A 144179-nucleotide genomic window follows, 5' to 3' on the forward strand; every position below is an offset into this window, starting at 1 on the left:
TGATTCCCTAGAGTCCTTTGGGAAGGAAATCTGCCATCCTTCCCGGTCTAGTCCCCACATGACTCCAGTCCCACACTCTTGACTGCTGTCTGAAGTGGTCCAGCGGGTACTCAGTTCTATTAAAATCCTTATAACTGGAACATTCAAGAAGGTGGTCCACCACCAACTTCTCGGGTAACACTGACATTCCAAGACGAATATTGTTTAAAGGGCTTCAAATTTTGAAAATTTTCGTTAATTTTCAGTATAAGTAAAAAGAATGCCATCACAAGCAACAATTGCTGACTTTGAGTTGGAACAGGAACCTAAGGTTAGGGGAGATGGTGGCATAGTGGCAATGTCACTGAATTAGTAATTAAAAGGCCCAGGCTAATGCTCTGGGGGCATGGGTTCAAAACCCACCATAGCCGATATTGGAATTCAGTTAACAAAATCTGGAATATCGAATTAGTCTCAGTAATAAGCAACCATGAAACTATCATCATTTGTTGTAAAAACCCATCTGAACAAGAGTAAACTGTTAAGCCTGCTCCACCATTCAATTAGATTATGGCTGATCATTTACCTCACTGCCACTTTCCTGCACTACCTCTATATCCCTTGATGTTATTGGTCTCCAGAAATCTATTGATTTCTGTCTTGAGCATGCTAAATGATTGAACTTCCACATCTTTCTGGTTTAGAGAATTCAAAAGATTCACCATCCTCTGAGTGAAGAGATCCCCTCTCATGTCAGTCTTAAATGGCCTACCCCTTATCCTGAGATATATCCCTGGTTTTTGACTCACCAGCCAAGGAAAACATCCACATCTACCCTGTCACACCCTGTCAGAATTTTATAAGCTTCAATGAGGTCACCGCTCATTCTTCAAAACTCTAGGCAACACAGAACCAATCTCCTCAAACATTCCTCAAAGGACAATCTCGCCATCCCAGGGATTAATCTGGTGAACCTCTGTTGAACTCCATCTATGGCAAGTATATTGCTCCTTAGATAAGGGGACCAAAACTGTACACAATACTCCAGGTGAAGTCTCACCAAGGCTCCATACAACTTTGGCAAGACATCTTTATTCCTGTACTCAAATCCCCCTGTGATGAAGGCCAACATGCCATTTGCCTTCATAATTGCTTGCTGCACCTGCATGCTGGCTTTTAGTGACTCATGAAGAAGGAGACCCAGGTCCCTTTGGATTCCCACACTTTGCAACCTCTTACCATTTAAGAAATATTCTGCCTTTCGGATTTTTCTACCAAAGTGAATAACTTCACACTTATTCACATTATATTCCATCCGCCATGTTCTTGCCCATTAACTTAGCCTGTCCAATTCGTCTTGAAGCCTCCTTGCATCCTGCTCACAACTTATATTCCCACCCAGTTTGGTGTCATCAGCAAATTTGGAAATATTACAATTGGTCTCCACATCCAAATCATTTATATTGATTGTGAACAGCTGTGGACCTAGCACTGATCCTTGTGGTATCCCATTAGTAACAGCCTGCCATCTCGAGAATGATCCGTTTATTCCTACTCTCTGCTTTCTGTCTGTTAACCAGTTCTCAATCCATATTAGTATATTTCCTCCAATCATATGCGCTATGATTTTATTTACTAATCTCCTGTGTGGGACCTTATCAAAAGCCTCCTGAAAATTCAAATATACCACATCCACTGGTTCTCTTTTATCAATGCCACAAGTAATATTCTTAAAACTCCAACAAGTTTGTCAAACATGATTTCCCTTTCATAAATCCATGTTGACTCTCCCCAATTTTACCATTCTTTTCTAAATGTCCAGTTATCTCATCCTTTATAATATATTCTAACATTTTCTCTACTACTGATGTTAAACTAACATGTCTGTAGTTCTTCATTCTCCCTCTTCCTCCTTTCTTAAACAGTGGGGTTACATTTGCTACTTTCCAATCCACAGGAACCTTTCCAGAATCTATAGAATTTTGAAAGGTAACCACCAATGCATCCACTATCTCTCCAGCCTCCTTCTTCAACACTCTGGGATGAAGTTCATCTGGTCCAGGGGATTTATCAACCACTAATCCAGTTAACTTTTCAAATACTACCTCTTTACTGATACTAATTTCTTTTAAGTCCTCAGTTTCACAAGTCCCTTGGCCGCCTAGTGTTTCTGGGGGATTTTCTGTATCTTCTTCCGTGAAGACAGACACAAAATAACTGTATAGTTTCTCCACCATTTCCCTGCTTTCCACAATAAATTCTCCCATCCCCACCTGTATTGGGCCCACATTTGCCCTATAGCTAGTCTATCCCTTTTCATATACCTAAAGAAACTTTTACAGTCTGCCTTTATGTTCCTTGCTGGTTTGCATTCATATTCTCTTCTTCCTTTCTGAATCAGTTTCTTGCTCCCCCTTTGCTGGGTTCTAAATTGCTCCCAATCCTCAGGCTTACCCACTTTTTCTGGAATCCTTATCAGCCGCTTCTTTTGATCTAATGCAATCTTTAACTTCTTTTGTTAACCACGGTTGATTTACCTCTTCCTTTGGGTGTTTTTGCCTGGTTCACTAATGTCCTTTAGGGAAGGAAATCCGCCATCCTTACATGGTCTGGCCTACATGTGACTGCAGATTCACAGCAATGTGGTTGACTCTTAACTACCCTCTGAAATAGCCGAGCAAGCCACTCAGTTCAAAAGCAATTAGGAATAGGCAACAAATTCTGGCCTTGTCAGTGTTGCCTACATCCCATGAAAAATAAATTTAAAAAATGAATGATCACAATTTCTTTCACAATGATTAAACTTCAGCGAGTCCAGTAAGCATCAGCTGTCCTTTCAGGAACTTACTGACCCTATGTACATAATCATTTATAATATAACGTTAATATGTCTTTTTGCTTTCTCATTTGGAGATCAGCAGTATCAGAGAAATATAACTGACTGACTTGATACTGCTGTAATATGCCTTTAAGGGATATCAGCATGACATTGATAGAAGGGAAGTGTGGATCCAGTCTTAGTTTCACTTTTGCTTTGAGCGGAGCACACACTCTGATGTCTTCAAGCTTTATACTTATGTATAACTGTTCTTATGTGCCTAGTTTTAATAAATGAACCCACAATGAGCTTACACAATTCCTCATGAGTGATTGATGCCTTGTGTCTTGTACAGTAGAAATCCCAAGATATTATATAATTATAATAATATGACATGGTGCTCAGCGGTGGTCAAACAGCCTGGTAGCAAGGTTAAGTACAGGTATGACATGGTGAACAGCCTTAGATCATATTATATAGCATGAGACAACCCTCAATGTTTTGGTCAGGCCACAGCGGATTTGTAGCATTGGAGACTGTTGAGAACATCAGCATGATGTCAATAGAAGGGAAGTGTGTCATGAAATACAGTCTTAGCTTCACTTTTGCTTTGAGCGAAGCACACACAGCAGATCTGATGACTTCAAGTTTCAAAGCTATGTATATCAGTTCTCACATGCCTAGTCTTAATAAATAAAGACACAAAGTGTTTACACAATCCCTTCTGAGCGATTGGTGCCTTGTGTCTTGTACAGTAAATAAGCCCAAGGTATTATATCATTACAATAACACGACAGATACTGACAGTGACAGTTGCCCTTGACAACTAGCTGATGTGTACCACATGTGGAACACTTTCTCACTAGGATAGTCTGCATTTACCACTGTTTCAATACTGTCCCCAGATACTCGCTGTTTTAGTTTATCTCCTACATATCTCATTTCTTCCTCTGCTCAACTTCAAGCTCTGGATGAGGACTCTCTACCAATGCATTTGAGGGAACTGCAAACTGAGAACTTAGCGCAAGGTCCCATTCCTTTAGCTTGTTGGCAAAGCTCAAATGGAATCACCTACAGAATCTCGGTAATTACATGAGAAATTTATGCAATGCAATAAATAGACAGGCAGACAATAATTGACTGCTCACACCAGGACATTTTCCCTTAACCCTCACTTTCCTAGTGGCAGAGTTTCCATCCATACTTTTAAATACACTTGATGGATTTATAAAACAACATAATTTCAAAAGCCAGTCCATTTCTATTTTGACAAAACAATGACACACATCACAATGGGAGGACAAAAATGACTCATAATGAGACATGCTATTTCTACTGAGCATTTTTGAAAGGTACTCAGTAAACCACGGGCTCTCCTTCATTCTTTTATAGGGAAAAGAAATGAACAAACTTGTAATGAGATTGCTCCTTTCACATCCACAGGAAGTCCCAATGAATTCCAAAGTTTCAATGAATTACTTATTGAAGTACAGTCACTGTATTTTTAGGGATACATGGCAGCCAAAATTGCATACAACAAAATTCCAGAAACAGAAAATATGATTATCAGCTGTTGATTGAAGGATGGTTATTGGTCAGGTCAACTTTCTGCTCTTCTTCAACTAGTGTCATGGGGTGGGTGGGCTTTGATGTTTGCCTGAACAGGCAAAGTGAGCCTCCCTTTAATAGGGATTAAAATATTTTTATTTCAGTTAGACATCCACTGTTTATGGGCAGTTCATCAATGCAGGTGCAACATTTATTTCCTGACTGGTCTGCGATGCTTCCTTAAGGACCACTGGCTCAGCTGCCCTATGTCTAGTTCCAATGGGCAGAATATGCCATGCCCTCTCCATTCACTGGAACATGAAAATTGCATCAGTGTCCTACAAAACAGCAAGAGCCAGACTTGCAGATTCAGAGAATGCTCCTGCCTGAAACAGGAGGGAACTCTGGCTGGTCATTTGCATGGTGGCTTGGAAGCTACAGCAGGAATGGAGCAGTATGTTCAGTTCTGCTTCTGTCTGGTGAAGGCCATAAAAATTGGTTCTAACATCTCATCCAAAGGATGGCACCCCTGACAATGCAGCACCAGCACCAGCCTAGATTAGAGCTTCATCGTTGGAATGGGGGTTGAATTCATGATCATTTGTTGCAAGAGGTGAGAGTGCCTCCAACTGAGCCAAACTGATTCAAAGGAATCAGCTCCCAAGTTGAATTGAGCATGCCCAGTTGACTAATGGAAAAACACAACCTACAGTTCTATGAGTATTCGTCCAAAGACATGTTTGTCTGACTGAAGAAGCTTGAACTTCTGGAAGTGTTTTTGGAATTACTTCGAGAGTGTCCATTAAAACTCGTATTTCGTAAAGTTGTGCCCTTTTTGCTGCAAGCCTCTACACTATCATTTTCGGATGTGTCAAACTCCACCGTCATATTGGATTCCATGCGGGAGATGGTGTAGGCGCTGTTCTGTCGGGTAGGCTGAAACCTGGTTGATTGTAGTTCCAATTCATCGTAGCTGGAAAATTCAATGAAGGGGCACCATTGAAAAGCCCTCTTGAACCCAGCTCGAAATCTGCAAGCATATAAACAAAAGAGAACGCTAAAACCATCTGGGCATTCTCATCTTAGGAGAAATACACCCCAAAGATACAGGGACTGAAACTCAGTCACAAAGGTATATGTGCCCAGATGCAACTTGCACCGTCTCCACTGCTGATCCTGCAGAGATCGTGGGATCAAAGGGCAGGACTGAAAGTTGCAGGTCTTTGTTGGGGGAAGGCTTAAGATGAACAACCCTCCATCAGGCAAAAAATTTCAGTCAAAGCTTGCTAGGAGAGAACTGTTTTCCATCTCATTGTTCCCTACCTCCCCCAAGAGAAAAAAATTGCCCTCAGCACCAGGAGGCTACATGTAATTTTCTATATATAAATAAACCTTTGGCTGCTCATCTTCTGCAGTGGGAGGGGTGGGTGGGGGATGATCCAACCTCTGATCACCCACTCCTGTTGATCAGGTGTATATATGTCAACATATACCAGATCCCAACTGAGGCTGGGAGCTGAAGAACTCCTGACTAATGAAGTCCTTCTTACTCTGACCGCCCCTAACCATTCCATGATGACCTTGTAACGGTGAGTGGAGGCTGTGTCCCCAGAGAGCTATCTGTGAAATTTTGACCCCACAGTTGCGACCTGAAGTATATAAGCCCCATAACTTCAGCTGGGGATCGGTAGAAATGGTATAACTACTGGTGGAAATTCCAGGTGATGGAGTTTAATTGCAGCTAACTGCTACTTTGTTGCTCAATGGCTGCTCACACAACCTAAAGCTCATCATGTCCATTTCTATATCCTAAAATGATATAGTGCAGAAGGAGGCCATTCGGTTCATTGCATCTGTGCCACCTTTTTGAGAGAACTATTAAATTATTCCAACTCTCCTGCTGTTTCCCCATAGTCCTATAAATGTTGTCCTTTCAAGTATTTAACCAATTCTCTTTAGAATGTTATCAATGAATCTGCTTCCACCATCCCTTTAGGCACTGATTTCCAGATCAGAATAATGTAAATCTTTTGGCTGCTTGTTCCAAAATTTCTATACAAGTTCAGGGGTTCTCTTAACATCTGAACATGAAAGAAACTCAATTGGTTTATAATTAGACCTGAGCCCAGAAACACAGCTGTATCTTCATGGCTACCCAAGTTGGCCAATTAATAATGTGCTGTATGCACATCCATCCGGTATGGATTTTACCATGAAGGGTCATCTCTTCATCTACCTGCAACGGAGGTGGATCATTTGCATTTATATCTTTCTCTGCCACCTGATCCATTTCTGTCTGTTTAGTAATGAAGGATAAGATAGCAGAAGATTAGACAGATGATTTTCTAAGTTCAACACCAACCTGCAATCATGTAAACCCTTTAACTTAGAAAAATATCCCAAGGCACAATCTGAAAAAATAAAATGTATGCCAAGCCAAAGCAGGAGATATTAGGATCAGTGACTGAAAGCTTGCTCAAAGAAGTGGATTTAAAGGAGGGCAGAGAGGTGAATGGATGGTGGGGGTTTAGGGAGGGAAATCAAGAATTCAGAGGCCCAAATAGCTGAAAGTATGACTGCCAATAGTGAGGTGAATTGGAAGTTTACATCAAAGAAACAATGAAGGGATGTTGGAGAAGTAGAGCTAGTTATCATCAGTGTACTCGTGTAAGCTGGCCCCATATGCACTGATGATGTGAACAAGACGCAGTGTGTTGATGAGGCAGCAGAGCGGCCCAAGGGTAGATCTCTTGGAGGCGCCTGAGGTAATGCTGTTGGGGTGGGAACACAAGCCACTATTGGAGATGCTCTGACTATGACTAGATAGGTAAAAGTGGAACCAAGGCAGTGGTGTGGTGGTAATGTCACTGGACTAGTAATCCTGAGGCCCAGGTTAATATTCTGGGGACATGGGTTCAAATCTCACCATAGCAGCTGGTGGAATTTAAATTCAGTTAATTAAATCTAGAATTGAAAGCTAGTCTCAGTTAATGGTGCCATGACAGCTATCATTGATTATTGTAAAAACCCATCCTTACCTGGGCTGTGCTACATGTGACTCCAGCCCCACGGTAATGTGGTTGACTCTTAGTTGTCCTCTGAAATGACCTAGCAAGCCACTCAGTTCAAGGACAATTAGGGATGAGCAACAGATGCTGGCCTTGCCAGTGACACCCACATCCCATGAAAGAACAATAAAAAAGAAGTGAGGCAGTCCCACTGAGGTGGACCATACAGGTGAACAGTTGGAGGAGTATGGTGTTACTGACCGTGTCAAGGGACATGTCCTTTGTTATTTTGGTTTGGGCTGTTTTGCTGTTGTGCTGGGGGAAGAGAAATTCAAACAGCAAACTGTGGGAAAGATGAGCACAGAGTTGGGAGGTGACATTTTTCATATAACAAAAGTCAGAGAGAGCAAGTTAAATTTGTGGGTAAATTTTCATAATTATTACACCTAGTAAAGAGTTTCCTAGTCCCAAACATCAGTGGGAACTGGGGCATGTGCTTGAATTCCTGATCTGTACTTCCATTGTGTGAAGTTGAATGCCAGGGTCACTAAAGAGGAAAATGTAATCTCTGGGCTTCTGAGGTGTTATGGTGAAGACAACTCTCCATCCAACCATATCTGAGACAAAACAGTGAGAATGGAGTAAGATAATGATACATTTTAGTGATACATTTAAAATCCCTTGATTTTGTTTGGTTTGATGTAGAATGTCAGTAGAATGGGATGATTGCTGCCATTGTGAATGGAATAATGTGAAGAATCATTCTCATTCTCATGCTAACCTTAAACCAGGTTCTGGATTTTTAAATGGGTTGAGGCTGAGATTAAAGGCGGGCAGGTGTGCAATTTTGTGCCACCAGCCTCCATGGCAGTTCCCTGCCACAATCCCAAACCCAAACTATTTTTAGTGAGGCTGACTCGGGCTTGGATTGGCTGCCAGCCGCTTCCCAGTGGGCAGCTGATTCAGGATAATTAAATGATAATTACGGGGTTCATTAGGGCAGCCCTGGGATTTTCAGTCAGGAATGTGGGCAGCCCCATGTCGGCCTAGACCACATCCAGGCCAAAGTGGTGGGCTAAGGGTAGGAAGTGAGGGGGGGAAATGGTGGTTTGATGGATATTCAAAGGACCCTCTCCCCAACCCATAACAGCTGCCGGGCCACAGTTGCGGCCACTGGCCATCCCGTGGAGGGATTGTTCCTCCACGATCACTGCCAGGCTGCTGAGGCTGTTTTAAATGTTTTTAAAAACTGACCTCTTCTTCTGAGGATGCCTCCATGGTGAGGCACCCTCTCTCTCTCTCCCTCCATTACAAATTTGCAGCTCCCACTTCGACCTGTGGGGCTGCCGATGTGTCCTTGCTGGACCACCTCCCATTGACCCTCCCGGCTTGGGACCCCACCAGCTCGCCATCCTCAATTAAACAGGGAGTCCGCTCCCTGTCATTAATTGGACTGGCCCTTTAAAAATCCTGATGGGCATGTCTGGAACAAGGCATGCAGGATTGGGACCCAGAAATTCAAAATCCTGGTCAAAGAATGATCTCCGAAGAAAAATATAAAATAGAAAGCTTGAGGGACAGCTCATCTTTCCACATCGGGGGCGGGCATGAATGTGGGGTTGAGGTTACAATCAGATCAGCCATGATCTTACTGAATGGTGGAGCAGGCTCGAGGAGCAGAGTGGCCTACACTTGCTCCTAATTTGTAAATTTGTATGTAAACATCTGACAGCCCCACTCCTGAAGCAGTGATTCATGCTAGGGGTTAGGAGGGAGTTAGGGTGGGGAGAGGTATGATGGGGGAGGATGGGAGCGGCTGTTCCACAGGTGGCTTCAACCACAAATGTTTTCTTCATAGGCACAATGAGTAGCCCTGGGAAATTCAAAGCCCCACACGTGCTTCCAGTATAGGGATTATGGAAATGATTGGGAATGAGAATCATTCAGGTTTTCTCTTACTTTACCAGGAATGCTGCTATAAGTATTGCATTCTCAGCACTACCATGGCCAAACTAGTTCGACAAGACTGGTTTCGATCAAAGCTGGGAACTTCCTAGCCTGAATAGATCAACATTTACCCACTGGCTTGCTGAAAGTTGAAAAGGGAATCTCTTCCCACCCAAAGAATTCATTTTGAATGAAGAAAAGAAAAGATAAAATGAACCCTGCAACCATAAAAATGATTTATTTCAGTCAGTAATCTGTTTTGGGGGGATTTTTAAAATGAAAACCAAGCATTTATTGAAAGCAAGGGAACCAATAACAAATCATATATATATATAAAATCTGTGATTTCAAATGCTGAGTAGAAAGATTCCCCCAACCCCATCATGACCCCAAACAAGCTGTCTACTTACCGGCTATTTAGGCAACAGTATATGATAGGGTTGTGCATGTTAGAACTCATTGCCAGTAAGAACACAGCTAAATAAACCTGCTGTATAGGCTTCCAGTTGTTGACATCTGGGTGCTGTTTGCTCACGAGAAAGTAGATGTGGTAGGGCAGCCAGCAAATGGCAAAGGTAAACACCACCACAATCATCATTTTAACAACCTACAGGAGAAATATAGAAAAGGAAGTACATTATAATCAAAGAAACAGCATTTTCATTATTTCTAAACATGTGGCAGAGTGATGAAGCTCACATCTAAAAGGAAAGAAACTTATCCATTTAGCACCTCTTGCGACCAGAGGATGTCGAAAGGTGTTTTACAGCTAATGGAATACATTTGAAGTGTTCTTCCTGATGTAATGTAGGAGAATGTGGTAGTCAATTTGCCCAGAGCACTCTTCCATAAATAGCAAATGAGACCATCTATTTTGTGTAACCGTTGAGGGATAGATGTTGGCCAAAACTCAGAGTGGTGCTCTGGGATCTTTAATGTTCACCTGAGAGGGCAGACAGGGCCTTGTGAATGTCATATCTGAAAGAAGGCACTATCAACAGTGCAGCACACCCCCATCTATTGCACTGAAGGGGCTTGAATCTATGACCTTCTGACGCAGTTGAGCTAAAACTGAGACCAATATAGTTTACATCGCTGACCCTTTGCAGTGATGACGATGAGCTACATCAACAGATTCTTCTTGTTTTCAAAATGAAAGAACAGGGTTTGAATGAGGGGTAAGATTTACATTGAAGGCAGTTCAACTGGGCCAGATTTTCCTAGAATGCTTCAGTAAAAATGTGGAGTGACACCACTTTACCCCATAAATATCAATGCTGTAAAGCCACTAATATAGTAGTTTTACAATGGAACCTCACTGTGGGCAAATTTCCTCAATCATTTGTATACTCCTAAATTTGGATCCACCAAAATCCCACTCAGTATATTAACACAGCGCCATCCCCGTGTAAAAGTTGGAGTATGTCAGTTTACTGCATTGAATCATGTCCTGAATAGAGAGATCATGATAACATACAGCATGATACATCACCCAGAGTGCTTGGGACACCGATATCACCCACATTGTCTGGCACCACAATATCACCCACAGTGAGCCACTGATATCACCCACAGTGAGACCCCTGAATCGCCCACTGAGCCCGAGACCCTGATATCACCCACAGTGACCCAGACACCAATGTCACCCACAGAGTCTGAGATCCTGATATCACCCACAGTGTCTGAGGCCCCGAAATAACCACAGGGTCAGAGATATCCTGATATCACCCACAATGTCTGACAACCCAATATCACCCACGATATCTGACAACCCGATACCACCCATAGTATCTGTCAACCAATATTATCCAGTGTCGGACACCCTGATATCACCCACAGCGTCTGAGGCCTCAATATCACCCACAGTATCTAAGACACTAAGATCACCCACAGTGAGACCCCAATATCACCAACAGGGTCTGATACCCCAATATCACCCACAATGTCTGACACCCCAATATCATCCACAGTGACTGAAACCCCAATAGCATCCACAATGACTGAGACCCCAATAGCATCCACAGTGACTGAGACCCCAATAGCATCCACAGTGACTGAAACCCCAATAGCATCCACAGTGTCTGAGACCCCGATAGCATCCACAGTGACTGAAACCCCAATAGCATCCACAGTGACTGAGACCCCAATAGCATCCACAGTGACTGAAACCCCAATAGCATCCACAGTGACTGAGACCCCAATAGCATCCACAGTGACTGAGACCCCAATAGCATCCACAGTGACTGAAACCCCAATAGCATCCACAGTGTCTGAGACCCCGATAGCATCCACAGTGACTGAAACCCCAATAGCATCCACAGTGACTGAGACCCCAATAGCATCCACAGTGACTGAAACCCCAATAGCATCCACAGTGACTGAAACCCCAATAGCATCCACAGTGTCTGAAACCCCAATAGCATCCACAGTGTCTGAGACCCCGATAGCATCCACAGTGACTGAAACTCCAAAAGCATCCACAGTGACTGAAACCCCGATATCATCCACAGTGACTAAAACCCCAATAGCATCCACAGTGTTAGACACCGCCATATCATCCACAATGCCTGAGACCCCGATATCAATCACAGTGTGTCAGATCCGGATAAGACCCACAGTGTTTGAGACCCTAATCTCAGCTACAGTTTCTGAGACCGTGATCGGAGCCACAGTGTCTGACACCCCAATGTCACCCACAGTGTCTGAGACTCTGATATCACCCACAGTGCCATAGACCCTGATATCACCCACAGTGCCATAGACCCTGATATCATCCACAGTGCCTGAGACCCCAATGTCAGCCACAGTGTGTCAGTTCAGGAGAAGACTCACAGTGTCTGAGACCATTATATCACCCACAGTCTCTGAGACACCGATATCACCCACTGTGTCTGCGACCCTGATCTTAGCCACAGTTTTTGGAGTCACAGTGTCTGAGACCCTGATTTCAGCCACAATGTCTGACACCCCAACGTTACTCATAATGTCTGAGACCGCTGTCATCCACAGTGTCTATGAGCCTGATAACACCCACAGTGTATGAGGCCCAATGTCACCCACAGTGCCTGAGACCCTGATCTCAGCCACAGTGTCTGGGACATCGATATCAGCCACAGTGTCGCAGACCCTGATATTATCCAGAGTGTCTGGGAACTCCTATATCACCCAGTGTCTGAGACCCTGATATCACCCACAGTGACTGGTACCCTGATCTCAGCCACAGTGACTGAGACACCAATATCACCCAGAGTGTCTGAGACCTCGATCTCAGCCACAGTGCCTGAGACCCCGATATCACCCACAGTGTCTGAGATGCCGATATCACCCACAGTGTCCGGCACCCCAATATCACTCACAGTGTCTGAGACCCCGATCTCAGCCACAGCGCCTGAGACCCCGATATCATCCACAGTGTCTGAGCTGTCGATATCACCCACAGTGTCTGAGACCCTGATCTCAGCCACAGTGCCTGACACCCCAATATCACCCACATTGTCTGAGACCCCGACATCACCCACAGTGTCAGAGGTCCTGATGTCACCCACAGTTTCTGAGATGCCACTATTACCCATAGCGTCAGAGACCCGGATATCACCCACAGCATCGGAGACCCCAATGTCACCCACACTGACTGCGGCTCCGATATCGCTCACAGTATCTGAGACCCTAAACTCAGCCACAGTATCTGAGGCAATGATATCACCACAGTGTCCAACTACCAATACCACCCAGAGTGTGTGAGTCCCCAATATGACCCACAGTGAGATTCCAATATCACCCACAGTGTCTGAGACCCCAATATCATCCACAGTGTCTGAGACCCCGATATCACCCACAGTGTCGGAGACCCCAATATCACCCACACTGACTGAGACTCTGATATCACCCACAGTGTCTGAGACCCTGCTATCACCCACAATGTCTGAGACTCCGGTATCACCCACCATGTCTGAGACTCCGGTATCACCCACCATGTCTGAGATTCCGGTATCACCCATTGTACCTGGGACCACAACTAGCACCCACAATGTTAGACACTCTGCTATTACCTACAGTGTCTGAGACTCTGATATCACCCATTGTGCCTGGGATCACAAATACCAACCACAATGTCTGACACCCCAAATTCACCCACAGTGTCAGAGACACCATTATCATGCAACAGTGTCTGACAACATGGCCCACCCACAGTGCCTGTGGCCCCAATATCACCTACAGTGCCTGAGACACCGATATCACCAACTGTGTCTGAGACCTTGATATCACCCACAATGTCTGAGACCCCGATATCACCAACAGGTTCCTAGACCCTGACCCTGATATAACCTATTGCGCCTGGGGCCACAAATATCATCCACGATGTTCGACACCACAATATTATCCACAGTGTCTAACACCCCAATATTACAAACAGTGTCTGACAACCCAATATCACGACAATGTCTGGGACCCCGATATCACCCACAGTGACTGATATCATCCATAGTGACTGAGACCCCAATAACACCCAAGATATCTGACACCCCGATGTCATCCACAGTAACTGAGACCCTGATATCACCCACAGTGACTGAGACACCGACATCACCCACAGTGCCTGAGACCCCAATATCACCCAGGGTGTCTGACACCCCAATGTCATCCACAGTGACTGAGATCCCGATATAACCCAGGCTCTGAGATCCCGATTTCACCCACAGTGTTTGAGACCCTGATATCACCCATTGTGTCTAACAGCCCGATATCGCCCACAGTGCCTGACACCTCAATATCACACACAGTGTCTGAGACCCCAATATCACCCACAGTTTCTGAGGCCCGATATCACACACAGTGTCTGACACCCCAATATCACCCACAGTGTCTGAGACCCCGATATCACCCACAGTATCTAACACCACGATATCACCCACAGTGACTAACACCACGGTATCACCAACGGTGCCTGAGGCTCCCATATCACCCACAGTATCTGACAATTGATATCATCCACAGTGCCTGAGACCCTGATATCACCCGCAGTGTCTGAGACCACAATATCACCCACAGTGTCTGAGAACCCGGTGTCACGCACAGCGTCTGGGACCTCAATATCACCACTGTGTCTGAGAGCGTAATAAAACCTAGGCTCTGAGACCTCGATATCACCCATACTATCTGACACCACAATATCACCGACTGTGTCTTACATATTTGATACCACACACAGCATCTGTGACTCTGATATCACCTACAGTGTCTGAGACCCGATATTACCCACAGCGTCTGTGACTTCGATATTACCCACAGTGCCTGACACCCCAATAACACCCACAATGTCTGACACCATGATATCACCCACAGTGTCTCACACCAGTATATCACCAACGGTGTCTCAGACTCCCATGTCACCCACAGTAACTGACAACCGAGATCACAAACAGTGTCTCAAAACCTCATATCACCCACAATGTCAGACATCCCGATATCACTCTCAGTGTCTGAGACCCCTATAGCACCACAGTGTCTGACACCACAATATCACCCATAGTGTCTGACACTTTGATATCACCCACAGCATCTGAACCCCGGTGTCACACACAGTGTCTGATACTCCGATATCACACACAGTGTCTGACACCTCGATATCACACACAGTGCCTGAGACATCAATATCACCCCCAAGTTCTGAGACCCTGATCTCAGCCAGAGTCTGAGACCCCAATATCACCCACTGTGTCTGAGCCTCCAATTTCACCCTCAGTGTCTGACACTGTGATAACACTCTCAGTGTCAGAGATCCCGATATCATCCTCAGTGTCTGAGACCCCTATATCACCCATAGTGTCTGACACCCCAATATCACACACAGTGTCTGATACCCTGATATCACACATAGGGCCTGAGACCGCGACATCACCCATAGTGTCTGACACCCCAATGTCACCCACAGTTTCTGAAACCACTGTCACACACAGTGGCCGAAACTGATATCATCCACAGTGCCTAAAACCCTGATATCACCCAGTGTGTGAGACCCTGATATTATCCACAGTGTATGAGACCACAAAATCACCCAGTGTCTCAGGCCCCGATATCACCCATAGTGACTGAGATCCCGATATCACCCACGGTGACTGAGACCCTGTTGTCACCCACTGTGTCTGAGACCAAATATCACCCACAGGGTCTGACAGCCTGATAAGAGCCTCAGTTTCTGAGTCCGTGATAACACCCACAGCGAATGAGACCCCAATATGACAAACAGTGAGACCCCGATATCAGCCAATGTGACTGACACCCTGATATCACCAACAGTGTCTGAGACTCCGATAACACCCACTGTGCCCGCCAGCCCAATATCACCCACTGTGTCTGAGACCCGATATCACCCACAGTATCTGACAACTGATATCACCCACAGTGTGTAAGACCCGAATATGACCAATAGTGGGACCCCGATATCAGCCACCATGTCTGACACCTTGATATCACACACAGTGACTGACACCCCAATATTACCCACAGTGTCTGAGACCCAATATTACACACTGTGTCTGACACACCGATATCACCCACAGTGTCTTTGCTCTGAAGAAGGGTCATATGGACTCTGTTAACTCTGTTCCTCTCTCCACAGATGCTCCTGGACCTGCTGAGTTTTTCCAGCATTTTGTTTTTTTTTTCACCCATGACACTGTGATATCACCCACAGTACCTGATACTCCGAAATAGCCCATAGAGTCTGAGAGATCGATACCACCCATTGTGCCTGGGGCCACAACTATCACCCAGAATGTTAGACACCCCGATATCAGTCACAATTTCTCAGATCACTCATAGTGTCTGACACCCCAATGCCACCCACAGTGTCTGACACCCCAACGTCACCCACCATATCTCACACCCAGATATCATCCACAGTGCCTGAGACCCCGATATCACCAAGTGTCTGATGCACCGATATCAGCCCATGTTTGTGAGACCCTGATATCACCCACACTGTATGAGACCCCGAAATCGCCCACCGTGTCTCAGACCCCGATATCACCCACAGTGACTGAGACCCCGATATCACCAATAGTGTCTGAGGCCCTGATAGCAGCCACAGTGTCTGAAACCCCCATATCACCCATGGTATCTGCTAACCGATATCACCCACAATATCTGAGGCCCCAATATGACCAACAGTGAGGCCCCAATATCAGCCAATAGTGAGATACTGATATCACCCCAATGTCTGACATCCCGCTATGACACACAATGTCCAAGAACTGATATTACCCACCATGTCTGAGACCCCAATATCACGCACAGTGTCTGAGACCCCAGGATAAGCCTCAGTATCTAAGAACGTGATATCACCCGCAGCGAATGAAACCCTGATATCACTCACAGTGCCTATGACCTGGATATCACCCACACTAACTGAGACCCCTTTATCACCCACTGAGTCTGAGACCTCGATATCACGCACATTCCTGTGACCCTGATATCACCCACAGAGTCTGAGACACCGATATCACCCACACAGCTGGACACCCCCATATCATCCACCGTGTCTGAGACCCCGATATCACCGACAGTTTTAGGCACCCTCATATAATCCACAGTGCCTTGGACCCCGATATCACCCACAATGTGTGAGAACCCGATAAGACCCACAGTGCCTGAGACCCTGATATCCCTCACACTGACTGACATCCTGATATCCCCCAGAGTGTCTGACACCCCAATAACACCACAGTGGCAGACACCCTGATGTCAAACACAGTGTCTGACAACCATTACCACCCAGAGTGGCAGACACCCCAATGTCATCCACAGTGTCTGACAGCCAGATATCATCCACAGTGTCTGAGATCCCGATATCACCCAATGTCTGAGACCCATTATAACCCATAGTGTCTGAGACCCCAATATCACCCACAGTGTCTGAGACCCCAAGATAAGCCTCAGTATCTAAGATGGTGATATCACCCGCAACGAATGAAACCCTGATATCACTCACAGTGCCTGTGACCCACTCACAGTGCCTGTGACCCAGATATCACCCATACTAACTGAGCCCCATTATCACCCACTGTGTCGGAGACCTCGATATTACGCAAGTTCCTGTGACCCTAACATCACCCACAGAGTCTGACACCCTGATATCATCCACATATATCTGAAATTCCGATATCACCCACAGTGACTGAGAGCCTGATATCACCAACAGTGTCTGAAACCCCAATATCATGCACAGTGTCGAGAGACCCTGATATCACCCACTGTGTTAGACACAGAATATTACCTCCAGTGTCTGAGACCCTGATATAAGCCTCAGTGCCTGAGACCATGATATTATCCACAGTGAATGAGACCCCGATATCACACTGAGTGTCTGACGCTCTGATATCACCAACAGTGTCTGAGATATCGATATCACCCATTGTGCCTGGGACCACAACTATCACCCAGGATGTTCGACACCTAGATATCGTCCACAGTGCCTGAGACCCCGATATCACCCAGTGTCTCAGACCCCAACATCACCCACAGTGTCTGAGACCGAATATCACCCACAGTGTCCAAGCCCCCGATATAAGCCTCAGTGCCTGAGATCATGATATCACCCACAGCGAATGAGATCGCAATATCACCCACAGTGTCTGACACTCTGATATCACCAACAGTGTCTGAGGTCCCGGTGTCCCCCACACTGTCTGACAGCCTGATATCACCCACTGTGGCAGAGACCCCCATATCACCCACAGTATCTGACAATTGATATCACCCACAGTGTCTGAGATCCCAGTATGACCAACAATGAGGCCCCGATATCAGCCACAGTGAGATCCCGATATCACCCACAGTGTCTGAGACCGGATATTACCCACAGTGTATGACACCCCGATATCACTCACAGTGTCTGACAGCCTGCTATCACCCTCTGTGTCTGGAGCCCCCATATCACCCACAGTATCTAACAATTGATATCACCCACAGTGTCTGACACCCCAATATGACCAACAGTGAGATCCCGCTATCAACCACAGTGAGATACTGATATTACCCACAGTGTCTGACAACTCAATATCACCCACAGTATCTGACTCCCTGATATCGCTCACAGTGTATGCCAACCCAATATCACCCACAGTGTCTGAGACCTAGATATCACTCACAGTGTCTGAGACCCTCATATCAGCACAGTGTCTGGGACCCCGATATCACCCACAGTGTCTCAAACTACGATATCTCCCACAGTGCCTGAGACTCCAGTATCGTCTACAGTGTCTGAACCCCCGATATCACCCACAGTGGCTGAGTCTCCGAAATCACCCAGCGTCTGAGACCCCAATATCACCCACAGTGTCTGACTCCCTGACATCAGTCCCAGTGTCTGACACCCCGATATCAGTCACAGTGCCTGAGGCCCTGATGCCACCCACAGATCCTGAGATACCGAAATCACGCACTGTGAGACCCCTCTAGCATCCACAGTGCCTAAGACCCTGATAGCACCCACAGTGTCTGAGACCCTAGTTTCACCAACAATGCCTAAGATCCTGATATCAGCCACAGTGTCTATGACCCTTATATCAGCCTCAGTGTCTGGGACCCTGATATCACCCGCAGTGTCTGAGTCCCTGACATCAGCCAGTGTCTGAGACCCCCATATCATCCACAGTGCCTGAAACTCTGTTATCACCCACAGTGTCTGAGACCCCCATATCATCCACAGTGCCTGAAACTCTGTTATCACCCACAGTGTCTGAGACCCCAATGTCATCCACAGTGTCTGACACCCCAATTTTGCCCACAGTGTCTGAGGCCACAGTGCTTGGTACCCTTGTATTACTCACACGTTCCTTCCTGGAGGCTCTCAATGCTCTGGCATTTTGATGGCTCAATCAGCCTCCACAAAGACGGAAATGAACTCCATAGTTGGGCAGACCTCAGGCCAGCCCTTGAAAGAGATGAGGTTTTCTTTCAATCTTCTAACAGAATGGCCAATGCAAGTTAACTTTAGGAAAAGAAAGACAGAAAGTACTATATGTTCTCAATATATCCCAAAGTGATGCACAGCTAATGAAGTACTTTTGAAATCTAGTCACTGTTGTAATATACTAAACGTGGCAGCTTATTTGCACACAGCAAGGTCCCACATGTAGGCAGGATGTGGCGATGCCGGAGGTCCTCTTAAGATGAAGCAAAACTCTAGGGCGTAAGCACTCAAGAGCTCATCGCAGGTAAGTTCCAAGGATTGAAAACCGAAGAATTTGGGCCATGATTTCTGTCATCCTAAGAACAAAATTATAAAATCGTATAACAGGTCTGACCTTGTCCTATGTAATATTTTCAAGTTTCTCAATTGAACAATGTCAATACAATTCTTGCATCTACAGATTATCTTCTCTTGCCTGGATTATCGTCGATTGATTGGATGGCACAAAAATGGCGACCTAACACGTTGCATGAAAAGACTGATTGTCACTCAGAAAAAGGATGAGGCAGTGCTAATACCAGCCTTTTAAGGCAGTCAGCCAATACTGGTCTACCAGGCCTTCCTAAATATACATACCTGCCCTTCAGTGCAGAACTGAGAGCATTTCCGGAGGTGCCAGCTTTCAGATCAGACCTTAAATGGGGCCTCATCTCAGATATATGTAAAATAATCCTATGATATTATTCTGTGAAGTGCAGGGGATTCTCTTGGTATCCTGGGCAATATTTATCCCTCAATAAACATCACTAATACACAGATTATCTGATCATTTTCTCACTGCTCTTTATGGGACCTTGCTGAGCCCAAATTTGGTTCTCGTGTTTCTTTGATTACAACAGTTACTACCAACAATTAAGTATTTGTGACGTGTTAAGAGCTTTGGGATGACTCGAGGTTGTGCAAAGTACCATATGAATTATTGTTTTTTTTAAACAATCTTATTGCTAGGGGAATCTCATTTCAAAACATTGAACATTTGTGCGTTCTAATCTATTGCATTTAAATTTACAGCTGCTAGTAAGGTCAGAATGTTCCGTCCTTGTTGGCGTCAGGTATCATGGTGGGTGTGCGTGGACAATATGGCTAGAAGGCAAAAAATTGGTTTCACGCCATTGTGAAACCAGTTTGCGATCATCTGTTCCGCCTGCCAATGGTGGGCTGCCTTTCCCACCGTCCAATGTCAGGAACCTAATTTCAATGCATATGCATCTCATCATCTTGCCTGCCCGCCTGAAACATCCCTCCACGCTGGATCATCTGGGCACATCGGCGTGATTGCACACTGACGTGTTTCACGTGTTCAGCATTTAAAAGGCATGCACCTGGCGTGCTGGACTTTGAGGGGAACTCAGGGTGAGAGTGCACTAATGTTGCGCAGCGCTCGCGAAGGCTGCCTGTTCAACTTCAAGGAAGAGGCGCCGCACATTCAGGTGAAGGCACAGGCAAGTCGCTTTTTCCTGGCTGGCTGGCAGTGCGATGCTGGGGCAAGGGCTGCTGCGCTGTGGTTGGGGTGAGGGGGGGGGAGGGTGGCAAGGCAGCACGGTCTGATTTTAGCGCACAAGCACATGTGAGGACTGGAGAGGGAAGCAGCCAAGCATTCGGGAAACCTTGTATTAAGTGAGCATTCTTCCGCAGCTGAGACAGTTCAGCAGCAGATACATTAACACGCTTAGAGTCGGGCCTCTAGCTTATCTGCCCACTCAAGCAATGCAGAGACATGAAAGTGCCACCAATTGCTCCTGAACTTTTTGCCTTTGGGCGCAGACTGCAAACTAATGAGCGTTTTAGTGGACTGCAGAACAATTGGACGACTGGACACATTGTACAATCTCTTGCTAAAGTTGGCCATGGAGCAGTCACTGGTGGAGGTGCTCACAGCCCCTTGCAACGTCTTCATTCAGGCTTGGACCAGTCTCTCCCATGGTTCAAGCTAACAGTGCAGCCTTGCAGTGCGGGTTAGAAGAATGCCTGCGCCTGAGCTGAGAGCACAGCATGCAGCCCGATGGGCAAAACTGCCACCAATCGGTCAGGTGGAGTGGGGCAGAGGTGGGTGGGGCTTTGGGCAGCTATGCAGCACACTAAACTCTGCCATCCAAGTGGTGGCCAGCACTGTCTGGGATGCGTTAAGGGGCCTTCAGACTCAACCAAGAGAGGTTGTACATCCATGCTAACCACACATCTCTATCTTTCACCCTGCAGGAGGAGTACATCAGGAGCATGGAGCCAGGTGATCTAGCTGTATGCCTCATGACTTGTAGGGAGCGGAGACGAAGGAGAAGAGAGTGGTGGAGGTGCCTTGTTGGACAGAGGGAGGAGCAGCACCCTCAAGAAGAAGAGGCAGCTGGGGCTCCTGCACATGCCACTGAAGAGCCACAGTGGGTTACGTCGTGGGTTGGCGCCTAGCTAGACTCAGGGTTTACAGATGGTGCTTGTCATTCCTGCAAATGACCTAGAACAGCGTTGCCGAAGACTGCGCATGCCCAGAGAACTGATTGGTCACATATGCCACGTGCTGCAGGATTTGGCACCACGGGGATTCAGAGGGCATTGCCAGTGGCTGTGAAAGTGACCACCTTAATATCATTGTCACAAAGTTGTACATGTACTTGAATAAAACACAAAAGGCCAGATTCATCTAAAGGAGTTGAACCGTGATTTGGAAGAGGACCCTCTCCAGGAGGTCCATGACCCTTGACATTTAAATCAATTGCGTACAAGAGGAGATGCACCTGCAGAGAAAGTCATTAAATGAACAGAAAATCATGGGCAACAGTGATTTCTCAATATGCACTCTGGAAGTTCTGTGCCAGATTTTGTAAACTTACCTATCTAAGGTCAGCATCAAGCTATACCAGATCAGCCAACACATAAACCAAGTGAAGGCTAAAGGCTCTACTTCGAACCACAAATTGCTCCTAAATTTCAGAAAAGCACCCTCTACCAATTTTCATACAGGCACAGCACCTCAAAACTGGCAACCTTGGGACCGATGCTGTGTTAGATTTCAGGTCGGGCGGTTTGGGTCAAGCCGTATCAGGTGAGATCAAGGGTTCCTTGTAGCTTGGGAATAGACTGGTGTGCAAACAGTGAAAGGGATAACTAGTCAGGTGCCACAGCCCACCAATGCAGCGCAGAGCCGAATTGTCCAGGTAAGCTTTTTGTTTTTGTCAGTTAAAATTGATGCATGACACATTCTAAAAATGTCCGGTTTCCGAACAGACAGATTTAAGACATGGTACTGTACTAGCAATATCGGCAAGGCCTGTAACTGGCCTGATAAATATCCACTATTGGGGCAGGATTTTCTGCTTGGCATCAGACATAGATATTGGTACTGTCGGGAGCAGCACCCAACAGTAATTTTTGCAAAATTGGCCAATTAGTGACCAGAGGGTGCGCTCGCTGTCCAATTGATGATGGTGGACGGACTCTTGAAGCTGGGGAGCCAGCAGGAGGACCTGCAGCATTGAAGGAGGAGCAGCCTGTCATTGCAGGAATGGAAGAAATAGACTGCCTCCATCTTGAGGTGCTCTCTCAGCACTTTTAAAATATTTGAAATTGAAAATGGCAACAGCTGCCAGATCACTATTTTGGAGGAAAACCCCTCCTTAGGCCGCAGTTGTGACCAGGCAGGTATGGAGGCTGCTGTGGGGGAGGTGTGGATCTTCAAAGTGATCCTGGAGCACTGCCCCCTAGTTTGCCACAGGGAGGCCGCCTCTAGTCATCTGCCATGCTTCTGATGCCCCAGGCTGTGATCAATGATCTTATTTGACTTCTTAATCAACTTAACAAGCTACTAGTCACATGTGGGCAGGTTCGCACTTATTCCAGCCTCCAGGAAAATGCCGAGGAATCAGGACTGTGGCAGGGAACTGGCATGTCAACTGGCATAAGGAGATCCCGTGCCTGCCCACCTATATTCCCACCCCCGTATCGGGACCAAAATCCTGCTCCAGGTTTCAGCTTTTAACTACAGCACATCCGTTCTGACCTCCATTTGTTAATTTACTCATTGCCTACCACTCTAGTCCCATCCCAACTTTCTCACTGGGCTCTGCTTTACACTCCTCATCCTAGGTGATTTGAATGGCTGTCCCAACTCTTCCTGGCCTACGTTGGCTCCTTGTCCCCCGGTGACTCAAACTTAAAATTCACATCTTCATGTTCAAATCCCTTCATAGCCTTGCCTGTCCCCATCTCTAACTTCCTCCAGCCCCACAATCCACAAAGCTCTGTTCCTCCAATTTTGACCCTTGTGGCCCCCCCTGACCCCCTCCCTTCAGCACGCTTCAATGTTTCAGCATTGCCAGCCATTTCGACAGCTCCCTAGGCCTCACATTGTGGAATTGCTTTCCTAAGTCATCTCCACCTAGCGCCCCCCACCCTCACCCTCCCAACACACAAATCTCCTTTAAGGCCCTCCTTAAAATCCAGGTTTTTAATCAAGCTTTTGGTCACCCTTACTAACATCTCCTGTGGCTTGGTTCCCAATTTATTTGATGACATCTCCGCCGAGCGCCTCTGGACATTTCTTTACGTTAAAGGTTCCATATAAATGCAAGTTGTTGTTGAAATAAAATGAGTTTGTCAGGAACTCAATGGGCAGTATGAAAAGCTTAATCCGTTGTCTTCCTGATGCCTATAGATGTGACAATCCCTGTCAAAATCAGTAAAACTCATTCCCTTCACAATCGAGAATCTAACAAAAAAAGCATTAATATTTATTTCCCAGAAGGTACACATGCAGTCAAAGCACGGTCAGGCAGTGACAAATATAGTGCAGTCTTCCAGTCCAGTTGAACTCACAGTCAATTATTTTCTTGTAGTCACTTTCAATTTTTCTCTATGTGTAATGTACCACCTCTTCAGTTCCCTATTTTCCAATTTTTTCTCTTCTGGTCTAGATATCAGTATAATTAAGAACTAAAGCTAAGTTTATTATCAGCATTATTAGATGGAATTATGTTCATTAAGCAATGCCAGGGTAAAACTATTCCAAGGGATAGTATTAGCACCAACTCAGACACGGATTTGAACAACAGGTTCTACTCATTCTCACTTCCATCCTTTTTTTTCATTCATTCACGGGATGTGGGCTTCGCTGGCTGGGCCAGCATTTATTGCCCATCCCTAGCTGCCCTTGAAAAGGTGGTGGTGAGCTGCCTTCTTGAACCAGTGCAGTCCATGTGGTGTGGGTACACCCACAGTGCTGTTAGGGAGGGAGTTCCAGGATTTTGTTGTCAGCATGCCAGCTGTGGTTGGGTTGGTTGCATTCTTGCTATCTGAGAATGATAGTCATGAGTTCAAGTCCCACTTCATGGACCTGAGCACATAATCTAGGCTGACATTGCAGTAATGAGAGAATTCTGCCATTTTGGAGGTGCCATCTTTTGGATGAGAAAGTTCTGCCCTCTCAGGTTGGTGTAAAAGATCCCATGGAAGCATTTTGAATATTTAAATATTAAATAGCAAAAGGACGATCACAGGAAGGGTGAGGTTGATTAGGAATCGAACAGGGAATCTTTTTGTGAAGGCAGAGGTACTGAAAGCCTGAGGTACTGAATGAATATTTTGCATCTGCCTTCACAAACAAAAGGATGATGCTTGCATCACAGTAAAAGAGGAGGTGGTAGAGAAATTAGATAGGATAAAAATAGGTAAAAGGAGGTAGTTAAAAAGGTCAGCAGTGGCTCAAAGTAGAAAAGTCCCGCCTGGCCCGAGGTTGCCGAGGGAAGTAAAGGTGGAAATTGTGGGAGCTGTAGCCACATCCTTCAATCCTTCTTAGATATGAGAGTGGTGCCAGGGAACTGGAGGTTTTTAAAAATTCCTTCATGGAATGTGGGCGTCACTGACTAGGCCAGCATTCATCCCTAGCTGCCCTTGAGAAGGTGGTGGTGAGCTGCCTTCTTGAACCGCTGCAGTCCATGTGGTGTAGGTACACCCACAGTGCTGTTAGGAAGGGAGTTCCAGGATTTTGACCCAACGACAGTGAAGGAACAGTGATATATTTCCAAGTCAGGGTGGTGAGTGACTTGGAGGGGAACTTCCAGGTGGTGGTGTTCCGATGCATCTGCTGGCCTTGTCCTTCTAGATGGTAGTGGTCGTGGATTTGGAAGGTGCTGTCCAAGGACCCTTGGTGAATTCCTGCAGTGCATCTTGTAGATGGTACACACTGCTGCTACTATGTGTCGATGGTGGAGGTAGTGAATGTTTATGGAGATGGTGCCAATCAAGTGGACTGCTTTGTCCTGGACGGTGTCCAGCTTCTTCGGTATTTTAGGAGCTGCACTTATCCAGGCAAGTGGGGTGTATTCCATCATACTCCTGACTTGTGCTGTCTTTTAGAGCTGCACAACCCTCTAAGACATCTCTGCTCATCTAATTCTGGCCTCTTGAGCATCCCTAATTTTAATTGCCCCATCATTGGTGACCGGACCTTTAACTGCCAAGATCCTAAGCAATGGAACTCCCTTTAAACCTCTCCACATCTTTCCTCCATTAAAATGCTCCTTAAGCCATCCTCTTTGACCAAGCTTGGTCAACTTCCTTAGACACCTTGGCTCAATGTCAAATGTTGCTTTATCAAGCTATTGTGAAGTGCCTTGGGCCATTTTGTTATGGTAAAGATGCAATAGAAATACAAGTTGTTGTTGTTGAAAACTAAAAAAACAAAGTGCTTGGGTTCATTTCTGCTGGGGTAAAATTGAAAAGTAGTGAAGTCACGTTAAACTTGTTTACACCACACTTGGGAGTACTGTAAAATATATGGAGTTCTGGTCTTCAAATTATAAAAAGGATAGCAAGTCATTGGAGAAGGTGCAATAAAACAATAATAGAATGATAGGCGTAACCCCTCAATTGTGCTATCAGGAAAAATTAAACAGTCTGGGGTGCTTTACTCTAGAAAAGGGACAACTGAGTGGTGACTTGATAGATGACATTATGATTATGAAAGGGCATAGCATAAACATAGAGAAAATGATTTCACTTGACTGCTGGGGGGATGGGGCAGACCAGAACTGGGGACCATAAATGTAAGATGTAAGATAGTCATTAATTAATCTAATAGGGAATTCAGGAGTAACATCTTTACTGAGAGTTCGGAATCGTCCGTGCCTGCTGGTGTCGGGCGTGTTTGGTGGCGGGAGCATACAATATGGCGGGAAGGCAAAATAGGTTTCATGACGTCATGAAACCAGTTTGCGATCGTTCGCTCAGCCCATCGGTGGCAGGCTGTGATTCCCACCATTGGATTTTGGGAGCTTCACTGTAATACATCTGCATGTCATTATAAGGCTAGCCCGCCGGACTCATCCAACCCCGCTGGATTGTCCGCCAATGTCGGCGTGATTGCACACCAACATGTTTCACAACACCATATAAAAGGCTTGCACTTGGCGGGCTGCACTTTGAGGAGGGCTTGTAGGTGATTGCACGGTAACATTGCAGAGCACTCGCGAGGGGCACCTGTTGGACTTCAAGGTTGAGGCTCGTTGAGTGGGGGGCAAAGGCTGCTTTGCAGTTGAGGTGACTTGTGGGGGGTAGCAACGGCTGTCCTGCAGTTGAAGGTAGCACACAAGCATGTGCAGTGGAGGGTGGGCAAGGGAAGCAGCCACGGATTAGGGTAACTTTTTATAAAGTGACCATTTCTCTGCAGCTGAGACAGTTCGGGAGCAACCACATTGATATGATTGGAGTCAGATCTCTAGCTTATCTGCCCACTCAAGCAACACAGAGGCATCAAAGTGCCACCAAATGCTCCAGAGCTTTTCACCCCTCAGGCGCAGACTGCAAACTAATGAGCATTTTAATGAACTGCAGAACAGTTGGACGACTGGGCACGTTGTACAATCTGGTGGATTCAACTTCATGGAAAATTATGAAAAAACTGAAAAGAAAGGAGAGCCCAGGAGAGGCTATTAAAGTCCCCAGAACACAAAATAGGCCAGAGTGTTTGGAAAGGGCTAGGAACCTAACTTCAAGCACATCAGATAAAGGGACGACAATGAGAAAGGGGACGGGAAATACAGGACTGAAGGTGTTGTATCTGAATACACGCAGTATACGAAATAAGGTAAATGAGCTTGTGGCGCAGATTGAAATTGGCAGGTATGATGTGGTGGGCATTACGGAGACATGGCTGCAAGGGATCAGGACTGGGAGCTAAATATCCAAGGATATACATCCTATCGAAAAGATAGGCAGGTTGGCAAAGGGGGTGGGGTTGCTTTGTTAGTAAGAAATAAAATTAAATCGATAGCAAGAAATGATGTAGGGCCAGATGATGTAGAATCTTTGTGGGTAGAGTTGAGGAATCGCAAAGGTAAAAAAACCAAAATGGGAGTTATGTACAGGCCTCCAAACGGTAGTCAGGATGTGGGGCACAAGATACACCAGGAGATAGAAAAGGCGTGTAAGAAAGGCAAGGTTACAGTGACCATAGGGGATTTCAATATGCAGGTAGACTGGGAAAATCAGGTTGGTAGTGAATCCCAAGAAAAGGAATTTGTAGAATGTCTACGAGATGGCTTTTTGGAGCAGCTTGTGGTGGAGCCCACTAGGGAACAGGCAATTCTAGATTTAGTGATGTGTAATGAGGCAGATTTGATAAGGGAGCTTAAGGTGAAGGAACCCTTAGAAGGAAGTGACCATAATATGATAGAATTTACCCTGCAATTTGAGAGGAAAAAGCTGGAATCAGATGTAACGGTATTACAGTTGAATAAAGGCAACTACAGAGGCATGAGGGAGGAGTTGGCCAGAATTAACTGGGAGATGAGCCTAGCAGGAAAGACAGTGGAACAGCAATGGCAGGAGTTTCTGGGAGTAATATTGGAGACACAGCAAAAATTCATCCCTAGGAAGAAGAAGCATACTAAAGGGAGGATGAGGCAACCACAGCTGACAAGGGAAGTCAGGGACAGCATAAAAGCTAAAGAGAAAGCATACAATGTGGCGAAGAGCAGTGGGAAACCAGGGGATTGGGAAGCCTGCAAAGATCAACAGAGGACAACTAAAAAAGAAATAAGGAGAGAGAAGATTAAATATGAGGGTAAACTAGCCAGTAATATAAAAGAAGATTGCAAGAGTATTTTTTAGATATATAAAGGGTAATAGAGAGGCAAAAGTGGACATTGGGCTACTGGAAAATGACGCTGGAGAAGTAGTAGTGGGGAACAAAGAAATGGTGGAGGAACTGAATAGGTACTTTGCATCAGTCTTCACGGTGGAAGACACGAGTAACATCCCCAAAGTTCAAGAGAGTCGGGGGGCAGAGGTGAGTATGGTGGCCATTACCAAGGAGAAGGTGCTAGGAAAACTGAAAGGTCTGAAGATGGATAAATCACCTGGACCAGATGAATTACACCCCAGAGTTCTGAAGGAGATAGCTGAAGAGATAGTGGAGGCATTAGTGGTGATCTTTCAGGAATCACTGGAGTCAGGGAGAGTCCCAGAGGACTGGAAAATCGCTAATGTAACCCCCCTGTTTAAGAAGGGAGTGAGGCAAAAGACAGGAGATTACAGGCTGATTAGCCTGACCTCAGTCGTTAGTAAGATTTTAGAGTCCATTATTAAGGATGAGATTTCAGAACACTTGGAAGTGCATGACAAAATAGGGCAAAGTCAGCATGGTTTCATCAAGGGGAGGTCATGCCTGATAAATCTGTTAGAATTCTTTGAGGAGGTAACAAATAGGTTAGACAAAGGAGAACCAATGGATGTTATCTACTTGGACTTCCAGAAGGCCTTGACAAGGTGCCGCACAGGAGGCTGCTCAGTAAGATAAGAGCCCATGGTGTTAGAGGCAAGGTACTAGCATGGATAGAAGACGGGCTGTCTGGCAGGAGGCAGAGAGTGGGGATAAGGGGGTCCTTCTCAGGATGGCGGCCGGTGACTAGTGGAGTTCCGCAGGGGTCAGTATTGGGACCACAACTTTTCACTTTATACATTAATGATCTAGATGAAGGAATTGAGGGCATCCTGGCTAAGTTTGCAGATGATACAAAGATAGGTGGAGGGACAGGTAGTATTGAGGAGGCAGGGAGGCTGCAGAAGGATTTGGACAGGTTAGGAGAATGGGCAAAGAAGTGGCAGATGGAATATAACGTGGGGAAGTGTGAGGTCATGCATTTTGGTAGGAAGAATAGAGGCATAGACTATTTTCTACATGGGGAGAGAATTCAGAAATCTGGAGTGCAAAGGGATTTGGGAGTCCTAGTCCAGGATTCTCTTAAGGTTAACTTGCAGGTTGAGTCGGTAGTTAGGAAGGCAAATGCAATGTTGGGATTTATTTTGAGAGGACTAGAATATAAAAGCAGGGATGTGCTGCTGAGGCTTTATAAGGCTCTGGTCAGACCACATTTAGAATATTGTGAGCAATTTTGGGCCCTGTGTCTCAGGAAGGATGTTCTGGCCCTGGAGAGGGTCCAGAGGAGGTTCACGAGAACGATCCCAGGAATGAAAGGCTTAACATATGAGGAACGTTTGAGGACTCTGGGTCTATACTCGATGGAGTTTAGAAGGATGAGGGGGGATCTGATTGAAACTTACAGAATACTGAAAGGCCTGGTTAGAGTGGACATGGGGAAGATGTTTCCATCAGCAGGAGAGACTAGGACGCGAGGGCACAGCCTCAGAGTAAAGGGAAGACCTTTTAGAACAGAGATGAGGAGAAACTTCTTTAGCCAGAGAGTGGTGAATCTATGGAATTCATTGCCACAGAAGGCTGTGGAGGCCAGGTCATTGAGTGTATTTAAGACCGAGATAGATAGGTTCTTGATTGGTAAGGGGAACAAAGGTTACGGGGAGAAGGCGGGAAAATGGGGTTGAAAAACTTATCAGCCATGATTGAATGGCGGAGCAGACTCGATGGGCCGAATGGCCTAATTTCTGCTCCTATGTCTTATGGTCTTATGGTCTTGCTAAAGCTGGCCATGGATCAGTCACTGGTGGAAGTGCTAATAGCTTCTTGCAATGTCATCACCCCAGTTTGGGCCAGTCTCCTGCATGGTTCAAGCTAACAGTGCAGCCTTGCAGTGTGGGTTAGGAGAATGCCTCGCCTGAACTGAGAGCACAGCATGCAGTCCAGTGGGCAAAGCTGCCACCAATTGGTCAGGTGGAGTGGGGCGGAGGAAAGCGGGGCTTCGGGCAGATATGCAGCATACTGAACTCTGACCATCCAAATGGTGGCCAGCACTCTCCGGGATGTGTTAAGGGGCCTTAAGACTTAACCAAGAGAGATTCTTAGAACACCCAAGCTAACCCATGTATCTCTCTTTTTCATCCTGCAGGATGAGTACATCAGGAGCATGGAACCTGGTGACCTAGCTCTATGCCTTGTGGCATACAGGGAGCGAAGATGATGGAGGAGAGAGTGAATGAGTCACCTGGCTGCGCAGAGGAAGGAGCAGAACCTGTTGGAAGAGGGGGCGGCTGGGACTCCCGCACATGCTGTCAAAGAGCCACAGTGAACCATCGCTGGGTGGTGCCTAGCTAGACCCAGGGTCTATAGACACCGCATTTCATTCCTGCAGATGACTGAGAACCAGTGTGGCTGAAGACTGCACGTATCTGGGGAACTGGTCCGTCACATCTGCCAGCTGCTGCAGGATTTGGCCCCACAGGGACATGGAGGGCATCTACTGCCAATGGCCGTGAAAGTGACCTCAATTTCTACACCAGTGGCTCCTTTCAGTGCTCCACAATCTGTGGGATCTCACAAGCCTCCACCCACAAATGCATCCATGAGGTCAAGGATACCATCTTTACAAGGGCAACACAACTTTGTGCATTTCGTCCGGGACCAGGAGAGCCTGGATGCAAGATTGGATTTGCCCAGATCTCGGATTTCCCACAGGTGCAGGGTGTCATCAACTGCACCCATGTGGTGCTCAGGCCTCTGTTGCAACACGCAGTCAACTATTTCAACCGCAAGTGCTTCCATTCGCTGAATGTGCAGCTGGTGTGTGACCATCACTAATGTATCCTGCAGGTCTGTGCATGGTTTCCAGGGAGTGTGCATGACTCCTACATCCTCAGTCAGTCACAGGTCCCTGACGTCTTCCAGGGTCCACAGAGGCTGCAAGGATGGCTTCTCGGGGACAAGGGCTACCCGCAGATGATGTTGCTGATGACACCCGTCTGGCGGCTTCAGACTGCAGCACAGCAAAGGTATAATGAGGCTCATGCTGCATCTCGCAACTTGGTGGAGCAGACCACCAGGGTACTGAAAATGAGGTTCCGGTGCCTGGCCTGGTCTGGTGAAGCTTTGCAATACAGCCCACAGAAGGTGTCACGCATCGCTGTCGTCTGTTGCGCCCTCTACAACCTGGCACTGCAACGGGGAGAGGAGATGGCTGAGGAAGAGATGCAGGAGCTGGAGGCCTCCCCCAATGAGGAGGGTGTCGACAGTGATGAGGGTGAGGAGGTCTTCAAAGGTCACAATGATGGCGATGAGGCCCTCGAACTGGCAGACAAGGCAGGCATGCTTGGGAGGGCCTCATAGCTGCTAGATTTGTGGAGGATAATGATGACATGCAGTGAGGAGACAGCATAAGACCCTCACGTTGCACCTATGAACGTTTGACTCCAGCCTGGCTAATGGCAGCGCACATACCCTCTGTGAGAATGCTGCTGTCATGGAGACACAGTGGAGGCCCTAATAGTTGCTCGATTACAAGAGGATGATGACGACATGCAATGAGGACAATCCATAGATCTTCACATTGCCTCTGAGAATGTCTGACTCCTGTCTGGCCGAGGGCAGCTCGCTTGTGCTCTGTGATCAGGGTCATATATATAGAGACGCAACCATGAAACTTTAAATGCACCTGATCCTTTGTCCACTTTCAGCACCTGAGTGCTTCAGAAGCTGGAGCACAGTGTCACTGGTCACAGATGCTGAAGAGATGGGGGCTAGCCTCACCTTAAAGGTGCTGAGAGCACACAGAGAGAATGAGAGAACCCTGTGACACCTCCCCACGACATTCTGGAAGCAATGACAAGCACCATCGAGGTGCAGACATCAGTAATGTGTCCAGTGAGTGTGAGGATGGACCATCACTTTGGCCTGAAGGCTGCACAAAGCACAGGGAAGAGGCCCTAGACTGAGAAACCAGCCTTTATCTTGTGCAGAAAGAGTTCACACCTGAGTGACACAAACACTGCTCATCAGAACAAGGAGCCATAGGCAGGGAGACATTCTTGGGAGTTTATTGACAATAGTGAACATTATGTAGAAGTGATTAACACCCGTGCCCAGGCTGTGCAACTACGTCTTCTTAACCTTCCTAACCCTGCCGCTACGTCTTGGTGTTCCCTGGACATCCACAGAGGAGGTGGAGGCAGCCTGCTGACTGCTACGCCTTGTCTGTGATGGCCTTGATGGGCGTCCCCTAGAGGGCCAAGTCCTGGAGGGCCCCGGCCTGCTTTTGGGGATCTGCCATGTGGCAGTGGCATCCTCCTTGGCCTGTGGAGCTGGAGCTGCTGGGGTCACAGGAAGAGGGGATTCGGATGGGCCGGACACTCCCGGAGTCACTTGGGTGGACGGCCAGGGGTGTGCACCTGCTGATCCTCCTCCCTATGGGTGCCCAAGAGCCCCTGGCTGACTCCTTGAGGAGAAGGGGAAGCAGGAGTGAGATCGAGCTGCCCCACACCCCTCTCACGTACACACTGTTTGAGGCCAACTATGGCATCAGCGATGGAATTCAGCCCGCGCAGCAGTGCAGGAGCGACACCCTGAACCAAGGTCTCCATGGCGGCTGCCATCCTACCAGTGTTGACCTCGGTGCGTTGCAATGCTGGCACTATCACCTCAGCCTGAAGACAGACGGACTCCTCCATCATGCCTTGCAATCTGAGGAGTGCAGCGGACATTCCTTCCTGATGTTCCCGAGCTTGCCTTTGCAGCTCCAGCAACATTTTTTTCATTCACGGGAGGTGGGCTTTGCTGGCTGGGCCAGCATTTATTGCCCATCCCTAGTTGCCCTAGAGAAGGTGGTGATGAGCTGCCCGTCTTGAACCACTGCAGTCCATGTGATGTAGGTTTACCCACAGTGCTATTATGGAGGGAGTTCCAGGATTTTGACCCAGTGACAGTGAAGGAACGGCGATATATTTCCAAGTCAGGATGGTGAGTGACTTGGATGGGAACTTCCAGGTGGTGGTGTGCCCAATATGATATGATCAAGTCCAGAGGCTCATCATCTGGCTTGGACTCAGCAAATTTCTGGCCTCCAGCAGTCCTCCGAATGCCAGACACCTGGGAAGTCCCTGCCGCTGCCTGTAGTGGATCAAACAGTGCGATGTGTTCACCAGATTGTGATCCCGGGGCTACTCTAAAGCTAGGTCCCACCGAGGTGTGTGTCTCTGTGCTTGTGGAGGGTGTGGGTGAGCGCTGTGATGGGACTTCAAGGAGGGTGCCTTCAGATTCCTCTTCAGAGGTTACTTCGGGGCTTGATTGGGGGCCCTGGGTCATGGACTCTGTCAGCTGTTTCCCAGAAACACCTGTGAAAGTCAGGGGAGATAATTGGTGCATGGCAGTGGCCTGTGAAACAGGACACATCACTCATGGCATGGTTGTCTGATGGATGTTGCACTGCTGGATCCTCACTAGATAGAGCACCACCGACCTCACCGTCAGCACAGGACTGGCCTCGGTCATCGCCGGCCAGTTGGCTGGCTCTGTTTTCAGTGAGGACCTTGATTTCAGGCATTCCTCCACCAGCCAGCGACCTCTCCCTCTTGTTGTGTGCCAGCTTGTCCTGCATAAATAGAGATGGAGATCGTGTAAACAGGACGCCTGCTACGCCAGATGGTAAGTATGCCTGGCATGTGTGGGTGGCGAGTGGTCCCATGGATGTGATGAGGACAATGAAGTTATGTATGAGACAATGAATGGTGAAATCCCTCGAACTGGCAGTGAGTGAGGGCCCTGTGGGTATTCGTTTTTTTAATATTCATTCACGGGATGTGGGCTTCGCTGGCTGGGCCAGCATTTATTGCCCATCCCTAATTACCCTTGAGAAGGTGGTGGTGAGCTGCCTTCTTGAACCGCTGCAGTCCCTGTGATGACCCACAGTGCTGTTAGGAAGGGTGTTCCATGTATGATGAGTTTGTGAGTGTGAGAGTTGAGAGTGATGAGCAGAGTGACTTACCCTGGTGGAAAGGAGGAGATCATTCATCCTCTTGTGGCACTGGGTGGCTGTCCACCGCTGCCACCGCCTCCTAAGCTGGATTGGTGATCTTGCTGCCCATCCTGCGGCCAGAGTGGGGGGGTAGAGGACATCACACCAAGCCTCTACTGTGTCCAAAAGGTGCTCAAGGGACGCATCATTGAACCTGAGGGCTGCAGTCTTTTTGCCTTCCAGGGCCATGTCTTCTTTGCAGCAGCCGTGGGCTGGACGCACTGAGGGATGTGTGTGGCTGGACTTTAAATATGATGCCCGGCATGATGAAGCAGTGAGATGATGGCGTGGTAGGTGAATGAGAGCCCGCCCGCCATAGATACAGTGTGTTTCCAGGAATACATAATTAATGCGGTGGACTTGGGACAATATGGTGTGAAAAGCCGCCATTGCGGCCAGGGGTTAAAACGTTGTTTTACCCACCCGCTACTGCACTTAGTGCAAATCTGGGTAGATTCCGTTCAGAGAGTTGTTAGAATCTGAAATCTACTGCCACAGGAGTAGTTGAGGTGAAAGGCATAAATGCAATTAAGAGGAGTTAGATAAAAACAGAGAGAAATGAATAGAAGGATATACTAACATGATGGGATAAAGAAGGGTAAGAGTATGTTAGAGCATAAACACTGGGCTAAATGACATGTTTCGATGCAGTAAATACTGCGCTTCAAGAATTAGGAGATTATATGCATGAATTTATCACAGACTCACAGAATTGTTACAGCGCAGGAGGCCATTCACCCCCTCGTATCTGCACTTGCTCTCCAAATGAGCAATTCACTTAGTGCCATCCTCCCACCATCTCCCCATAACCCTGCACATTCTTCCTTTCCAGACAGCAGTCTAATTCCCTCTTGAATGCCTCGATTGAACCTGCTTCTACCACACTCTCAGGCAGTGCATTCCAGACCTTAACCACTCACTGCGCACAAACGTATTTTCTCATATCGCTTTTGCTTGTTTTGTCACTAACTTTAAACCTGTGCCTTCTCATTCTCAATCCTTTCATGAGTGGGAACAGTTTCTCCCTATCTATTCTGTCCAGACCCCTCATGATTTTGAATCCCTCTATCAAGTCTCCTTTCAGACTTCTTTCCTCCAAGGATACAGTTCTAACTTCTTTAATCTTATAGCATACCAGTGTAGGAAAATTAGAAATAGATCGTCAACCCCAAAAAAATATGGTGGGGTTGCACCACAACTGAGGGGGAGACAAGTCTGTCTATGGCCCTTCCTGGAGGCGCACTTGACAAAAGGCCCTTCACCCAATGCCCAAAATACACCCTCAAAAGATCCACCACACCAACACTGGGATGCCAGAAAGCCAACAAGAGTGACTTCTCTGAAACTATGCAGAGGTAGCAATCCAACTGACGGGATCAAGAACTAGTAGGCAGGCCCACTTGAACTCACCAGCCCAAACAAACCCCAGAGACCAGGGATGATTTGTCCTAAGCACTACATACATCCACCAAATTCAGAACCTGAAGAAAATCTAATGGATCAATGCAATCCCTGTGTCAAACAATACGACAGCTCCAGGAAAATACATATCTTGACTGGGGTCAGAGCTGGGGGCTGGGGTGGGAGGAGTTGTGTTGATTCTTATCTCACTACCATTTGTACTCAAAAACAGGACAATGGAAGATCCAAAATGACATACCTGCTAATTCTACAATTTACTGCTGCTTTGGTGCCCAATCCAATTTTCGAATGGACTGAATCCTGGTGGTCAGAGCTTGCATTGGAAAAAGACGGGAACCTCATTCATATGTGCAAATCAGGGTTGAGTGATATGATTTAGATGCCAACGCCATTTTCATCAATCACTGGCTCAATATCGCCCCTTCCTGCTCCAGCTCCACCAGCCTTGGCTGGTATAAGTTGGGAGGCAGTCATTCCAGGGATTAAAGGGGTCTTCAGCTGTTGTCCGATCAAACCGGATGGAATGTTTGGAGACATTTTTCCACCTTGACTGATTTTAAAGCTATGCAGTTGCTGTTTTGGGTTCTGTGCAGGCACTGTCTGCTGGACCATTGTGTCGTTTTCTCTTTCCTTATGTGAAAATACAGCTCCCCTTTAAGCTGCAGGCGTTTGACAAGTGCTTCGATTACCCGCTTGTAATGGACGAGCTGCCCAGGGTTTTGTGTCTACAGTTGGCTGACTGTGTGTAAATGAGGGGCAACTTAAAAATAACACTGGTACTTATCCACCCTTCCCACTACCTTTACTACATTATATGAAAATCTTCCCCTGAACATTAGAAGTTTGCTGCTCAACATAAAGGCATGACTGTCCAGCCACAGATTGTTCCATTCCGTGGATGGAAAGTTAAAATCATGTTTTCCTAGCACACACGCTTTGTGATTGATCTTCACAGAGGGACTGAAACCATCGGTTTAACACATTCCCTTTTCAGCATTCACATTTGGGTTCAAAAGCACACAAATCTAATAGGAAGAAAGATATTAGCTTCCTCCAACGTTAAATATTACACTAACTAACTCTCATTCCTAAACCAGCCAGGGGTGTGGACAAGCCAGCATGTATTAGTGCCTGAATAAATGGGGAGGGTTAGTGACAGGAAAGGCATAGTAAAACCACCAGCAAAGTCCAAAAAAAAATGAAGGGTGATCAACAAGTATTGTGGTGACCCCATGTAACATGGGAAAAGCTGAAAAAGAAAGGATAGGCAGGTCTCAGTCTAGTTCCTGTTATGCACAGACCTATATTTGACACTAAGAGCAACGATTTTCCTTCAATGTTCATCTACCACTTTAATTGTGGCTCCTTCGTCTTCTAGTGCTGCAGTTGATGCCTCACTGCAACACCACTACATCACCCTCCATCTCAATCTCCACAGCTGGCTTCTACTTGAATGGGCAAATCCCATCCTGGATATTTATTGAGCCACAAGGAGGAAACTGGGCTGGGGTGACAGTGGCGTAAAGTCCCACCTCACCCCATTTCACCCCTGGCACAGGGGGCAAGTTTGCTCCATCCATGATGCCTGCGCTAAAAAATATTTTCTTTTGTCAGTTTAATGTAGCTGTTAATTTCTTTAAAAGAGACAATGGTCATGACTGTACTAAATCAGGCTGCAAATTAATCTGAATGGAAAAGAGAATTGATGTGGTGTAAAATGGGCTCGCTTCGCTGTGTCTATTTTGTGCTACTGTTTTGGATCAATTTCATGCCCAGTTAAGGATGTGAATATATTAGCTGGTCAGCTACCAAAGGCAATCTGCCCACTGATGTTCTAGTCTTAGTGGGAACTTTCTTGCTGAGTGCAACATTAACTCCAGGGGGTTTCCCATTTTTTTTTCAGAACTACTTCAGTTCCTATATATTTCCTCTTTGCTAGATCTTATAGCAATCCTGGTCAACATTCATCCTCCAGCCAACAGCACTATAACAGGTTGCTGCCCTTTTTCTCCCAAAGGCATCAGTTTATGTCAGACCTTTCTCACAAACACTTTGGGCAGAATCATGTGGAGGCGACAGCAGCCTGAGCCGCCAGCCCGAGAGCTTGTGAGACCTCCACGTCACCTCTTCTCGGGAAATCCCGCCGCATTTTGTGCCACTCAGGCACTTAAAAGGCCAGCGATGGGCCTTCCCCCAGGATCAAAGATCGCGGGGAGGGGGCAGGAGTTCCACCTGCCATGAGTTGCTGGCCAATCAGGGGCTGGCAGCTCTTGAGCACCACTGAGGCGGCAGTGGCTGCTGCCGGTACAGCACCCACCTGAAGCCTCAGATTGAGGAGGGACCCAGGTACAGGTGATTGATGGCGGGAAGGGGGTTGTGGAGGGAGAGTGAGTGGGGTCAGCAGAAAGGGCGGAGCGAGCTCTCAGTGGGCCCTCCCTTTCAAATGCCCTTCGATCAGGCACTGAGTGCCTTTAAACAAGAGAACTTCCCGGGAGTCCGCAAGCAATCTCGTGAGTTTGCTTGTCATGCTCCCCACATGGTTAGCCCCTTGCCTGCTGCTGGGTTAATGCCAGCAGCAGTGGGATGAGGCCCTTAAATGGCGATGGGGTGGGAAGGACATCCTTCTGCTTTTGCTGTAGTTGTGTCGGCATCACAGATTAATATCCGTCTTCCACCAACATTGATATGGGTAGCACTAGTTAAACCAAGCACGACCTGCTGGAATGGTAATCCTGATAATGAAAAATTCTAAATGGAAATAATAATAATAAAGATGGGTCTTGAAGATTTCAAGTAACTGGGCTGTGACTAATTCCTTTGGCAGCTTGTTCCATTGTGGGATTGTCCTTGGGAAGAAATGCTCATTAGTTTAAATTGTCTTGAAACAAATAGTCTTTGTAGATTGGATGGCTACCTCCTGTTTTTGTCATTGCTGGAAGGCACCTGGTACTTGTTTCTGTCAACTTCCACCAGTTCATTCCATATTTTATAGAACACGATCAGTCTATTTTGCTCTCTCCCTTGCTGTAGTGATTCCCATTTCAAATCTTTGATCCCTTCCTGCCACATGGGCTTAATTGTGGTGGAGGTGGGAAAGTAGCTGGGTCCCCAACTGCCATCTTCCCACCCAATTATATGCCCATCTGCCACCAAACTTGCCATGGGGGAGGGCACAACATCCACATGACAATACTCCCATTTTTCCATTGCTCATTTGTATTTCAAAGTTAACTAAAGATTACAAAGGGCAATCCAGGTTGCAATTCTACTGATCATATGGTGAGGTAAAGGAAACTGCTTTGATTAAGTTTCTGTAGTTGAACAAGATTTGCAATAGCATTTCAAGGTGGCATTACGCGTGATGAGCAGTTTCAGTTGGTGGAATAAGTAGCACAAGACCAGTGGCTTAAGAGGAACAGGTTGGAATTGATTAGAAATTGAATCAAGCAATTCCAGCTCAGGTAGAGCACTGGGCAGCTACAGGTGAAGGCTCCCTCTGTTCTCACCAGTATCTAAAATCTGAAAAGAACACCGTGTTGCAGTGCGTGAATCTTCTCTTTCCCAAGTCAACCATCATTATGGTCTGCGTGAATAAGATTGTCAGTTTAATGCCAATTTGTGTCAAATGAGTGAGTTTTACATTCTAGACTCCCAGAGAACCAAGCAATGTTTTAAAACACCAAGACAGATGACACATAAGTCACGAAAGATGAATTGCGTATCTTGAAATGGAGCGCTCAGTCTCTGTGAATTGACCATATAGATACTCATCAATATTGTTCTGCATCACCATTTCTTTGAATGTGCGCAGTAGGATTCAGATTAAATTTGCCTTTGTTGAATACTTCTCCATTTCACGCTTTACTTATCAGGAAAGAAAAAGAAAGAATGAGTCATCAGTTAAAGTACTTGAAAGCTTTGACTTAGAAATTGAGCCGCAACTATTTCTGAGTGTGCTGTGGTGGGGCATAGATTGCACCCTCTCACACCCGAATGCTGAGGCTCGAAGTCCCATGTTCTGAGAAAAGTCAAGAGCCTGCTTGTGAAATGGACTTTGGGTTTGGGCTGTAGCTCTGAAGAAACTGACGGCCTTCAAGTGTGACAGTCAGATGTTAGTTGCAGGATGTGTTAATTTCAGCAATGTGAGATTATATATAAATAGGAATATTGAATTCTACACGAGTCCCACGTTATGCACCTGTGCAAAGCAGCAAGGACGCCCCATCACAATGTGGAATTGTTTGTCTCATAACTATTAACTTATAACCATGTTACATTCAACAGTGGCCTGTGATGAATTCTGTCACACAAACCAACCTTAATTATTTCTAAATATTCAAAACATATTTTGTTTTAACCTTTCGTTTGGCTTTGAGCTGCTCGTGGTAGTTCTCTGACGTGTCACCAGGAATTTCCCCGCCCCACAGTGTGATTCCAACGATGGTGTAGGTGATAGCTATCACAACTAGCGGCAGCAGGTACACCAGGACAAGCACAGCAATTTGGTATCTGCAAAAGAATGGTGATAATAAATAATAGCAAAACCAGTATCCAAAAGGGCAGCAACTGCAGCTGATACTTTGGAAGGATTACACTCAAGACGTCCTCACAGCTCAGTGTTTTCTGGTTCTCACGAGAACTTGTGTACCCCTGACACTGACCCACTAACCTAGCCGACTCCTCAGTCTAATTTCATTCGCAGACAGCCTTGCTGTTCTGGGGATAGGCTATCAACAAATATTCATTATATGTTCTTCGGTTCCGAAGAGGCCACAGTGGACTCAAAACATTAACTCCGTTTCCCTCTCCACTGATGCTGCCAGACCTGCTGAGTTTTTCCACCAACACTTTCTGTTTTTGTTTCAAATCTGCAGTATTTTGTTTTTATTCATTATATGTCCCTGACTCCCACAGCTACCTTGACTACACTTCCTCACACCCTGCTTCCTGTATGGACTCTATTCCTTTCTCCCAGTTTCTCTATTTCCATTGCACCTGCTTGGATGATGAAAACTTCCTTCAGATCTTCTCATATATCTTCCTTTTTCCCTCAACTGAGAATTCACTCCCACCATTGTTGACAGGGTCCTCAAATGTGTCCCTTCTATTTCACACAATTCTACTCTCATCTTTTCACCTTCCCCCGGACCCACAAAGGAACTCCCTTTGTCCTCATTTCCACCTCACCAGCCTCCATATTCAACGGATCATGTCCACCATCTCTCCCACCTCCAATGTGATGCTACTACCAAACAGGTCTTCCCCTCCCCTTTCAGCATTCCGAAGGAACCATTCCCTTTCAGATACTCTGGTCTATTCCTCAGTCACACCCTCCCTTTATGCTAGGAATTTCACCCACTGAAAGCGAACAGATGATAAATCACAGATGATAAATCATGATGCTGTGTGACTTGGAAGGGACTTGGTGGTGTTCCCATGCATCTGCTGCCCTTGTCCTTCTAAGTCATAAAGGTCATGGGTTTGGGAAGTGCTGTAGAAGGAGCCTTCGTGAGCTTCTGCAGTGCATCTTGTAGATTGCACACACACTGCAGCCATGGTGAGTCTGTGATGGAGGGAGTGATTGTTTATAGTAGTGGGTGGAGCAGAAATTAAGTGGGTTTGTCCTGGATGTTATTTAGCTTAAGTGTTGTTGGAGCTGCACTTGTCCAGGCAAGTGGAGGGTATTCTATCACACTTCAGATTTGTGCCTTGTAGATGGGCAGGCTTTGTGGTGTAAGGAGGTGAGTTACTCCCTGAAAAATTCCCGGCCTCTGATCTACTCATGCAGCCACAGTATTTACATAGCTAATCCAGTTAAGTTTTTTTACTCTTTTATGGAACGTGTTTGTCACTGGTTAGGCCAGCATTTATTGCCCATTCCTAATTGCCCTTGAGAAGGTGGTGGCGAGCCATCTTTGACTGCTGTAGTCCATGTGGTGTAGGTTCATCCACATTGCTATTAGGAAGGGAGTTCAGGTTTTTGACCTAGCTGCAGTAAAGGAATGAGGATATAGTTCCAAGTCAGGATGGTATGTTGCATGGAGGGGAACTTGCAAGTGATGGTGTTCCCGTGTGTTTGTGACCCTTGTTCTTTTGGATGATAGGGGTCACGTGTTAGGAAGGTAATTTTGAAGAAGCCTTGGTGAGTTGCTGCAGTGCATCTTGTAGAAGATATACACTGCTGCCACTATGCAGCAGTGGTGGAAGGAGTGAATGTTTGGGAGAAGGGTAGAATGCTGATCAAGCAGATGGCTTTGTCGTGGAAGGTGTCAAGCTTCTTGAGTGTTGTTGGAGCTGCATTCAGCCAGGCAAGTGGAGAGTATTCCAGTCCACTCCTGACATGTGTCTTGTAGATGGTGGATAGGCTTTGGGAAGTCAGGAGGTGAGTTACTCACCTCAGGATTCATAGCCTTTGAATTGCTCTTGTAGCCACAGCATTTATATGGCTGGTCCAGTTCAGTTTTTGGTCAATGGTAACCCTCATAATATTGATGGTGGGGTATTCAATGATGATAATGCTATTGAATGTCAAGGGGAGATTGTTAGATTTCCTCTTGCTAGAGATGATAATTGCCTGGCACATTTTTGGCACAAATGTTACCTGCCGGTTATTAGCCCAAACCCGAATATTGTCCAGATCTTGCTGTATGTGAGTGGGGACGGCTGAGGAGTTGTTAATGGTGCTTAACACTGTACCATCATCAATGAACAATGCCCCATCTGCCCTTATGATGAGAGTAGGTCATTGTTGACGCAGCTGAAGATGGTTGGGCCTAGGACACCACCCTGAGGAACTCCTGCAGTGATGTCCTGGGACTGAGATTATTGTCCTCCAACAATGACAACCATCTTCCTTTGTGTGAGCTATGACTCCTGCCAATGGAGAGGTTTCCCCAATTCCCATTGATTTCAATTTTACTAGGGTTCCTTGATGTCACACTTGGTTAAATGCAGCCTTGTTGTCAAGGGCAGTCACATTCATGTCAGCTGTTGAATTCAACTTATTTGTCCATGTTTGGATGAAGGTTGTAATGAGATCTGGAATCAAATGGTCCTTGTAGAATCCAAACTGAGCTTCAGTGAGCAGGTTATTATTGTGTAAATGTCACATGGTAGAACTTTCAAGATACCTTCCATCACTTTGGTGTTGATTGAGAAGAGGCTGATGGAGCTGTAATTGGCAGGATTGGATTTGACCTTTTTGTAGACAGGACATACTTGGAACATTTTCCACATTGTTGGGTAGATGCCAGTGTTGTGTACGGAAACAGTTTGGCTAGGGGCGTGGCTAGTTCTGGAGTGCAAGTCTTCAGTACTATTGCCGGAATGTTGTCAGGGCCCAAAGCCATTTTGCACTCCATGGGCTCAGTTCTTTCTTGAGAGAACCTGGAGTGAATCGACTTGACTGAAGACTGGCAACTATGATGGTGGGGACCTCAAGGCAAGGCCGAGATGGATCATCCCATCAGCACTTTAGTCTGAAGATGATTGTAAACGCTTCAGTCTTGTACTTTACACTCACATGTTGTGCTCCATGATCTATGAGGATAGGGATGCTTTTGGAATCTCCTCCTCGAATTAACTGGTTAATTTTCCACCACCATTCATGACTGGATGTGGCAGGACTGCAAAGCTTTGATCTGAACCATTGGTCACGGATCACTTAGGTCTGTCTGACACATGCTGCTTCTGCTGTTTAGCTTGCATGTACTCCTTTGTTGTAGCTTCATTAGGTCCATGCTGCTGCATTTGAGACCTTTGCCTTCCATGAACATGTAGCAAAAATTTGGGACCTTCGAATTTCAAAAGCTACCAACAGGCAAGACTTTACATGGGGAGGACAAATTAGTAAAATTTCCCCCATTCATCCCAATTGCCCTTAACCAAAGGGTAAATTGCACTGAAGCAGAACTCATAAAATCTGCTCCATACTATTCGGAGAACGCAGGACACATCCTGAACAATCTGTATCATATTATTAATGAAAGTCTTAAGGAACCCCAATGAAATTCTGTGATGTGATATTTTGAAAAAGAATGTGTAGTTTGCAACAAAAGCTAATTCACTTGTATTAGTGCACAGTACAAATTGAACATATTTATTTAAGAAAAAATGCTGCATGCACTTGTCAATGTGAAGAATTGAACTAATTAAAACATTTCATGATCAGAGCTCGGGGATTTGCTAAGAATGCAGACTCCAGGAAACATGCATTGTGAAGAGATTCAAGCTTTCAGAGAGCAAGTTTCCCGCTACTGTGTGGGGAAAGACTAATTCAGCCATGGCTCAGCAACTGCACTTTTGCCTCTAAGCCAGAAGGCCATGGGTTGAAATATTACTGCAGATACTTCAGCACATAACCTAGGCTGACTGTACTTCAGTACAGCATTGAGAGCACACTGCACTATCAGAAGTTCCACCTTTTGGGTTAAACTAAGATCTCACCTGCCCTCTTAGGAGGATGTAAATGATTACATTAAATAATGTGAAAAGAAGGGCATTTTGACCAACATTTATCTCTCAACCAATGCCACCTAAACAGATTATCTGACTATTTATCTCATTGGTATTTGTGGGATCTTGCTGTGCGCAAATTGACTGTGCAATTCCCACATTACAACAGTGATCACACTTCACTTTACAGGCTATAGTGCATTTTGGGATATCTTGGGGATGTGAAAGGTGCAATATAGATTCTCCCCCAATGCCGTCTTTGGGGAGTCAGCTGGTGGAGCGTGCCTTGCAGTGTTCCGATGGGAGCTCTGGTGGATTTTGAAGGTCAGGTATCAACAGCATTCAGCTCGCAGAAACCAAACACCCTGGGTCAGGATCACCAAAATACCAGGCACACCAGCCAATCTATGGATTAGAAGAAGGGTGGTCCATAGAAGTGCAAGGTGGACAGCGACTGATTTCACAGAAGCGTACTTGTAATGGAGAGTGGGTCAGTGAATCAGCGCACTGATTTCCCAATGGCAGATCATGGTGATTGAGAATTCAAACCAGGTGTTGGATGAAGCTTTTGAAGTTCAACACCTTAAGAAGGGGAAGACAACCTTGTCAGCTAATAGAGTTGACATTGCAAAACAGTGGTGGGATATAGAATGTAAACCTAATTGCAAAGAAATCTAATTACTTATTTTCATCAAATAATTCACCAAACATAAAATCACCTTCATACAAAATCTGTTGTCCTAACTGTAAAAGTCAACAAAATTTGACAAATTCTACAAGGTTAAGAAGACTGTTGTATTTGTACCCAATGGTCTCAAAAGAATGGCCAAGGCAAAATAATGAAGGCAATGGTCACAGCAAAGGCAATGAACTCCAGTAACATCCCAGCTGTAGTGCTGAAGACTTGTGCTCTAAAACTAGCCGTGCTCCTAATCTAGTCTGCTCCATGACAGCTAAAACATTGGGATCTACCCAGCAATGTGGAAAATTACCCGGGTATGTCCTGCCCTCAAAAAGCAGGACAAATCAAATCCGGCCAATTACCAACTCATCAGCCTACTCTCAATCATCAGCAAAGTAATAGAAAGTGACATTGAAAGTGCTATCAAGCGGCACTTACTCAGCAACAACCTGCTTCTTAATGCTTAATTTGGGTTCCACCAGGGCCACTTGGCTCCTGACCTCATTACAGCATAGTTCCGAAGGCAGACAAAAGAGCTGAACTTGAGGTGAGGTGAAAGTGACTGTTCTTGACATCGAGGCAGCATTTGACCAGGGGTGGCATCAAGGAGCCTAAGTAAAACTGAAGTCAATGGGAATCAGGGGGAAAACCCTACACTGGTTGGAGTCATACCTAGCACGAAGGAAGATGGTTGTGTTTGTTAGAAGCTAATCAGCTCAGCCCCAGCACATCATTGCAGGTGTAACTCAGGGTACAGCCCTAGGCCCAACCATCTTTAGTTGCTTCAGCAGTGACCTTCCCTCCATCCTAAAGGCCAGGAGAGGATATTTTTGTTGATGGCTGCACAATGTTCTGTACCATTCACAACTCCTTAGATACTGAAGCAGTCCATGCCCACATGCAGCAAGAACTGGACAACATTCAGATTTGAACTGATAAGTGACAAGTAAGACTCATGCCACACAAGTGCCAGGAAATGACCATCTCCAACAAGAGAGAATCTAACCATCTCTCCCTGGCATTCACAGCATCACCATCACTAAAATCCCCCACTATCAAGATCCACGGGGTTACCATGGGCTAGAAACTTAACTGTACCAGCCTTGTAAATACTGTGGCTACAAGAGCAGGTCAGAGGCAGGGCTTCTGTGGTGGATAACTCATCGCCTGACTCCCCAAAGTCTGTCCACCATCTACAAGGCACAGGTCAGGAGTGTGATGGAGTACTCCCTACTTGCCTAGATGAGTGCAGCTTCAATACGCTCAGGAAGCTTGACACCCTCCAGGGCAAACCAGCCCACTTGATTAGCATCACACTCAAAACTTTAAACATTCGTAAAGCATCTACAAGATACAATGCGACAACTCGCCAAGGGTCCTTTGGCATCGCCTTCATACTCGTGATCTCTACCACATAGAAAGACAAGGATAGCAGGTACCTGGGAGCACGGCCACCTGCAAATTACTGTCTAAATTGCACACCTGTCACTCTTTCAATAGACAGGCTTGTGCACTGCGGCAGTTTACTGGGGTATTTTAGAAAGATTTCCAATTGGCAGAAAATCTCACCTAAATTGCAAGAAACTGATGAAGTCATGTTGATATTCAAACAGGAAGGAATTGCCTGCCAATCACCTGAGAGGAGTGAGGCAGCTGGACAGGGATGAGGAAGCCAGCAGTGTCATAAGAGCTGAGCTTTACATGAAACTATTTCAAACCCAGTTGTCAATTCCTCCTATTGCAATGCAAACAATGCACTGGTGTTCGATGACGATTGCACAGTGCTCAATCCCATTCGTAAGACCTCAGATAATGAAGCAGTCAATGTCTACATCCAGCAAGTGCTCTGTATCATTTGTGAGAACAAAGGTTCAAAAATAACCCAAGGACTGTGGGAACATTTGTCAGGATTGAAATGCAAAAAAACAGGTTTGTCTGTTTCCCCCAGGCTTTATTTAGTTCATTATTTCCACCATAACAATCATCCACAAGCAACTTATTTTAAACTTTTGGCAGATTTTATATTCCCGTAAGCATTGGTAGGTCACAGGAAACGGGACCTTTTCAAGCTGACGTGAATTCAAGTTGTATATTTATTCCAGAACTTTCCCCAATGTCAAAACAGGTCAACGAAACTGCTTCCTGTGACAACTGAATTCCATTGAATAAATCCCCTGGCAGCCTGATTGCCCTACCTTGGGGAATGGTTTATCAGGCAACAAAGAATGCCTCAATAAATTTGGGGTTTGGGGGCGTCATTGTCAAAATGAGTGTTGATTGGAGATGGAAACGTGTGTAGAGTTGTCTTTTTAGGATCTTTTTATGATATTTTTGTATGATGTTAAGTTGTCTTTTTGTGCCAAGGCAAAATTGCAAAGTATGATGGTTAAGCTTGCGCAGAAAATGTCAAGATTTGATTGTTAAATGCCAGCTGTGGTTGTAATATGGTTAAGCAAGCTGTGGTAAAGAGAGAAGTAGTTAAGCATATGACAAACTTAAACATGGTCTGTCTAACCCCTTATGTTGAAATAGCAATTATGTGGTATTCTGATTTATGACACGTTGAAGTTTAGGGGACAAGTCAAGTAGAGAAGTGAATTAATAGTTTATGTGTATCAATGTCTTGAGAGAGCAAATGTGGTTTACATATCTTGCAAAATGTTTAGAATTTGTTGTACTAAAAAATGCTTTGAAATGCGATGCAGAATTGTGACCTTTGGAACCTTTTGCAAGAAGCGTTAAAAGAACAGCGAAAACTTGTGAGGGTCTCTGGAATGAAGTGAAAAGAGATTATGACATCAGACTAAGCCAATCACGTCACAGAGATTGGGATATGTCCTAACATGGTAGACCAACTGAAAAAGTGGATAAAAACTGGGGTGCTTCGAGATTTTGGTGCACACCAATAGAAGAAGGATCAAAGACCTTCAGTCACCAGAGCACTTGTCACACATAATCATGGTATGTACCTGTGTGGTCCTTAATCATTCATGAACGTGTCCTAAATCTACAAAGCTAATACATGGGTTAAATTGGATAAGCCTCCAAAATGGATGTGGGTTAATCGCATATCAACTCAGATAGCCTCATCCACTAAATTAGCTAGACCTCAATCCACACCTACCAAAAATCTGTATCAATCAGCACTCAACCATTCAGTTTAAATGCATTAACTCACTCTGACACTCTTTGCATTGTTGTAAGGTTCACATCTACAGCTCACACACTCTGGCAGCTATTCAGCAATGTCAGCCTCATTACCCGATCTTATTGTGTGAAACTCACTGACATGCTTCCCTCTTTCTTGCAGAAGAAGATGGCCTATAACAGCAGGCAATTGGAAAGATCTGAAGGAAGATATGCAGGCTGAATGTTTGAATCCCGAAGGAGGAGATAGTGCTGGCCATCATGGGAAGGGGCATTGCTGAGAGCATGGTCACTGGTGGGCATTAAGCGATTGGTGCTGAGGAAATCTACACACCTAATCATTCTTCTCTCACCTCATTTCTCCCTCATCCCTCAATCTCTTCTGACTCAAAAGCTGCAGAGTGTGGAAGAACAAACTTCTTCCTTTCTCTTCACCCCTCACCACAACTCAATTCTATTCCCCTCTCATTTCAGGTACCCAAGAAGTGGAACCTGCCCAGTCAGTGGCGAAAGAGGAAGAAGGCAGTGAAGATGACGAGACACTGTCACTCGATCTGATATTCGCAGCTGCCAGCTCAGAGACTGAGCACATTTTAGAAGTTTTGGCTAGAGGATTTGCACATGGTGAGACACTGGGCACAATTTCACGGGTGCCAGGTGGGGTGGGGGAGGTGCGAGGGTGGGGGGTGGGGGAGGATTGCACAAGTGCCAGCCTACTGAAGATCAAAGTCACACGCCAGTTCTGTTATAGACGAGTCAGATGAGAACTTCAATGGGCTACAGAAGAGGCTTGATGTATGTACATAATCAAATGCTTGGTGCATTGGAAAGACTACCAGTAAGCCTGTGCACAGTGTCAAGGATTACAGAGGAACCCAGCTCCGCCTGGCACAGGGATTTGCGGTGAGCTTTTAAATGATCCTTTCCAATATGGAATGGGTGGTCACTCCATTAGCACGATACAGTGTCTGATGGCCACTGTCACAGCTTCGATTGCAACACAAACAAGGTCAGCATTTGTTGCCCATCCCTAATTGTCCTTAAGAAGGTGATGGTGAGCCAACTTCTTGAACTGCTGCAGTACAGATTGTGCATCGGTGGTGGAGGGAGTGAATGTTTAAGGTGGTGGATGGGGTGCCAATCAAGCGGGCTGCTTTGTCCTGGATGGTGTCGAGCTTCTTGAGTGTTGTTGGACTGCACTCATCCAGGCAAGTGGAGAGTATTCCAAAATACTCCTGACTTGTGCTTTGTCGATGGTGGACAGGCTCTGGGGGAATCAGGAATTCCCAGCCTCTGACTGCTTTTGTCACCACAGTATTTATATAGCATTTATATGCTGGTGAATGGGGAGGTGTGGTTGAGATTACTGGTACTGCCCATGAATTATTTGATCATATAATGTCCAGGCATGAATGAACTGTCTATATTGTAGCCTCCCTTCATCGTCCTGCTGCATTTCCTCATTCTTCAATTCCTGCTCTTCTTCCGCAGCTTCTTGTCTGACAGGTGGTGGAAAGGGTTGTTCCCTCATAATGGCTAGATTGTACATCTTGCAAAAGCTGCTACAAATCTTGGTATCCACTCAATTAAGTATTGCAGAGCTCCTCCAGAGCAGTCCAACATTGTTTGAGGATATAAATGGTGGATGCCTACTGTGCCCTCAATCTGCAGACAGCGCTTCATCTCCACAAGGACTCTGTGGCAGTCAATCCTACCAATACTGTCTTTGTTTCATTAAACAGGTTGTGACTGAAATCTGCCAACTGCTGTAGCCACAACTGCAACCTCAAAGCAGCACAAGGACTGCATCATCTGTAGCTGTCAAACTGATTCTGCCTTTGACCTGCTGTGGTGAATTAAAAGTAGGTGGCACTGAGGACTGCCACAGAATGGAGAAATATGTTAATAGATAGACAAAGAAAACTAAAGCCATAAGTTGATCATTTCACTCAGAGGCCTTTAGGATATCTAATTGGACATGTGGAAGTGTCTACATTGGCTTTTAACATAATCAATTCTCAGGACTGCTGGCAAGGCTGGCATTTATTTCTCAACCCTAGTTGATCCTCAGGAGATAATGGTGGCCTTCTTCTTGAACCACTGCTTCCACAGTGCAATTAGATATGGATTTTCATGATTCTGACCCAGCCACAAAAAAAGAACATTGAAATGTCCCAGTCAGGTTGGTGCATGACTAGGATTGTGGTGCATCATTGGCTTACAGCAGAGGGAGTGTCACTGAGGGTTGAATGGTAATATATCCAACCTGGCCTGCTTGATGTTGACACTGGCTACCTGAAATGGGATAATGTTCCATTCACCCCCACTTTGCCACAAATGACAGTAGTGAAATTGGAAGTGTCTGCATCTGGAACCCAGGTGTGTCAGTGTTTTTTGTATTAGTCCAAAGAAAGACTCATTAAAGCCTTAATGCTCAACATCTCCAACTTAATCATTATTGTCTGCTTATTCCAAGCGTTGCTATACGTAGGATTAGTATCATTGCTTAGCTTACAGTATACTCATGTAAGCTGTCAGCTCACACTTACATGAAGTTTCCTGGCCAGTTCAAAAGGCAGAGGACTCGCCCTGGCTGATGCTTGGTTTCGGAGTAATAGCACTGAGGGAACGCAAGAATAACAGCCAGGCTCCAAATGCTTGCAATGATGACTTTAGTTGCGGTTGCTGACAGTCTTGGCTGTAAAGGATGTATGATGGCCATATACCTTCAAAAAAAGAAAAGAAAATTAATCAATTACACTTATCTACAGTGAATTTGGTAGATTACATTCATTAAATTCCCTACATTTATAGAGAATAACTTTCTCTTGATTATTTTTTCTGGGAATTGCCATTGGAATTTTCACACTATTAAATTCAATGGGGCTCATTTTCTTCATCTTCTATCTGGAGGCAAGTTGAGTGAACTCTTCCTGATCTGAGCATCGTCCCTCCAATGTGGGTTCAGTCATTCCCAAAGGCCCATCATACTGCAGGCTGACCTCTGACAGGGCCTTGCTCCTGAGAACTGGGCCAGAATTGCCACTATGAGGAAACTACAGCAGGAGGAAACATGGCAGCCAATTTGCGCAGAGCAAGAACAACGTGATCAGATGACCTGTTTTAGTGATATTGCTTGAGGGGTAAAGATTAGCCACGACCCTGAGAGAATTCCCCTGCTCTTCTTCAAAATAGCACCATGGGATCTTTTACATCTTCCTGAGAGAGTGGATGGGGCATCAGTTTAACATTTACATCAGAAAGACAACAGCTGCAACAGTGCAGCACTCCCTCCCTACTACAGGAATTCAGTTTACATTTTGTGCTCAAGTCCTTGGAGTAGGAATTGAACCAACAACCTTCTAGCCCCAAGGTAACTGTGCTCTGGCTGGCAGTTAAGAAATCAAAAATGATAGGTGCCTTTCAAAAAGTATAATATCAGATGTGAAACTCTTCGAAGGCACTTCTGAGATCCATAAGAAGCTTGTATGAATGTAAAGCTTTCTTTCAGCACAATCCTAGTAAAAACTAATCTAAGGCTCAGCTACCAAGTGATTAGTCTCCAGGATTTTTTGAAACATGGAAACTGAAAGGACAACAGCAACAGTTTGCACCTGCTACATTAAAAAAAAACCAGGGGAAATAGATGCCAATTCATCCAAGGAAAAAGTAGGATCAGAGGTCAAAAGCTTGGTTGAAGAATAGGTTTATAGAAACCTTCTAAATAAGTACAGAGACATGTAGGCACAATTGGCGGAATTGTCCCAGACTTGCACTCAGTGCAGTAGTGGGCGGGGAAAACGATGTTTTACCCGTCGGCCGCAGTGGCCGCATCGCCCTGAACCCGCTGCATTAATCATGCATTCCCAAGAAACACGCTGTTTCCATGGCTTGGTGGGCTCTCATTTGACCACCAGGTCATCACCTCGCTGCTTCATTATGCCGGATGCCACATTTAAAATACAGCAATGCTTCCAGCCAGGACTGCTACACAGAAGGCAGAATGGCCCCGAAAGGCAAAAAGACTGCAGCCCCCCCCGGTTCAATGACACATCCCTCCAGCGCCTTTTGGATGCTGTGGAGGTCCCCCGTGAGGTCCTTTACCACCACCCTAAATGCAGAAGGAGCAACAGCATCACCAATCCAGCATGGGAGGTGATGGCAGTGGTGGTCAGCGCCAATGCCCTGCAAAAGGACAGCCAAAAAAGCATGAATGCTCTCATCCGTTCCACCAGGGTAAGTCACTCTTCTCATCGCTCTCAACTCACACACTCACAAGCCCATCACACGTCCACAGGGATCTCACACCTCAAGGGATGCCACCACTAACTCTCACACACACCCTCACATCTCCATCGGGCTCATATCCTCTCAAGTTCATGTCCTCATCCTGTCCATGGCTGCGCTCACCACACAAACATTCCATGCAGTGCCTGTGTCCTGCTCACACTCTCTCCATCTGTTTCCATGCAGGAGAAGCCCACCCACATCAGCAGGAAGAGGTCCCAGCTGGGGGTGGAGTGGCCCACATTAGGCCCCTCACTCACTTTGAGGGGCATGCCAACGCACTGGCTGGTGAGGACATGGACTGTACCTGTGGCAATGGTGAGGTCGGCAGCGAACACCTTGGTAAGGATCCTGCACCACATCATTCCTCTCTCAACTCAACTGTGAGTTCTCTCTCTCCTGCTTTTGACTGTGCTGCCATGCACTAATTATCTCTACCTTGGTTCACAGGGAGCTCTGCCAAGTGACCGACACCCTCAGCCAGACAGTCCCTCAGCTCCATCCAGGTCCTCATCTCAAGTCAAGAGCTGGAAATAAGCAGCCTGGAAGACCCATCACAGCACTTACCCACAGTCTCCACCAGTGCAGAGACACACGCCTCAGTGGGACCTAGATCTACAGCAGGCTCGGTTTTACATCTAGTGGTCCGCATGGATACAAGTCTGCAGCAGGAGGAAGCAGGTTCAACTGAACTCCCCGGTACTCGGAGGACTGCTGGGGAAGAGGCATCTGTGAGGCCCGAGTCAGACAACGAACCTCTGGATTTGGCCTTTCAACTCATCCTGGAGAGTCAGCAGAAGGCGGGGGAACAGCACACAGAGCTGTTGGAAGCCCTCAACAGAGTGGCACACGAGTCAGAGGAGTGTGTGTGCCTGCTCTCTGATGAAACGGTGCCCACATGTGTGCATATGGAGGTCTCCATGGGGAGAATGGCGGACACCATGGAGACCCTGGTCCAGCAGAACGTGGGGATGTGTGCAGACTTGCAATCCATCGCGGGAACCATGGGTGAGTTCTTGAAGTAGCAAAGCGAGAAGGAAAATGGGGCACCTCGACATCCCTCCAGGTGCTGCTTCCCCTCAAGGAGTCAGGCCGGGTCCCCCGGGCACCCAAAGGGACGAGGAGTGGCTGCTGGACACTCCTGGGTCATCCACTCTAGAATCTCAGAGGCTGTCCTCTCCCTCTGAGTCCACTTTGGCTGTGAGCCCCCCCTCAACCTCATCCTCTGCCACAGTGGCTCCTCTGCCACTGCAGAGGGAGCGGCCGGCCAACGAGTGATTCTGGAGGGAGAAATGTGTGTGGCAGGGCCTTTCGGAGCCTCGTGCAAGCACTCTCCCACGCACACAAATCCTTCCCGTATCACACTCGCCTCAATGCCCTGAGCATTTTCAGTGCTGCCTGCTGGGGTTCGCTTTCAGTTGTCCATCTGAGCTGCATCTCCGCCCACCCACTGACCACACTCTCATGCAGCACCTGATCTCACCCACCACAACTCTCGGTTCACTTTCAATTTGGACAGCTTGGTGGCGTTTCAGTATTTCATTCACTCCCCTGTCCTTTCCCCTCCCCAAGTCATTCATTCCCTTTCCTTCATCACTGCTGAATCACCCTGGCATCATCTTCCACCTCCCCTACCGGACACCACCCTTTTCCTTCGGAGATGCTCAGGTGAACGTGCACGTTCCCTTCCTTCCCGAAAATCCCACCCCCATCCACATTAACCTCCTCGACCTCCTTCTTTCCACCCCCAGGGTCCGTGTCTGCCTCAGAGTCCCCACTAACCACTCTCACCATCCCTTCTATCACTACCATAGAACCCTCACCCTCCCACCCTTCCGCCTCACTCTGCCCTCAGTCATTCTCACCATTCCCTCGTTCCACACCCACCCTCAGTTTGGTCACCAGGAGACAGTCATGGACTCATCAGAGCCCTCCCTTGCACGTTCACCTGGACATCGCCCCCCTCCAGACCCATTCCCCCTTCCAGACCCCTTCCTCCCTTGGGGTCAGTTGCCCTCTGGACCCCCCCACCCTTAGTTCCCCCCCCCCAACCACCACCACCGGACCACCCCCACCCCACCCCCACCCCAACTTAATCCTTCCCCCTTCCTGACTCTTTCAGGCACCCTTACTTCTTCCCCTAGCCTTACTTCTTCCTCCAACCTTACTACTTCTCCCATCCCAACTCCTTCCTCCAGCCTTACTTCTTCTTCCACTCTTACTCCCTCCTCTCCCCGCACTCCTTCCTCCCCCTGGACTCACTCCCCTCTCTACGCTCCTTCCTCCTCCCCCCCTGACTCCCTCCCCTCTCCGCACTCCTTCTTCTCCCTGGACTTCCTCCCATCTCCACACTGCTTTCCCCCTCTGTACTCCTTGCCTTACGCCTTCCACCCTCCTTATACCTACCTCCCTTGTTACCACCTCCTCCCCGTGTACTCCCTCCCCCCCAAACTCCCCGCCCAACACCTTCGTCCCCCCCCCCACCCCCACCGACCTCATCCCCCCAACACCTCTTCCTCTCCTAGTCAATCCTGGACCTTCCTCTCCCACCCCCCGGCACACCTTTCTCTTCCAAACACAGCTGGAATTTCCTCTCCATCCCCTCGACCATCGTCCGTTGTGAGCAGACCATCAACGGTGACTTTCCAACTTCCATGAGCTGCTTCGCAGCACAGCCATGTCCATGAGAATCCACCCAGCATGCTATGGATGTGCCGTTGCTGTCGGTCCCCAGCTCCTCGGATATCTGTGATGTGAGCAAGGCCCTGGTGGTAAGTCCTAACTTCTGCATGTTACACTTGTTAAGACATGTTCTGTACTGGCGTGCAATCACACCGACGTGGGTGGGTGGGGGCGGATAATTCCGGCAGGCTGGCCTTATAATGATAGGCATATGTATCACAATGAGGTTCCCGATGTCAAATGGTGGGGAACACAACCCACCATCAGCAGGACGAGTGGACAATCACAAACTGGTTTCATGACGTTGTGAAACCGATTTTTGGCCTTCTCGCCATATTGCCTGCTCACGCCACCAAACACACCCGACGCCAGCGGGCATGGGAAAATTCCACCCAATCGGTTTAAGAGTGTGGGAGTTCTAAAGAGGATGCAAAGCAGCTGGAGGATGTGATGCCAATTGTAAGGCAAAGGGATTTGCAACAAACTAAAGTCAGAGAATCAAAGAGTGCACAGGGGTATATAACAGCTGGAGGTTATGGAGTAGAGTAGTAGCCAGATCAGAGAGGGAATTGACGATGGATAAAAGATGTTTGAATTTGACACATTTTGAGATAGGGAGCCAGTATAGATCAGAGGACATTGATGAGGATGAATGGAGCTTAAGTGACAGGATTTGAGCAGCACTGTTTTTGACAAGCTGAAGAATGAGTGACCAGCAAAGATGGCATTGGAGTAATAGAGTCTACAGGTAACAAAAGTTTAGATAGAGGTTTCAGCATGCATAATTTCATATTTTACAGATAACATGAACTTAGGAAAGTAGCAAACAGTTGGAAGGATAGATGAAGTCTTCCGGAGAATATAGACAGACTGATGAAATGTGCAGACACAGAAGGTGAAATTTAATGAGAAGTATGAAGTGATACATTTGATAGGAAGAACGAGGAGAGGCAATATAAACAAAATGGTACAGTTTTAAAGGAGGTGCAAGATCAGAGAGACTCAGGGGTTGTACAGATAGAAACCTTTGGTGGCAGCAGGCTAAGTTTCTAAAGCTGTTAAAAAAGCATATGGAGTCCTTGGCTTTATAAGTCGAGGCACTGAGTAAAAGCAAGGAGGTTATGTTAAATCTTTGTAAAATCACTGGTAATGTCCCAGCTGGAGTTTTGGACACAATTGTAGGAACCCATCTTCATGAAGAATATCATTGTCTTGGAGAGGGTGAGGAAGAAATTTACTAGAATATTTCCAGGGGTGAAGAACTTCAGTTATGTTGAAGACTAGAGGAGCTGGGATTGTTCCCTTTAGAGAAGAGAAAGTTAAGGGAAGATTTAATTCAGGTATTCAAAATCATGGAGGATTTTGATAGAATAAATAAGAATAAACTGTTCTCATTGGCAGAAGAGTCAGCTACTAAATGACACAGATTTAAGGTATCTGGCAAAAGAACGATAAGTGAGATGAAGAAATTTTTTTTCTTTGCGCACTGAATAATTATGATCATGAATGTATCTCCTGAAAGAGTGGCAGATGCAGATTCAACAGTAACTTTCAAAAGGGAACTGGACAAATTGCAGGGCAATGGAGAAAGAGCAGGAGGAGTGGGACTAATTGGATAGTTCTTTCAGAGAGCCAGTACAGACATAATGGGCCGAATGGCCTCCTTCTGTGCTGTAAGGTTCTATGATTCTAAGTTTTGAGGTAAGCTACAGGTGAACAATGTTGCCCAGGTGAAAATAATAAAAGATAGAACTTAAATTTTGGAATTTAGGTTAGAATGAAACCAGATTTCAAGGCTGCATACAATTTAGTTCAAATGAGGAGGTCCCCAGACTCTGCAAAGGGGCAGAGTCATGGCAGGGACTGCAAACAAAGGCTTTGGCGGCCTGATGTTAAGTTGGGAGAAACTGTGATTCTTCCAAGACTTGTCATTGGGCAGGTAATCTGGCAGCACAAAAGTGATCATAGAGTTGAGAATCTGGGTGGAGTGGTAAAATTGTGAGTCCTCAGCTGATCCTGTGCCTGTGGATGTTGTTGCTCAGGGGCAACATGTGGACAGGAAAGAGGAGTGCATCAAGAATAGAACTTTGGGCCTCCTCAGGTGACAGTGCCGGGGAAGTGTGGAAAGAGTTGCCATTGCTGGAGACATGCTGACTGCTATGGGATAGATAAGATTGCAACCAAGTAGTGAAAATATATTTTTCTGGACAAATTGTAATTACTAGATGAAGAGAATTTTAAATTTCCTTTCTTAATAACTGCTTTTAGGGAGTAGATTATAATAGTTTAATCATTACATTTTTTAGAATAAATAAAGGGTAGATAGTAAGTTTGTCTGTGCAAATTGGTCAATTTCCAGTGACTTTAATTGAGTAGCTCTATTCAGGAAGAGAATCTGAGATCTGCCTAGGGCTCAATGAGTTTATCCAGTAAATGAGCCAGGTAAGATTGCAGGTTTTATGCCCAGTGCGCACTATGTTCGGTGATCTCAACTGGGCAGTGAAAAGGATTTAGCTTCAAAACCCTTCAGTGATAGTGGAGACCTGGCTCAAAAAAGGACAGACCTTGGTACTAAATATTCCTGGATTCAAAGTGCTCAGGAAAGACAGGGAATGAAAGAAAGAAGGAGGGATGGCAGTATTGATCAATTATAGTATTACAGTACCAGAGAAAGAGCATGTCCTAGAGGGATCAAGGACAGAATCTATTTGGTTAGAGCTAAGAAACAATAGAGACCATTACACTACAGGGTCTCCAACTAGTGAGAAAGCTAAAGAGGAACAAATTTGCAAGGAAATTACAGAGGTGCAAAAACTATGGAGTAGTTATATTGGGGAAATTTAATTATCCTAAAGGGCAGAGAGGGGAAAATTTCTAAAGTATGTTCAGGAGAATGTGCTGCATTGGTATGCTTCCAGTTCAATGAGGAAGGTGGCAATAGCTGCATCTAGTTCTAGGGAATGAGGTGGGTTAAGTGGATTAAGTGTCAATATGGGAAAAATTTAGGGGGCAGTGATCATAGTATCATAAGGTTTAGGTTAGCTATGAGAAAGGACAAGAAGCAATCCAGAGTGGAAATAATTAATTGGAGGAGGGCCAATTTCAGTGGGATCATATCTGTCCCAGGTAAATTGAAGCCAAATATTGACAGGCATAACTATAATGGAACAATGGGCTGCTTTTAAAGAGGAGACAGTTCGAGTACAGTTGAGGTGCATTCTCCTGAGGGAGAAAGGTAAAACAAATAAATCCAGCGCTCGCTGAATGACAGAAGAGATAGAGCGTAAGATGAAGCAGAAAAAAAGTGCACATGATAGATGCCAGTGAGAACAAGGCTGAATATAGAAAGTTCAGAGGGGAAACAAAAACAAAAAAAAAAATAAGCAAAGCAAAGAGAAGGCACGAGAAGAGACTTAGGCCGGGATTTTCTGGCCCCGTTGCGGGTGGGACCCGCTGTGGGCGAGGCGGTGCCCCAGACAGAAATCCATTGACTTGCAGTGGGACCAGACAATCCTGGCGGTGGGCGGGTGTGGAAAATCCGCCCTTAGAGTCAACGTAAAAGGGAATCCAAAAGTCTTCTATGGGCATATAAATAATAAAGGGTGGTAAATGAGAAGGCCAATTAGGGACCAAAAAAGGGGATTTATACATGGAGACAAAGAGCATGGCAGAGGTACTAAATGACTACTTTTCATCTGAATGTACCAAGGAAATAGATGCTGTCAAAGTCGTAGTGAATGAGGAGGCAGTTGACACACTAGGGGCTAAAAATTAATAAAGGACAGGTAATGGAAAGTGTGGCTGGACTCAAAGTTGATAAGTCACCAGGACCAAGTAAGATGTGTCCGAGGATACTGAGAGAAGTAAGGGTGGAAATTACGGTAGCTTCAATCCTCCTTAAGTACAGGCATGGTGCCAGAGCACTGGACAATTGTGAATGTTACACTCTTATTGAAATGATGGTGCATGGATAAACCCAGCCTCCACAGGCCAATCAGTTTAACCTCAGTGATGACAAAAATTTTAGAAATCATAATCTGGGACAAAATTAACAGTAAATTTAACAAATGTGAATTAATTAAGGAAAGTTAGCACGGGGATTTGTTAAGGGAAATTGACGTATTTAACTAATTTGATTGAGTTTTTGATGAGGTAATGAAGAGGTTTGATGAAGGTACTGCAGTTGATGTGGTACATATGGACTTCCAAAAGGCATCTGATAAATGCCATATAACAGGCTCATCAGCAAAGTTGAAGCCCATGGAATAAAAATGGATGGTAGCAGCATGGATATGAAGTTGGCTGATTGACATGAAACAGAGTGTAGTCATGAATAGTTGTTTTATGGACTGGAGGTAGGAATATAGTGTGGTTCCCCAGGGGTTAGTTTTTCTTGATCTATAGTAATGACCTAAATTTGGCTGTCCAGGCACATTTTCAAAGTTTGCAGTTGATGCAAACAAACAAAACTTGGAAGTGCTGTGAACTGTGAGGAAGATAGTGATAGACCTCAAGAGGAAATAGACCAGCTGGCAGAATAGTCAGATACATGGCAGATGAAATTTAATGTAGAGAAGTGTGAAATGATTATTATGGTTCCCTCTAGGGTGATCGGAAGGAGTAACAAGCCCAGAGAACTATGGATGACCAGAGATATTCAGGATACAATGAGAAGGAAAAGAGAGGCTTTTAGCAGGTACAAGGGGAGCAAATCAGCAGAGGCATTAGTGGAGTACAGAAAGTGCAGGGGGGAGCTTAAGAAAGCATTTAGGAGAGCAAAGAGGGGATATGAGAAAGCTCTGGCTGGTAAAAGTAGGGAAAATCCCAAGATATTCTATAAGTATATCACTGGGAAGAGGATAACCAGGGAAAGAGTAGGTCCCATTAGGGACCAAGGGGGAAATCTATGGGCGGAACTTCACCCAAGAGAATGAGGATGAAGGTATCGAACTCGGGGAGAGAGACTGGGAAATTCTTGAGCAAATTGATATAGGGAGTGACAAGGTATTGGAGGTGTTGGCAGGCTTAAAAGTCGACAAATCTCCAGGTCTAGATGATTTGTGTCCCAGACTGCTGAGGGAGGCAAGGGAGGAGATTGCAGGGACTCTGAACCAAATTTTTAATTCCTCTCTGGCCACGGGGGAGGTGCCAGAGGACTGGAGAACAGCTAATGTGGTTCCGCTATTTAAGAAGGGTTGTACAGATAAGCAAGGGAACCACAGGCCAATGAGTCTCACGTCAATGGTAGGGAAACAATTGGAGAAAATTCTGAAGGAGAGAATCTATCTCCACTTGGAGAGGCAAGGTTTGATCAGGGATAGTCAGCATGGCTTTGTCAGAGGGAGGTTATGCCTAACAAATTTGATTGAATTTTTTGAGGAGGTGACCAGGTGTGTAGATGAGGGTAGTGCAGTTGATGTAGTTTATATGGATTTCAGCAAAGCCTTTGACAAGGTCCCACATGGGAGACTTATAAAGAAGGCAAATGCACAGGGGATACAGGGTAATTTGATAAGGTGGATTCAAAATTGGCTTAGTTGTATGAGACAGCGGGTGATGACAGAAGGCTGCTTTAGTGACTGGAAGCCAGTGTCCAGTGGCGTACCACAGGGATCTGTGCTGGGTCCCCTATTATTCGTCATTTATATAAATGACATAGATGACTATGGGGGGGTAGGATTAGTAAGATTGGCCGGGTGGTTAACAGTGAGGTTGAGTGTCTTGGGCTACAGGAAGATATAGATGGGATGGTCAAATGGGCAGATAAGTGGCAGATGGAATTTAACCCTGAAAAGTGTGAGGTGATACACTTTGGAAGGAGTTATTTGGCAAGGAAGTATTCAATGAACGGCATGACACTAGGAAGTTCTGAGGAACAAAGGGACTTTGGCGTGTGTGTCCATAGATCTCTGAAGGCGGAGGGGCATGTTAGTGGGGTGGTGAAAAAGCCATATGGGACACTTGCTTTTATCAATCGAGGCATAGATTACAAAAATAGGGAGATCATGTTGGAGTTATATAGAACCTTGGTGAGGCTGGGGTGCTGTGTGCAGTTCTGGTCACCACATTATAGGAAGGATGTGATTGCACTGGAGGAGGTACATAGGAGATTCACCAGGATGTTGCCTGGGATGAAACATTTAAGTTATGAAGAGAGGTTGGATAGACTTGGGTTGTTTTCATTGGAGTAGAGAAGACTGAGGAGTGACCTGATCGAGGTGTACAAGATTATGAGGGGCATGGACAGGGTGGATAGGGAGCAGCTGTTCCCCTTAGTTGAAGGATCAGTCACGAGGGGACATAAGTTCAAGGTGAGGGGCAGGAGGTTTAGGGGGGATGTGAGGAAAATGTTTTTTACTCAGAGGGTGGTGACGGTCTGGAATGCGCTGCCTGGGGGGGTGGTGGAGGTGGGTTGCCTCACATCCTTTAAAAAGTACCTGGATGAGCACTTGGCACGTCATAACATTCAAGGCTGTGGGCCAAGTGCTGGTAAATGGGATTAGGTAGGTAGGTCAGGTGTTTCTCACGTGTCGGTGCAGACTCGATGGGCTGAAGGGCCTCTTCTGCATTGTGTGATTCTGTGATTCTGTGATATATTTTGATAGGAAGATTGCTGAAAGTTAATGTAAAATGAAGGATACAATTCTAATGGAGATGCAGGAGCAGAGGGATCTTGGGTTATATGTGCACAAATCATTGAAGGCAGGACATGTTGAGAAAGTGGTTAATAAGGAGGAAGGTTTTCTGGGCTTTACAAATAGAGGCATGGGGTTAAAAAGCATGGAAGCTATGATAAACCTTTATAAAACGCTTGTTCGGCCTCAATTGGAAAATTGCGTTCAGTTTTGGGCACCACATTTTCGAAAGGATGCAAAGACTTTTGGTGCAGAAAAGATTTACAAGAATGTTTCTTGGGATGACAGACTTCAGTTATGAGGGTTTTTTAGTGAAGTTGGAGCTGTTCTCTTTAGAGAAGTGGAGGTTGACAGGAGATATGATGGGCCTGGAAAGAATAGATAGGGAGAAACTATTCCCATTGGCAGAAGGGTCAAGAAATAGAGGACACTGACTTAAGGTGATTTTTGTTTTATTTATCCATTCATGTTATGTGGGCATTGCTGGCTAGGTCAGAATGTATTGTCCATCCCTAATTGCTCTTGAAAAAGTGGTGGTGAGCTCCTTCTTGAACTGCTGCAGTCCAGGTGTTGTAGATACATCCACAGTGCTGTTAGGGAGGGTGTTCCAGGATTTTGACCTAACGACACTAAAGAAATGGCGATATAGTTATAAGTCAGGATGGTGCCTGATTCGGAGGGGAACTTGCAGATGGTGCTCCCATGCATCTGTTGCCCTTGTCCATCCAGGTGGTAGAGCTCATGGGTTTGGAAGGTACTGTTGAAGGAGCCTTGGTAAATTGTTGCTGTACATCTTGTAGATGGAACACACGGCTGCCACTGTGCATCAGTGGTGGTTGGAGTGCAAATCAAGCAGGCTGCTTTGTTCTGGATGGTGTCGAGCTTCTAGAGTGTTGTTGGGGCTGCACCCATCCAGGCAAGTGGAAAGTATTCCATCACACTCCTCACTTCTGCCTTGCAGATGGTGGACAGACTTTGGGGAATCAGGAGGTAAGTTACTCACTTCAGATTTCCCCATATCTGGCCTGCTCTTATAGCCACAGTATTTATATGGCTGGTCCAGTTCATTTTCTGGTCAATGGTAATCCCCAGGAAATTGATAGATTGGAAAAAGAAGCTATGATGACATGGGGAAAACCATTTTTTTAATATGGGGAGTGGTTTGGATCTGGAATGTACTGCCTGAGAGAGTGTGGTGGAGGCAGATTCGCTTTTGGCTTTCAAAAGGAAATTGGATAATTAATGAAAGAAAAAAAATGTGCAGGCTACAGGAAAGAGGAGTGGGACTAGCTGAGTAACTCTGCAGAGAGCTGGCACAAACACAAAGATCCTTCTGTGCTGTAACCATTCTCTGATTCAATGGTTGAGGGCTGTCAATTTTGCTCATTATCCTGTAATCCCCGCTGGAAGTAGGTGTGAGCATCGGTTGAGGACATGATTGGGTTTGGAGGTGATGCTTCAGTGCCGGCACAGAAATAATCACTGTCAGGTCTCATATATGATTAATAGACACTGGCATAAACAATCAATAGGGTCAACAATGTCCTTGGGAGTCTATTCAGCCTTGAGGGACAGGAATGGGGGAAAACAAAATGGGTAAAGAAGACAGGAAACAGAAAACTCCAAATTTTAGCTCCTAAGCTTCTGGAAGCTCTGGCTGGCGGAATGCCAGAACTCTGGCCTCTGAATGCTGGGTTGACATCCAGTGGGGCAGTAAACTCTGATGCAAGCAGTGTGGTGACTTCCCTATTGTCGATTCTTCTGGTCAGCATGTAAGTCAGGCTAAAGATCTGTCTGTGTAAAAAGGGAACATGTAAAAGAATGGAAAAAATCGAGTGGCCCATATACCATTACCTATTGAAGAAGAGGATGAGAAACAAGAGGAGGGGGAAGAGAAAAAGCAGGGAAAGAAGGAAAAGGAAGAAGAAGAAGACAATTGTATATTTACCCAACACCGTTCTAGCATATGCACAAAATCATGGGGGGAGGGGAGGAGCAGGTTCAGGCATCCTGTCTTGAACAAGATGCAACAACCAACCAGGACTGAGGTAGGAGAGTTGTGTGTGGCTGTCAGTTGCATGTTTTGTTTTGTAGGGTTAGCTTTCGTCGCCTAGCAATCCCATTGAGGAACCTCATGAGAGGAACATATATCAGCAATGTAGCAGGAATTTCAAATTATTAATTTCAGTGGTGAAAAATCACACTGAGTGCACTTCACCAGCAAAGAGCAGAAACTCAAGTATCCTCGAGTGTCCGCTTGTTTCAGTTGGCAGCACTTTCACTTTTGATGAAAGGACAGAAAACAGCGAGTTGTTGCAAACGTTTATGACTCAGACCATTGCTTTTTGATGTATAAAATGACTTGAATATTGGAACGTAGGGCAGAATTTTGCCCTTGGTGTGTGGGCTCAGGGGGTGGGTAGTGGCAGTCGGGAGGTCCACCCAGCATGAAGCATGAGCGGCAGTGCTGAGCGCGGCCTGTGAGGGTGGTGGGAGGAGTACGAGCAGGACGAGGCGTGAATGCGTGCTACATAATCTCCCTGAGAGTTGCCTCAGGGAGATGAACTGATTTCAGATTAAAAAATTAAAGATCTTATAAATGTTATGAAACTTGACCCCTCACGTGGCTCTGTCACATGAGCAGGGACATGTTTTTAATTCAAGTGTAAAATTTTTATGTGATTTTTTATTCGCTTCAGGAAACCTCAACCCATGGATGAGGTTTCCTAAAAAATGTAAAGGCCGCTTGGTGTTTTCGCCTGCCCGCCAACTGTTAGGTTGCATGGGCAGCGTAAATTTGAATTTAATTAACTTTCTAATGACCTTAATCGGACTTTTAATTGTCAGAACGAAATATCGCGGGACTGCGCAATGATGTCAGGACGCTTGCCCAACGTCATCGCAAGTCATTTTACATTCGGCCAGGCCGTGCACGTGCAACCTGCCGAGAGTAATTTTCTGCCCATAGAGTAAAATTTAAAAGTTTGTCAATGATACTAAAAATTGGAGGTGTGGCAAATGGCGAGGATGATGCATAGATCTTTGAAGGTGGCAGGACACATTGAGAGAGAAGTTAGTAAAGCATTTAGAATTTTGGGCTTCATAATTACAGGTATTGAGTACAAAAGCAGGGAAGTAATACATGAACTTTTATAAACTCTGGTTAGGCCACTTCTTGTGAGCATTTCTGGTCGCCACAATTTAGGAAGGGTGTGAGAGTCCTTGAGAGGGTGTAGAGATTTACCAGAATGGTTCCAGGGATGAGGGATTTTAGCTACAAGGTTATCTTGGAGAAGCACAGGTTGTTCTGCTTGGAGCAAAGGGAGACTGAGGAGTGATTTGATAGAGCTGTACAAGATTTCGACAGGTTTAAATAAGTTGTAAAGAAGCGTTGCTCCCAATAACTGATGGTACAAGGACTAGGGGACATAGATTTAAGATTTTGGGCAAGAGATGTAGGGGGAATGTGAGGAAGAACTTTTTACGCAGCGAGTGATAATGACCTGGATCTTGTTGCCTATGAGGATGGTGGAAGCAGAGATGATGATAGATTTCAAATGGAAATTGGGTGGGCACTTGTGGGAGATAAACTTGGAGGGCTATGGGGATAAAGTGGAGGAATGGGACTGACTGGATTGCTCTGCAGAGAGCTGGCATGAACTTGATAGCCGAATGGCTTCCTTCTGTGTCTCAATAATGACTCTACCATTTTGTGACTCTAGAAAGCAGGAGATTGAGGATCACAACCTAGTCTGATGACCCAGTGTGGTTCTGAAGGAGTGCCACATTACCATTAATCAGCTGAGACATCTGCTTGCTGAATTGTCACAGCACTATTCAAAGCAAGGAATTCACCTGGTTTAATGTCCAACATTCATCCCCAAATGATCATCAACAGAACTAGATGAACTGATCATTGATCTTGATGCTATCTGTGGGACCTTCATGTCTTGCTGCATTATAGTGATCATCATAATAATGAGTAATTAATTGAGCCCTGGAGATGTTTGCAACAGACATGGTAAGACATTCTAGGATGTGCTTTACGTCTAGCACACCACATCAGAAAAATGCATGTGTGTCCCCAAGTGGAGCACCCACTTCACTAAAGCTGCTTCAAAGTAGATTTGTCTCGTCTTTTATGTCAAACACATAGTGCAAACCTGAGATGATTCTGCCCAAAGTGCATTGGCAGGCGTGAAAAGAGTAATTTTACCCACAATGGTGGGTTTTCACGCCGTGTCGCCCCTTTTCTGTGGTCACGGGAAACATGCCGGATCACTGGCAGCAGGCCTCCGAATGATCTGCCACGCTGTTACCTCACCGCTTCCTCGCGCCGGGCACCATATTTAAAATGCAGCCACGCGCACACTTCTCAATGCTTGCAGCTCAGGTCTGCTCTGCTGAAAACATGGCCCCAAAAGCCAGAAAGAGTGCAGCTCCCCGATTCAGTAACGCATCCCTAGGATGCCTCCTCGACACTGTGGAGGACCACTGCAATGTCCTCTACCCCCAATCTAGCTGCAGGAGGCCCATCAGTCTCACTACTCCAGCTTGGGAGGCGGTGGAAGAGGTGGTCAGTGCCAATGCTGCACACAGGGGGTCGGCCATCCAGTACAGAAAATGGATGAATGATCTCGTCTGTGCTGCCAGGGTAAGTAATCCATCTCATCAATCTCAACTCACACACTCACCTTCACTGGCATCTCACTCACTGCCAGCTCAAGGGACATCACCACTCACTCTCTCACACACACACCCTCACATTTCTGTCTGGCTTCATCTTCTCTGAAGATCACCTCCTCATCCCATCCATAGCTCCGCTCAGCACACATGGCCGCCTGCCATCTTCTCATGTGACCTGGCATGTGCCTTGTTCACACTCTCTCCATCTGTCCTTATGCAGGTCAAGATCGCACACAATCAACGGGAGAGGTCCCAGACCAGGGGTGGAGTGCTGGACATCAAGGTCCTTACTCCATTTGAGTGTCATGCGTTGGAGCTGGCCGGAGAGGATGTCGACTGTTCCTACAGTGATGGTGAGGTCAGTAGCAAACACCCATGTGAGGATCCTGCACCACATCATCCCTCTGTTAACACTTCTCTGAGTCCATTGTTCTGTGTTCAACACAGCTGCCAAGTACTAATAACCTTCACTTTATTTCCTAGGCACATCTGATACGTTGCTCCAACCCCAGCGCTGACAGCACCTCGTATGAGGACCCTAAGGGCAGCACCATTGAAGACCCATCACAACACTCAACCACACCCTCCATCAGCGCAGCAACACACACCTCAGTGGGACCTAGATGTAGAGTAGCCTCAAGATCACAATCTGCTGAGCACAGCACACAATCTGTTCCACAGCAGGTGGAGGCAGGGATATCCTTGGTCGCAGGCACTCAGAGGACTGCTGGAGGCAAAGAGTCTGCTGAGTCTAAGTTAGATGATGAGCCTCTGGACTCGGTCCTCAATCAATTGCCGGAGTTGCAAAGGCAGTCACAGGAACATCAGGAAGGGACGTCTGGTGCACTCCTCAGATTGCAAGGGATGATGGAGGAGTCTGTCTTACCTTCAGTCCGAGGTGATAGTGCCGGCATGGCGATGCACCGAGGTCAACATCAGCAGGTTGGCGGCCGCCTCGGAGACCTTGGTCCAGGACATTGGTCCTGCCCTGCTGTGCGGGCTGAACTCCATCACTGATGCCATAGTTGGCTTCCAACAGTGTCTTTGCGAGAGCGGCACGGAGCAACTCGATCTCACTCCAGCTTCCCCTTTTCCTCAAGGAGTCAACCAGGGGCCGTCAGGCACAGGCACCCATAGGGAGGAGGACCAATAGCTCGACACCCTGGGGCCATCCACACAGATGACTCCGGGAATGTCTGGCCCATCCAAATTCCCTCTTCCTGTGACCCCACAACTTCAGCTCAATATGCCAAGGAGGGTGCAGCTGGCACACAGTAGGACCCTGAAAGCAGGCTGGAGCCCTCCAGGTCTTGGGCCTCCAGACAGCATCCGCCAAGGCCATCACAGACAGGGCGTAGCGGTCAGCAGGCTGCCTCCACCTCCGCTGTGGATGTCCGGGGAGCACCAAGACGTAGCTGCAGAGTTAGGAAGGTTAAGAAGATGTAATTCTTTTGAGTGTTACACAGCCTGGGCATGGGTGTTAATCACTTGTACATAATGTTCACAATTATAAATAAATCCCAAGAATGTCTCCTTGTCTATAGCTCCTTGAATGATGAGCAGTGTTCGTGTCACTCAGATGTGAAACCTTGGTTCCTGCACAAGATAAAGGCAAGTGTCTCAGTCCAGGGCCTCTTCCCTGTGCTTTGTATAACCTTCAGACTAAAGTGATGGTCCAGCTTCACACTCACTGGACACATTAGTGATGCCTGCACCTCAATGGTGCTTGTCATTGCTGTCAAAATGTAGTGGGCAGAGTTCCATCATTCTCTCTGTGTGCTCTCAGCACCTTTAAGGTGGGGCTGACCCCCATCTCTTCAGCATCTGTGATCAGTAATGCTGTGCTCCTGAAGGGGTCGGGTGCTGAAGGCTGCCAAAGAATCAGGTGCTTTTAAAGTTTTACGGCTGCATCTCTATGATAGGACCCTGATCACAGAGCGCAAGTGAGCTGGTCTCAGCCAGACAGGAGTCAGACATTCTCAGGGGCTATGTGAAGATCTATGGAGTGTCCTCACTGCATGATGTCATCATCCTCTGGAACCTAGTGACTATTAGGGCCTCCGCTGTGTCTCCTTGAGATAAGACTGAGCACTGAGGGTGCGCTGTCATCAGCCACACAGGGGTCAAACATTCATAGATGTAAGGTGAGGATGTCAGGACTGTCCTCACTGCAACTTGTCATCATTCTCCATGAACCTTGCAGTTATGAGGGCCTCCCGAGCGCGCCTGCCTCGTCTGGCCAGTGCGATGACCTCATTACCGGCATCCTCACCTTCGAGGACCTCATCACCATCATCCCCAATAATGTCCTTCTCATCGGAGGAGACGTGCAGCTCTTCCATATCCTCCTCAGCCAAGTCCTCCACCATTGCAGCTCCAGGTTGTGTAGCGCACAGCAAGCGATGATGATGCACGACACCCTAGGTGCACTGTATTGCAGTGCTCCACCAGACCTGTCAAGGCACCGGAAGTTCATTTTCCAGATGCCTATCGTTTGCTCCACCAAAGTCCGGGTCACAGCATGAGCCTCGTTATACCGTCGCTCTGCTGCAGCCTGAGGCCGCCGCACAGGTGTCATCAGCCACGTCCTCTGTGGGTAGCCCTTGTCCCTGAGGAGCCATCGCTGCAGCCTCTCTGAACCCTGGAAGATGTCAGGGATCTGAGACCCGCTAAGGATGTAATATCATGGACGGTCCCTGGGAATCATGCGCAGACCCGCAGGATGTGTTTGTGGTGGTCGCACACTAGCTGAACATTCAGGGAATAGAAACCTTTGTGGTTGACGTAGCTGACTGCTTGTTGCCATGGAGATCTAAGCACCACGTGAATGCAGTCAATGGCACCCTGCACCTGTGGAAAACCAGAGATCTGTGCAAGTCCCAGTGCTCTTGCTTCCTGGTTTTCCTGATTGTGGTCGAAATGCACAAAGTTCTGTGCCTTTGTGAAGATGGTGTCCATGACCTCCTGGATACACTTGTGTGGAGGCTTGCGATATCCCACACAGGTCACCTGTAGAGTCCTGGAAGGAGCTAATGGCATAGAAATTGAGCGCTGCGGTCACTTTCACAGCCACTGGCAGTGGATGCCCTCTATGTCCCTGTGGCGTCAAATCCTGCAGCAGGTAGCACACGTGACTGAGCAGCTCCCCAGTTATGCGCACTCTTTGGAGACACTGCTTCTCAGTCATCTGCAGGAATGACAACCGCCATCTATAGGCCCTGGGTCTAGTGAGGCTCCTACGAGCGAAGACTCTCTGTGGATCATCAGCTGCGTGCGCTGGAGGCCCTGTCGCCCCTTTCATCTCGAGGCAGGTGCTCCTCCCTTTGCCGAGCCAGGTGCCTCTGCTGCTCTCTTCTTCCTCTCTGCTCCCTGTAAGCCATGAGGCATACCACTAAATCACCAGCTAGATGATCCTGATGTTCTCCTCCTGCAAACGGAGAGATGCGTGGGTTAGCATATGTGTCCTTAGAACCTCTCTTGGTTAAGTCTGAAGGCCCTAAATACATGCAGGAGAGTGCTGGCCACCACTTGGATGGCCAGTGTGTAGTGCGCTTATCGGATGCCTGAAACCCCACCTACCTCCGCCCCACTCCACCTGAACGATTGGTGGCAGCTTTGCCCACTGGACTGCATGCTGTGCTCTCAGCTCAGGCACAGGCATTCTCCTAATCTGCACTGACAGGCTGCACTGTTAGCTTGAACTATGATGGAAATTGGTCCAAACCTTAATAAAGACATTGCAAGGGGCTGTGAGCGCCTCCCCCAGTGACTGTGCCATGGCCAGCTTTGCAAGGGAATTCTACAACTTGCCCTGTCGGCCAATTGTTCCACTGCCCCCTAAAACACACATTAATTTGCAGTCTGTGCACAATGGGTGAAAAGTTCTGGAGCATTTGGTGGCACTTTCATGCTTTTACGTTGCTTGAGTGGGCAGAAAAGCTCCAGAGGCCCAACTCCAAGCATGGCAATGGAGCTGCTGCTGAACGGTCTCATCTGTGGAAGAATGTTCACTTTTGACAAGCTTCTCCAAGTGCGTGGCCACTTCCCTCAACCCCCTTTCCCCACCCCTCACATGTGCTTGTGAACTTCCTTCAGTCTGTGCTGCCTTGCTCCATCCCCTTCCCACCCACCCCCACGCCTCTCCCCCTGCACACTCCTCCCACCACCAGCCCCCCACTCCCCCTCCACCTATAAGCCTCACCGACACTGGAGCCCTTGCCCCGGCAGCACGCCGAAAGCTAGCCAGGGAAAAGCGACTCCCCTGTGTTCCCCCCGAATGTGTGGTGCCTCTTCCTTGATATCCTGTGGGCAATGTTCGCGAGCGCTGCGCAAGGTTGGTGCACTCACCTCAGAGCTCCCCCCGAGGTTCAGGTCACCAGGTGCACGCCTTTTAAAGGCAGTTGTGAAGCACACCGTTCTGAAGTCATGCCGACATGTGCGGTAAATTTGATGGTGGGGGGGATGATTCCAGCGAGCAGGGCTTAGAATGAGATGCTAAAGTATTGAAATTAGGTTCCTGATGTGCGGCGGCAGGAAACATGGCCCCCCATTGACGGGCAGAGCGGACGATCGCAAACTGGTTCCACGGCGGCGTGAAATATGACCTTCTCGCCATATTGTATCCCCCCTGCCCGCCATGACACCTGCCGTCAATGGGACCGGACAACTCTGCCCATCATCTCCTCTCAAATGGTCTAACTCTGTATAGAGCACAAATCTGGTCAAAAAATTGAATCCTGCTTCCATATTTGGAGGGCTGTTCTAACCCTTCCCTCATGTTCCTGGCTAGGAGATAGGAAGAAGCTGGTCATTCATATGGCAGTTCCTTCCTCAGCTCTAACCTTGATCTCAGTTGAAGCCTTTCATGCCTTTCCCTATCATCTGTACTAATATGTCCATGCAGCACTGAAATATCTGGATTTTTTTCTCCTGAGCTCCATCCTAAACACTCTTCCTTCTCCCTGTACCTCCACCAGCATTGCAGTCTTCCATTTTAACTCATTCTTTCTCAGAATCTCAAGATGATGGTGGATGCAGGGAGTGGGGGTCAGGTAAAATTCAACTTTTCTGTGGGCACAATCCAGGGTCTAACTGATCATATTCTCCACTCAATCTTCCCTTCCATCCACTTCAAAATTGGATTTTACCTGAACTCCTTAATTCCCTCACTTAATCCTCCTCCAATTTTCCAACATTAAAACCCAAGTTTGATGTCACATAATCCATCATTACTACCTCACTTCTTTTATTCTTTCCAATCTTGCTGCTGTCTTGCTCCTCGCCCTGCTTTCTCCATAGCTGTGTTGTGCAAGGGTTTCTCCTCTCCTCAAAAAAACAACTCTTGACCCCACTGTTCTTACAAACTACTATCCCATCTCCAACCTCCCTTTCCTCTCCAAAGTTCTTGAAAGTATTATTGTCCCCCAAATATGCCTATATTTCCAAGAATTTCACTTTGGAATCCCTCCCATCAGGTTTCCGTTCCTGCCATCGTAGCAAAAGCTCTCAAAGTCACTAATGGCATCCTATGTGATTGTGACAAAAATAAACTATTCCTCCTCATCCTTTTGGATGTGTCGGCAGCCTTTGAGATGGTTGACCAAACTATGCTCCTCCAATGCCTTTTCACTGTCTTCTAGCTGGATGAGACTGCTCTCATCTAGTTCCATTGTTATCTATTTAATTGCAGCCAGAGAATCACTTACAATGTCTTCTCCACCTGCTCCTGCTACCTGTTCCCCAAGGATCAGTCCTTGCCCCTCTCCAATTTCTCATCTACACGCTATTCCTTGGTGACATCATCTGAAAGCACAGCATTAGGCTTTGCATGTAAACTGATGTCACCCAGCTCTACCTCACCACCACCTTCCTCAACTCCTCTGCTGTTGCTAAATTGTCAGACTGTTTATCCTGCATCCAGTACTGAATGAGCAGAAATTTTGTCCAATTAAATACTGGGAAGACCAAAGTCATTCTTTTTGGCCCCTACTCCAAGCTCCATTCCCTATCTATTGACTCCATCCCTCTCCCTAGCAATGCAGTCTGTCCATTAAACCAGTCTTTTCTCAACCTTGGTATAAAACGCCGAGATGAGATGCCAAACACATATTCGCACTAATACTGCCTATTTTCACCCCCGCAACAACACCCAACTTGGCTCCGCCTTAGTTCATGCTTCTGAAATCCTCATTTATGTGTTTGTTACCTCTAGGCCTGACTGCTTCAGCACACTCCTGGCTGTTCTCCCACGTTTTACCTGCCATAAACCTGAGATCATCCAAAACTCTGTTTCATACGTCTTAACTTGCACCAAGTCCTGTTCACCCACCCCTGCGCTCACTAACCAAATTGGGTCTCGGTCAAACAATGTTTTGATTTTAAAATTCTCATCATTGATTTCAAATATCTCCATAGCCTCTCCTATAATCCCACAACTCTCCGGAACATCTATACTCCACTAATTCTGGCCTCCTGCACATCCCCAATTTTAATTGCTCCACCATTGATTGCCATGCCTTTATTTGCCTCGGCCCCAATCTCTGGAGCCACCTTCCCTACAACCTCTCCACCTTTCTACCTCACTTTATTCCTTTAAGACACTCCTCAAAACCTACTTTTTTTAAATCAAGCTTATTTGACCTAATATCTCCTTACATGGCTCGGTGTCATATTTTGTTTTATAATGCTCCTGTGAAATGCCTTGGACATTTTATTATGTTAAAGGCGCTATACAAAGATAAGTTGTTGTTGCTATTGCATACATCCCAATTCTTGCCGCTATGCAGTCTCATGGTTCTCCTTTCAATCTATTAGCCAAACAGATCTTTCCAGCTCCAATACTCAAGTCAACATATTTACTGAGGTGAAAGAAATTTTTGAAAGAAAGACAATCATCAATTCCTGGTAGCTGATGCACAGAGATTAGAGCCTCATTTTCAGCAAATGTTTCACAATCTTCCTGCTCAAGGATGTTGGACGGTCACAACCCACTGGGTCGGGCTGTTGAAATTGAAGGGTTGTTATAGAAAATAAACAATAAACAACAAAAGTTAAAGAAGCATCAAATCCAGCCAATACCCATTGTTTATGAAAACAGGAACTTAATTCGCCGCTTATTTCTATGTTAGAATATATATAAATAGTCTTTCATGAAATAATCCAGCTTGCAAATATTGTGACTGGAAGGCCTTGCGTGTTTGTTGAGCCAGTCACCCTTGAAGAAATCATTAAGTAAATCCTGACCCCTTGAGGTGATTTCCTATATTACAACATTGGCTACACTTCCTAAAAGTATTTAATTGGCTGTAAAGTGCCTTGGGATGTCCTAAAGCTGTGAAAGACGCTATGCAACTGGATTTTTTTCTTTTATTTAGATGAACTGATTCACCAGTTAAACAGATTTTTTTAAAGCTTCTTTCTATATCAATTAATTTTTACTTTGTGAGATTCTCAATCATTTGGGTGTTAGTGTGAGAGAGAGGAGCAGCAGCAAGAGAGTGTGAGAAAGACCAGAGCACCAACAACTCACAGTTATATAGTGTCTTTAATGTAGTAAAACATCCCAGTGCACTTCACAGAAGCATTATCAAACAGAATTTGACACTGAGCCACATAGAGATATTAGGACAGATGACCAAAAGTTTGGTCAAAGAAGTATTTTAGGGAATAGAGAGAGAGGTAGATAGGTAGAGAAGTTTGAGGGGGAATTTTAGAATTTGGGGCTGAAGGCACAGCTGCCAATGGCAAAGTGACTAAAATCAGGGATGTGCAAGAAGCCGGAATTGGAGGAGCGCAGAATTAGGTTGTAGCACTGGAGTAGGTTTCAGTAGGGAGGGAATGCCATGCCATGATTTGAAAATAAGAGTGAGAATTTAAAAACTGGGATTTTGCCAGTCAGTGAGCCAATATAGATCAGTGGACACAAGGGGGTGGGGTGAAAGGGATTTGGTGTGCTTTAGGACATGGGTAGTAGATTTTTGGATGAGCTCAGTGTATGTAGGGTGGAAGATGGGAGGTTTTCCAAGAGTGCATTAGAATAATCAAATCTAGAGGTAATAGCAGCATGGATGAGGTTTCAACAGCAGATGAAATGAGGCAGGGGCAGAATCCACCTGAGAGGGTAGATGGGGCCTCAATTTGACTCCTTATCTGAAAAACAGCACCCTCAAAAAGAGCAGTACTCGAGTGCCAGCCTAGACTTTGTGTTCAAGTCTCTGGAGAGGGACTTAAACCCACAATCTGCTGACTTAGAAGCAACAATGGTACTACTAAGCCAAGATTGAGCACTTGGACACTACAATTAAGAACACAGAACATAAGAAGTAGGAGCAGGAGTTTACAGCCCCTTGAGCCTGCTCTGCCATTCAATACAACCATGGCTGATTCTTTGCCTCTACTCCACTTTCCCACCCACTCCCCATATCTCTTGATTCCCTGACAGACCAAACATCTGTCTATCTCAGCTTTAAATATATTCAGCGCTAGGGTTTCCACAACTCTCTGGGGTAGAGAATTCAAAAGACTCACAACCCTTTGAGTGATGAAATTACTCATTATTTCGGTTCTAAATGGCCAGCCCCTTATCCTCAAGACTATGCTCCCATGGTCTAGATTCCTGAACCATGGGAAGCAACCTCAGTGTCCACTCTGTCAAGCACCTTCAGATTCTTGTGAGACCACCTCTCATTCTTCTAAACTCCAGAGAATATAGGTCATATTTGCTCAGCCATTCATCAGAGGACAACCCTCTCATCCCAGAAACCAATATATTGTAGTGAGCATTTGCTGTACAGCCTCAAAGGCAAGTATATCCTTCCCTAAATAGGAAGACAAAAACTGTGCACAGTATTTTAGGCATGGTCTCACCAAAGACCTGTACAATTGATGCAGGACTTCTTTATTCTCGTACTCCTATCCCCTTGCAATAAAGTCCAAAAAGTCATTTGCCTTCCTAATTGCTTGCTGTGCCAGCATGCTAGCTTTCTCTGTTCCTTGTACAAGTACACGAAGTCCCTTTGAACATCAACATTTGCAAGTTTCATGCCTTTTAAAAAATACTCTGTTTTTCTATTCTTACTACCGAATGAAAAACCTCACATTATACTCCATCTGCCACATTATTTCCCACTCACTTAACCTCTCTATATCTCTTTGCAACTTCTTTGTGTCCTCCTCATAGTCTACATTCCCACCTCACCTATCATCTGCAAACTTAGATACATCACTCGCGGTCTTTTTGTCTAAACTGTTAATAGAGATTGTAAATAGGTGAGGCCTCAACAATGATCTTTGCAGCACTCCACAAGTCACAGCCTGCCAACATGAAAATGCACCATTTATCCCAACTCTTTGCTTTCTAACCATTAATCAGTCATCTATCCATGTAATATATCACTCGCAACTCCATGAGCCCTTGGTCTGGATTTTACACTGCCCCACCAATGGGTTTGAAGGTGCAGAGTGGTGGTGGGGGGGGGGCATGTAAAACCCCACTCTCAATCTGTTTGAAATTTTACTGGGTTGGGGTGGTGTCGGAAAACCCTTGGGTCTCTTGAGGCCCTTAAGTGGCCAATTAAAAGCCGCTTAAGGACCTCATCCCGCCCTGCTGGTTTTTTACCCATGGAGGGGGGGAGGTACACATCAAACGAGGAGCCTGGCAACTTGAGCTGCACTTGCAATGGCTGGGGGGTGCTCTCCTTGGAGGCAACCCCCACCCCCGCAAGGTCATTCACCCTTAATACACCGCCTGGCCTCTGGAATCCCCCTTACCTCCTTGATCCCACTCACCCACCTCCCCGCAACCCCAGCCTCAGACTTACCCATTCACTCAGCACTGGGGACTGCCTGTAAGTCCCAGCAGTGGCTCATGGTGGCACTACAGAGCTGCTGGCCAATCCGATTAGCCAGCACTTCTCTAAGGTGGAATGTCCTCCCGAGAAAGGGGCAGAAATTTTGTCTTAAAGCAATTAATGCTGGTCCCAGCATTAAATCGCTATGAGGCAGCCATCAGGATAGTGAGTGGGCTCCTCCCCAACTTTCTAACTGGAGGGAGCAGGTCCAGGGGGCCCACTAAAATCCAGCCCATTGTCTTGTATATTAACCTTTGGTATTGCACCTTATCAACTGTCTTTTGGAAATCCAAGTAGACTACAGTTACTAGTTCCCTCCACATTTTTTACTCCACCAGTTACATCCTTAAAAATCTCTAATTAATTTGTCAAACATGATTTCCCCTTGGTAAAATCATGTTGGCTTTGTCTAATCATATGATTTTCTAAGTGCATTGTTAAGACTTTTTTAACAATATATTTCAGCATTTCTCCAAAGACTGGTGTCAGGCTAACTGGCCTGTAGATCCTGTTTTCTCTCTCCCTCCTTTTTTATTACATTTCTATCCTCCAATCTGCAGGCACCATTCTTGAATCTAGGGAATTTTTGAAAATCAAAACCATCACATTCATTCTCTTTGCAGTTACATCTTTACCTCCTTTAGCGACCTAGGAGGTGGGCCATTAGGTCCTGGTGATTTGTCGGGTTTTAGTCCCTTAAGTTTCTCCAATGTCTTTTCTCTCCTTAAGTTCCTTGCTCTTATTAGCCCCTAGGTTGTCCTCTATTTCTGGTATGTAACTTGTGTGAAGTTAAACACAAAATATTTGTTCAATGTCTCTGCCATTTCCTCATTCCCCATGATAAGTTCTCCTTGAACACTTGGGTAGACAATCATTTTGAAGTGAAAGGAGGCTGCTTTTTGACACAGTAGATTAAGTAACCACTTGAACAGAAGTTGAGTGAGTATTTAGTTTTATACCTGAGCTGGGTTGCAACTTGGGTGCGATTGCTGTGAAAGGAATAACAGTTAATCGCACAATCCCTCGCTCCCATCAGAGAACCGTGCTGGAAGGGAGGGTAAGTGACAGATATGGATACAACACTGTAACTGCACCTCCCCACTAGCAGTTTGAAATTGCAAAATTAGCCCAAAATATTTTGTGCTGAACTTGAGAAGAACCCATTTTGGAGCTATGCAAAAGCCTTGAGGGAAAATTAAATCGGGAAGCTACACTTAAAGATAAAACAAGAGACATGTCAATTATACATTTTAGTTATTTTAAGTGAAAATAATTTACCAAGTAAAAGGAGGAAAGATGTAGCAAGACCTGGACTGCAACCAGATACATTTGCTAGAAACGATAAAAAAAACTAACAGAAGTACAACAGAATATGTAAAGGGCACAAGAGAGCAAATTTAACAGTGGGGAGCCATTTGATGGGAGCGTTGGTCAAAGGATGAGCACTCTCTCCAACATCAGTTGGAAGTTTTACACCAGGGAATTTTCTCTAAGCAGTAAGGAAGGTTGAGATTCGAACAAAACAAAGATAGCAAACATAACCTTTAGAAAAGGAAGGAGACAGATGGACAAAACCAGATTCTAGTAAGCCGTTTTCAACTAAATAAATAGTAGGTCAAAGAATAGGTAAGCCCATTAAATCATACATTAGGAGCAGCAGATGGCCAAGAAGATGTTTGAAATGGATTTTCCACAAAGCAGATTAAATCCTAGAAATGATAAAAACTAAGTCATTTTATGCAAAAGTCTGAAGGATTATCTATCTACAAGCATCCTGGGCCAGTTGGATTACATCTTAGACCTCCCAAGGAATAAATTAGTGACGTTTTAGCTGCTATTTTTAGGGCCTGAAATAATGTCTAAAAACTAATACAAATAACAACTTATGAGATTCTAATTTCCTAAGAAGAAGGGACAATCCAGATAGTTACAGACTGAGTAATCAAACAAGGAAAAGTGGGAGAATATTTGAGGGCATTATACAAGGTACTGCCAATGATCATCTAAAGGTATAGAGCTAAAACTTCCAGTGGAGTGGGAGAGTAGACATTAGGTTGCTTGCCCACACCGGAAGGCATAATTTGAAGCGGAACTGTAATGACTCGAAGGAACGGACAGGTTTCAACAAGAAACAAATAAACTTTATTACAGAAGTCTTTTCAGGTGCAACATGCTCAGTTAAGACTCTCGTCAGGAACCCCCTCCAACCCTCCACCCCATCCCCCCCATCCCCCCCACCGATTGCCTGCACTGAGGGCTTATTGGTCAGACTCTCCCAGAACATCACATGACCCCTGATAGCCTCTCCTGCTGTATCTATACCTTCAGTTACTACATTTCCTCCACCTGTAGTTTTCTACAATTTTTATTTACAGGGAAGCATTCGAATATCCAACAACATATACATAAATAAAACTTCAGGTGTTTAAAGATCAAGTCTGAGGTTCTCTCCTTATACGGCTAGAGTGGCATAGCTCTTTCACGTGAGGTTCCTCAAAAGGATCGACAGGAACTGGAACTGCAGCATGAGGCATATCATTAGGAAGTGGCAGTTCTGGGTTTGGTAACTCTACAGAGACATCGAGCATGTCTATTCTAGGTCAATCTGTCACCTCAGGAATTGACGGTTCGACGTTAATCACAGGCGGAATAGTTGGTTGTTGGAATGTCTCTCTAGCATGAATAGGATCTATATACTTATGAACGATTCTATCTTCCACTTGTACTTGGAAAGGTAATGGACCAGTCTCTGAGATGATGGTTCCAGGAGCCCAGCAAGGTCCACTTCCAAAATTTCGCATGAATACTGTGTCACCTACACTGAATGTGCGAGCTTTGCTGTGTATATCGTAGTTTTGATTACTCAGATTTGGCTCTACCTTCCCCTCTAAACTTGGAAACACCAGGTTTAACTGTGTATATAGCTGCCATTTCATTAATAATTCAGAAGGTGTTGAACCCGTAGTTGAATGTGGTGTTGTACAATAATTGAGAAAAAAGCAGGAAAGCTGAGATTCTAGATTACCTTCTGATAACCTCTTCATTCCAGATTTGAAAGTTTGCACAGCTCTCTCGGCTAAACCATTCGATGAGAAATGGTAAGGGGCTGTTTTAATATGTCTGATTCCATTCAGATTCATGAATTTCTGAAACTCTGTGCTGGCAAAGGCGGTACCGTTATCAGAAACGACAATTTCAGGTAGGCCGTGTTTGCTAAAACAGTGACGCAGATTCTCGGTAGTTGCGCTTGATGTTGGTGATTTGACTTTGTATACACCCATCCATTTAGAATGTGCATCTACAATCAACAAAAACATGGTACCTAAGAATGGTCCTACATAATCGATATGTAGTCTAACCCAGGGTCGACCAGGCCACTCCCACGGATGCAGGGGAGCTGAAACAAGCAACTTCTGTTGTTGCTGACAATAGAGACAATGCTTGACCGTGCTTTCAATGTCACTGTCAATGCCTGGCTACGAGACATAGCTTCGTGCAAGCATTTTCATCTTTGATATGCCTGGATGTGCACCGTGAAGCTCTGTCAACACCACAGACAATAGTACCGGAAATAGGGTCATTCAAACCCTCATTAACTTTGGAGCCAGATGCTGTTACTGTGCCACCTCAAACAGCAGGAGAATTGCTCATATTGTTTCAACCAGCAGGAGCTGATGACATTTGTCTAGACTTTGCGTGGAATCTACTAAATGGACATTGGAACAACAAGAAATATGTTTTGACATGTCGAGTTAAATTATTAAAAAAGAAGAGCAGATCTGAGTATCTGGGCTGCATTTGGGAGGAGGGTTAGGGTTGGTCACCTTGACTCAGGCCTATATTCTACACTAGACAGACCAGTGTGTTGGGGATTGTATTTTCAGCCATATTGTGGTGATATTGGCCTGAAGGTTTTGGGCTGCAGTTGGAAGAAGGGTCAAAAAGTACCTGGGTGAGCACTTGGCATGTCGTAACATTCAAGGCTATGGGCCATATACTGGTAAATGGGATTAAGTAGGTAGGTCAGGTGTTTCTCACGTGTCGGTGCAGACTTGATGGGCCGAAGGGCCTCTTCTGCACTGTGCTTCTGTGATTCTGTGTGATTCTGTGAAGTTTGGTTACCTTTGACTCAGGCCTACATTCTACACCAGACAGACAAGCCATGTTGGGGATTGTAAGTGTTTTCAGCCATATCGTGGTGATATTGGCCTTAAGGTTTTGGGCTGCATTCGGAAGAAGGGTTGAGTTTGGTCACCTTGACTCAGGCTTACAGTTCACAACGGATAGACCAGCCGCGTTGGAGATTGTAAATTTCAGCCAAATTGTAGTGATGTTGGTCTGAGAGTTTTGTGAAGGTTTGGGGTGAAAACTTGGTGTCTTTTGATGGTACCTCGTAACTTGTTTCAGCCTGTGGGTTTTTTCTTAAGGTTTCAGGACAAGACGTGGTGTTTTGCCTGTATTTTTGTAAGTTTAAACTGAGTCATGGGGACTTCATGTGGAGTTAGCATTTTTATATGTTTAAGCCCGAGCCGTAGTGATTTCATGGCGGGTACTGGGAATGGGTTGTTTTAATTTTTGGGGTTTTGTACTGTGGGGTTGTGGGCGATTCAATAAAGCAAATGTGAATTATCAGAAAAAGCATGTCTCACTGGTCATTCTGTTCAAGCAATACAGTTGTGAATCTGGTGTCATGAGCTAAGTGTGGGGAGTCTCTGAGGGAAAAGGGGAACCCCTACAAGGCTTCTTCCTGTTGTGCATTCCACAACCAACAGTGATTCTTCTTTAACAATAAGTGCATTGGTGCCAACATAGTTGGTAAGTTAGGCAAGAAGTGGCTATAATAGTTGATCATACACAGGGAGGACTTGAATTTGGTTACATTGGATGGGTCCATCTTTTATTGCCCGAATTTTCTCTTCTAATGGATGCAAACCCATGGCGTCCACCCTGTGACCCAGATAAGTAACTTCTGGTGCTTGAAATGTGCATTTTTCCTTCTTTAACTGTTCGCCAGTTTCCATGAACCTTCTTAGCATCTCCTCCAGGTTGGCCAAGTATCTCAGTTGACCCTGTGATCAGAACATCATCTAGGTATACCGCCACTTGGGGGAATCCTTGCAAAAGACTCTCCATTGTTCTCTGGAAGATAGTGCATGCAGACAATACTCCAAAAGGTAGGTGAGTGTACTGATAAAGACCCTGTGTGTGTGTTAATAGTCATGTATTCTCTCAAAATGCTACCCAGTTTTAATTGTTGCTAGGCATGGCTCATATCCAATTTTGTATAGGACTTGCCTCCAGCCAGCTTTGTATATAAGTCATTTGTCCTTGGGATGGGTCCTTGTCTAGTTTTGCTGCCTTATTTACGGTAAATTTATAGTCCCCACAAATGCTATGGTTTGGTCAGGCTTAACCACTGAACTATGGGAGCTGCCCATTTCAAGAATTAGACAGGTTGGATGATGCCTTGCTTTTCAAGCACAGTTCTGCATCCGCCTTCTCCTTCAATGCATAAGGCACAGGTCTGGCCTTTAAGAAACGTAGTGTCGCCTGAGGATCCATATATATCTTGGCCTACATGCCTTTTAACTTCATCCCGAAATACCATGTTATATTTTCTTAGCTTTTCAGGAATGCCTCCTGTCTTCAGGTGAAATATCTCAGACCAGTCGAGCTTGATTTTCTGTAACCAGTCTTGGCCTAAAAGATTGGGTCCTTCTCCTTTCACTATTATCACAGGCAGCTAGGTTGTTTGTTGCCTGTAAGACACTGGTACTGTGGCGATGCCCTTTACCTGTATAGATTCCCCAGCGTATGTCTTTAATTTAGTGGTTGTCCACTCCAGGTTCATTGGCTGTCTGCCTTCATTAAGGTATTTGAAAGTGTGCTCTCCCACCACTGTAGTTGAGGCACGCGTATCCACCTCCATTATTAGTGGCTTCTTATTTGATTGTGACAGTGATAGGTTCGGTTTTCACAGTGGTTATGTTATACAGGGAATAAATGTCATTGTCAGCAGCTTCAGGTTCTGCTGTATTTTTAAATTCAATCATGTTGGTTTGCTGCTTTACAGGCGGTTTCGATTTTGCCCAGCATTGCCTTACTACGTGACCTTTCTTATGGCAGTAATGATATTCTGCCTCCCTGAATTTACAGGTGTCCACTCAGTGGTCGCCTCCACATCTAATGCAACTTAATCTTGGAGTTGCTGTTTCTCTGAGGCTTTTTCATGTTTCTAACAGTGGGCATTGTATCTCGCTTCATTACTGTGGGTCTGGTTTTCGTGCCATGCCCAGCAGTAGGTTCCCACCCAACATGAAGAATGGTGCCATGTTGTATGTGTTGCAAAGCCTGCGAGTCTCACAAACAAGGGAAGAACATGCAAACTCCACACAGACAGACACCCAAGGTCAGGATCGAACCCAGGTCCCTGGAGCTGTGAGGCAGCATCTCTAACCACTGTGTCACCCTTCTCCTGAAACCGTTTTCTCTTTTGTTTGTGCTGTACTGGCATTTCCGACTGAACTGTTTTCGTTCAACTTTAGCAGTCAAATGTGATGTGAATAAACTCAAATGTCTGGTTTATCTTCACTTCATTAGGAGCTCAGTGGGTGTATACCCTGTAGTGGATTGTGGACTTGCTCTATACTTCCAGCAGAAAATTAGCTAATCTCTGTTTCATGCTGAAACTTGAACATCTATGCTGCACTTGTTTCTCGAGTACTTCCTTGATTATTCTCAAAGATTTTTCTGCTGCTCTATTTGAGAGATGATAAGGAGGAGTGAGGGTATGTTTGATAGCATTTTGTTTTATGAAACATTGGAACAGGGCAGAACAAAATTAACGGCCTTTATCTGAGACAAGCTTCTCAAGTAAACCATGGCAGGCAAAAATGGATCATAACTTGTCTAGTGGCCATTCGGCACTGGTGTTTTGATCCAAATGCTTTACTTTAATCCATTTAGAGTGACTGTCAATACGCACCAAGAAATGGCCATTTTCCTTTTCTCAAAAGTCTATGTGCATTCTTTGAGATGTTCAAATCAGCCATCTACCTGGTTGTAAAGGAATTTTTGGCTGCGTATTGCTGCAGTTTTGGCAAATGGAACAATGATTCCAGATCAGCCTAGAACAAGCCAATGAACAATACTTCTGGTGAGGGATTTCATGCCATCTGCCAGAATTTTGTCCCTAAAACAATGACCCACTTAATACATCCCTGTTCGCATAACAATTCATTGTATTGATGTGGAACAATCTGTATACCAGTCAAACTCTGTCTAACCATTCAAAGTATATTTGTAGGCTCCTTTTAAAACTAGGACCTTCTGAATTCCAACTACAATTTCTGTTGCAATGATTGGAAAGTTCTCGTCCACATCTCCTATTGTGAAGGTTGCACCTTCAGAGCCTAAATCTGAGTCCTCATGCAGCAAATGCAACACTGTATCACTGACGCTTAGTTTGGGTTCTGCCAGAGTCAGAGTCACTCAGCTTCTGACCTCACTACAGCCTTGGTTCAAACATGAAAAAGGAGCTGAACTTCCAAGGTGAGGTGAGAGTGATTGCCCTTGACATCAAGGCCGAATTTGGCCGAGTGTGGCATCAAGGAGCCCTAACAAAACTGGAGTCAATGGGAATCGGGGAAAAATCTCCACTGGTTGGAATCATACCTGGCATAAAGGAGGGTGGTTGTAATTGTTGGAGGTCAATCATCTCAGTCCCGGGACATTACTGCAGGAGTTCTTCAGGGTAGTGTCCTAGGCCCAACCATCTTCAGCTGCTTCATCAATGGCCTTCCCTCCATCATAAGGTCAGAAGTGGGGATGTTCGCTGATGATTGCACAATGTTCAGCACCATTCACGACTCCTCAGATACCAAAGCAGTCTGTGCCCATATGCATCAAGACCTGGACAACATCCAGGGTTGGGCTAATTAGTGGCAAGTGACATTTGTGCCATATAAGCGCTAGGCAACGACCATCTCCAGCAAGAGAGAATCCAACCATACCTCCTTGAAATTCAGTGGCATTACCATTGTTGAATTCCCCCACTATCAACATCGTGGGGGTTACTATTGACCAGAAACCAAATTGGACTAGCCATAAAAGTACTGTGGCTAGAAGAGCAGGCCAGAGGCTGCGAATTCTGCGATGACTAACTCACCTCCTGACTCCCCAAAGCTTGTCCACCATCTACAAGGCAAAAGTCAGGAGTGTGATGGAATACTCTCCATTTGCCTGGGTGAGTGCAGCTCCAACAACACTGAAGAAGTTCAACACCTTCCAGGGCAATTAGGGAAGGGCAATAAATGCTGGTTTAGTCAGCGACGCCCACATCCCATGAAAGAATGGAAGAGAATTGCTGCTCACCTCAACTACTCCAGGTAATATTGGTTTCCACATTCTAAGCACTCTGGATAAAGAAGTTCTTTTGTATTAAAAGTAGAACTATAAACATAAATTGTGGAGAACTGCAATCTGCTGGATGCAAATCATGATGATACTTCAATGTCTTGCTCTGATGAGACAGCAATGGAGGAAATGAGTTGCCTCATTTGTCACTGGGCACAGGAGTTTCTAACTGAAATTCAGATCTTAGCCACCAATTCCATCTCTCTGGCTGGCACTTCTCCTAGAGCTTGAATGTGCACAAGAACGTGTCCCATTTGAGCAGCCAACCCCACATCCTAATTGTATCAAGGGGTGTGGAACAAAGGTGGCTAAATGAAGATGAAGTAGAGACGTAGAGTTAAAATATCAGCAGTGTAGCATCCATTCCACAAGCACTTTGCTCTATTTTAGTAGTTGTGCAGCATGTGAGAGTTTTATCTCAGAAAGACAAGGGACCTCAATGATCTCTACAAGTCAGGGTATGATGGCATCATTCAGACACCAATTACTTTTTGACCAATAATCAGAAATTGGCATCTGGTGCCAGTCCTGCCAGGAAAACCCAGTGCCTAGGATCACTATGCCCAGAAGAGGGCTGCAAAGGTAACATTATTTTTTTCCGAATAAAGGTGCATACCCTTCATCAGAAGTGACCAAAGTAAAGGGCTACAACATAACTATTAACATCCCATTCAGATTCTGACTGTCATAAGAACATGAGTAGGTCATTAAACCTCTTGAACCTGTTCTAAATGATCTCAGAATCACAGAATTGTTACGGTGTAGAAGGAGGCCATTCAGCCCACCGTGTCTGCACTGGCTCTTTGAGCATTTTAACTTAGTGTCAATCTCCTGTCTTTTCCCCATAACCCTGCACATTGTTTCTGTTTAAATAATCATCCAACGCCCTCTTGAATGCCTCAATTGAACCTGCCTCCACACACTCCCAGGCAGTGCATTCCAAACCCTAACTATTCACTGTGTGAAAAAGTTTTTTCTCACCTCGCATTTGCTTCTTTTGCAAAACACATTAAAACTGTGCCCTCTGGTTCTCGATCCATTTATGAACTGGAACAGTTTCTCCCTATCTACTCTGTCCGGCCCCTCATGATTTTGAAAACTCCTTTCAAGTCTCCTCTTAGTCTTTTCCTCTCCAAGGAAAACAGTCCCAACTTCTCCAATCTTTCCTCATAACTGAAGTGTCTCATCCCTGGAACCATTCTCGTAAACCTCTTCTACACTCTCTCCAATGTGTTCACATCCTTCCGGTAATGTGGCACCCAGAACTGTACACAATACTCCAGCTGAGGTCTAGCCAGTGTCTTATATAAGTTCATCATAATCTCCCTGCTCTTGTCCTCTATGCCTCTATTAATGAAGCCTATAATACTGTATGCTTTAGAAACAGCTCTCTCTACCTGTCCTGCCACCTCTAATGACTTGTGTACAAGTCTCTCTGCTCTTGCACAACCTTCAGAATCATATCCTTTATTTTATGCTGTCTCTCCATGTTCTTTGTACCAAAGTGTATCACCTCATACTTCTCCACATTGAACTTCATCTGCCACCTATCTGCCCGCTCCACCAATGTGTCAATATCCTTTTGAAGTTCTACACTGTCCTCCTCACAGTTTACAATTCTCCCAAGCCTTGTGTCATCTGCAAACATTGAAATTGTCCCCTGCACACCAAGATCTAGACCATTTATATATATCAGGAAAAACAAGGGTCCCAGTACCGACCCCTTGGGAACTCCAGTGCAAACCTTCTCCCAGCCCAAAAAGTAATAATTAACCATTACTCTCTGTTTTCTATCCCTCAGCCAATTTTATCCTTTATATTCCATGACCTATAACCTTCCTCACAAGTCTTTAGTATGGCACTGTATCAAATGCCTTTTGGAAGTCCATATACAACACATCAACAGCCTTGCCCTCATCAACCATCTCTGTTACCTCTTCAAAAAACTCCAGCAAGTTAGTTAGACATGATTTTCCTTTAACAAATTCATGCTGACTCTTCCGAATCAATCCACATTTTTCCATGTGACTATTAATTCTATCCCGAATAATTGTTTCTAGAAGTTTCCCCACCACTGAAGTTAAACTGACTGGTCTGTAATTGCAGGGCAGGTCTTTACAACCTTATTTGATCAAGGGCATAATGTTTGCAATTCTCCAGTCCTCCAGCACCTCCCCAGAATCCAGGGAACCTTGAAAGATTATTACCAGTGCCTCTGCAATTTCCATTCTCACTTCCTTCAATATTCTTGGATGCATCTCATCCAGTCCCAGTGCCTTATCAACTTTAAGTACCGACAGCTTATCCAATATCTCCTCCTTATCAATTTTAAACCCTTCTAGTGACTGAGTTTCCTCCTCTGTCACATGGCCTGGGCAGCATCTGCATCGTAGGTAAAGACAGATGCAAAGTATTCATTTAACACCTCTTACCTCTGTAAATCCCCTTTTTGGTCCCTAATTGGCCCTACTCCTTTTACCACCATTTTACTATTGATGTGCTTATAGAATACTTTGGGATCTCCTTTTACGTTAGCTGCCAGTCTTTTTTCATAATCCCTCTTTGCTTCTCATATTTGCTTTTTCACATCCATTCTGAACCTTCTGTATTCAGCTTGGTTGTCAGTTGTATTTGCTACCTGACACCTGTTGTGAGCACACTTTTTCTTCTTTAACTTAATTTCTATCTCCTTTGTCATCCAGGGAGCTCTGGATTTGTTTGTCCTATTCTTCCCTTTTGAGGGAGCATAGCTTGACTGTGCCCAAACCATCTCCTCTTTGAAGGTAGCCCATTGTTCAGCTACTGCTTTTCCCGCTAACCTTTGGTTCCAGTCTATCCGGCCCAGCTCCGTTCTTGCCCCATTGAAGTCTGCTCTCTGCCAGTTGCTAATGTCATTTTCCACCGTCATCCTAAACCTTATGATACAATGATCACTGTCTCCTAAATTTTCCCCCACTGTCACTTGATCTACTTGGCCCACCTCATTCCCAAGAACCAGGTCTAGCAGTCCCTCCATTCTTGTTGGACTGGACACATACTGCTATAGGAAATTCTCCTGAACACAGTCTAGGAACACTTGTCCCTCACTGCCCCTTACACTATCACTCTCCCAGTCTATATGCTGGTAATTAAAGTCCCCCATTATAACTATTCTATGATGTTTACACCTTTCTGTAATTTCCTTGCAGATTTGTTCCTCTATATCCTTCCCACTAGCTGGTGGTCTATATATTACACTGAGCAATGTAATTGCACCCTTCTTATTCCTTAGCTCCAGCCGAATTGATTCTGTCCTTGAATCCTCTGACACATCCTCTTTCTCCAGTACTGCAATACGCTCCTTAACCAAAAACACCACCCCTTCGCCTTTTTTCCCTTTTCTGAACACCTTGTAACCAGGAATATTTAACACCCAGATCTGCCCTTCTTCAAGCCAGGACTCTGTTATCGCCACAACATCATAATCCCACAAGGCAATCTGTGCCTGTAACTCCCCAATTTTATTAACTATACTCCATACATTTACATACATGCAATGTAACTGTGATTTAGACTTTATTACTTGCTCCCTTACTCCAACTCCATCTATTAACTTATTATTCTCTATTTTAGTGCTATTTGCCTCTCCCAGCATTCCGTGCACCCTCATATTACTTTCTAACATTTTCTCTAAGTTCCCACACCCCTTCTGAGTTAGTTTAAACCCTCCCCAACAGCAGTAGCAAAACAACCTGCCAGGAACTGAGTCCTGGCTCTGTTCGGATGCAACCCATCCGGATTGTACAGGTGCCATCTCCCCCAGAGCCAGTCCTAGCATGCCAGGAATCTAAAGCCCTCCCTCCTGCACCAATTTCCAGCCATGCATTCATCTATCTTATCTTCCTATTTCTGTACTCACTTGTACGTGCCACTAGGAGTAATCTAGAAATTTCTACTTTAGAGGTCCTGCTTGCTACTTTTCTGCTGCGTATTTCCAGAATTTTTGTTCATATTCCACATTCCCAGCACTTGCAGTTATTTTTTTACATTATTTTTTTACAGTAAGTACAAGCAGCTAATCACTGAAGAGTACACCAATCTGCCCATGTCTCTTGTTATCTGAACTCCCTATTGTCCCCATACCTGTCACAGTGCACTTAATAAAAGGAACAAAGGCAGTGATTTAAATGAGCTTATTGAGAGTTTGAATGAGTGGTATACATGTTTGCTAGTCTTCTCTTGTAAAAGAGCATAGTCTTCTCTTGTGAAATTCAATACTTCTCACCTTAAGCCTCTTACTAAGTGAAATCACTTTGCCCTCCCATTCTGAGTGCAGTACCATATTTTTTGTACATTAAACATTATGTACAAATGCTTCCTCGAGCCCAGTCAGCAAGTCACGTGCTCATCTGTTAACATTATTTTGCCTCCAACCTTCAAGATGTTTCATGTAATAGAATTTGTTTTGATGGAGTGACTGGTAATTTCAATACATTTCAAAGAAATAACAAACTAGGCTGCACTAAACACAGCAAGGCTGCTTTCAAACCATGCTTCCTGTCTTATCCTGACCAGAGTGAACCGATTTTATGTTAGTTGTAGTTTGGCAATTACTTCAGGACACAAAATATAGGGGTTACCTCCATGAGGACAGCCAAGGACCTTGACAGATGGAGATTTACGATCCACCAAGCAACTCTGAAGTAGCTACAATATTGATGATGCTTATTGTAGGTTAGTTACCACTAGCCCTGCCTCAATGTGCTTTAAGAAACATTACCCATGGCCTTTGTTCCTCCAATCCTAACCCTTCGTATATCTCCCTCTCCTCCATTTATCCCTCCAATAATGGCTGTGCCTTCAGCCACCCTACCTCTAATCTCTGGGGCTGCCTTCCTAATCCCATCTATGGGCTGGATGTTCTCACAGGCTTATGACCCCAACATCAGTGTGACAAAAGTATAGTAATTTTCATAATATTTTTCTGCTTCATTGTGAAGTATGTTCATGGGAGCGATTATAGTTGGGTCTGTCTGTGAGATTTAATTACATTTGGAGTCAAGTAGACTGCAAGCTTGAAACCATCAAAAGACGCTAAGTGTAGAGATGTGCTTGAATTTCTAATGAATAAACATGGATGCTAGCTTAGCATGTAAGGTGTAAAGGGAATTTACATTTTTTTCGATAAATGATGGGATTGTTTAGATTTCAAAGGGACCTTAGCCTGTTTACAACTAGCCAGATAAGCAAGACTAAGGAATGTGTTTATTTTCCCCAAAGGTTACTGACAATATTGGCAACATGAAAGTTTTTATATTACGTGGAAGATACAGTTTCAAAGACATAAGGAACAATAGAATTTACATATTAAAGAGAGATAAACATATAGAAAGGAGAATGAAATGCTATGTGAGGAGAAAGCCATGTAAGATCTGACAGCAGTGCGTGAAACAGCCTTCAAGAAGCTTAAGCCATTTGTGCATATGTCTGCTATGTAAAGTGACTGAAGTTGGGGAAGGCATTTGGAACTCCACTGTCAAGTGGGTGTTGTGTTAACTTGCTGGTTTTGTTTTAAATCTAAAATTTATTTTGGATTGGTGCCTTAAAGAGGGTGTTTAACTGGGAGTCAGGTTAATTAGAAATTTTAAGATTTATTATAGTAGTAGGTAATTGTAGTCTTATGCATGTGCTTGAAATTTTTAATTTTGTTAATAAATATTTTAATTTAATTTTAAAGTCATTAAAGATCTTGGTGGACTCATTACTTCTGAATTCAGTGCACACATCTTCTCCTAATAAATGCAAATTGCAAAACAGTTGTGATGCACACATCATCTGCCACATCATAACAATCAGAACAAAATGGGGGTGCTGAGGCTGCACTTAACAGCAGCACATCCAACAGTGCAATATTCCTGGAGGCAGCCTCTAATTGGCTGCCTCCGCACTCACTGTCCTATTAAGACTGGGCTCCCTACGCTAAATTAATGATTAAAGATTATTTAATAATCTCATAGTAAATGATCCTCCAAGCAAGAGTGATCACAGCATGACAGAATTTCACATTCAATTTGTGGCTGAGAAACTTGGGTCTGAAGCTAATGGCCAGAATTTTTCCGTCGGCGAGTTGGGGGCGGGGCCTGCTTGCCAACGTGGAGATGATGCAGGATGACGTCAGGAGGAACCCCTGACGTCATCCCGCGTCATTTAAATATTCAGGAAGGCGGGCGGACAGCAAAATCAGCTGTCCGCCCATCGACCTGTCAATGAAAAATTGAGGCCATTGACAGGATAATTAAGCAATTAAAGGCCCTGCCCATCCAACCTTAAGGCTGGCAGGCAGGCCAGGAGCCCCAGTGGGCTTCTGAAAAAACATGAAACCTCATCTAATAGCGGGAGGAGGTTTCATGTCTGTTTTTAAAAACTTTAATAAACTTTAATAAACTTATGTAATATTTACTAACATGACATCACATGAGGGGGACATGTTACTATTTTTTTATTTTGCTATTTTTTAGGTTTATTAAACTTTCAGCGCACTCCCTGAGGCAGCATTTAGTCTCAGGGAGCAGTGTGCTCTTTCGCGTACATGTGTGAAAGAGTGCACTTTGACAGTTGGGGAATCCCTCCCCCCGCACAGGAAGCACATAGCACGTCCCATCAGGCAGCTCGCTGGGCGGGCCAATTACTCAAAATGGTGGCGGGGCCCATTTCGGCAGCGGAGTTCGGCTGCCTGCCCACCGCCGAGCTGGTGGGGCCCGGCTGCCCATCGAGGGCTAAATTCTGCCCAATGTCTTAAACTTAAATAAAGGCAATTACAAAGGTATGAAAACAGTTGGCTACAATGGAATGGGATAATAGGTTAAAAAGTAAGACGATAGATAAGCAGTGGCAGATATTTAAGGAGATATAACACTCAACAAAGATATATTCCATTGAGAAAGAAAGATTATGTGAGAAGGATGCACCAATCATGGGTAACTAATGAAGATAAGGATGGTATCAGATGGAAAGAAAAGGCTTTTAATGAAGGTTAATGGTAGACCAGAAGATTGTGAAAACTTTAGGAACCAAGGGATAATTAATAAAAAGGGAGAAATTAGAAAATGAGATGAAAATAACAAGAAATATAAAAACAGACAGTAAGAGCTTCTACAAGTATATAAATGGAGTAGCTAAAGTGAGCATTGGTCCCTTAGTAGATGCGGCTGGTGAATTAGTAATGGGAAATGAAGAAATGGCAAAGGCTTTGAACAAGTACTTTGTATTTGTCCTCATGTTAGAAAGCGCAAAAAGCATCCCAAGAATAATAGGAGAAAATCAAGGGCCAGGATTTTCCCCTTGGTGATTTGAGGGCGGGGCCCGCTCGCCAAGGAGAAAATGACGTGGGATGACATCGGGAGGAATCCCCTGACGTCATCCCGGGCCATTTAAATTTTTAGGAAGGCGGGTGGACAGCGAAATCAGCTGTCCACCCCCCGACCTGTTAATGGCCAATTATGGCCATTGACAGGCTGGTTAAGATAATTAAAGACTTGCCCTTCCAGGCTTAAGGCTGGCAGGCAGGCCAGGAGCCCCAGCGGGCTCCAGGCTATTCATGAAACTTCATCCACTGGCGGGATGAAGTTTCATGTCCGTTTTTTAAAAACGTAATAAATTTTAAGTGTTTATTATTAACATGTCCCATCTCATGTGACATTGTCACATGAAGGGGGTATGTTAATAATTTTAATATTTTTCTATTTTTAAACTTTACTTACCTTTCACGAATCTCCCTGAAACAGGACGGGAAAGAGCGCATTTTGACAGATGGGGATTACCTCCACCCCCCCGCACAGGAAGTGCATAGCGCTTCCTGTCGGGCAGGCCGCTGGACGGGCCTTAATTGGCCCGCCCACTCAAAATGGCGGCGGGCCCCGTTTCAGTGGCGGGGGTTAGCTGTCTGCCCACCACCGAGCCGGTGGGGCCCGCAAGCCCACCAAGGGCAAAATTCTGCCCAAGAGGTCAGAGGAAGGGAAGAACTTAAAACACTCACCATCATGAGAGAAAAGTATTAATATGGCTAAAGGCTGACAAGTTCCTTGGGCCTGATGTCGTACATCCTAGGGCCTTAAAGGAAATAGCTCCAGAAATAGTGAATGCATTAGTTGTAATCTTCCAAAATTCCCTAGATTCTGGAAAGGGTCCAGCAGATTGGAAAACTGCAAATGCTACACCTCTATTCAAGAAAGGAGGGTGACAGAAAGCAGGAAACTATAGGCCCGTTAGCTTAACATCTGTCATTGGGAAATGCTGGAATCCATTATTAAGGAGGTAGTAGCAGGACATTTAGAAACTTGAAATACAATGAAACAGAGTCAACATAGTTTTATGACAGAGAAATTATTTTTGACAAATTTATTAGAGTCCTTTGAGATTGCAACAAGAAGGCTGGATAAAGAGGAACCAGTAGATGTAGTGTATTTGGGTTTCCAAAAGGCATTCAAAAGGTGCCATATAAAAGGTTACTCTACAAGATAAGAGCTAATGATATTGGGGGTAATATAAAGGCATGGATAGAGGATTGGCTGACTAACAGGAAACAGAGATTCAGGATAAATGGATAATTTTCAGGTTGGCAAACTGTAACTAGTGGAGTGCTGGGTCCTCAACTATTTGCAATCTATATTAATGACTTGGATGAAGGGACTGTGTATATTGTAGCCAAATTTGCTGATGATACAAAGATAGGTAGGAAAGCAAGTTGTGAGGAGGACACAGAGCCTGCAAAACTATATAAATAGGTTAAGTGAGTGGGCAAAAAGATTGACAGATGAAGTATCATGTGGGAAAATGTGAGGCTGTTCAGTTTGGAAGGAAGAATAGAAAAGCATTATTTACATGGAGGGAAACTGCAGAATTCTGTGGTTCAGAGGGATCTGAGTGTTCTTGTACATGAACCACAAAAAGTTAGCATGCAGGTACAGCAAGTCATTAGGAAGGCAAATGGAATATTAGCCTTTATTGCAAGGAGGATGGAGTGTAAAAGTAGGGAAGTCTTGTTACAGTTGTACAAGATACTGATGAGATGGTACCGAGAGTACTGTTTTGGTCTCCTTTCTTAGGGATATAATTCAGTGGCAGTTCCAAGAAGGTTCACTAGGTTGATTTCTGGGATGAAGGAATTGTCTTAAGATGAAAGGTTGAGCAGGTTAGGACTCTATTCATTGGAGTTTAGAAGAATGAGAGGTGATCTTATTGAAACATAAGATTCTGAAGGGGCTTGACAGAGTAGATGCTGAGAGGTTATTTCCCACTTGGGGGAATTCAGAATTATGGGGCACAGTTTAGATTGCAGAGCTCTGAGGTGCAGAGAGATCTGGGTGTCTTAGTGCATGAATCACAAAAGGCTAGTATGTAGGTACAGCAAGTAATTAGGAAAAGCTAATAGAATATTATCATTTATTGCATGGGGAATTGAATACAAAATAGGGAGGTTATGCTTCAGTTATACAGAACACTAGTGAGACCACATCTGGAGTACTGTGTACATTATTGGTCACCTTATGTAAGGAAGGATGCAAATGTGTTGGAAGCAGTTCAGAGAAGGTTTACCAGACTAATACCCAGAACGCGCAGTTTGTCTTCTGAGGAAATGTTGGACAGGCTGGGCTTGTATCCACTCGAGTTTAGAAAAGTAAAAGGCGACTTGATTGAAACACATAAGATCCTGAGGGGTCTTGACAAGGTGGATGTGGAGAGGATGTTTCCTCTTGTGGGAGAATCTAGAACTAGGCGTCACTGTTTAAAAATAAGGGGTCACCCATTTAAAATGGAAATGAGGTGAAGTTTTTTCTCTAGAGAGTCTTTGGAACTCTCTTCCTCAAAAGGCATTGGAAGCAGAGTCTATGAATGTTTTTAAGGCAGAGGTGAATAGATTCTTGGTAAGCAAGGGGGTGATAGGCTATTGAGGGTAGGCGGGATGCAGATTTGAGGTTACTATCAGATCAGCCATGATCTTATTGAAGGGTGGAGCAGGCTCTAGGGGCCGAATAGCCTACCCCTGTCCTTGATCGTACATTTAAAAATAAGGTGTCTCCAATTTGGGACAGAGATGAAGAGGAATTCCTTCTCTCAGGGGGTTGTTAGTCTTTGGCATTCTCTATCCCAGACAGCAGCGGAGGCTGGGCCATTGAATATATTCAAGGTCAAGTTAGACAATTTTTCGATCTACAAGGGAGTCGAGGGTTATGGGGGACAGGCTGGAAAGTAGACTTAAGGCCACAATCAGATCAGCCATAATGGTGACGCAGACTCGATGGCCAAATGGCCTACTCCTGCTCCTATTTCATATGACCTTATGTTCCACACCCATAGGGCTGCCAGCTCTGGAACTTGTCAGCACCACTAGGAGAGGTGGGCACCATTGAAGTAGCCTGGGGACTGCAAAGGCATCGAATATGGAGGCACCCTCTGAGGCTGGATTTTTTTTAGGTTCAAAGCCATTAGGCCCAAAGTGGAGAGGAATCCCCTCAAAAGGGATCATTTGGGCTACAATTGCAGCCTATCCTTGCCACGGTCCCCTCTTAAGTGCACAGATTTTCCAGCTTGGATGGACCACCAGGAGGCCACCCTCATTGCGATGGCCTGGCTGCAAAATTGGCTAATTTGGTTGGTAATTGGTATAATTGTCTGATCATCCTTGGTGTGGGCAGCAATCCAGGCTCCCCCCACGTCCCCCAAGCCTCGTGGAAAACTTCCTTGGCAGCAGAATGTGTCAGGGAGAAATCCTGTGTTTCTCCCTGCTATTTTCCTGCCCCAACCACACCCCTCCAAGCCTATCAGCAGAGTGCTGGGAAAATTCAGCCCAATGTCTTTCTGACCTTCAGAGAGCTTCAAGCTCTGAATTTTCAATTTTGTCCTGGCCTCCTAAATGCTCCCTCCATGTCTTGGTGTCCATTCCTTTATCCATTGTATCTATTTTTGTTTCACCTCTCACTATGTAAACAATGTGGTATAATTACAAATTGCTGTAGCTGTTTAGCACTGCAACATACTTCTGTGTATTGTCTTTCCCCATCCCTTCCTTTTGCTGCTTTTATCCCTGAATCAAATACTCCAGAGTTCACTGCCACAAATACTAACGCATCACACAGAAGTTGGTAGAAATCTGGAAATCTCTCTTCTCCAACAAACTGCAATGCTGGATCAATTGAAATTTTCAAGACAGATTTTATCACCTTAATTTTGGAAATAACAGGCCAAATTTTCTGGTCTTTGGATCGTTGGAGACCGGATGTACGACTGAGATGCATGTCAGAACCTGCAGAAATCCGGACATGCTGACGTACATCGGAATTGCCCAGGAAGCTTCAACTTTTGATGGGCAATTTTCCTGCTTCCCAGGACCTCCGTGAATGTCCCCACTCTTAGCTGGAGTTGGAGACTTTGGACAGTTCCATGAGACTTACCTGGGTAGTTACCCAGGAAACAGACAGGTTAGAACCTAGTTTAATGGCTAGGTAACTCCACAACTGACCATCCAATCACCACCCCCACCCCCCAACTCTGTGATAACCCCCGGCCCCCAAATACCCCCCAAGCTTACCTAACTACCCCTCCCAACCACCTGGCTACCCCCTGACATTGCTACCACCATAATCACCCAACTACAACCCAACCCGACTACCCCCCCCAACCCGACTAACCTCCAACTAGGCCAGATAGACCCCCTACAGACACCCGACTATCCCCTTCACCACCTGACTACCCCCACCCAACCAGACCTGACTACCCCACCGACCAGCCAACTACACCCCCGACCAACCGTCTACGTCCCCTGACCAGATCTGACTATCCCTCACCCAGCCGACTAACCCCCCGACCAAGACTGACCACCCTTCCTGACCTGACTACCCCCTCTGCCCACCTACACACCCACCTCACCCACCTACCCATCCTACCAGCCTACCCACCTATCTATTCACTCATTCATCCACTCACCCATTCACTGGGCGGAGTTTTACGGTCCCTCCTGCTGGCAGGATTTTTTGGTCCCGCCAAAGTCAATAGGCTTTTGAAAGGCTCACCACATTTTCTGGTCCTGCCCCCTGCTCGCGAAGAGGCCGTAAAATTCCACTCACTCACCCATTCCCTAACATTGAAAGGCTGGACATTTAAACTTATCATAAGGCACCTAGCATGGGAAAAAGGGAGCGTGGCCCATCTTCCCCTAAACTCTGCTCCGCTCCAAAGGAGTTCCCTGAGGGACGCTGCACTGCGGATTTCTGGGAAAGCCGGGCTTAGAAGGTCCTGGAATAAATGCAGAGCAGCGTCGGGTCGGGGAGGTTTATGAGTGCAGCAGCAATCCGACGGTGATTGAAGATACCCTCAAATATAACACGTACCTAGACTTTCTTGAACGAAAAGTCAAAATTGCCTTATCACTGTGTATAATACACACCTAGACTTTTGTAATACTGTGGTCAAAGTGTCAATATACCTGACATGACATGACAGGCCAATTGCAAGTGACAGCTGTCAGCTGCAGCAGGCTGGGGGGCCTGGTTCAGGCTGCCTGGCTCCTGGAGGATTCCAGCACTGCCTGCCTCTTACATGGTTTATTATATACTATATTATATTATTATATATATTATTATATACTAGACCAACTAACATACCTGGACTACAAGTATCAAAATAGTCCTCCCATGAAAGAAATGGCATCCTACTGTTTATGATGCTGGTTGAACCTTTTGATAGATTGAAACCTTGCATGCCCCAGATGGTTCACCTCGGTGGAAAACCATCATCAAGTCAATCTTAAAAGAAATGCTACAGAATGCAATCTTTTGCAGGCAATGAGTTTCTTTTGTAGCCTCCCTGTTTCCTTCTGCCCTTATTTAGGCCTGGATTTTCTTCACTGAGGTAGATAGCGGGAGCCAGGAAAATTCCTGGCTCAGAGAAAGTGCCCGCAAAGGCAGGGTCTTCATTGCCGGGGTGGATCGGTGGGATGGGGGGAGGGCGGTTGGTTGGGGCTGCAGTCAGGCCAGCAAACCTAGGAAAGAGGTCAGAGGCAGCCACATGAGCTGCCGGATGCGGAATCAGACTGTTTAAAAGGCCCATCTTGGTGCTGTGGGGCTTTGTCCCAGTTAAAATAAAAATGGAAAGGCCCTCACCCCTCATGCCCACATGCTTCTCATGCCCCATCCATGCAACCTCATGTCAGGCTATGCCCCCCGCATCCCCACATTGTTCCTCTTGGCCCTTATGCCAAGCTATGCAACACCACCCAACCCCCATGGTTCCTCATGCCCCCTATGCCAAGCTATACCCCCACCCACCCCCCCATTGCCTCTCATGTCCCCATACCAAGCTATGCTAACTTCCATGCTCACTGACACTGTATAGAACCAATGAACCCTATCGTGACAATAGAATGTGTAAAAAATGCCTTTAAAAAATCATTAATTCCTCTCCACTATGTTAAAAAAAAGTCTATTCACTTTGCCGAAGAAAAGTGTCAATCATCCAGACCCTGATCCAGAGATCAGAGAGCCAGAGCTGCCAACTAAACAATATTTTCCCTGGGGCTCAGCTGTTTCAACAGCCTATTGGATTTCTGGGCTCTCAGCCAAGTCTCATTATGCATTCTTTGCTGAGAGCCGGCCAGGTCGGGTGTGCTGGGTGCGGGTTTAAAAGGCAATCCTGAAAATTGCACAGCCCGGGAATGGGGTTGCAAATCCCAGAACTGGGCTCCCCTGCCATTTTTAAAGGGCTCCTAAATCATCCTGATTCGGCGAAAATCCATGCCATAGCCTCAGGCAGGGAAACTGAGATCTTGCCTGAGTTCCTCTGTGGGCCTAATAAAAGGACCCAAAGCTTTGCTAGGAAAAGATAGTTGATTCCAAACAGGATTGACTGAACTCCACATGAGGCCAACTTACCAGCTGCAAAAAAAAAAAATACCATGTACAATATGCACCCTAATTTCCAGACCAATTCTTAGGGGAAAAACACCTATTATGTTTGGAAAATTATTGTATTATGGTCAAGAGATCAAGAGATATGGAACAAAAGCAAATAAATGAGTTTGAGGTACAGATGACTGTGCCTCAGGTGACAGCTGACTAACGTAATAAGCTCAAGGGGCTGAATAGCCTACTCCTGTTCCTATGTTCTTTTGTTTCATAGCTTTCACCACCTAACCTGTCACTCTGTATTTCTGTTATACACAAGGGTAAACTTTAGGTATGCCTTCTCCTGATGTTAAGCCTCGCCCATCGAGAACGCATACTGACAGAGCGCATTGCGGTCCACACTTCTGGTTCATTCTGGGGAAGCACTGCTGTCCCCTTTCCATGGCTCAAACACCCTTCTGATAATGGAGTGCTCACAACTACACACAATACTCTAGCTGTGACCTAACTGATGTTTTCTATCAATTCAACATCACTTCCTTTCTATCACACTCAAGCGTCCTGTGAAGGAAATCTGCTTTTTAATGGCCATTCCTAGATCAGAAATCATGGAAGCAGATGCTTTATTACCCAATAGACACTCCCACAGGCAAGCAGTGAACATTGGGAAAGTATACCCTTCAGGTTTTATGTCTTACCTTGAAGCTACCCCAGCTCCGATGCTGTAACTGCACCAGAAATGGGGATTCAGCATCGATTTCAGACACCAGAGCAGGAACAGGGTCCAAGGACATGCTCGGCCATAACTTATACAAGAAAAGACAGGCTTAATTTTATATTGCACATCCCACGGCCTCAAATATGTCCTAAAATGCTTTACATAAAGTAAGTAAGCACCTTTGAAGCATAGTCACTATTGTAATGTATGAAATTTCAGCAATTTGTGTATAGCAAGGTCCTACAAACACCAATGATAATGAGCAGATAATCAACTGCACAGGTGCCAGGTGGGGCCTCATTTTAGTGTCTCATCCGAAAGGTGGCACATCCAACCGTGCAGAACTCCCCCAGTATTGCATCATGTATCAACATAGATTATATGCTCAAGCATCTGGACCGGAACTTAAACGCACAATGTTATTATCTTGAGGGAGACTAGTAACTTCCAGTTATTAACTGGGAGAATAATGCCACAATATTTCATGTTTTAAACCCACACTTTTACTGTACAAGAGTTAAACAAAACAAGTACTACTTAATTAATAATCTGTTTCATAAATACTTATTCTTTAAGCCCAAAATTCCCAACAGGACACTTAATGTTCTATTGTTATTTCCACCCAAGACTTCCACTATACTTTACATGATCTGCAGGATTCCTTCACTTCTCCTGGGACCAAACCAAAGTGTGCCACAGCTCTCAGCAATTCACCATGATATTCCTCAGTGTTCCTGCTGTTCTCCGAGGTATGAGATTTCTTGGGGTCCTTGCACTAGCGTCCAGCTAGGCAACCTTCCAACTCCCCTTAAGTACCTCACGATTTTGAAAACCATCTCCCTGCAATCTATTGCCAAAGCAAGACTGCACCTCTGGGATGTCCCAGATGGAAATTCAAATTCATTGGGCTGAATTTTACGTGCCCCAGGCAGGCGTGTTTCCCATGGGGTGGCACATAAAATGAGGTGGGCGCCCATCCCACCACCTTCCCGCCCACCCTGGAGGTCATTCCTATAATATGGGGGGCAGGCAAGCAGCTGCTGCCATCTTAAACTAATTAAGGGTCAATTAGGCTTGTTATTAAGATTATTGAAACTAACAATACACTGCCCACACCATAATACATTTCGCATGGCAGCAGGGCAGGAGCGGAGAGCCCGATTTTTAACCTGAAATGGTTAAAGGGCAGGAAGGAAGGCCGGGGGGTGGGGGGGGGAGGGGGTGGATGTTGCTTTTCGGGGGCTGCCCTTTGTCAATTGTGGGGCGACCCCCATAGACTGAACCCCCTCCCTTCATTCCTACCCTCTCTCACTCTTAAACCCGCCCTCTCCCCCTCCCTAACACTCCCAAGCCCTCCCGGCCCAAGACCCCTGACTTACCTTCTCTGGGGATCAGAGACTCTGGGCTCTGCTCCTCACATGCAGTCCCGGCAGTTGCCACTGACTCCTTCCTGGCGCTGCTGGGACTGATGGAGCTGCCAGCCAATTGGATTGACTGGCAGCTCCAGAAGTCCCAATTAGCCCTGGTTAATGAACCTCGCAGTACTTTATTGCTGTGGGGCTGCGCGGTGTGCTGTCAGTCGGCTTTACACTGACGTGGTTTCTGGAGCAGTATGCTCTCCATCCTCCCCAACCCTACCTTATTATTCAGCCTATTATCTCCAATTTCCAAACATTCCTTTATTCTGGGAAAACATATGAATAATTAAATCCCATATGAAGACAACTGTAGACATTTTGTCTCCACCAAGAAACTCAGAGTGGGCTGCTCATTGTTTCATGTTTTCCCACTTCCAACTCTAACCTTATTAAATAAACACAGGCCACCCTCTGAATTGCAAACACTAAGTCTGTTTACCAGCCTCCCAAACCAAATGCTTCCATTTTCTTACTTTTAACATCTTCAATACTGAAACCAGAAGTTATATTCATGCAACATATGAATCATGAAATTATATATTTTCGCAGCAATAATCTTCTGAACCAGGGGCGAGCACTACCACTGAACCACAACTAGCTTCTTGGAGTTCGTGAAATGATATCAAAATCAATGGCAATATATTCATTTTGCACATCGTATTACCTACATAAAATTAAGTTTAAAACAAATGATAATGGGTGATTTCTGTGGACCCAGACGAGATATAGGCAAGAAAGACAATTGCACAGTAAGTCACAGAGTTGGAAATTGTATGTCTAAGTGGTGGGTGAGAACACAGCTTGCAAGGAAAATGGGGAGGCAAAGCTCCAGAAGGGATCGAGGATGAAACCAGGGAATGCCTTTCTGGAAGACTATTGTCACCCAGCTGAGGGGATATACCATCAGTCAAGAATTCCCATACCAAAGTCTCTTTGTGGAAGTGCGTATACATTCAAAAATAGTGTTGGTCAAATTCCACAATGGCAGTTTCAGGATTTGAATTCCATCTTAAAAATCTGGAAATTAAAAGCTGGTATCAGTAAAACAAGAAGGAAGTATTGTGGTGCAGTGGGTAGTGCTCCTGCCTCTGAGTTAGAAGCTCTGGGTTTAAGTCCCACTCCAGGACTTGATGGCCAAGGAAGGTGCGTTCATAACGCAGACAAACAGGTTGAGTATCAACTTGTAAATCCTTCCAACATACAGCAATGGCAGGCAGTAAGAGTGGGTGAGATTCCTGGTCAGCCATGTGATAGGAAGAATTTGGAGCTTCTACCATCATTATCCATAGCTCCAGGCTATAAGGTGTATGTAAAAGTGTATGTTGCCACAGCAACTTGGGTTTTTTGGGGGCCAGTTGGCTGGACAGCTGGTGTGGGTCAGATTGGTGCCAACAGCATGGGGTATGATCGTCGTTTCAATTGGGGTGGAATTGGGGCCTGTCTCCTTCCCCTACCTGTGGTGGAGGTCACTGTGCCGTGGGTTGGGCCTGCCTTTGAGCAGAGAACTCAAAAAGATGATCAGTCAAAAAAAAAGTGACTGCGATGCAGTTCAATTCTCACAAGAATCCTACTAGCTCACTGATGTTCTTTAGGGAAAAAAAAAACTGTAATCCTTACCTAGGTCTGGCCTATGTGACTTCAGTCCCATACCAGTGAAGTTGCCTCTTAATTTCTCATGGAGGTGGCCTAGCAAGCCACAGTTGTATTGAGTGGTATGAATGAAGCAACTCTAGAAGGTGGCTCACACAGTACCTTTTCAGAATAATACATGCCAGTTTTGCTAGCACCACACACATCTTAAAACTACGTTTTAAAAATCACCATGATCATGATGCTTTGCATCAATTGTGAATATTGAATGCAGGGACTCATTTGCCTAAAGAGCTTAAGCGCATCTGAAATTGCAAGGTTGGAGTGGTTTGTGTTTACCATCTGAATCCCAAGACAAGATTACAGGCATAAAATCACACCAAGGAATCTGTAAACATAAAAGGATTGCAGGAATTACAGCCATTCAGCCCATGACTCCTGTGCCACTGCTAGCTTTCTCTTTTCATCTCATTCCCCTGTCCGTTCTCCACATGCCTCTTATATGGTTTGTTTTCAAATATTGACTTCAATGGAAATGAGTAGTGGAAGAGATGTAAAATAGGCTGCTGACTTGCTATCATTGTTTACATTGTTGCACAATTGAATTTACTCCCACTATTCGCAGTTAAGCCCTGTATCTGTAAGTGTTCCCAAATTTAATCTCTTATTATGGGACCTTATAACTGAAGACTCACTGGTTTATAATTCCCTGGCTTATCCTTCTCCCATTTTTGGATAGGGCTATACATTTCAAACCTTCCAGAATTTGACACAAGGACTAATTCGAAAGATTTTGGTGAGCTATATAAAGTCACAAATCCTCTATGACTGTAACTGTGGTGCACTGTTCCTCCTCATCTTTCTGACCTGTCTGCGACCTTTGACATGGTTGACCACGCAGTTGACCATCTTCACACTTATCTATGCGGTCATACCCAGAGAATCTCCTGCAATGACTTTTCTTCCTGCCCTTGCTCTGTTACCTCCAGAGTCCCCCAAAAATCTTTCTTTAGCTTTTCCTATTTCTCACCTACATACTGTCCCTCAGTGACATCATCCAAAGACATGTATGCTGCTGACACTCAGCTCTATCTCATCACTGTCTCATTGATCCCTCCACTGCCTCGGATTAGTCAGATGGCTTGTCTCCAGTCTTGGATGAGGCACAATTTCCTCCAATTAAACATTGGGAAGCCCTTGACTTCGGCCCCTGCCACAAATTCAATTCTCACACCACTGATTCCACTATCTAAGGCTGAACCATTCATCTTACAACCTCAGCATTCTATATGATGCTGAAATGAGCTTCCAATCCTACATCCATCACAAAGACTGCTTATTTCCAACTCTGAAACATCACCCATTTCTAAAACTGCCTGAGCTCATCTGCTGCTGAAAATCTCTCATGGTTCTGTTCCAAGGAGACTCAACTATTCCAATAGTCTCCTGACTAGCCTCCAATCTTCCACCCACTATAAACATGAGCTCACCCAAAGCTTTGCAGCCTGTATTTTAACCTGCACCAAGTCCTCTTCACCATCACCCCCGTGCTCACTGACTGACATTGCCTCTTGGTTCACCAAAGGCTTAATTTTGAAATTCCAATACTTGTTTTCAAATCACTCCATGGCCTCACACCATTCTTTCTCTGTAATCTCCTCCAGCCCCACAAGCCTCCAAGAACTCTGCATTCTTCCAATTCTGGCCTCTTGTGCATCTGTGACGCCATTCAGCCACATTTGGTGGTCGTGACTTCAGCCTTTTAGCCCTCAAGCTCTGGAATTCCCTCCTTAACCTCTCTGCCTCTCCCTTCTTGAAGACACCCTACCTCTCAGGCCAAGCTTTAAGTCATCTGTCTTAATATCTCCTTCTTTAGCTCGGTGTGAATTTTCCTTTGATTACGTTCCTGTGAAACACCTTTGGATTTTTCTAACCATATTGAAGGTACCATGTAAATGCAAGTTTTTGCTGAATGACTCTATTCTCCTTTCCCCAACCTCCATCAATAATTTCAGCCTGGGGTCTTCTATACTTTTAGTTTCCTTAACTTTCATTTTTTTTAAAGAAAAGTTTCCTTTACTGCTAAATGGGGCAGTTTGCAGGCCTTTGGGGAACTTCTTAAAATTAAGCTCATTCTTTTAGATGCAAGAGCACTAATGGCACATTTTGAAAGCATTTGAATAATTATTTTAATTTAAGACTATTATATTCCAATTTAACTAGCAAATGGTTTTGTGTGGTTTAAGTTGTTTTCAGCTTTTTGAAAATTATTCACAGATGATAGACAGTGATTAAAAATGTTATTTTGATACACCCATTTTTAGCTATATTAATGAAACTTCAATCAATTTACCACTCAAGGAGTACTTTTAAAACAAAGCATTTAAAAAATGCTTTCAAAAATGCTGCCCAATCGCACTGGCTTGTGATAGATCTTACATTTGGCAAATTCAAAATGTTTAAGTCAAAGATTGAGGAAAAAAGAAGCACCCAAAATAAGCACTTTTAGACACAATTTGCAACCAGACCACTGAGTGCAGCCAAAGTGGCTGCCCTTTTATGTCCAGTTGTGGTTCTATCCCCTCCTCCTACAGTTCCACACTCATTTTCCTCTGTAATAACTGAAGTAAATACATATGAAACATCTCAAGTGTGCCCTCATTCTCAAGTACAAAGTGGCCTGCTTCATTTCTAAGTGTTCCAACCATTTATTTAACTTTTACTGTTCAAGTGCTTATAAAAGCTGATGGTATTTCCCTTTGTGGTCATTGTCCTCATTTATACTTTTTAAGTCTTCTTTCAATGCTCTATATTTTTATATGTTTCAGGCATTTCTGTATTATCCTCCACATTTATCCTATAATCATTTTTAAATCCTCATTTATACTCCATTCTATTTATCCATGAAGCCACACTTTGTGTTGCACTAGTCACCGGTATTCAAAATATATTCTTACTGTACACTATATACACAAATACATACATTAAATTAGTTTTTAGTTTCTAGTTTACTAACAGCCAATGCATTAATTTTTTGACACATAGGGGTGCATTCTACAAGGGGATGGATTAGCTACTCCCCGACCTACAAGTCAGTTGGCACCTCGCTGACATGAAATATGGCTATCTGGCAGTGGTAATACACTGGGGGTGGCCTTAGATGGTGCAGGGTTGGACTTCCATCACTCAAGGACAGAAAGACCTGCCCTAGAGAGCTGCCGGCTATTTGATTGGCCGGCAGCTCTGCAATCCCAGAAGCGCCAGATGACAGTAATATCCACTGCTGGGACTTCAACCAGCCCACACGAAGAAGTGAAGATGTCTCCTGGATTTTGGGCAGGCACGGCTGGGAGACCCCAGCAAAGGAGGATGAGGAGGTGGAGGTATCAGAGTAGAAATCTCAGGGGTGAGTGGGAAGGCGGTGGGCTGGCCACCTGCCTTACTTTACATGCCCTCCCAGTCTTCAAATACACTTGTGGGGGCTGTAAAATTCCCCCCATATAAATTCATACTGAATGATTACTAATTGAAATAATACAATACATTTACTCTGCAATTACACGGGGATATAATAAATAGGAACATTCAGCCATTCAAGCCAGCTCAGCCATTTAATAAGGTTATGGCTAAACTTTTACATCATTTCCACTTTCCTACACTACCCTTATATTTCTTGATTCCCCTCATGCCCAAAAAAACCTATTAATCTCAATCTTTAATATACTCAATGACTGAGCATCCATAACCCTCTGGGTTAGTGAATTCCAAAGGCTCACAACCCTCTAGGCAAAGACGTTCCTCCTCATCTCAATCATACACAACCAACCCCTTATTCTGAGATTCTGCGCACAGTTTAATGAGTACGACAGGGGTCTCACGCACTGGTTGGAGAACCAGTGGGAACCCCACATCACTTCTCTGCAGAAACCCTGACGTGATTACCAGGTAATCAGGCACTTAACTGGACAGCTTCGCGCTTCCCACTCAGTTAAGCTCCCAGAGCGTTGTAAAACCCCATTGGTTATTTAAATGGCCACTTAGCTTCAATTGGTCTCTGGGTGAGAAACTTCTGCCTGGAGCTTTATCGGTGGGAGGTGGGGGGAGTCAGGAAGGCAGCAGGGTCCCCACCCAACACATTCTTGCCCGATCAAATAGCTCCCTCCCACCTCCAAACTCCTGGGAGGTGTGGGGGAGGGGGTGGATGTGCAGGGGTGACAGATGGCATTAAATTCCGCTCTATAACGACACCTAATTCGAGACTCTACAGTTTCTCAGCATCTGTCAAGCCCCCTCAGAATTTTATACATTTCAATGTGATCACCTCTCACTCTTCAAATCTCCAGAAAATATTGGCTCTTTCTTCTCAATCATTCCTCTTGGACAGCCCACTGATCCTAGGAATCAATCCAGCAGCGTTGACCAGTGGGGTTTCACTGCTCACCAAACTTGTGGCGATCAGGTTGCCAAATTTGTTACATGAAACAAAACAGATGCAATATTAATAAAACAAATGAGCAATCTTTTGAAAGCAGGCTTGAGGTTTCAAACCATCAGCGATCAAGATCAATACACACTGCCAGAGTCAGGAAAACAACTTCAAAAGGGCTTTACAATCCAACTATTCCACAAACCAAGCCTGTTGCATCCTTTTCTTAGGCAGTCCTTTGGGATTGAGAATGACTTGCTTCCACTCCGGTTCAGTGAGTTCTGAGATGGCTGATAAGTCCAATGCGCAATGTGCATACAAGCCACATGCAGGGCTGGTGGCGTTTGAAGAGTCGGGTAGATGAGTTATTTGGAGGGTTGTGTGCTCTCTGATGCCTCAACTTTGCCTCTGCATGCGCTAATGAAGTCTCTTAATGTGTTCAGTCACAAGCCAGGGACTCCAGTGGATTATTGGGATGTTTCTAAAGTGTTTCCACTGTCCTCCCAGGAGTTTCCTGCCACAACTGAGTTCTGAGTAAAGCAGTTGCTTCAGGAGTCTGGTTTCAGGCCTATGAATGACATGACCTGCTCAGTGAAGCTAGTTTGCGTGATTAGCACCTCAATGAAGGGTAAGTTGGCTTGAGAGAGGACCACCATTCTTGTCACTGGATTTGGAGGATCTTACAAAGGCACTGATGGTGGTACTTTTACAGTATTTTGAGGTGCCTGCTGTAGGTTGTCCAAGTCTCCTAAGCCTATAGGAACATGTGGATCGCGGTTGTCCAGTAAACCATGAGCTTAGTCGTGGATTTGAGATCCTGGTCCTCAAATACTCTTTCCCTCAGTTGGCTGAAGGCTGAGCTGGCACATTGGAGGAGATGGTGAAATTAGTCTTCTATGTCTGCCTTCGTCGAGAGGAAGCTGCCAAGATATGGACAATGGTCCCTGTTTTCCAGAATCTTGCAGTTAATCTTAATCAATGGGAGGAGGTGTTGGGCTGTGGGAGCTGGTTGGAAGAGGACCATAGTTTTCCAAGTGTTTAGCGAAAGACCCATGTTCTGATATGCTTTGGAGAAGGAGTAGACTATGACAATGACCTGGAACTCAGTTTCTGAGTGGGCTTGCTGTATATACTCTTGAAGGGTGGTGACAACTTGTCAATTGAAATGTTCTGTTTCTGATGCTATGCCCAGTCTACTTGAAAAAACACATTTTTTCAAGAATAAACTGTCTCTATTTCACCGGAATTGATATAACAACACAGATCTTCCTGCCTGTGGTGAAGCTGTTGAGTATGCTACTACTCAGGACAAGCAGCATGAGCTTCCCACACACCACAATGCCAATGAAGACTCGCCCCCTTTTGATGCCACAAGCTGAAGGCATGCCCTTGGGGTCTGTGTTTAGCTGAAAGACAGATATGTTGTTTTCAACGTCGGCATGACTGAGGAGTGGCAGTGGGGGTGAAGATGGAAGCAGGGCATTCAAGAGGGATGGTGAGAAGAGCCAGAGGTATCCATGTGCAGGTGGTAAAAGAGCCAGGAGTGTGGGCGTGGGTGAGGGGAGTCGGAGGATCAGGGGGAAAAGAGAAGCCGGGTGCTAAGTGTAGGAGGTGTGCCAAATGAGTCGGGTGCAGGGGGGGAGGAGCTTTAGGGGTGGCAGAGAAGTCGGGTGGGGAGGTGGGGGTGCTGGCGTGAGGAGGTGGGGGAATCATGTGTAACATTTTTATTGCAAAGATCAATATCCTGCCTGACAGATTTTGCTAACTTTGCTCACTTACAGCTGTGCCTATCCCGTTCTAACAATTTGCACATAAAAATTCATACAAGTTGAGGGCAAACATGCAAAATGTTTATGAATTAATGGCCCCTTGTCGTTTTAAGAATAGGAATAGCAACGTGGGCTCCATCAGGACCCTATTCAGGAGAACTGCACCTTCCACGTTTCAGAGTTAGTGGCTTCTCCAGTGGCTGTGGTGCTGTTACAGTCCACCTTAGCAGTGAACTTCTGCCCATTCCGCACGATTGGAACTGCAAGATTTGAGGAGAGGCGATGGTGCAGTGGTCGCTGGACTAACAATCCAGAACCCGGGTTCGAATCCTACCATGGCAGACAGCACAACTTGAATTTAATAAAAATCTGGAATTAAAAGTCTAATGATGACCATGAAACCATTGTCGATTGTTGTAAAAACCCATCTGGTTCACTATTGTCCTTTAGGGAAGGAAATCTGTCGTCCTTACCTGGTCTGGCCTACATGTGATTCCAGACCCACAGCAATGTGGTTGACTCTTAAATGCCCTCTGAAATAGCCTAGCAAGCCACTTGGTTGTACAAACCGCTACAAAGTCACAAACAAGAAATGAAACCAGACGGACAACTTGGCATCGACCTAGGCACCAGAAACAACAATGGCAATCTCAGCCCCGTTGACCTTACAAAGTCCTCCTTACTAACATCTGGGGGCTAGTGCCAAAATTGGGAGAGCTGTCTCGCAGACTAGTCAAGCAACATCCTGACATAGTCATCCTCACTGAATCATATCTTACGGACAATGTCCCAAACACCACCATCACCATCCCTGGGTATGTCCTGTCCCACTGGCAGAACAAACCCAGCAGCGGTGGTGGCACAGTGTTATACAGCTGGCAGGGAGTTGTCCTGTGAGTCCTCAACATTGACTCCGGACCCCATGAAGTTTCATGGCATCAGGTCAAACATGGGCAAGGAAACCTCCTGCTGATTACCATGTATCGCCCTCCCTCAGCTGATGAATCGGTGCTCCTCCATATTGAACACCACTTGGAGGAAGCACCGATGGTGGCAAGGGCGCAGAATGTACTTTGGGTGGGGGACTTTAATGTCCACCACCAAGAGTGGCTCGGTAGCACCACTTACTCACTGAGCTGGCCGAGTCCTAAAGCACATAGCTGCTGAACTGGGGCTGTGGCAGGTGGTGAGGGAACCAAGAAGAGGGAAAAACATACTTGTCCTCATCAACCTGCCTGCTGCAGATACATCTGCCCATGACGGTATCAGTAGGAGTGACAACCACACAGTTGTGGTGGAGACGAAATCTCGCCTTCACATTGAGGATATCTTCCATCATGTTGTGTGGCACTACCACCATGCTAAATGGGATAGATTTTGAACAAATCAAACAACTCAAGACTGGGCATCCATGAGGTGGTGTGGTCCATCAATAGCAGCAGAATTGTACTCGAACACAATCTGTAACCTCGTGGCCCGGCATATCCCCCACTCTACCATTACCATCAAGACAGACGATCAACACTAGTTCAATGAAGAGTGCAGGAGGGCATGCCAGGAGCAGCACTAGGCATACCTAAAAATGAGGTGTCAACCTGATGAAGCTATAACACAGGACTACTTGCATGCCAAACAGTATAAGCAACAAGTGATAGACAAAGCTAAGCGATCCCACAACCAACGGATCAGGTCTAAGATCTGCAGTCCTGCCACATCCAGTCGTGACTGGTAGTGCTCAATTAAACAACTCACTGGAGGAGGAGGCTCCACAAATATCCCCATCTTCAATGATGGAGGAATCCAGCACGTCAGTGCAAACAATAAGGCTGAAGAATTTGCTACAATCTTCAGCTAGAAGTGCCGAATGGATGATCCAACTTGGCCTCCTCCGGAGGTCCTCAGCATCACAGATGTCAGTCTTCAGTCACTTTAGTTCACTCCAAGTGATACCAAGTAACAGCTGAAGGCACTGGATACTGCAAAGGTTACGGGCCCTGACAATATTCCGGCAATAGTATTGAAGACTTGTGCTCCAGAACTTGCCGCACCCTTAGCCAAGCTGTTCCAATACAGCTACAACACTGGCATCTACCTGGCCATGTGGAAAATTGCCCAGGTATACTTTGTACACAAAAAGCAGGACAAATCCAACCAGGCCAATTACCGCCCCATCAGTCTGCTCTCGATCATCAGTAAAGTAATGGGAGGGGTCATCAACAGTGCTATCAAGCAGCACTTGCTTAGCAAGTTTGGGTTCCACCAAGGCCTCTCAGCTCCTAACCTCATTACAGCCTTGGTTGAAACATGGACAAAAGAGCTGAACTCCCGAGATGAGGTGAGAGTGACTGCCCTTGACATCAAGGCCGCATTTGACCGAGTGTGGCATCAAGGAGCCCTAGCAAAACTGGAGTCAATGGGAATTATGGGGGAAACTCTCTGCTGGTTGGAGTCATACCTAGCACAAACAAAGATATTTGTGGTTGTTGGAGGTCAGTCATCTCAGCTCCAGGACATCACTGCAGGAGTTCCTCAGGGTAGAGTCCTAGGCCCAACCATCTTCAGCTGTTTCATCAATGACCTTCCTTCCATCATAAGCTCAGAAGTGGGGGTGTTCGCTGATGATTGCACAATGTTCAGCACCACTCGCAACTCCTCAGATACTGAGTCCATATCCAAATGCAGCAAGGCCTAGACAATATCCAGTCTTGGGCTGACACTTATGTGGCAAGTAACATTCGTGCCACACAAGTGTCAGGCAATGACCATCTCCAACAAGAGAGAATCCAACCAAGGCCCCTTGATGTACAATGGCATCACCATCACTGAATCCCCCACTGTCAACATCCTGGGGGTTACCATTGACCAGAAACTGAACTGGACTAGCCATATAAATACTTTGGCCACAAGTGCAGGTCAGAGGTTAGGAATAGTTTGATGAGTAACTCACCTCCAGACTCCCTGTCCACCATCTACAAGGCACAAGAGTGATGGAATACTCTCCACTTGCCTGGACGAGTGCAGCTCCCACAACACTCAAGAAGCTTGAAACCATCCAGGACAAAACAGTTCTCTTGATTGGCACCACATCCACAAACTTTCACTCGCTTCACCACCAATGCACAGTGGCAGCAGTGTGTACAATCTACAAGATGCACTGCAGGAATTCACCAAGGCTCCTTCAACAGCACCTTCCAAACCCACGACCACTACTATCTAGAAATACAAGAGCAGCAGACACATGGGAACGCCACCACCTGCAAGTTCCCCTCCAAACCACTCACCATCCTAACTTGGAAATATATCGCTGTTCCTTCACTGTCGCTGGGTCAAAATCCTGGAACTCCCTTCCTAACAGCACTGTGGGTGTACCTACACCACATGGACTTTTGTGGTTCAAGAAGGCAGCTCACCACCACCTTCTCAAGGGCAACTAGGGATGGGCAATTAATGCTGGCCTAGCCAGTGAAGCCCACGTCCCGTGAATGAATAAAAGAAAACAAAATTGAAAAATCTCTATGTATTGGCTTCTGGGCTCTGACTCTTGCATTGGTTACGCAGTCACCTGCCATTTCTGAACTCAGCATCCAGACATTTAGTAGACCTTTGGTTCATGGCCAACCTCCTGTAATCTCTCCTTTTAAGCCAATGGAGCCCTATTCCTTTCATCACTTGTTTAAACAGATTTATTAAGATAAAGGCTAAAAACATTAAGATGTTGCTGCATCGCCCCAGCTTGCCAACGTTGCATATTTCAAACCTCAATGGCAGCCATGAAGCACTGTCTGTTGCTCATGCACCTTAAATGTTTTCTGAAAGCCACCAGCTACCAACTAAACAAAGCCAAATTCTTCAGCTAGCATGCCCTCTGTCATTAGATTCCCCCAAGAATATTTTGAGAGTAATCAGATCATTGTTCTCCCCTGCTTTCACAGCGCTTCACAGAGCGATCCCACAGATGGAAATGTATCATCATTTAGAGACACTCAGAGAGAGAAGGAGTAGAGAAGGTAACAAACGGTAACAAGAATATTTTTCTTGTTTCATGGAACAAGTGGCCCTTCAGTTTCCAGGTCCCGAGAAACCTGATAAGTGAACTATATTCTGATAAACATAGCTGCTGTCTGACTGATATGTGACTCCTGTCTAACAGCACCCTGGCTGATTCTTCCTTGCTCAATCAGGGGGAAACAACAAATAATGGTCAAGTTAGTAACACCCATATTCATACACACTGCTGCAACTTTAACACAACTCAGTCTTGTGTGATTCTAAAATGAACGGCATCAATTCGTCACATGTGGTGATCTCGCAAACATACGGGACAACAATGTGCTAGTGAACCCCTCATGCACCCTCCTTAAAGCAAGTATACACGGTGCTCCATGTGTGGACTTACCAAAACCTGATATAATTGCTTCAAGGTTTCCTTATATAGGGTAGTAGGCCATTCAGCCCAACCAGTCCATGCCAGCATTTATGCCCCACTCAAGCATCTTCCCATCTTTCCTCATCTAAATCTACCATTGTATCCTTCGATTCTCTACTCCCTCAAATGCTTGTCTAGCTTCTCCTTAAATGCATCTGTACTATTCACTTCAACCATTCCCTGTGGCAGCAAGTTCCACAATCTCACCAATCTTTGGGTAAAGAAGTTTCCTCTGAATTCCCTATTGGATTTCTTGGTGACTACCTTACATTGATGATCTTTAGTTATGTTTTTCCCCACAAGAGGCAACATTCTCACTATATCTACTTTATCAAAACCCTTCATAATTTTAAAGACCCTCTATTAGGCTACCCTGCAGCTTTCCTTCATCAAGAGACCCAACTTTTGCATCCTTTCCTGATCTGTATACCCACACATTTCTGGTATCATCCTTGTAATCTTTTCTGCACCCTCTCCAATGCCTCTATATCCTTTTTATGATGTGGACACCAGACTTGCATTCAGTGTTCTAATTATGGTCTAACCGATGTTCGCTACAGGTTTAGCACAACTTTCCTACATTTCAATTCTATCCCCCTAGAAATAAAGCCTTGTGCTTGATTTGTTTTTTTATGATCTTGCTAACTTGTGGCACAATTTTTAGTGATTGATATATTTGTACTCTGAGATCCCTTGGTTCCTCTACTTCACTTAGACTCACACCTTCCAAGTAATAAGTGGCCTCCCTATTCTTCCTACCAAAATATACCACCTCACATTTATCTGTGCTAAACTTCATGGGGAGAATTTTCTCCCCGTCGGAAGGGGGTTGTGCAGGGGTGGGAGTGGGAAGGCGCACAGCCAATCGGCGCCCCTGATCAGCTGGGTGTCGCCATTTTACGTGGGCTGGCCAGTTAAGGCCCACCCAGCGTGACATGCGCCCGGAAGCACTGAGCACTCCCTGTGCAGGCGGGGGGTGGGGTTGCCTGAGTCGGGAATGTGCTTTTTCATGCATGCATGCCAAAGAGCGCAGAAATGTGCCTCAGAGAGATTAGTTTTAAGTTTAAACAGTTTAATAAAGTGCTGAAAATTTTTTTATGACATGTCCCCCATGTGAAACTGTCACATGGGCTGGGACATGTGCATTAATTCTAATATAATTTTTTCCAAAAATTTTAAATCATTCATGAAACCTCATCCTGCCCATGCATGAGGTTCCATGAAAAATACGAAGGCCGCCTGGGCTCTTCGCCTGCCCGGCAACCTTAAGGTTGGACGGGCAGCTCAGCTGATTGCCTTATTTGCTTTTTAACAGGCCTCAATAAGCCTTTGACAGTTCGGCGGGAACAGCTGAGTCGGCTATGCGCCCACTGAACTGAAACTCTAAATGACGTGCGGTGACGTCGGGATGCGTGCCCAACGTCAGCCCGCGTCATTTTATGTGTCAGCGAGTGGGCCCCGCCCCCGCTCGCCGAGACGAAGATTCTGCCCCATTTCCCAATTATTTGTCCTTTCTGCAAGATAATTAATGTCCTCCTGTAATTTGTTGTGGTCTTTCTCAGTATTGACCATCCTACCCCAATTTGGTGTCATTCGCAAATTTAGAAGTTGCTTTTACTCTTACTTTTATACTCCAACCCCCTTGCAATAAAAGTGAATATACCCTTTGCCTTAGTAATTGTTTGCTGTACCTGTGCGTTAACTTTCTGTGACTCCTGTAGAAAGACAATCAAGTTCTTTTGAATGTCAACATTTACTATTCTCCCTCCTTGTAAAAAATATTGCTTTTCCATTCTTCCTAACAAAATGGATAATTTCACACTTCCCCACATTGAACAAGAAGGTGGCAGATGATGTATAATCACTTAACCAATCTATATCCTTTTACAACCTCTTTGCTTCCTCCTTACAGCTTACTTTCCCACCTTGCTTTGTATCTTTGTAACTTGGATATATTACAATTAATCCCTTCATCTAAAATGTCAATGTTGATTGTAAATAGCTGAGACCCAAGCACTGATGCTTGTGACACTCCACTAGTTACACTCTGCCATCCTGAAAATGGCCCATTTATTCCTACTCTGTTTTCTGCCCACTAATTCTGAATCCATACCAATATACTACCACAAATCCCATCAGCCCTAATCTTGTGTAGCAACCTATTGTGTGGTATCTTCTGGAGATCCATTTACACCATATTTTTCACCCAGAGGGTGGTGGTGGGAGTCTGGATCTCACTGCCTGAAAGGGTGGTTGAATCAGACACTCTCGTAACGTTTAAGAAGAATTTAGATATTCATTTGTGTTGCCATAACCTCCAGGGCTATGAGCCAAGTGCTGGAAAATGGGATTAGTATTGTCAGGTCTTTGTTGACCAGCATGGACATGATGGGCTGAATGGCCTCCTTCTGTGCTGTAAACATCTATATTCGCTCCACCATTATCTGCCCTCTTTGTTAAAACCTCAAAAAGTTGGTAACAGATTTGTGAAACTTTCACAAAGCTCTGCTGACTCTGCCTATGTATAGTGATTTTCCGTGTGTCCTGTTACCAGGACTACGTCTTTCAACTGTTCCAATCATTCTTCCAGACAATGAAGGGTACACTGCCTGAAATGTTGAGGCCCACCAGTTCTTCTGAGGAACTCATTTAAGGTAACAACTGCTCTTTTCAGAGCAAATTTTGTAACTGTAAAGTTGTCTTACCCAATGTTACTGCTCTCACCATGAAAACCTTCAAATAAATTTTAAATGCAAGTTATTGTAGTTGCTGAATATCAAGATAATTGAATAAAAAGTCAGAAACTAGGCATTCTACAATGAGAGTCTCACCTCCTGACTCCTCAAAGCCTCTCCACCACCTACAAGGCACAAGTCAGGGTGTCATGGAATCCTCTGCACTTACCTGGATGATTGCACCTGCAACAACACTCAAGAAATTTGGCACCATCAAGGACAAAGCTGTCTGCTTGATCAGTACCTCATTCGTTTGCTTAAACATCTGCTCTCTCTGCCATTGACTGCAGTCTGTACTACCTAAAGGATTGCTGTGACAACTGTTCCTTCATTATTGCTGGATCAAAATCTTAACTTTTTAACTAACAGCATTAAAGGAACCCTTCACCACACAGACTGCAGTGGTTCAAGGAGGCTCACCACCTTCTTAAGGGCAACTAGGAATGGGCAATAAATGCTGACCTATCCAGCAACAAAAATGAATTTTAAAAAGACAATATTAACATACAGTGCTATGTAGCAGTAGTATGTACACATCGATAGTTCACACTAGCAGCAGATGCTGTGTCACCAGAAAAAATACAAGGAATGTACTTATTTAGTGAGGTGAATCAATAGGGGTGATCGATTCTTTGCTATAATTTGGAAATCATAGTTGGCAACAGTTAATACACACATGTACAAGTACACAAACACGCATACACAGAGTTATGATTTATAACTCAATGTTTGGCACAGTACTTTAGATATCATTTAAAGCTAGCATGCTATTCTTGGAACTGTTGTGCTATTGAGTAAACAGAAGGATTTGCAGCAATTTTCATTTGTGCCAAAGGACATCATAAATCATTAGCTTAGAGTTCCCTTTCTTGCCACTCTCAGTTATCAATTAGGTGCATTTGTGAAAGCAACTGCACTATTTCAACACAATATTTGCTCTGGGCCTCGAATCCCAATTCAAAGCTTCACATAGATGGTATACGTTGCGTATTTGATATTTATGCAATAGACAGATACATATGAATAATGCAGAAATATCATAGCTCAGAGCTATGTTGTCCTGTGTAAAATTCAAAATTTGTTTAATTTTATATTTATTACCAGAAAAGTCTCAAAGGATACATGATTCCTGTGCACTCTTTCTGGTGATGCTTTTCTGTCACCAACCTAAACACTTATGACAACATTCCTATTCAATTTGGCTATGTCAATTGTTACAATGTACAAGTTCTGATCACTGCTTACAGCTTAGTAAAATTATTTTTCTTTAATGTCACAGACAGAGCAAAGTACCATAGGAATTTTCCAGCTTTATACTCCCGACATGGTGCCTCATGTGCTAAGGCTTCACATTGTGCAAAGAATTCCCTGGAGGTTTCAATTTTCTAACCTCAAAAATCATACATCTGGGAACCAAAGCCAGAAGATGATCCTTGATACTGTTGTGTGTAATTGGGTTGCCTAATCATTCCAGTTTGTGGTGTAAACTAGATAAATAAAATGGGTACATTGAGACAGCATGCAAAGGTAAATCGTTTTGAACAAAAAGGGTTAAGGATACAGCTCAAAGATATGGTTACAATACTCTGAACCCTGTTGCCATGTGTCAGGTACCTCACAAGATCATGGCTCCAGTAGTGAAATAATGTGATAGGAACATATGAACAGGAAGAAGCCAGATGGCCCCTCATGCCTGTTCTGCCATTCAGTTACATCAAGGCTGATTTTCCCATCTTTGTACCACACCCAGCTAAATTCTATCAGTCTCAGTCCCAATAGCTCCAATTGTGCCAGCCTTCACAGCCTTTTTGTGGGAAAAGAATTCTACACTTTTCTTGGGTGAAAATGTGCTTCTTGATATCACTCCTGAATGCCTACAGTAGTTATTATTTTAAGAATATGCCTCCTTGCTCTCGATTCCCTCACAAGTGAAAATAGCTTCTCTGTATCTCCCTTGTTGAATTAGTTTATCTTTTAACCACCTCTAAAACTTTAAAATTCAAGTGAATACAATCCAAATTTATGCAACCAGTCCTCAGTTTAACCTTATTAGCTATGGTATCATTTTGGTAAGTACTGTACCCTGTATAGAGACAGTATATCTTTAGATTTTGTGCCTCAAGCTGAATTCAGTGTTCCAGGTGGGAGTATTGCCATTTTGTTTTATTTTCAAAGCAATTGTCGTGCACCAGTGAAACTCTGCTTGACGTTATACTGGGGTATTTGGAGCTGTCATTAAGATAGTGGATGTAGGAATTTTCCGTATGAACATTTATCCATTAGCTGCTCATATCAGGCATCCTAATTTCCTAAAAAGCAGAATATCTTGCGTTGTTGGGTGACTATTATATTTGGTTTGTGCCGAAGGTGTTTCAGTGTCTTTCACATTTCAAAGTACAGCTTTGTTAGGGACTATATGATGCCAGTTACATTGTCACTCTAGTCTCTGATGGTGCTTTGGTCTGATGGGTGTCTGACACATACAGAAACCCAGTATCAAATTTACAAATCTCCAAATTGAGCCACAAAGACTCATCCAGTTTACCCATGTCCGAGTTGGCAGAGCTAAGTTCTAGGGATTCCGATGTGGGAGGAGGGCTAGCTAATACTGGAATTGAAGCATTATTTGCAAAGACTCGTTAAACTTTCACATGTATGCCAATGACATTCAGCATCAACTTCAAGGCTGTTGCCGTACTAACTAAATGCCAGTATGATATCAAATTCTGGATGAGATGAAATTTCCTTCAGCTCATGTTTACAAAACAGAAGGTGTCCTTTTGGTTTCCATCAACCCCTTAGATGCCTTTGGCTAACTTCCAGAAGACCTCTAGCTGTTCTCTGCTGTCATACAACCTCAGTGCCATATTTTACCCCAAGCCGAATCTTTTTACTCTGCCCCTGGTTTGCAATGGGACAGCATTGATCTCTCTGTGGAATATTATTTACTTATGACACCAATCCCACCACCATCCCCCCCACCCCACCACCCTGCCACCCCCACCACAACCACCAACATTGCAGCTCCTAATCACACCTTTTTGGATTAATTTCTCAAAGCCCTCCTGATGAGCTCAACCCTTTCCAAATTTGACCTAGTCTAGGAGTCTGTCACACAAAGTTCTGGATAGCTGTCATCCATGATCTTGCAAACTCTACCCTCTGACAACATACCAACATATTGACTGAAAGCCACATATGCTAATCTTCAAAATCCTTCCACTGTCTTGGTTCACTTGGTGAGCATGGCCTTCTTCAGCTCTTTGCCCTGGTGACAGTTCTCCTCTCTAATTCTCTGGTTCTTGCCTGTTCTGGAGGCCAGCCAGTTATCCGCTCATCTTCTCTCTGCAATCCCCTATCTTGACTATCTCATCTTGTTATCTCTGGCCCCATCTCCAAAGCAAATCCATTTGCCTTCAGTTACCCCCTTCCACACACATTCCTAATCTATCCTTTTTCTTACAATGTCCATTTCCTAGTTAGTAGTGTACTTTGAGGTTTTTTTTTTAACCTGTAAGAGGTTTGTGTATTTTAATCATTGTGCTTGTGCTTTTGAGCAATGATTGCAACTGCAACGTATTAGCCAGGGTCTTGCTCAAGTAGGTTGTTAGTTAAACATTTTCATGTACCCTTCAGCACTGTTTTGCAGCATAACTTGCTGGAAATGTAAGCCGGGAACAGCATGGTTGGGCACCACGACGCCTGGGCATTAACTGATGGCAGGACCAACAGTGTATCACCAACCAATGAGATTTAAGGATTGAAAAAGAAACAGAGGGGAAGGATGGAGAAGAGGGTGAATTAAAGTCAAATCAGGTATAATGATAATACCTGAGGGAATAATGGGGGGTGGGGGGGTGGGGGGGAGATTGTGTTATGGAGAGAAGAGAGGGACAGAAAATAACAGTAAAAACTTTTAAACTGACATTTTAAAAAAAATCTCTAACAATTGACTACATGTAGGAAGGAGATTGAGCATTTTATATTGTACCTTATCTGAGTCAGAGGTTAATTGGCAATGCATGAACATCACATTGTTATTTGCGCTCTTAATTACCAGACTTGACTTTCTGTGATTGATGAGCAAATCCAGCCAGCTCTTAAAAATAATGGGCAAGTTGAGGGACAGATGTCCTTTGTCCAAAGCAAATGGCGAAGATCGAGCCACAAGTTCTGGAGCTTCACAACTCCCAGTCTGTCTCTATCGCCTCAATTTGCCAGCCAATGCCTACATTAATAATACAAAAGCAAACATTCTGCAAATATCAAATAAAAACTGAAAATGCTGGAAATACTCAGCAGAGCTGGCAGCATCAGTGGAGGGAGGAAGAGAGTTGACGTTTCAGGCCGGTGATCTTTGTTCAGAACCATTACTTCTACCTCAGTAATGGTGAGAGCCATGAGCCCGCTGTCATTTTCTCAGCAAGATTCCGAGCAGACTTTAGAAAACAGCTCAGAAAGTGAAAGAAGCAGTTTATGGGAAAGTGGGGCGTTGCTAGTGTGATCGGGCAGTGCTTGGTGAAAGGGACATAATTTAAAAGATGCAATTGCCGGGCCATCGAGAAACGTGACAGGATCGCAAACCCTTCAGCCGACAGAGGCTGCGACTTCCTCAACGGAGTTCCGCACTCTAATCTCATTCTGCTGCCTTCTGCTCAAATCCCTCTCTTTTCAACCCCTTATCCAAATCCCTTTCCAAATCACTTTTATTGTTTCTGTCTCAATAGCCGCTTGTGGTTCCATTCCTTGTGTCAATACTCCGAATTTCTCTCGATAATCTTCAATCGCCTGCCCCTATTACAGACTTGGCTGCCTCTCGGCAACTCCAATTCCCCTCTCCTCCCCCCTTCATTACTCTTTAAACTGGGCGCTTTTTACGGTTTCAGTTGTCGAGGTTGCAATTCCAGTCTCTCTACAAGATCCGCTTCCATCGGATTCTTGACTACATTCAGTGTTCCGATTCTCTCGGATTCACCGACCGGGACGACTGGAGTCTGAACTTTCCGCGCTATTTACGGGAAAGAACATGCCGCCTTTTTTTGGAAATTCCCAAAGGTGCCATTTTTCATGTGCAAATATTCTGAGGACGGTTCGTTTCGTCCGAAAGGGGTTTGTGGGGCTGAATTCGATTCCTGGCGGCCAGTCGTGCCCAGTGAAGGGAGGGAGCTCTTGGCAAATTGAAAGCGACCTGAAGTGGACGAATTGCCGAGCTGGCGGGTTGGACTGACCCTCGACCTGGGCTGGGGGGGGGGGGGGGTGCTTGAGGGGCTGTTGCAGACCCTCAGCTGTGGCGTTAGATGGGGAGATGGGGGGGGGGGGGGTAACTCACGACCTTTATATAATGGGCTTGCTGTCCAGAGTTGGGAGTTAAGAGGGGCAGTTCCCCGGTGGGCTACAGATCCTTACCTGTCTACAGCGATCGCCGCCATGGAGTAGATGCTGGCGAACATTGAGGCGATGGGGAAGAAGTTGTGGAAGCGGCAGTAAGTGTCCCCGAAATACCAGACGTTGTGAAGGGCGTAAATGAAATTGACCAAGGTGTTGAAGGCGGCCATGGAGGCGTCCGAGAAGGCGAGGTTCACCAGGAAATAGTTCGTGACCGTTCTCATCCTCTTGTGAGCCAAGATGATCCAGATAACGATGAGGTTGCCAAAGACAGCCACCGCCACCACCGAGCCATAGGCTATGGACCAGAGGGCGATCTGCCAGGAGGGCTGCACGAACTGGTTGGTGTAATTCGCCAAAGGCAGCCGGCTCTGGTTGTGGGGACCTGCCTGGCTCCCGTTGTCCCAAATGCTGGTGTAGTTCGATGTCCAAGTATTCATCTTCTCGGAAGATGTTGACTGAGCTCCGAGTGCCCAGCCCAATGTCCTCCTGCTTGCTGGGATGCCCAGTCCACTGGTGCTCTCTTAACTGGCCAGGAAACTGGTACCAGTGCGAAATCTGGACTTCTGCAGAGGAGCAGGTCCCGCATCTTTTAATATCTTCTAGGGAGGGGGCGTTTGATGCAATGACACAGGCTGGGAGTGGATAGGCTGAGGTGAGTCAGAGCCCACCCACCCCCAGCCTTCATTCGGCAGACATCAAGAGGGGGCCGTTTCATCTCAGCCCCGGAGAAGCTGGTAGGAAATGCGGGGCGGGGAGAGCAGCGAACCTCCTACCCCTAACCTGTTGGAACAATTGTGCTGGTTTCCAGCAAATGGAAGCATTTGAACACAATCTATATAAAAAGGGGTAGCTATAAGGAGTTAAATGTCTGTAATGTCACCCTCGCAAACGGTGCTTCCGTGTGTTTAGAGTGGGGAGTAATTTTATTCACATAAATTGGCAGTTCCCAGATCCATACACTCAGCCTTTCAGTTATTTCATCCTGCGAGAACGACAAGCAACATTAATACCAGCTGCATCCCAACCCAGCGGAAGATAAGTGATTCAAGTCATTTCTTAGTGACTGAATTTGTAAACGGCAGTTTAATAAATGTTTCTGAATGGATTTACAGAAACGTTGCATAATCTTTAATTCCCTGGGACACTTCAGATGAGGGAGTACCGCTTTGCCCTCGGTGATCCCCTTGACATCAAACCTTAAGCCTAAACTCAATCTAGCCATTCACATTGGAACATAGTGAGAGGAATAGGCCACTCAGCCTCTCCAGCCTGTTTCACGATTCTGTTGGTGTGTGCCTCAAATCCATTTAACCTCCTTTGTTCCATATTCCTTGATACCCTTAAGTAACAAAAATCTTTCAATCTCAGTTCTCAAAGCTCCAATTGTTCCGGCATCCACAGCCTTTGAGAGAAGCGAATGCCACATTCCTCCTACTCTTTGTGAGAGTCCTGATTTCACTCCTGAATGCCGAGCTCTGATTTTAAGAACTCTGTGTTCTGAACGTGCTCACTAGGAAAAAAAATGGTTCTTTGCATCTATCCAGGTAACAGAACACGTGGTTCTAGTGGAAGAGAGCAAAGAGTAACTCGGGAGCCCTGAACAACATTTCTCCCTCAGTCAGAATTTGAATCGGTGATTGATTTCACCTGCTGTTTGTGGGATCTTGCTGTGCAGCAATTGTCAGCAATTATTAACAGTAACGGTCATTCCACTTTAAAGTTGATCGATTGGTTGTGAAATGCTTTGGGATGCCCCAAGGGCACAATAAGACTCTGTAAAATTGCAAGTTCTGTTTCTTGCTACAATTTGTGTGCAGTAATTGCCACATTATTATCTAAACTTTTTATATTAAACTTTTTTTCAATCCCTTGCTAAAGTACCCAATCAGTGGGGTACTACTCCTTGAATCAAACCTACACAGTACAAACCACACACAGGCATCCCATGAATTTACAACTACCCTCCTGTCTCCTAAAGATGTTACAGTTGCAGGGATTCACCTCGAGTGCTGATAGGCAATCAACTACATGAGGCATCACAAACAAATTCAAACCTGTCTTCATCTGACATCCACACATATGTACTTCTAGCAGCAACAGCTGATAGGCATCAGCAGCAGGAGCCTTGCCTAAACCCGGAAGCACTGAGGCAAACCTAACAGCCTTATCATTGACCGGGTGAATTCAGCAGAGATCTAGGTCAAGAATTCCTTCAAAATTAGTTACACCACTGTTGCCTCTTTTAAAAAATATTCCACCCGACAGTAACCTGCTGAGGGAGGTACTGGTGAGTCTACTGGGTTGGCTCATTTGCATTTTCATTAACATAAACTTACGTAAGAAGCTGAACTACATGGAAACTTCTGCATAAGCTTTAAATTCAGTTGAATAAAGCTGAATAAAGTTCAGTACTCTCTTAGCAGAGGACTGGTAAACAAAGTGGTAAGAGAGGGACAGTCCTTAGCTTTTTCATTCCACTCTGGAATAATCTCACTGAACTGGAGAGGGTGCAGCACAGATTCACAAGAATGATATCTGGGCTAGAAGGGCTAAATTATGAAGACAGTTTGCATAAGCTAAACTTGTATTCCCTTGACCAGAAGATCAAATTGAGGTGTTTAAAATGATTGAAGGTGTTGATATTGTAGATAGGGATAAACTATTTCCTCTTGTGGTAGACCCCAGAACAAGGGGGATTAGCCTTAAAAATGGACCTAGTTAGTTCAAGTGTAATGTCAGAAGGCAACCTACTCTATTAGCACACCATTCCAAGCCACGCACCCTCCTGACTTGGAACTATATTGCCGTTCCTTCACTGTCACTGGGTCAAAATCCTTAGTTCCCTTCCTTACGGCATTATGGGTGTACCTACAAAAAAAATGGACTGCAGCGGCTCAAGAAGGCAGCTCACCACCACCTTCTCAAAGGCAATTAGGGATGGGCAATAAATGCTGATCAAGCCAACATCAGCTGCATCCCCTGAATGAATGAATAAATAAAAAGACATTTCTTCGCACAAAGTATAATGGAAATCTGGAACTCTTTCCCTCAAAATATTTTGAGGATAGGTCAGTCAAAATTTCAAAACTGAGGTTAATAACTTTTTGTTAGGCAAGGATATAAAGGTTACAAAACCAAGACTTGTCAATGGATCTAAGATGCAAATGAGCCACAATGTATTTAATGGTGGAAATGGCTCAAGGGGTTGAATAGCATACTCCTGTTCCTATATTCCATATCATTGGAATAATATTATTATACTAAGATGACATTGACGGCATCCAGATTCAGAGGGCAGCAGACACCAAGCCAGAGAAGAAAAGCTGATTCATACCTCCAAAGCCTCCTCAAGAAAAATCAAAGGAAAGAGCTATAGACTCCTGGGCATGGGTGCCACCAAACAACCCTGAAGTCTCACATGTACCTTGGAGAAAGTGGCACTGACAACTCTCAACACTAGGGCTGCAGATCAATGCTACAAAATTGATTTATCTCATCAGGGCTGGAAAAATACCATGCTGGGCACACACTCCTCTTCCTTGGGCATCCTGGGCACCAACATACAATTCACTTTCATTAAGTAACAGTTGCATGGCTAATCCTTCACAATTCTCCCTTGTTAAGGGTGGCTCTGACTTGATACACACCTGCCCTCACAACAATTATTTACGTACACAATTCTGAAATCACTTCATCCACTTTAAAAGCCTCACCCCCAGAAAAATGTATGTGATCTCTGTCATGCCACTTACCATACTTTCCTCAACTACCCACCCTGAGCCTCATTTACTCTATCCCTTTACAGGACAAATTGGCACAAAATACCTGCCAAAAGTAGACCACCATAGGAGAGTGTCACTATCTTTAAACCCCTAACCTCCTTTGAGGAATTCATGGGCTGGCACTTGCCTCTTGCCAGGGAAGATGGCAAGGTTGTCAGCCATCCAGCCTACCAATGTCACTTTACTGACTGAGCAGCTAAAAGAAAGAGAAAGAAGGACTGCATTTATATGGTGCCTTTCACAACCTCAGGATGTCTCAAAGTGCTTTACAGCTAATGAAGTACTTTTGAAGTAGTCACTGCCGTAATGTAGGGAAGATGGCAGCCAATTTGCGCAAAGCAATATCTCACAAACAACAATGTGATGATGACCAAATATTCTGTTGTTATGATTTCAATTGAGGGATAACTATTGACCAGGACACTGAGGATAACCATCCTGTTCTTCTTTGAAAACTGTTCCATGTCACCTGTGACTGCATATGGACCCTCAGTTTGACATCTACCTATATTATAACACTGGAATCATTGTCAAGCACTATACATTCAGAACCTTCTAACCCCTTCTCTGCCTTGTTCATCCCAAGAGGACAATGTGCAACAATTCTTAGGCTTCTACCTCCTTTTCTTCAGATCACCACTGCAAAGGGGAGCAGAGGAAAAGGAAGATGATGATGTTGAGGAGAAGAAAGGTGAAGAATATATCCATCCAGCATAGCAATTCTTCCTGTGAAAGTGGACAGCTGCACATTTTCTCACATTGTACTCCATCTGCCAGTTTTTGTCCACTCACTTAACCTATCTATAAACCTTTACCTTCCTGACAACTTGCTTTCCAACCGACCTTTGTATCATCAGCAAATTTGGCTACAATACAGTTGTTCCCTTCATCCAAGTCAATAATATAGATTGTAAAAAGTTGAGGCCCCAGCACTGATCCCTGTGCCAACCTGAAAATGATCCATTTACCCCGACTCTGTCCATGCCAATATGTCACCCCAAACACCATGAGCTCTTATCAAGTGCAATAACCTTTTATGTGGCACTTTATTGACTGCACTTCCTTTTACTTTAAAAAAAATTCATTCATGGGATGTGGGCTTTGCTGGCTGGGTCAGCATTTATTGCCCATCCCAAGTTGCCCTTGAGAACATGGTGGTGAGCTGTCTTCTTGAGCCGCTGAAGTCCATGTGGTGTAGGTACACCCGCAGTGCTGTTAGGAAGGGAGTTCCAGGATTTTGACCCAGCAACAGTGAAGGAACGGAGATATATTTTCAAATCAGGATGGTGAGTGGCTTGGAGGGGAATTTCCAGGTGGTGATGTTCCCATCTATCTGCTGGCCTTGTCCTTCTAGGTGGTAGTGGTCGAGGGTTTGGAAGATGCTGTTGAAGGAGCCTTGGTGAATTCCTGCAGTGCATCTTGTACACTGTTGCTATTGTGCATTGGTGATGGAGGGAGTGAATGTTTGTGGATGTGGTGCCAATCAAGCCGACTGCTTTGTCTTGGATGGTGTCCAGCTTCTTGAGTGTTGTAGCAGCTGCACTCATCCAGGCAAGTGGGGAATATTCCACCACATTCCTGACTTGTGCCTTGTAGATGATGGACAGGCTTTGGGGAGTCAGGAGGTGAGTTACTCATCGCACGATTCCCAGCCTCTGACCTGCTCTTGTAGCCACAGTATTTATATGGCTAGTCCAGTTCAGTTTCTGGTCAATGGTAACCCCCAGGATGTTGATAGTGGGGGTTTCAGTGATGGTAATACCATTGAACATCAAGGGTCGATGGTTGGATTCTCTCTTGTTGAAGATGGTCATTGCCTGACACTTGTGTGGCACGAATGTTACTTGCCACTTGCAGCCCAAGCCTGGATATTGACCAGGTCTTGTTGCATTTGGACATGGACTGCTTCAGTATCTGAATGGTGTTGAACATTGTGCAATCATGAGTGAACATCCCCACTTCTGACCTTATGATGGAAGAAAGGTCATTGATGAAGCAACTGGAGATGGCTGGGCCTAGGACACTACTTCCTGCAGTACTTGCTTCCTCTCTATTGGATACCAGCTTAGCGACTTTCACTTGGGATGTGGGGAGTGGGGGCGCACCTTGGGAATCAGATAGCAACATTAAGGATGTGGAACAGGATGATTCACAGAACATGAGGCCACAAACAGAGTGGGGAATAGGTGAGGATGTGCTGCCTTTCCAGCGGAGGCTGAGGAAAAAACTGGCAGTGGGTTTTAGATGTGGGATCTGAATTTATGGGTATTCGCCTGAAGAAAAGGGCGTTTGAGTAATATTACATTTTCAATCAGGTTCTAGGATTGGTCTCCAGGGAAATAATGCAACTGACAGCTATTTAAGAAAGTTGAGAAAGGGAAACCATGAAATAATAGGCCAGTTAGCCTAACATCTGTTGTCAGAAAATTATTAGAGTCTATAATTAAGGATGGAGTGACTGAATGTGTTGAAATTTTTCAGCCGATCATGGATTTGTAAAGGGTAAGTTATGATCTATGGGCTTGATTGAATTTTTCGAAGAAGTACCTAAAGTAGTGGCCAGGAGAATATCTATGATGTTGGCCCATAACCAATAATCTCCAGGGAATTGTACCTGGGCTGGGGGAGGGAGCACCCCAAAGATGCACTAGGGGACATCCCCATCCCCTAGAAGTCCCCCTGTAAGGACTGCACAGCAATTGCCCAGGAAGTTCAAACTTCCAATGGGCAATCACCCTGCATTGGGAACCATCCGATACTCCGATTTAAATCGCAGCCTTCGGATGGTTTCCACTGTCTTACCAGAATAATTCTCCAGGATGAGTTAGAAGAACTAAAGCCACTTCGAATTCCTGGATAATTATGCTACTGACACGCCTGACCCCCGCCGCAGGATCCCCCGACTATACCCCACACATGTCCACTGGAGCTCCCAATCACGCCCCCACTTTCCCAACAACCCCCTGACCCCCAACTACCCTCGCCTTCCCGACTACCTCTCACACCCCCGACAACCCTCCTGACTACCCACCCAACTACAGCCACACCCCCTGACTACCCTCCTGACCCCCCCACAGGACATCCTGACCACCCCCCACTCCCCTGACTACTCTTCCAACCTTCCAATTACTCCTCCACCTCCTAGGCCCCCAACTGCCCATCTGATCCCTCAGTATCCCCCTACACCCCTACTACCCTCCTGATCTCCCGACTATCCCCCACCCCTAACTATCTACCACTCCCCAGACTGCTTTCCTGACCCCATGACTACCCCCCATCCCTACTAAATACCCTCACCGATCACCCCCCCGATAACTCCTCCACTGACTACCTGACCCCCATTGACCACCCGACCCCCCCACCCCCATCCTACCCCACTATTCCCCCCAGCCCAAGCTACCCCCTACCCCATGACCACCCCCCATCCTACACCACCCTCATCCTACCCTCTTACCGTACAGACTTACCTTCTCCCTGGCATTTCAAAGTGGTTGGACTTTAAACTTACCTGTTTTAAGTCAGACAGTGCTGCAAAAAAGGGGTGTGTCTTCCTTACCTTCGGCTCTCCTGCACTCCACTGAAGGCTTTAGGAACCTGCTGCACAGCACTATTCTCTCCCAGCCTGAGTTGGAAGGTCAGGCAAGAGAGTTGCAGCTGCATTCCAGCGTAAGAAAAAGGGAGCGGAGCAGCAATCCAACTGTGATTAGCAACCCACAGAAGTTAAGTCCCTTTATTTATATGGATTTCCAGAAGGCATTCACAAGAAACTATTAGCTAAAGTTGAAGTTTATAGAATTGGGGAAAAATTAGTGACCTGGTTAGGAGAGAGACTGAGTGACAGGAGGTAGTGCAGGAATAAGACGATACAACTGGGGATCTAAAAAATGAGAGCCAGACCTTTTAGCAGTGAAATTAGGAAACACGTCTACACACAAAGGGTGATGGAAGTTTGTAACAGTCTTCCGGAAATGACAGTTGATTTTCAGTTAATTGTGAATGCTAAAACTGAGATTGATGGATTTCTGTTAACCAATGGTGTTAAGGATATGGGGCAAGGGAGTTGGGCCACAGACCTGCCGTTATCTTACTGAATGGCTGAACAGGCTTGAGGGGATAATGGCTTCCTCCTTTTCCTATGTTCCTGTATGTGATGCTTGAGTCTACAGCTGTCTTTTCCAGTAACAACATTTTCTCAACATATGGGAAAATCAACACTGACCTTGCCAAGCATAAAACTGCCTCTTGTCCTATTCATAGGCATCTTTAAAAGATATCTCTGTGACTTCTCCATTGTCTTGTTGATTCAGTAAATAGTTCAGTCACTGGAAAGTGCCAGGTTCTGTTCTTGGGAATGAATTTCCTGATTGGTTTCAGTCTATTAATGGTCTATAAATGATGAATGGTGGAAGTCACTGTTCACTTCCAATCGCTGTTTCTCTTGCAGGCACCAATGGAATGAGTGATAACTTCATTGATATCTGCAGGAGAACACAGGAGCATAGTAACAGGAGTAGGCCATTCAGTCCCTCAAGCCTGTTCACCATTCAATCAGATTACAGCTCCAGTTAAGAAAGGACCCCAGGGACCAATTGGGTCTGGACTTCTTTGAAGGACAAATTATAGCTCTAGACAATAGGGCACAGAATGGAATACAACATTAATTGATGCTTCCTGATTGTGTGGAAATCTGTGTCTCAGGGATTGCAGGATCGTGAGACCAGGCATTCTGCTGATTAGTGGGGCCATGGATCCAGGGCCCTGTGGAATGGTGATGGCTGAAGTTCATCAGCCTGAATCTAACTTCTCTTAGGCTGGCAGCATATGATAGATTTCCAACCTTCCCACTCAGCCCACCATACCAGTGGAGTGAGGGAGGCAATACTAGACCACCCAGGAACAAGATCCATAGGAACAGCCAGCAGTGGTTCCCTGGCAGGAATAAGCTGCCATGAGAGAATGGCATTTCAGTCCTTGAATCTTGTGTGGAACATGAGTAGCCAATAACCTCCTAACTGAGTGGGTTGATTGCAAAAGGTCTCAAAAATGCCTAGGAGATTGGAAGTGAACAGTGACTTCCGCCACTCATCATTTTTTGACCATTAATAGACTGAAACCAATCAGGAAATTCATTCCCAAGAACAGAACCTGGCACTTTCCAATGACTGAACTATTTACTGAATCAACAAGACATTGGAGAAGTCACAGAGATTTCTTTTAAAGATGCCTTTGAATAGGAGAAGAAGAAGTTTTATGCTCGGCAAGGTCAGTGTTATATATGTTGGGAAAATCAAAAACGTTGGCACATTTTTAGCATAACTTGATAACTTTTATCACATGTACTTTTGACCTGCTACATTAATGTGAAATTTGTATTGGGGGTGTAAAACTTTTCAAAAAATTGAAGATGTCAGATCTTTGTGTTCTCCTAAACTGTTCAGTAAGGTGAGTAGCTGTCCCAATTCCTGAATGATTTAGCACAGGAACCGGGTTTTGCTTTTTGGTGAAATCTAGCTAGAGTAAGCAAAAAAACAAATTACCAGCATGGAATTTTGGGCTCTTCAAGATCTAATTTCTGTTCCCATTATTCAGATTTAGTTATTTTTAGAGTGCTGTTTAGAGTTATCTTGAATAGTTTTAAATTTCTTTTAGACTGCAAGTTCAATCAAATCAAAATTAAATGGATGAGATCTTACATAAATTCGATAAAAATAGCCAGTTTGTGAATGTTTGTGTCATCTACAACTAGAGAGAGCTGGTCTTTTTGTGGCGTTCTCTTCCCTCTAAGGGGAAATGACTACATGCATTGTGGTTGTTATAAACACACTCCCATTGGTAATGATTACCTTGCTGGATGTCAACCGAGCATTCAGTGGCAGAGTTCTGGCACCCTGCTTTTCAGGGCTTCTAGAAGTTATGGGCTGAAATTTTTGGAGCTTGTTTCCACCAGCAGAAGTGACTGGATGGGCTGTTGGCTGTCATGCTGGCCCGATGTTAGGGGTGTGGAGAGGTGGCAACTCCATTGGACATGGTTACCCTGGTGGATGCCAAACTAGAGACTGGATTGTTGTCTCTGCATACTCAGGGCTGTCTGTTGTGGAGCTCAAACCTATAACTTTCCGACTCAGAGATGGAATTTGAATGAAGTTCAAAACCAAATTTGGCTAATGGCTCAGCCCAGCTGTGGCGGACAGATGCTCTGCTGACATCATTGTCTCCCAAATCGACCATGATCACTGGTGCTGACCCTTGCAAAGTCTTTTTCAGTCTGTGCAATATGTTTCTTACTTTGGCAGAGGCAACATAGCATCCAGGACTGTCATTCTGGACTGGAAAAGATCAAGCCAGTGGTGACAATATTGAAATCCTCATCGTAGTGCATTCCTAGCTGAGTTGCTAATCTCCCTCTCTTATGCCATATCTTGTTTGTTGGTGCCATTAACATTTATTTGATAGTCCTGCCCAGAATCCTTATTTTCCCCAGAGGAAGGTATAGCATCAAACTTGTAAACATAAATTGCTGTGGGCACCTCTGATCTAATCCTTCCTCTGCTAGTGATGCACTGTGGCTATGATATGTACTGTCTACAGGGTGTGCTGAGGCAACTCAAGGTCATTTTAATAGCACCCAAACTTTATCACTAATAAGTGACAAGAACAGCAACATCATTAGAACACCATTGTTAAATACCAGAAAGTCAGTTGGGGAAGGATATATTTGAAACTACCCTGTGCACATTTTTATTCACATTTATTTACACCATTACAGATTACAAGACAGCATGTCCTCCTAACCCAACAACTGCAGTTTCAGTCTGTGTCTACTTATAAAGCTCATTTGGAGTCAACCAGATAAACTAAATTAACAAAATGAGGGATAAAGTAAACACAGCCCCTAACTTAGGGTAACTATAAAACCAAAGACAAAGTTTAAAGGAAACTTACAAACATCAAATCAAATGTGATTAAACTGTGTCTACTTATACTCTTTCTAGTTATCAACAGTCACAGATTGCAACTCTTTGAGTACAATCACAGTTCTTGGTTTTCCAGGAGTGGGACATGAACCCACAACCTTCTGATTCAAAGGCAAGGGTGCTATGAACTGAGCCACAGCGTGAATCCCCAGTTAATATCTACCACCTGCCTACAATTACACTCAATTAATACACAATGAACCTCTTCTCTCTTGAAATAAGAATAAATAAAGTTTATAAGTGAAACCAAAATTTCAAAACAAATTAAAATTAACCAAAGATTGGCCAGGTGGTTAACAGTGAGGTTGAGTGTCTTAGGCTACAGGAAGATGTAGATGGAATGGTCAAATGGGCAGATAAGTGGCAGATGGAATTTAACCCTGAAAAGTGTGAGGTGATACACTTTGGAAGGAGTAATTTGACAAGGAAGTATTCAATGAACGGCATGACACTAGGAAGTTCTGAGGAACAAAGGGACCTTGGCGTGTATGTCCATAGATCTCTGAAGGCGGAGGGGCATGTTAGTGGGGTGGTGAAAAAGGCATATGGAACACTTGCCTTTATCAATCGAGGCGTAGATTACAAAAGTAGGGAGGTCATGTTGGAGTTGTATAGAACCTTAGTGAGGCCACAGCTGGAGTACTGTGTGCAGTTCTGGTCCCCACATTATAGGAAGGATGTGATTGCACTGGAGGGGGTGCAGAGGAGATTCACCAGGATGTTGCCTGAGATGAAACATTTAAGTTATGAAGAGAGGTTGGATAGACTTGGTTGTTTTCGTTGGAGCAGAGAAGACTGAGGGGCAACCTGATCGAGGTGTACAAGATTATGAGGGGCATGGACAGGGTGGATAGGGAGCAGCTGTTCCCCTTAGTTGAAGGGTCAGTCACAAGGGGACGTAAGTTCAAGGTGAGGGGCAGGAGGCTTAGGGGGGATGTGAGGAAAAACTTTTTTACCCAGAAGGTGGTGACGGTCTAGAATGTGCTGCCTGGGTGGGTGGTGGAGGCGGGTTGCCTCATATCCTTTAAAAAGTACCTGGATGAGCACTTTGCACATCATAACATTCAAGGCTTTGGGCCAAGTGCTGGTAAATGGGATTAGGTAGATAGGTCAGGTGTTTCTCACGTGTTGGTGCAGACTCGATGGGCCAAAGGGCCTCTTCTGCACTGTGTGATTCTGTGATTCTGTGAAAGCATTACATTGTGAGTTACTCCTCCTTTAGGACCCTTAGAAATTTCTTTATATACTGACTTCTTTTTATAAAGCTATCAAACTTGAATCCCTCACTTAATTTTTGAGATTTCCTTTCTCTACAACATTTGTTTCAAGCCAGCAAAGTCAATCTGTCATCTTATCCCATTCACAGTTTCTGTAGCATTATTTCACAATGAATGGTTATCTACATAACATTCAATGGGCATACTATCTTCAGCCCATCTATTGTCTAGAATCTTAATTAAAATGTTTGACAAATAGAATTCCATATCTACTTCCTCCACAAGAGCCAATGTTTCAGCATCCAAAGTAGTTTTAAAAGCCCTTTTTATTTTCTTAGTTTCCCAAGATAAAGGACAAAATTACCCATTTTCATCCCTAAGAAATATTATGAAGCCAGCTGCACTAGAATATACATCAGGAAGATTAGTATATGGAGCATAGCTAAAAATGACTAGTTTCATGTTCTATGTGTCACCCAAGGATGCAAACTTAAGTACACAATTCACCAGTTATAGTTTCTTAAATGTTTTATTTGCCTTTATAAAATACTCTACTTCAGGGCATTCCACGTAATACTTAACTCCAAGGCATCAAAACCAGCATTTTGTCTTGTCTGAGTGTCCAGCCAATTTAACTGACCAATCAAACTTTGCAATTGCATTGTTTCTTCTTTAGGTATAACATCATCTTTCTGTGAGGACCTAGTATGATTAATTATAATTAGAATAGGAATGACACTCTAGATGACATTGTTGATTCAGAGTTATTGCACACCAACTCTGCATAATATCTAAACCAATATATTTAAAAGCCCAAAAAACCTGACTCCTAAATTTAAATTCTATTCTAATTGTATTAATAATGCATTTCTCAAATTCCACAGTACCACTCCATAAGAAACCATCAGCATGCATCATGAAGATGCCTGAAAGTTTTCCTTTCTGATTCGAATAAAATATTACGGGATCTGCTTTTAGTTGAACACAACCGATTTTCAGCCAAACAGATCTTACCAAACAATAACACATCCTGGAAGCATCATTCAGGGCATAACTGCATTTGTTTAGTTTCCCATGGCTTTCCTTCTGCATCTGGTACCTCTTTGGGAAATTCCAAGAATACTCCTCCCTGAAAAGTATCACCCTTCAGAAACGTGGATCTTATGCTGGGGCTAGGTGGACAGGGCAGGAGAGAGACGAAATGTTGCGAGGAGCGGGGAGGACCCTTGGGAGGGGTTTCATTGAGTATAAGGCCCCCAAATACAGGGCAACCCCCACCCCACTGGCTTGGCCACCAGCTTTTACTGGGCGGCCTGGCCACTTGGTTTGGGCCTCCCCTGCAGTGGGAAAAATCCCAATAGTGACCTCAATTGGCCCATGGGTGAGTGAGCTTCCCGGACCTTCCCGCTGTGGTGAAAATACCCACAGGCAGTTGGGGACGGACAGGCAACAAGCACTGCATCGCTGCCATGGCATCCAATTTTACAGCTCTCCCACCACCACCTGCCATCCCACTAGGATAGCAGTTTTCTGTCTGAAATTTTCTTCCTTAGTTTTCAACCTTCACCTTTAGCAACTATTCTCTGCTACCATGTTTTAGTCCAGAAAGGTAATTTGTGAAGGCTATAACTGGAATTCCCCTCCTAACCACATGGACTGCAAGGTTCAAGGGGAAGACCCACCACCATCTTCTCAGGATGGGAAATAAAAATGACCATGTCAACGTTATCTACATTCGGAGAATGACTAAAGAAAACCTGGAGTTCGGCTTGATTAACTTCTTGGGAAGCAAAAAACTCAATTAAGTTTTTCTCTGGAGATAAAATTGATTGGGTTGTTGTCATAGCATGTTGAAATGTACTTGATTCATGAGAAAACAAAGGTTTGATCAAATGAATAACCACCTTTTATTCTATGTGCCAGTGCATCAGTATGCTGGGACAGTGAAATGAAAAGACTGGATGCAGGTGGCCTAGCGGTACATTACTGGACTGGTAATCCAGAGGCCTCAATTAATGCTCCAGAGACATGAGGTCAAATCTTAACCACTGTAGCTAGAGGAATTTAAAGTCACTTAATTAATAAATTGGAAATTAAAAATTGCTAGTCTCATTAATAATGATCATGAAGCAATTGAAGTGCAGTTAAAAACCCAAGTGGTTTAATGAAGTCCTTTAGGGAAGGAAACTGCTGTTCTTACCTGGTGACTCCAGACCCACTCTAATGTGGGTTGACTCTGAATTGCCCTCTGAAATGGCTGAACAAGTCACTCAGTTGTAGGGAGTCAGCACCACCTGCTCAAGGGCAATCAAGGATGGGCAATAAATGCTAGTGATGCCCACATCCCAAGAACAAATATGAAAAATAAGTAATTACTCTAGCCTCATTTAACGATTTTTCTAGCATATCATTGCTCCTCACGGCTGTGATTGTTTCTATAAATAATACTACAACCCCTTTTTTATCTCCCACTCTATCCCATCTGAAAACCCTGTAACCAGGATGTTGACCTGCTGTTCCTGCCATTCTTTAAGTCGTGATTCAACAATAGCTATGATATCAAACTTCCAAATGTCCATATGTGCCCCCAACTCATCTGCCATATTCATTAGACTCCTTGTTTTGAAGTATACACCGGGCAGAACTTTCCGATCTTGCCCGCTGCCAGGATCATCCAGTCCCGCCGATTGTCAATGGACTTTTGGCTGGGCCGCTGAATCTCCTGTGGCAGGTCCCACCACAATGGGGCCGGAAAATCCCGGCCAGCGTTAATCATTGAACAACTCCATTGTTTATTTTTTAGCATTTGTTTCTTCTGTCATCCAAACTCGCTTATAAAATTTGCTGCCTTCCATTTCCAGCTTTGCTTCTCTCCTTCCTGAATCAATGCTCAGGTTTCCACTCCACCTGCTAAGCTAGCTTAAACACTCCCCAACAGCACAAGCAAATCTTTTCACCATGATATTGGTCCCAGCCATATTGAAGTGTGACCCATCCAGCTTGTAGCCTCTAAGCTTGACTATCCCAATGTACTCCTGGCCAGCCTCCCACGTTCTACTCTCTGTAAACTTGAGGTTATCCAAAAGCCTGCTGCCCATGTCCTTATTTGTGCCAACCCCTGTTTTCCATCACCCCTGTATCACTGAATGACCATTGGCTCCCAGTCAAGCAACGCCACAATTTTAACATTCTCATCCTCGTTTTCAAATCCCTCCATAACTTTGATCTTTTCTGTCTCTGTAACCTCCCCTAGCCTAAGAAACCACTGAGATATCTACACTCATCTAATTCTGGCCTCTTGAACATCCCTGATTTTAATTGTTCCACCAATGATACCTGTGCCTTCAGCTGCCGAGGCCCTAAGCTCTGCAATTCCCACTTTAAACCTCTCCACCTCTCTGACTCTGATTCCTCCTTTAAGATGCTTCTTAAAATCTACCTCTTTGACCAAGCTTTTGGCCATTTGCCCTAATAAAACATTATATGGCTTGGCATCAAATACCGGTTTATAACACTCCTTTGAAACGCCTTGTAATATTTTCTTAAATTAAAGGCACTATTTTTATATAAGCTGTTGTTGTACAGTTCCTAACTTTCCTCAGAACTGGTCTCAATGCACCTAGAATCTAAAGCCCTCTCTCCTGTGCTATCTCACAAGCCCTGCATTCAGCTGCACTAACCCCCTATTTCTGTACTCTCTAGCGCATGGGTTTGGGAATAACCCAGAGATGACTATCTTTGAGGTCTTGCCTTTTAATTTCTTTCCTAGCTGCCTAAAATCTGCCTGCAGGACTTCATCCCTCTTTCTACCTTCAGAATGTTCTGCAGCTGCTCAGTGACATCCCTGACCCTGGCAGCAGGAAGGCAACATGCCAATATAAAAGCAAAATGCTGCGAATGTTGGAGATCTGAAATAAAAACAGAAAGTGCTGGAAAAACTCAGCAGGTCTGGCAGCATCTGTGGAGAGAGAAACAGAGTTTACATTTCGAGTCCAATAAGACTCATCTTCGGAACTGAAGAGAGGTAGGAATATGAAACAGAAACAAAAATAGCTGGAAAAACTCAGCAGGTCTGGCAGCATCTGTGGAGAGGAAGACAGAGTTAACATTTCGAGTCTGTATGACTCTTCATCAGAAGGTCGGAATATGATGGGTTTTATGCTGTTGAAAAGGGAAGGCAGGGGGTTCAGGTGGAACAAAAGGGAAGGTCAGGGATAGGTTAAAGGATGGGGGTGATTAAATACCAAAGATATCGTGGAACAAAAGGCAAAGGGTGTGGTAATGTTAGCAGTAAAGAAACAAAGCATTGGGCCAGAGTAAAGATCAGCTCTGGAAGCAAAAAACATGAGAGTAAGATACAAACTGGCTTTTGGGGGGAAAAATTCAAAATGGAGGACAGAATTCATGATTTTTTTTTCTTTCTGGGATGTGGGCATCACTGGCAAGGCCAGCATTTGTTGCCCATCCCAAATTGCCCTTGCCTTTTCAGAGGGTAGTTAAGAGTCAACCATATTGCTGTGGGTCTGGAGTCACACATATAGGCCAGATAAGGATGGCAGGTTTCCTTCCCTAAAGGGCATTAGTGAACCAGATGGGTTTTTACAACAATTGATGATAGTTTCATGGTCACCATTACTGAGGCTAGCTTTCAATTCCAGACTTATTAACTGAATTCAAATTCCACTAGCTGCAATGTGGGATTTGAACCCATGTCCCCAGTGTATTAGCCTAGGCCCCTGGATTACAAGTCCAGTGACATTACCACTACACCACCATCTCCACCAAAGTTAGTGGAACTCAATGTAAAGTGCCTAATCAGAAGAGGAGGTGCTGTTCCTCCAGCTTGCATTGGGCTTCACTAGAACATTCAGCAGGCTGAGGACAGAAATGTGGGCATGAGAGCAAGATGGTGAATTGAAACGGCAAGCAACTGGAAGGTCTGGGTCATGCTTGCAGACTGAGTGAAGGTGTTCCTCAAAGCGGTCACCCAGTCTGCGTTTGGTCTCCCCAATGTAGAGGAGATCACATTGTGAGCAGCAAATACAGAAGACTAAATTGAAAAAAGTTGAAGTTAATCACTGCTTCACCTGCAAGGAGTATTTGGGGCCTTGGACAATGAGGAGAGAGGAGGTAAAGGGGCAGGCATTACACTTCCTGTGATTGAATGGGAAGGGGATGAGGTGTTGGGAGTGATAGAAGAGTGGACCAGGGTGTCGCTGAGGGAATGGTCTCTTCAGAATGCTGATAGGGGATGGGAGGGGAAGATGTGTTTGGTGGTGGCATCATGCTGGAATTGGCAGAAATGGCAGAGGATGATACTTTGAATGCAGAGGCTGGTGGGCTGGAAAGTGAGGACAAGAAGAACCCTATTGTGGTTCTTGGAGGGAGGGCAAGGGGTGAGGGCAGAAGTACGGGAAATGGGTCGGACACAATTGAGAGCCCTGTCAACCACAGTGGGGAGGAATCCTCAGTTCTGGAAAAAGGAAGACATGTCATGTGGTGGAAGGTAACATCATCAGAATAGTACGACCGAGATGGAGAAACATACCAAACTGGATTCACATCTGCAGCCTCAAAAATGCCTGTCTATTCCCCTAACTATTAATTCCCCTTGTCTGCTTTTCTGACCTTCCATCGAACCCCTCTGCTCTAATACAGCTGAGCCAGCTGTGCTGCCATGGACTAGGCTCTGGCAGCGCTCCCCAAAGAAACCACCACCATCACCAGTATTCACAACTGTATTCTGGATGGCAAGCACGGTTCACTCAGGGGATTCCTGCACAACCTGCCTGGCCCTTCTTGTCTGTCTGGCAACCATCTATTCCCTCTCTACTCACACACCCTTAAACCATATCCAGAAATGTGCTATCCACATGGCTCTCAGCCTCGTGCTGCATTGCAGTAATGCCAGCTGATTCTCGATCACTGAAAACTGAAGCCCGAGCTTTCCCAACTGGTGACACTTGCTACACAAGTGGTTGTCCTAAAGACAAGAAGCATCCTGGAACTCCCACATGGCACAGGATGTGCATTCGATGGGACTGAGGTGCCCTGAAAGGCTTTATTTATTAGGTTAGAAACTAAATTTCTTAGTTTAACCTACTTTTGTAACAAAGGGAGAAGAAGAAAACAATGGTAATACTCACCAAACAATCTGCAACTGCCTGGTTGAATATATAAATATATAGTGCCCCCTCCGCTGAGGCCTGTGCTCCTACCTAGGCCTTCTCTCCCACTCAGGTCTGTGCTCTCTCCTGGACCTTCTCTCCCACTCAGGACTGTGCTCTCTCCTGGACCTTCTCTCCCACTCAGGTCCATGCTCTCTCCTAGACCTTCTCTCCTGCTCAGGTCTGTGCTCTCTCCTGGACCTTCTCTCCCACTCAGGTCTGTGCTCTCTCCTGGGCCTTCTTGCTGGGGATTACCACTGACGAGAAACTGAACTGGACCACACATATAAATACTATGTCTACAAGAGCAGGTCAGAGGCTAGGAGTCCTGTGGTGAGTAACTCACCACCTGGGCCTCTCATCTACAAGGCACAAGTCAGGAGTGTGATGGAATACTCTCCATTTACCTGGATGAGTGCAGCTCCCACAACACTTAAGAAGCTTGACACCGTCCAGGACAAAGCAGCCCACTTGATTGGCACCACATCCAAAAACATTCACTCCCTCCACCACTGATGCACAGTGGCAGCAGTGTGTACCATCTACAAGATGCACTGCAGGAACTCATCAAGGCTCCTTAGAGCACCTTCCAAACCCATGACCACTACCAACTAGAAGTACAAGGGCAGCAGATGCATGGGAACACCACCACCTGGAAGTTCTCCTCTAAACCGCTCACCATCCTGACTTGGAAATATATCACTTTTCCTTCACTGTTGTTGGGTCAAAATCCTGGAACTTCCTCCCTAACAGCACTGTGGGTTTTCGTACGCCACAGGGACTGCAGCAGTTAATAAGGCAGCTTACCACTACTTTCTCAAGGGTAATTAGGGATGGGCAATGAAAGCTGGCTTAGCCAGTGGTGTCCACATCCTATGAATGAATAAAAACATTTTCAGGTCTGTGCTTTCTACTGAGCCTTATCATCCACTCAGGTGGGACATCCTGGGGAACAACTACGCGGGGGTCCTGGGGGACAGTATTGCGACCGGGGAGCTGCCCCTCTTGTGGCACAGGGCTGTAATTTTCTTGCTGCCTAAGAGGAGGGATCTCCACCTTCTTAAGAACTGGCACCCACTCTTCCTCCTCAGCATGGATTACAAGATCTTTGCCAGGGCCATGTCTTCTTGCTTTGGCATCGTGCTGGACCACATGATTCACCATGACCAGTCCTACACCATCTTTGATAATATCCATCTGGTCTGGGACATCATCCATTCATCCCAGAGGACTGGTCTGTCAAGCGCCTTCCTGTCTCTTGATCAGGAGAAGGCGTTCAACAGGGTGGATCATGGATATTTATTCAGGACTCTGTGAGCATTCAAGTTCGGGACACATTTTGTCACCTGGATCTGACTTCTGTACGCTGCCGCAGGGTGTCTAGTTAAGGTTAACCGGTCCCTGACAGTGTCCCTTCACTTTGAGAGGGGAGTGCGTCAGGGCTGCCCCCTGTCTGGCCAATTGTATTCTATCTGCGTGGAGCCTTTCCTGCGCCTCTTGCGGAGGAGGTTGTTGGGATTGGTTCTGCGTGGGCCGGGCATCGGGGTGGTCCTCTCGGCTTACACCGATGATGTGTTCCTCATGTTCACCGACCTGGCTGACCTGCGGAGGATGTGCGAGCGCCAGGAAGTCTACTCTGCCACGTCCTCTGCCAGGATCAACTGGGACACGTGTTCTGGACTCCTGGTCAGTCAGTGGCAGAAGGATCCCACCAGGGTGACCAGGATCGGGGACGTGATGGGTGGCAGAGGAATGGGCTGGATGATTCCATGAGTTGGCGCATCGCACGTCCGTGGACATCCGGCTTGCAACCAATGCCATCCATGACCTTAGGGCGGTTGTACTTGGCCCTGACTGTCATACTGGGCCTCTAGGTGGTGCAGGTGCGCGGTGGTCTTCTGTCTGAGCGCACCCCTGTTCAGACGAAATTCCAGATTGGCCCCAAGCCCCAAAACCTCCCACGGGATCCGGAGCCCAGCAACCTTGGAGCCGCCTCGCAGAAATGTCCTCCCTGCCCTTTAGCACGGCACGAGGGGTTTCCTGTTTGGGCTGCTGCTGCACAACGTTCATTTCCTTGCCCTCGCCCACCGCCCGGACATGCCTAGCGTGCTTTGCTGCCGTCCGGCAGCGGAATTCCCTAGTGAAGGGCTCTCTACATGGGAGTCCTCCCTCTTTCCATCGGGGACCTGGGTAGAGGGTGCTGCACGCAGCAGTCCCATACAAACGTAGGATGTGTCGGTTCATGGACTTCCAAGATGCCTGCGTTTTTTGTGGCCTCTTGGAGTCTGTGGACCACACGTATGTAAGTTATTGTAGACTGCACCCTCTTTTTAGTTACTTGAAAAACCTCTTACTGTTCTTTTGTTTGCATTTCAGCCCCACGCTCCTGATCTACGGTACCCAGTACAGAGGGGGGCCTGGAGGGAGGAGGACCTCCTCGTGAACCTGCTCCTGGGCCTGGCCAAGTTAGCCATTAACAGGTCCAGGCAGTGGGCGATCGAGGGGATCGTCCGGCCCGACTGTCTGTCCCTCTTCCGCTGCTAAGTTCGCGGCTGGGTGTCCCAGGAGAAGGAGCACGCGGTGTCTGCCGGCACTGTCGAGGCCTTCCATGCTCAGTGGGCACCGTGGGAACTGGGGTGCTTTATCGACCCCTTTAATCACATTTTGATTTAATGTTTGTAAGTTTCCTTTAAATTTTGTCTTTGTCTTTGCAGTTTCCCTTTAAGGGGCTGCCTTTTACTTTATCCCTGATTTTGTTAATTTAGTTTATTTGTTTGTAACAAAAGAGATACATCTTCTTAACCTTTCTAACCCTGCCGCTACATCTTGGTGCTTCCCCAACATCCACAGTAGAGGTGGAGGCAGCCTGCTGACTGCAATGCCCTGTCTGTGATGAACTTGGCGGGCATCGTCTGGTGGGTCGAGACCTGCAGGGTCCCGGCCTGCTTTCGGGTTCCAGCTGTGGGGCAGTGGCATCCTCCTCAGGCTGTGGAGCTGGAACTGCTGAGGTCACAGGAGCAGGGGATTCTGATGGGCCAGATACTCCTGGAGTCATCTAGGTGGATGGTCCGGGGGTGTGCAACTGCTGATCCTCCTCCCTATCGGTGCCCGAGGGTCCCTGGCTGACTTCTTGAGGAGAAGGGGTAGATGCAGTGAGATTGAACTACCCAGCACCCCTCTCACGTACACACTGTTGGAGGCCAACTATGGTTTCAGCGACGGAGTTCAGCCCACGCAGCAGTGCAGGAGCAATGTCCTGGACCAAAGTCTCCATAGTGGTCACCATCCTACCAGTGTTCATCTCAGTGCATTGCAAAGTCAGCCCTATCACCTCAGCCTAAAGGTGGACAGTTTTCTCCATTGTGCCTTGCAATCTGAAGATTGCAGTGGAAATCCTTTCCCTATGATGTTCCCTAGCTTGCCTTTGCAGCTCCAGCAACTTGGTATGACTGAGTCCAGAGGCTCGTCATCTGACTCAGACCCAGCAGCTTTCTGATCTCCGGCAGTCACCCAGGTACCAGAAACCTGGGAAGTCCTTGCAGCCACCTGCTGTGGATCAGACAGTGCGATCTGCTTACCAGATTGCGATCCCATGGCTACTCTAAAGCTATGTCCCACCGAGGTGTGTATCTCTGCGGTGGTGGGTGGGGGGGTGAACGGCGTGGCAGGCCTTCATTGAAGGTGCCTTCAGATTCCTCTGCAGAGGTTTTTTTAGGCTTGATTGGTGGCCCTCGGTCGTGGACTCCCTTCTGTGTTTCCCACTTGTGCCTGCGAAAGCAAGGAGAGATAATTAGTGCATGGCAGTGGCCTTTCACAGGCTGGTTCACACAGGACACATCACTCACAGCATGGTTGTCTGATGGATGTTGCACTGCTGGATCCTCACTTGGTAGAGCAGCACCGACCTCACTGTCAGCACAGGAACGGTCCAGATCCTCGCCAGCCAGCTGGATGGCTCTGTTTTCAAAGTCTGTGAGGATCTTGATTTCAGGCATTCCTCCACCAGCCTGTGACCTCTCCCTCTTGTTGTGTGTTATCTTGTCCTGCATGAATAGAGATGGAGAGAGTGTAAGCAGGACGCCTGCCAGGCCAGATGATAAATATGCCTGGCATGTGTGGGTGGTGAGTGTTCCTATGGATGGGATGAGGACAATGAAGTTATGTGTGAAACAATGAATGGTGATGTCCCTTGAACTGGCAGAAAGTGAGGGCCCTGTGGCTGTATGATGGGTTTGTGAGTGTGTGAGTTGAGAGTGATGAGAAGAGTGACTTAACCTGGCAGCATGGAAGAGGTAATTCACCCTCTTTCAGCACTGGGTGGTTGTTCTCTTTTGTCATGCGTTGACGCTGACCACGGCTTCTATCATCTCTCATGCTGGTATGGTGATGTTGCTGCCCACCCTGTGGTGAGAGTGGGGGTAGAGGACATCACAATGAGCCTCCAATGCATCCAAAAGGCGCTCGAGGGACATGTCATTAAACCGGGAGGGGGGGGGGGGGGGGGGAGGGGTGGTGCAGTCTTCTTGCCTTTGCAGCAGCCGTGGGCGGGAAGCATTGAGAGGTGTGCGCGTGGCTACAATTTAAATATGATGCCCAGAGTGACGAAGTGATGGCGTGGCGGGTGAATGAGGGCCCACCCGCCTTCGAACCGGGGTGTTTCCCGGGAATGCATAATAAATGAGGCAGGATTGGGACGATACAACGTGAGACGCTGCCATTGTGGCTAGCGGGCAAAATGTCCTTTTTCCTGCCCGTTACCACACTTAGTGCAAATCTGGGATGATTCTGCCCTGAGGCCTTTATTTTATTTCCTCTCAGCATGAGTCCTGAGTTCTTCCCATGGTGGATACTGGGTGAATAGCCATGGAGTATGTAAGGGCAAAGGGTAGTAGGTGGGGTCAGGTTGGCTGGAGTTGACACTAAGCTGACATAGGGGCTATAAATGGCCATGGGGTGGGTAGAAGGTCATAGATTAG

The 144179-nt window shown here is 45.4% G+C and overlaps 1 protein-coding gene across 1 annotated transcript; it reads right to left on the reverse strand.

Annotated features, from left to right (window-relative positions):
- Positions 1 to 4786: 4786 nt before the first annotated feature.
- LOC144690660 (neuromedin-K receptor-like) lies at positions 4787 to 121456 on the reverse strand. Its single transcript, XM_078558382.1, has 5 exons — positions 121082 to 121456; positions 50713 to 50889; positions 40239 to 40389; positions 9711 to 9907; positions 4787 to 5375 (listed from the first exon to the last, which is right to left on the reverse strand). Exons 1-5 carry the CDS (start codon positions 121282 to 121284, stop codon positions 5060 to 5062), a joined length of 1044 nt encoding a protein of 347 aa, XP_078414508.1. The 5' UTR covers positions 121285 to 121456; the 3' UTR covers positions 4787 to 5059.
- Between the last annotated feature and the right edge of the window lie 22723 nt (positions 121457 to 144179).

This window comes from Cetorhinus maximus, chromosome 2 (genome assembly GCF_964194155.1).
Source record: "Cetorhinus maximus chromosome 2, sCetMax3.hap1.1, whole genome shotgun sequence".
NCBI classification, from domain to species: Eukaryota; Metazoa; Chordata; class Chondrichthyes; order Lamniformes; family Cetorhinidae; genus Cetorhinus; species Cetorhinus maximus.

Bases quoted from the DNA above. Each gene is read 5' to 3' on its own strand.
- LOC144690660 (XM_078558382.1), bottom strand. From the start codon at position 121,284: ATGAGAACGGTCACGAACTATTTCCTGGTGAACCTCGCCTTCTCGGAC. The intron at 50,890-121,081 runs GTAAGGATCTGT...CTTTTTTTGAAG, and splicing joins GCGGCGATCGCTGTAGACAG to GTATATGGCCATCATACATC. The intron at 9,908-40,238 runs GTTAAAACAAAA...TTTCTCCTGTAG, and splicing joins AGCTCAAAGCCAAACGAAAG to GTTGTTAAAATGATGATTGT.